Source organism: Bufo bufo, chromosome 1 (genome assembly GCF_905171765.1).
Source record: "Bufo bufo chromosome 1, aBufBuf1.1, whole genome shotgun sequence".
Classification (NCBI taxonomy): Eukaryota; Metazoa; Chordata; class Amphibia; order Anura; family Bufonidae; genus Bufo; species Bufo bufo.
In genome coordinates, this window is record NC_053389.1 from 417,463,759 (window position 1) to 417,586,044 (window position 122,286).

The window sequence follows — 122,286 nt, forward strand, 5'->3', positions numbered from 1 at the left end:
GGTGGAGACTTTAACATGGTCTTTGAGCCATCATTAGACTCCTCGTCGGGAGGATCACGGGTTCCAAAATCGACCCTTTCCAAGGTGCATCATTCTCTCTTCTCAAGGCAATTAGTAGATGTGTGGTGCATCCTACACCCTAAGGATAGGGACTATACATAATTTTTTCCGACACACATCTTATAGTAGACTAGACTTGTTTTTTATCTTCCACCATGCATTGACGTTTAATCCATCCTCTCACATAGGCACTATGACGTGGTCTGACCACTCCCCAGTGTTCCTCTCTCTAGAACTGCCTGGCCTTATGGCTAAAGAATGGGTCTGAATGACACTTTGATCAAAGATAGCGTCTGTCGGACGGCCATCTCGTCCAGCATACAGGAGTTTCTAGATATACACGCTTCGGATGCCTCGCCTCTTCCCATTTAGTGGGAGGCACTGAAGTGTGTTTTGAGAGGTGTTTTGATACAGCATGGCTCAAAAAGGAAAAGGCAGCTAAAATTAAGAGTCTGTGGTCCAAGGTATCTAAGCAAATGTTAAACGTCCATACCCTTAATGAGCTCACTACTCTTAGAGAACAATTATTGGGCTTACTTAAAGAAGCTTCTTGCAGACATGAAAAATTCAGGAGTTTTCTTTTTGAACACTCCAGTAAACCGGGTAGAGCTCTAGCTCGCTTCATTCATCCTCGCGCCAACAGTTGAGTTATATTCCCCGCATAAAAACTGGTACCATGATTCATAACCCCATAGGGATTGCGGACGCCTTCAAACAATACTTTGAGTCTTTACATAACATTAATGACCAGTTAGATAGCAGTGCAACAAATAATCTGGATAGTCGCATTCATCAATATATCACTGACACGGCCCCACTATTCCCGTGAAAACGGTGGCCGACATTGAGAATAATTTCAAAGAATCCGAACTCAGAGTGATCATTTCCAACCTAAAGGGGGGAAAAGCCCAGGCCCAGATGGCTTTACGGCTTCCTTTTTTAAAACATTTGCTGACCTCCTTGTTCCTTTCCTTCTTAAAGTTTTTAATAGCATCTCCCAGTTGAAGTTATAATGGTGGCGTAGTCGCCGCCTATTGACCGAGATTGTTTTATTTTCTTCTTACTGTTCTTGACTTATTGGCCTTGCTCAGGTTCCCCCCCCCCCCCCCTCTCTCAGGACGTGACTGGTTCGGTCCCCAGACAGCAGGATTCAGTATGTCCACCCTGATGGCGGTTGGCCCAGCGGGATCAGTCCCTTTTCAGACTTTGTTAGTATGTTCACTTCACGGATAGAGTTAATCGTTTGTCTTTGTGAAGTCTTGTGGTGTCTATGTCTTTTCCTATCCCTTATCGTTTTATACCCTTTTTTCTCCTCTCCTCCCTCTCCCCCTCAGGGTCTTTATCTCGTTTCCTCCTGTTTCCTCTTCTCTTACCCCACAGAGAGTAGCCTGGAAGAAGCCTCCCCCCCCCCCCACGGAGTGATCAACCGCCTGCTCTACTGATACTACCGTCGCAGCTGGTAAGACACCTTGTTACTCTACTTTACCCTAATGGTTAGTTGTGTCACCTTGAATGTTAAGGGGCTGGGCTCCAATGGCAAAAGGCGTAAGGGCAGATGTGGCCTTTCTCCAAGAGACCCACTTCGACCAGACATGATCTTTTAGTTTTGCCAAGCACCACTACCCCCACGCTTTCCTAGCTAATCACAGTCGTCGAAAGGCAGGTGTTGTTATATTGCGGTTGGCCTCTTGCTCCATCTCAGTATCCTTCTCTCACATAGACCCTGCAGGCCGCTATGTCATTCTAGAAGGAATTTACCAAGGTCGCCCTATCGTGCTCTGTAATGTGTATGCCCCCAACACCTCCCAGCTTCCGTTTCTGCATTGAATACTATGTGCAATGAGCAGGACCGTGGTACGGTGGCCAATTATGCAGTGGGTCAGGATAGATGTATAAAAGTCTATGGTTTGTTCGTGATGCCAATTGCAGCTTGCGCAGGGTACTGTTGCAGGGCCCTTTAAGATGTTATAACTCACGTACCAGGTGAGGAATGCCAGAGTGGGGATAGTGTCTCTGTGTAGTGTCAACGGTGTCTCCTACCTTGGTACGGCTGGACTCCTGGATCCTGGTTCACTTGCAATAAATTGAGTGTTGTTAGTAGGAGTAACTGAGGAACTTTGGTAGCAGTAAATGAGATCCAGACTTGTGATATAATTCAACTTGTCTTTACTGGAGGCAGCATTAATCCACATGAGATACAGCAATAGTCTTAGGTTCCAGCAGGTATTTGGCAATGTATGGCAGGGATAAATATCTCTTCTGCTATATGCCTGGAGAATATGGCAGGAATCTGTCTTCTGCTCTATCTTCTGCTTGGTGTGGGCCTGACTAGCTGAGGAGGAATTTGGCTTCTCCTGGTCTCTGGATAAGTACTCACAGTTATGCTCACAGGGAATGGCTCTTCCTGGAGGACTGGAGGTGCTGCTTGCTTGTGAACAGTTGAGGCTGAAAGGCTCAGACTGTGAAGGGTGATCTTTGGTCTCAGCCGAGACAGATCCTGGTTTGGGATCCCTATTTCTGGGAGCTCCTACTGACACAGCCTTCCCACTAACTATACTTCCTTTCCTCCCCATGAGGCAGGATGTGGGAACATTCCACACCTCCTCAAAAGAGGGGGGAGCTAGACTGGAATGTACTATTCCAGTCTAGAAACACTAAACTGTTACTAAGGCTTGCTGAACACATTGCTGCCACCTGCTGGTGAACATGGAAATTACAGCAAATACATGTAACAGGCTTTGAAAATGCACATTATTAAGGAAGTGATGTAAACTTATACTAGATGACAATATACATACACTTAGGCCTCATGCACACGGCCGTGTTCCGCGGCCGAGAGCGGTCAGTGATAACCCGGCCGGGATTCCTTCTGACAGCAGGAGCGCACGGCGTCATTGGTTGCTATGACGCCGTGCGCTTCATGCCCCCGCTGCTGTACAGTGATACACTCGAGTGTATCACTGTACAGCAGCGGTGGCGTGAAGCGCACGGCGTCATAGCAACCAATGAATCCGTGCGCTCCTGCTGTCAGAAGGAATCCCGGCCGGGTTACCACGGACCGCTCTCGGCCGCGGAACACGGCCGTGTGCATGAGGCCTTAACAGGATGTAGCGGGGTAAAAGTGTTTAGTAACATAACTCTGGGATGTTACATATGTAAACTTCAAGATCTGCCTCCAGCGGCATGGATCCTGGGTGGAGATTTTAATATGCTTTTCTCAGAGAATGCAAATTGATTGTCCCTCCTCTCTACCTCTCCACCCTCGACCCAGTGTCGCCAGGCTAGGAATTTTCACAGCACGATTTGGCGTTTTGGCCTTTACGACCTCTGGAGAGTGGATAACCCCTCGAGTCGAATGTTTACCTTCTATATCCCCCCCCCCCCCATAAATTACACACCCGCATAGATTATTTCTTTGGCAACGCTCTGACCTTACAGATTATGTGTGATGTTTCTATTGGATTTATCTCTTGGTCAGATCACGCCCCTCGTCACCCTCACCCTTTCCTTCCAGCCTGTAACACAGTGCACCTGTCACTGGCGCCTAAATGACTCCCTACTGAAATCTCCATCCACCCTTGCGGATATTCAGGGGTACATACGAACGTTATTCAGTGAAAACAGCGACTCGGTCTCGTTCCAGGCCGTGCTTTGGGAAGCCTATAGGGCAGTAGTTAGAGTACAGTGTATTGCACTGGCCTCGCGACTTAAAAAACACAGAACACTTCGGGTTCGGGAGCTCATGGCTCAAATTAACTCGCTACAATCCCGATTAAGCCTTAAGCCAAGCCTTTCCCTCCTCAGTGAGTAAGTGGAGGCCCGCGCAAAACTGAAGGATGCCTCTATACATAATGTGAAATGCATGCTGCTCTACTCCAAGCAGAGATATTATGAGAAGGGAAACAAAGCCCACACCATTTTGGCCCGTCAGTTACGGGACTCTGCCTCCAAACGTACTCCCCAGGCATTAATAGACACAACTGGCTGCCCCCAATAAAACGCCAAAGCGATAGCCCGATGCTTTCGTGAATATTACTCTAAATTATATAACCTCGCCAGCAAACACCCGCACACTCCACCGCTACCCCCACATACGGGATTACCTATCCTCTTGTAAATTGCGCATGCTCCCCCCGGAGGTGGCTGCCTCCCTGAACAGCCCCATATCAGCTGAGGAACTAGGGGATGTGATTAAAACTCTCCCCCCCAGGCAAATCCTCAGGACCTGATGGGTTTACAGACTTGTACTATAGAACGTTTCAATCAAAACTCTCCCCTCGCCTCCTAATCTTACTTAACTAGTTTTTACTAGGTTCCCCAATCCCATCGTCCATGTTGTCACCCCACATTGTAGTCATCCACAAGACAGGTAAAGATCCCCAGAATTGCGCTAACTATAGACCGATCGCCCTTCTTAACACAGATCTTAAAATCTTTACTCGCATTCTCGCCGCTCGCTTGAATGTGTGGCTCCCCACCCTGGTTCATAAAGATCAGGTCGGGTTTATCCCTTACCGTCAAGGTGGACATAACACTCGCTGGGTAATTAATTTAATTGACGTGGCAGCTTGCATCGCGACCCCCACAGTAGTTTTAAGTGTTGACGCAGAGAAGGTCTTCGTCCGGCTCGACTGGTCCTTCTTGTTCGAAACCCTTCGAACCTACGGTATCACGGGACCCTTTTTACAAGCCATTTTCAGCCTCTACTCTGCCCCCTCGGCGCTTATTAAGCTGCCTTTCTGCTCCTCCACTCCATTTAATATTTCTAATGGAACGCTTCAGGGTTGCCCACTGTCACCGCCTATCTTTGCACTCTGTATAGAACCCCTGGCAGCACACATACGGCTGAACCCTGACATCCAGGGACTTATAGTACGGGACAAGGAATTTAAGATTTTTCTTTATGCGGACGATGTCCTCCTTACCCTGACCAATCCCCATATCACATTTCCTAACCTACAAAAAGCCTTATCACAATACGGTGCCCTCTCAGGATATAAGGTTAATATTTCTAAGAAAAAGGCCAGTTTCTATACCCACCCGTGACCTAGCACTGCTTCGAAGTAACTTCCCTTACCATTGGTCGGATGCCGCGCTAAAGTACCTGGGGGTTTATATTACACCTACGTAAGCCTCCATGTATTCCAGTAACTTCCCTCCCCTCTTTCGAGAGCTTAAAGAGGACCTTTCATCAGTCCAAACATTGTGAACCAAGTATCATGACATATACAGCGGCGCCCAGGGATCTCACTGCACTTACTATTATCCCTGGGCGCCGCTCCGTTCTCCCATTATGTCCTCCGGTATGTTCGGGGACTTGGTTATAGTAAGAGGAGACTGCCCTTGTTCTGCTGGGCGTCTCCTTCTCCTAGGCTGTAGAGCTGGCCAATCGCATTGCAGAGCTCACAGCCTGGGAGAAAAAACCTCCCAGGCTGTGAGCTCTGCGCTGCGATTGGCCAGCGCTACAGCCTAGGAGAAGGAGACGCCCAGCAGAACAAGGGCAGACTCTGCTTACCATAACCAAGTCCCCTTAGTCTCCGCCTACTATAACCAAGTCCCTGAACATACCAGAGGACATAACTGGAGAACGGAGCGGCGCCCAGGGATAATAGTAAGTGCAGTGAGATCCCTGGGCGCCACTGTATATGTCATGATACTTAGTTCACAATGTTTGGACCGATGAAAGGTCCTCTTTAAGTCCCTCCTCGCTAAATGGAAACATCTGTACATATCTCTGTTAGGCCGCATAGCAGCAGTCAAGATGTCTCTCTTCCCAAAATTGCTCTACTACTTTGAGACCCTCCCAGTGCGGATCCCTATGTCAGAACTACGCCTCCTCCAACAGGACATTTTCGATTTAATATGGCAAGGTAAACGCCACCGCATCCCCCGCAAGGTCATGTTTGCGGCCACGGACAGAGGCGGCCTATCGGTCCCCAATATCATGCACTATTACTGGGCTTCTCATCTATGTATCATCCCATTTTGGGTGTCCCAACAGGCATACACTAAATGGGTGGAAGTTGAAAAGCTCTGGCTTGCTCCGATTCATCCGAACACACTACTATGGCAACAGACTCCTGTTGCCCCCGACACTCCCCTTCTGGGGCCCATGGCTTTTACCAAGCACATATGGGACACCTGCCACAGCCGATTTGCCTTAGCTTTCCAGCACTCCTCCATGATCTCCTTCCTTTATAATCCCTTCATAATCCAGCTATCCCCTCCAGCTTAACCACCTATACGGTCCAGGTCTAGTCGTCATTGGGTCTCTTTTTCTTAGCGGACATTGTAGATGCTGCTACTTTGACACTTAAATCCTTTGCGCAGCTCCAGGAGCAATCAAAAGTACCGACGACTGAGAGACTCTACTATCTCCAGGTTCCTCATCATGTGAGTACTGCTTTTGGTTCAATTAAAGGGGTTGTCCGGGTTCAGAGCTGAACTTGGCCATACCCATAATTTCATCCAGGCATTTCCCCTGAGGTTAGCATGGGAGCAGTTCATGCTCCGATGCTCTCCCTTGCCCTGAGCAGGATCGTGCAGGGCAAGGGCTCTTTTGTTTAGCATAACACACTGGCGGGCGGAGGCTTCTGCCCAGCAGTGTGTTCGGTGACTTCACCGGCTATGATGGGCGGGCTTTAGCTCTGCCATGGCCATTTTCCAGGCTAGGGCAGCGCTAAAGCCCGCCCATCAGTGCCAGTGACTTCACCGGGCTCACTGCTGGGCGGAAGAAGAGGCTTCGCTCATCAGAAAGGGACCCGGTACGTCACTGACTGTAAGAAAAACGGCACTTCCGGCTGGGATTTTCTCAATGGCAAAAGTGGCATAAGAATTGTCTGGTAAAGGTAGGAGAGGCATGAGTGTAAAATTTAGGGCACTGTTGTCCACATACATCAATCTTCCCAATCCTGGACAACCCCTTTAAGGTGTCACTCCCTACTCCATTTGAACGTCTATGCCAATTAGGCACCGGAACAAGGGGACTGATTTCCCTTATCTACCGCCTCTTGGCCATGTGAGCTGAGGGCGAGATCCCCCACTATGCCTACATGGATAAATGGGCCGCTGTCCTCGGATCACCTCTTTCTCGCAGTGCCTGGCAGACTATATAGAACACGGCAGCCAAATCCTCAATTTGCACCACATACAAGGAGATCCAGTATAAGTTGCTGTCACGGAACCATGAACCAGACGTACAACAAGAGATAAGTGAAAATAAGAAGGCTTTATTGAAAATAAAGCTGTAAAGCAAAAGTCCAAACGAATGGTGAAACCGAAGCAGAGTCTTTGAGAGGCCAGAGATCAGGAACCAGAAGGGTAGTCAGACGAAGCCAGGATCAGGAACCAGCAGGGTAGTCAGACGAAGCCAGGATCAGGAACCAGCAGGGTAGTCAGACGAAACCAGGATCAGGAACCAGAAGCAGCAGCAGTCTTAGAAGCATGTGAACACAGGAGGACCAAGCAAGGAACTGAAGCCACAGGCCTCCTATATATATGAGCTAGGCATCCAGCTCCTCCCAGTGGGAAGGAGGAGCCGCAGGGTGGAAGGCTACAAGAAACCCAGAAACCAAGATGGCCGCCAGCACATGTCAAACGAAGGAGAACAGCAAGAAGGTAAGACCATGACAGTACCTCCCCCTCAAGGGCCCCTCCTCCGCGGAGCAAAAAACGGTTTCTGAGGGAAGCGTGCGTGGAAGGCTCGGAGCAAGGCAGGAGCATGGACATCTGCGGAGGGAACCCAGGAACGCTCCTCTGGACCGTAACCACGCCAATGGACCAAAAACTGCACCCGACCGCGGACCAGGCGTGAGTCCAGGATATTGCTCACCTCATACTCCTCATGATTGCCCACTCGGACCGGACGAGGCCGAGGAACCGAGGAAGTGAAACGATTACACACCAGTGGCTTCAACAGGGAGACATGAAACACGTTAGAGATCCGCATGCCAGGAGGAAGCGCAAGGGCATAGGCTACCGGGTTTACCCTGCGAAGCACTCGGAAGGGACCAACAAAGCGAGGCGCCAGCTTGGGAGTGGGCACTCGAAGGTTGAGGTTGCGGGTGGACAACCATACACGGTCTCCGACCTGGTAGGAAGGAGCAGGCGCTCGTCTGCGATCAGCCTGGAGTCTCTGGCGCTGCGCAGAGGCCTCAAGGGACCTCTGGATCTGTACCCAAGAAGCACGTAGGACGGAAAGGTGATCCTCCACAGCCGGAATATCCTGGGGAGAGAATACCTCCGGTAACACGGCAGGTTGGAACCCATAATTGGCCATGAAGGGAGACGTCCCAGAGGAAGAGTTCACCGCCGTGTTCCTGGCAAACTCAGCCCAAGGCAGAAGGTCAACCCAATTGTCTTGGTGATCGGAGACATAGCAACGAAGGAATTGCTCCAAGGCCTGATTGGATCGTTCTGCGGCCCCATTGGACTGAGGGTGGTAGGCCGAGGAGAAGGAGAGATGAATCCCCAACTGGGAGCAAAAGGCGTGCCAGAACCTGGACACAAACTGACTCCCCCGATCCGACACAATCTCCTTGGGCAAACCGTGCAACCGGAAGACCTCCCTGGCAAAAATCGTGGCCAACTCTTGTGCAGAGGGTGACTTCTTGAGAGGAACACAGTGGCACATTTTGGAAAACCGATCCACAATCATGAGAATGACCGTATGGCCTCGGGATGCAGGGAGGTCCACAATGAAATCCATCCCCAGGTGTGACCATGGGCGCTCCCCGGTGGCTATGGGTTGCAGAAGGCCCAACGGAAGGTGCCGAGGGGACTTACTCTGGGCACAAACGGAGCATGCCGCTACATATGCGGCGATGTCGGAACGTAGGGAAGGCCACCAGAACAGACGTGAAACAGCCCAGGACAGCTGATTCTTTCCAGGATGCCCCGCGGTCTTGGAGTTATGGTAGGTTCGCAACAACCGAGTGCGCAACTCCTCAGGCACAAAACATCTGCCGTTGGGTCTCCCAGAGGGAGCACCAGATTGAGCCGCCAAAATCTGCTCACCCAGGGGAGACGTCAGGCTGGTGCGAATGGCGGCCAGGATCTGATTCGGAGGTATGACCGAAGTCGGAATCGACTCCTCCCTGGACAGCTCGGAGTACTGCCGTGATAGGGCATCCGCCCTGATGTTCTTGGAACCGGGTAGGTAGGAGACCACGTAATTAAAACGTGACAAGAACAGAGCCCATCTGGACTGACGTGGTGTCAATCTCTTGGCCTCAGAAAGGTAGGTCAGATTCTTATGGTCCGTCAGGATGAGAACCGGAACCACCGAACCCTCGAGCAAGTGCCTCCATTCTTTAAGGGCCTGCACGATGGCCAATAACTCCCTGTCACCAATCTGATAGTTGCACTCCGCGGAAGACAGTTTCCGGGAGTAAAACCCACAAGGAAGCAGAGGACCCTCTGGTGTTCTACGCTGAGACAGAAGGGCGCCTACTCCCGTCTCAGACGCATCCACCTCGAGGACAAAGGGCAACCCAGGGTTGGGATGCGGCAGAATCGGAGCCGACACAAAAGCGGACTTTAGGGCCTCAAAAGCTCGGATGGCCTCGAGCGGCCAGACCTGGGAATTACTGCCCTTCCTGGTCAGATCCGTGAGAGGCTTGGCCAGCATGGAAAAGTCCCTGATGAACTTCCGATAATAATTGGCGAAGCCCAAAAAGCGCTGCAGGGAACGAAGACCACTGGGCTGGGGCCACTGTAAGACAGCCGAAACCTTCTCAGGATCCATGGAGAACCCCTCAGCGGAAATGATGTAACCTAAGAAGGTTACCTGGGATCGGTGAAATTCGCATTTCTCAAGCTTACCGAACAGCTTGTTCTCTCGTAACCGTTGCAACACTCGTCTGACATCCAGAATGTGGGCCTCCATGGATTCAGAATATACCAAGATGTCATCCAAATAGACCACCACACACTGCTGCAACAGGTCACGGAAAACATTGTTGATGAATTCCTGAAAGACTGCGGGCGCATTGCACAACCCAAAGGGCATAACCAAGGATTCATAATGACCGGTCCTGGTGTTAAACGCGGTCTTCCACTCATCGCCCGCCTTGATCCTTACCAGGTTATATGCCGCCCTCAGGTCGAGTTTGGTAAAGACCGTGGCCCCTTTAAGGCGATCGAACAGCTCGGAAATCAAGGGTATCGGGTAAGCGTTCTTGATCGTGATGCGATTGAGACCCCTGTAATCGATGCAAGGCCTCAACTCACCGCCCTTCTTTTTCACAAAGAAAAATCCAGCCCCTGCCGGGGACGAGGATTTGCGAATGTGTCCGCGTGAAAGCGCCTCCCTCACGTACTCCTCCATGGCCTCATTCTCCGCTACCGACAGTGGATAGACTTTGCCACGGGGAGGAACGGCACCAGGTTGTAACTCTATGGCACAATCGTATGGGCGGTGCGGAGGTAGGGCAACCGCGCGCACCTTATCGAATACATCCCGGTACTCCTCGTATTCAGGAGGCAACAGAGAGTCCGAGGAAGTACACAGCAACTTGACAGACCCATGGATGCAACTAGCCCCACACTGCGGTGACCACGAGAGGATCTCAGCCGATCTCCAATCGAAAGTCGGATTATGCTTCTGGAGCCAGGGGTACCCCAAGACCACCGAGTAGTGTGGAGACGAAATAACCTGGAGACAGACCGACTCTCTGTGAACGGCACCAATGGCTATCCCCACTGGAAGGGTCTCATGAGTCACGTGTGACGACAGAAGGGGTCTGCCGTCTATCGCCTCAAGAGCCAGTGGGGAACCTCGAGCCTGCAGAGGAATGGAATTGGCGGCAGCGAACACACTATCAATGAACAAACCACCAGCACCAGAGTCCACCAACGCCTGGGTCGTCACCGAGCCCCCGACCCAGGAGAGGACAACAGTGATCAGTGGTTTGTCAACACGGGAAACCGGGGACGAGGAGACTCCACCCAAGATCTGCCCCCGACAGGATCTCAGGTACGAGCGTTTCCCGGACGGTTCGGACATGCCAACCGAAAATGCCCACCGAGACCACAGTACATGCATCGACCCTCGCGTCTCCGGAGTACCCTCTCCCCCTCGGACAGGCGAGCAAACCCCAGCTGCATGGGTTCACCCCCAGACAAGTCATCCCCAGGAGCCGTGGGAGGAGAGGGAGGCACGGGTGGGACAGCAAACGTAGGCGCCAATCTGTTAGAAGACCTCCGCAGACTCTCCTTAAAGGAAGGTCTCTCCCTGAGTCTGGTGTCAATCAAAATCAGGAAAGAAATAAGAGACTCGAGCTCCACTGGTAGGTCCTTAGCTGCAACCTCATCCTTCAAGGCATCCGAGAGACCATGAGAGAAAGCAGCGACCAGAGCCTCATTATTCCAGCCCACCTCTGCTGCCAGGGTACGAAACTCAATGGCGTATTCAGCTACGGATCGTGAACCCTGTCTGATGGACATAAGGAGCTTCGCAGCAGAGGCAGCACGAGCCGACACATCGAATACCTTCCGAAGAGAAGCAACAAAACCGGAAAACTCAGCAACCACCGGATTGTTGTTCTCCCATAAAGGGCTGGCCCAGGCCAAGGCCTTGTCCGAGAGCAGCGAGATCAAGAAGCCCACCTTTGATCTCTCAGTAGGAAAGGCATGTGGCAGCAACTCGAAATAAATGCCCACCTGGTTAAGGAAACCTCGGCACTGAGTTGGCTCTCCCCCAAAGCGCTGTGGAAGAGGGGCAGAACCGGTCATACCCCGAAACACCGCAGGCGCAACAACAGGTGTCGGGGTAGACTCTGGCGCAACAACCGGAGCGGCAGTAGGAGCGACAACCGACCCATCGGCAACGGGAGCGAAATGAGCCGTGCGTTCAAGCAGGGTTTGCAACGCCACAGCGAACCGACCCAACAGGTGATCCTGTTGATCAAGTCTGGCAACCAGCATGGGTAGCGAGGATGGCCCTGTACCGTCAGAACTCATGGCTTGGTCCTAATGTCACGGAACCATGAACCAGACGTACAACAAGAGATAAGTGAAAATAAGAAGGCTTTATTGAAAATAAAGCTGTAAAGCAAAAGTCCAAACGAATGGTGAAACCGAAGCAGAGTCTTTGAGAGGCCAGAGATCAGGAACCAGAAGGGTAGTCAGACGAAGCCAGGATCAGGAACCAGCAGGGTAGTCAGACGAAGCCAGGATCAGGAACCAGCAGGGTAGTCAGACGAAACCAGGATCAGGAACCAGAAGCAGCAGCAGTCTTAGAAGCATGTGAACACAGGAGGACCAAGCAAGGAACTGAAGCCACAGGCCTCCTATATATATGAGCTAGGCATCCAGCTCCTCCCAGTGGGATGGAGGAGCCGCAGGGTGGAAGGCTACAAGAAACCCAGAAACCAAGATGGCCGCCAGCACATGTCAAACGAAGGAGAACAGCAAGAAGGTAAGACCATGACAGTTGCTAATGCACTGGTATCATACTCCTGCTCTCCTACATTGTATAAACCCCACTGTTCCGTCTGTCTGCTGCAGTGGCGGATCCAGAGGCTGGTCTCGGGAGGGGCACTTCCAGATTATTTTCTGTCCACCGCCACAAAACAATGTGGTGCTTATAGAACAGACTACACAGTGTAGAGGTATACTGTGTATTGTGTGGCACAGTGTATGCTATATGTGTATAACAAACATATTTCACATGAAAATTTACAATTACTTGGCTTGGCCCTTGGGGATCTTGGACACCACTTCAACACTTTGGCCGGGGGCTCGGTGGGGCTGATGTTGTGTTTTATCCTAATGAGAAAGATTTCATAATAAGGATTTGGAGAAGGGGCAGTGGGGTTGCAGAGCAGGAAGAGGCTGGGGCTGCTACTAGGCGGCTCATACCATGGGGGAGTAATAAAGCCCACCATAATGCCCCCCTTCCCCAGTAGAAATAATTCTCCTTACAATGTGACAGTGCAAAAATACCCACTTGTAATGCCCCCAGTTGAGCTAATGTCCCCATAGTGCCCCAATAATGTGCCAGTATAAAATACCCCTATATAGTGCCCTCAGTAAATACCCCCATAGTGCTCCTCACCCCCTTCCTCCTAGTGCCCCCTTAATGTACCAGTATAAAATGCCCCATATATAGTGCCTCAGTAGATGCCCTCAGTGTCCCCCATAATTTGCAAGTATAAAATACCTCTTCTTAGTGCCCCCCGTAGATGACCCCATAGTACTCCTCTCCCCCCTTCCCCATAGTACCCACCATAATGTGTCCCAGTATAAAATGCTACTGTACAGAGCCCCCCATATAAAATACCCCTTCTTTGTGGGCTCAGTAGATGCCCCTATAGAGCCCCCAATAATGTGCCAGTAATAGGTGCCCCCAATAATGTGCCAGTAATAAGTGCCCCCAATAAAGTGCCAGTAAAATGTGCCCCCATAGATGCCCCTCAATCATGTGCCAGTAACAAGAGCCCCCCCATAGTGTGTCAGTAATAAGAGCCCCCAATCATGTGCCAGTAAAATGTGCCCCCATAGATGCCCCCCAATCATGTGCCAGTAACAAGAGCCCCCCATCATGTGCCAGTAACAAGAGCCCCCCAATCATGTGCCAGTAACAAGAGCCCCCCCATAATGTGTCAGTAATAAGAGCCCCCATCATATGCCAGTAATAAGAGCATCCCCCATCATGTGCCAGTAATAAGAGCACCCCCCATCATGTGCCAGTAATAAGAGCACCCCCCATCATGTCCCAGTAATAAGAGCACCCCCCATCATGTGGCAGTAATAAGAGCACCCCCCATCATGTTCCAGTAATAATAGCCCCCCATCATGTGCCAGTAATAATAGCCCCCCATCATGTGCCAGTAATAAGAGCCCTCTAATCATGAGCCAGTAACAAGAGCAGCCCATGTGCCAATACCTAGAGCCCCCCAATCATGTGCCAGTAACAAGAGCCCCCCCATAATGTGTCAGTAATAAGAGCCCCCCCATAATGTGTCAGTAATAAGAGCCCCCCCATCATGTGCCAGAAATAAGAGCCCCCCCCCATCATGTGCCAGTAATAAGAGCCCCCCATCATGTGCCAGTAATAAGAGCCCTCCCATCATGTGCCAGTAATAAGAGCCTTCCCATCATGTGCCAGTAACAAGAGCCCCCCAATGTGCCAGTAAAAGTATTGTACATATATAAAAAAAACAAAAAACACTTATACTTACCTCCATGTCAGCGATGCGATGCAGGCCTCTTCCGGCCTGTGTCCCGCGCTGTTCGGCTCGCGCCGCCTGCGCCGGCCTCTGATAGGCTGCCGGCCTAGTGCCTGCAGCCTATCAGAGGAAGGGGAAGGGACACGCCTCTCCCTCCCTAGCATTACCCCATTTTGGGAAGAGGAAAAAGATGAGGCTCACTCCCTTTTCGGATCCCCTATACCGCTGGACCCAAAGGACTACCTACTCAACTTACCACCTCCGGGGCTGAGCAAGTGCTCTTTCAGACTGTTCCTCTCCCTATGTACCGCACCTTAAACCTTGATCACTAAATCCTGGAAACAGACTACCCCTCCCACCAAGTCCACGCTACTGGCCAGGGTCCATGACTTCAGGTCCATGGACTATCTCACGGCGTTCCTTAACACTGTGGAACAGTTTGAAGCGATCTGGCTTCCATGGGATACCTACTCGACATCTCCCTAAGGACCCATCCCCCCTCCATCATCCCTGTTCTTACTTTCCCCCATCCGTCCTTTTCCCTTTGTGTTCTGTCAGTTGTCTTATCCCGTGTCCTAAGTTTTTTGTGATACATTATTAGACATAGTCATGGTATTTGTAGTGCTGTATGCGCTGTCTCTGAACCTTTTTTACATCTCAATGGTCCACTGTGGACTCTGTATGAACTATGCTGTATCACTTAGTTTTTCTTCTTTATTTCTGTATTATTGAAAAATTTGCACGTAATGTGCTAATAAAAATCTACAGTTTAAAAAAAAAAACAACGAAGGCTTAGAAAATTAGAAGCACATCTTAAAATTTTTAAGAACATTTCCAAACCCAAATTTTTTCAGGACCAGTTCAGTTACGAAGTCACTTTCTGGGGCTTACATATTAGGAACCACCCATAAATCACCCCGTTTTAGAAACGACACCCCTCAAGCTATTCAAAACTGATTTGTTAACCCTTTAGGTGCCCCAAGAGAATTAAATGAAAATGGGAATGAAATTTCAAAATTTCACTTTTCTTAGCAGATTTTACATTTTAATCTATTTTTTCTGCAACACATCAAGGGTTAACAGCCAAACAAAACTCAAAATCTATTACCCTGAATCAGGAGTTTACAGAAACACCTGTGTGCTCAAAAACTGATGTATGGACGCACAGCATGCTTCAGAGTGGAAGGAGCAGCATGAGGCTTTTGGAGAGCGGATTTAGCTGGAATGGTAATTGGGAGCTATGTCGCATGTGAAGACAAAAAGTGACCCCATTCCAGAAACTACACCCCCTCAAAGAATATTGAGTAGTGAGCACTTTGACCTATCAGGCGTTTCACAGAATTAGGAAACGATTGGCTGTGAAAATGAAAAATTATATATTTTTTCCAGAAAAAGTTGCTTTACACCCACATTTTTTACTTTCACAAGCAGGGCCGGCGCCACCCATAAGCAGAGTAGGCCACCATGTAGAGCGCACTCTTGCTGGGGGTGCCAGTGCTCTGGAGTCTGGCCGCCAGTGGGCTTGCGAGGTGGGTGCGGGCTCAAGTTCCCAACACCACTAGCACCCGCCCCCTTGTACTTGTGTCGCTGATCTGATCCTGTACTTGCCGGCTGCGCGGGCACGAGTTCAGTCACTTCGGCGCGCAATCCCGTGAGACCCGTGACCTCCCGAGGTGGGTCTCACGAGATCATGCGCCGCAGGACGGGATTGCGCGCCAAAGACACTGAACTTAACTTAACTCAAGTACAGAGTGTACAGGATCAGCGACACAAGTACGGGGGGGGGGGGGGAGACTACATAATGGAGGGCAGTCTGGGGGCAAAATTAACTTGTGTGGGGGCAAAATTACTTAGTGGGGGTAAATTACATAATGGAGGGCAGTGTGGGGGCAAATTACTTAGTGGGGGGCAAATTACATAATGGAGGCTGTGTGGGGGCAAATTACATAATGTGAGGCTGTGTGGGGGCAAATTACATAATGTGGGGCAGTGTGGGGGGCAAATTACTTAATGTGGGGCAGTGTAGGGGCAGTATTACTAATGAGGGCATTCTAGAAGGGAATTACTATTGGTGGGACTATGAGGAGTACTATTACTATAGGGGGCACTCCTTTTCCTTCAGGATAGTATCTGGGGTTATTGGGGGGCACAGCGAGCAGCAGGATAACATTGTGGGGACTCCAGGTTGGGGGATGATTGAAAAGTGAGGACACTAAGATGTCTGTGTGTCACACTCTGCAGAGAAGAGGTGGCTGAGAGAAATGTCCGGACCGAATGGAGAAGATGATGACATAGAAGATCTACATTGGAGGAGACGTCACCTGGAGGCCAATGCTGCTATTTAATGTTTTGCATATGAGAAAATGTTTACAATTGAAATGTTTTAATTAAATGTTCTATTTTACTATTTTTATTAATTTGGTCGAAAGGCTGATTGGGGGGGTGGGGGATTGTAACGAGACTGCTGTAGAATATCTAAAATTAGCTGATCAAGTAAAATGTTGCATGCAACAATCATTAAATAGGTGGCCGACAAAAAAGGGGCGGGTAAAAGGGCTTGGTCAATGGGCGGAGTCAAGGAGGCGGCAAAATTAGCTTTTGCCTAGGGTGGCAAAAATCCTTGCACCAGTCCTGTTCATAAGGGGAAACAGGACAAAATGCAACCCACATTTTGTTTCCCATTTCCCCCTGAATACGCCAAAATCCCATATGTGCTCAAAAAATGATGTATGGGTGCACAGCAGGCTTCAGAGTGGAAGGAGCACCATATGGTGTTAGGAGAGAGGATTTAGCTAGAATGGCAATTGGGAGCTATGTCGCATGTGAAGACACCCTGAGGTGGCCCTACAGTGGAAACCCTCAAAAAGTGACTCCATTCCGGAAACTACACCCCTCAAGGAATATTTCAAGGTGTGTAGTGAGCACTTTGACTAATCAGGTGTTTCACAGAATTAGGAAATGCTTAGCTGTGAAAATGAAAAATTGAAATTATTTCCAGAAAAAGTTGCTTTAGGCCTCATGCACACGACCGTTGTTTTATTCCGTGTCCGTTGTTCCGTTTTTTGTGATTTTCTGCGGACCCATTGACTTTCAATGGGTCCGTAGAAAACTCGGCTAATGCACCATTTGTCATCCGCGTCCGTGATCCGTGGTTCCAGTAGGTCAAAAAAATATAACCTGTCCTATTTTTTTCATGGAAAATGGTTCGCGGACCCATTCAAGTCAATGGGACCGTGAAAAAACGCGGAGGCACACAAGATTGTCGTCCGCGTCCGTTTTTTTCCTATCATTTGCATGGCAAACTTGACTTAGACTTTTTTTTACTTTCCTTCATGTCTGGTGATCCTCCAAAAATAAAGGAAGACACACGGAAACAAAAACGGAAACGGATCACGGAACCCCATTTTGCGGAACGGAACACAACAACGGTCGTGTGCATGAGGCCTTACACCCACATTTTTCACTTTCACAAGGGGTAACAGGACTGAATGCACCCCAAATTTTGTTCCACATTTCCCCCCCGAATACACCAACACCCCATATGCGCTCAAAAAAAGATGTATTGGCGCATGGCAGGGCTCTAAAGGCAAGGTGCAAAATATGTTTATTGCAGGCCTGATTAAGCAGACATGGATTTTAGCTGCCATGTCGAATTAAATAAATTTCCTGAGGTCCCCAGAAATGAAAAACCCCAAGAAGTGACCCCATTTCGGAAAGAGCACCCCCGTATTAACATTTTAAGTGGTGGAAAGGGTACTTTTCAGCAAACGAGTGTCTCACAGAGGACTGAAACACTTGTGAAAGCATTTCAAAGCACACATTTTTGAAAATTAAAAATTACTAGCAGACCCCAATTTTTCACTTTCTCAAGGGGTTAAAGGAGACAATTCACCCCAGTCTATGTTCCCCATTTTCTCCCCTTTTGCAAATACACCATATGTGCTTGTAGCCTGCTGTATGGGCGCACAGCAGGGCTCTAGAGGCAAGGTGAAAAATATGTTTTTTGCAGGCCTGAATAAACAGACATGGATTTTAGTTGCCATGTCGCATTAAATAAATTTCCTGAGGTCCCCAGAAATGAAAAACCCCAAGAAGTGACCCCATTTCGGAAAGAACACCCCCGTACGAACATTTTAAGTGGTGGAAAGGGTACTTTTCAGCAAACAGGTGTCTCACATAAAAAAATATGTAGTGGTTGTTGAAAAGTGGATATGCAAGCGAGGTGGACTAAATCAGAGATATAAAGTGGAAATATTACAGGGAGCATAAAGAATGAAATTAAATTAACACTCCGTGGATGTGTGGTAGATTCTGAAACACTCCTGCATGCACAGGTCAGGTTTTTCAGGGTAGGTTTTGCAGTGGTAAATTGTGTCTTTCCTTATCCCCCTTTTGGAACGCACCAAAACTTTTTGGGGTCCTTCCCTTCCTTGCTGTCGAGAGGACTTGACCTGGAAAATGTTGCCCTGGTACAACACGGGCACCATGACTTTCAGAAGTACTAGGACCCTCCCAAGCCTGTGTTTGAAATATTAGGGCATTGATTACCATGTCTTGGAACAGAATGAAAGTTTCTGTGTGGCCTGCAGAATGAAATAGCATGTACGCATTGCACATTGCCATCTGTACAATGTGTACGGCCAGCTTTTTGTACCACACTTTCGTTTTTCGTATGGCACTGTAGGGCTTAAGAAGTTGATCTGCCCATCCCATGTGCCTATTGTAGTCCAGGATGCAACAAACTGGTTTGGGGACAGTGGCAGGGGAGATGGTGTTAGTGTGAATGTTGGTCAGTACAAGGATGTACCAGCATGTTATCATGGAGGAGAGCCCTACTTTCACCCATTTTCAGTGGATGCCCTACCAGGGATTTAGGGAGGCATCTCTGAGTTTTGCATACTGTGCCGCAAGCGACGGTACCTCTGACAGTTAGGGACCTGAATAGGGGTATGCTGGTATAATAGTTATCCACATAGAGGTGGTAACCCTTATCCAGCAGTGGGTGCAGTAAGTCCCACACGATCTTCCCACTAACTCCTAGGATGGGGGGGCATTCTGGGGGTTCTATGTGGGAATTTCTCCCTTCATAAACACAGAATTTGTGGGTGTACCCGGAGCTACTCTCACAAAGTTTGTATAACTTTATGCCATACCTTGCCCGTTTGCTAGGCAGGTACTTGCGGAATCTATCCTGCCTTTGAAAAGTAATAGGGACTCATCTACAAATACATTTTTATCGGGGTTGTACACCTCACCAAACTTTGTGCTGAAGTGGTCAATAACAGGCCTAACTTCGAACAGACGGTCAAATGTTAGATCGTTTTGGGGTGGGCACTGTTCATTGTCGTAGTGTAGAAATTTGCTAATTGACTCAAATCGCTTCCGGGTCATGGTCTGACTATAAATTGGAGTCTGGTAGAAAATGTCCGAACTCCAATATTGCCTAATTTTTTATTTATTTTTTACAACGCCCATATGCAGCACGAGTCCCTAAAATGTCATCATCTCTGCTGCCCTTACTGGGGTCTAACCTAGAGGTCTAGCGTATGGCGAAGTAGGGTTCTGGGAAATAAATTGCTGGACGTATAAATTTGTTTGGGTCACCATCAAATTTATAAAATCTTTTGAGAAAAAGATTTTGAAAAAAATCTATTTATGTGAAGCCCGTGCAGTCAATTTGGATCCCACAGTTTCCCACAAACTCTGGAATTTGGGGCTGATAATCATCATGGGGTGGGGTCCATATGGGGTCACTCTGTGGGGCTGCCTCCGCTGCTACCCTGGGCCACCTTTTAGAGGGTCCCTCATCAGTGGATGATGATGATGATGATGATGAGGGGGTAGAGGAGTAGAGGAAAGTGGCAGTAGAGGAAAGTCTTTTTGGCACAAAAAAGGTTTTGCTGCACACAAAAAAAGGCTTTTCTGCAAAAAAAAAAAAAACTTGCAGTGCAAACTGAGCAGACGCGATCAGTAACGGACACTACTGATCGGTGCTCAGTGGTTGCAAAATGCACGTACGCAGATGGTGCGTTCGTGCAAAATTCTAAACTGACACTAACTGAAATTATACTATATAACTACCACTAACTGCAGGTCTTTTTTCACACAAAAAAAATGTGGAAAAAAAAACAAAACCTCAAAAATGTGCAGATGCTACTGAGCACACTACTGATCGGTGCTCTGCAGCATGCACGCACACAGATCGTGCGTGCAAAAACTGTAGTATAAAAATTCACTACAGTGCTCTGCAAAATGCACGCACGCAGATGGTGCGTTCATGCAAAAAATCTAAACTGACACTAACTAAAATTGATTTTATATAATATATATATATATATATATATATATATATACACACACACACATACAGTGGATATAAAAAGTCTACACACACCTGTTAAAATGTCAGGTTTCTGTGATGTAAAAAAAATTAGACAAAGATAAATAATTTCAGAACTTTTTCCACCTTTAATGTGACCTATAAACTGTACAACTCAATTGAAAAACTCTCTTCAGATCACCCCAGATCACCCCACAGATTTTCAATCGGATTCAGGTCTGGGCTCTGGCTGGGCCATTCCAAAACTTTAATCTTCTTCTGGTGAAGCCAGTCCTTTGTTGATTTGGATGTATGCTTTGGGTCGTTGTCATGTAGAAAGATGAAGATCCTCTTCATGTTCAGCTTTCTAGCAGAAGCCTGAAGGTTTTGTGCCAATATTGACTGGTATTTGGAACTGATCATAATTCCCTCTAGCTTAACTAAGGCCCCAGTTCCAGCTGAAGAAAAACAGCCCCTTGGCATGATGCTACCACCACCATGCTTCCCTGTGGGTATGGTGTTCTTTTGGTGATGTGCAGTGTTGTTTTTGCGCCAAACATATATTTTGGAATTATGGCCAAAAAGTTCAACCTTGGTTTCATCAGACCATAACACCTTTTCCTACATGCTTTTGGGAGACTTCATATGTGTTTTTGCAAAGTGTAGCCTGGCTTGGATGTTTTTCTTCGTAAGAAAAGGCTTTCGTCTTACCACTCTACCCCATAGCCCAGACATATGAAGAATACGGGAGATTGTTGTCACATGTACCACACAGCCAGTACTTGCCAGATATTCCTGCAGCTCCTTTACTGTTGCTGTAGGCAAATAACAATCCGCAGGTGCTGATCAGGCAGGCACGCACTCAACAGCACTTGGCGTTCACTGATCGCACGCAGAAAAAGTGATACAGAGCTGGAAAATGGTAAAAAATTAATAAAATAAAAAGCCCAAATGGCGTCCGTAAAAATAGTACGGGGGTGATACAGGGACGGAGGGTATTTTAGGGATCTGGAACAGCTGCAAATCAAAGCAAAAAATCTGTGCAGCTATTCCAGATGTTCTTCTTTCTTTTTATTTTCTTCTTTCTTCTTTTCAGCAGGAAAGGGGTTAAATCGCAGTGGTGTGCACAACAAGTCCCAGCAAGCCACAAGCAGCACAGAAAGGCACAGAACCTCTCTGCATGCAGTCACCAGCTAGAATGGCTGCATACAGGTAAGTTCTGCCTCTTCCTGTGCAGCTAATAGCGCTGCTATTGGCTGGAGCGTTGTTCTAGCCAATCACAGCGCTGGCACTGGACCCAAAACACTGGTGTCCCCTGCCTCACCTCGGTGGTGACCGGTGCTGACCAGTTAAGCACCTGCCACCTCCCCCTGACCTCCTCCCGCCCCGATGCTTCTTACAGCTTCCTGCACTGCGATGTGCCGGTCTCATTGATCGGCCAATCGCAGCTCTTGGAGCTGCAGGGGGTGGTGCAGCACCATGCTGCCCTTACCCGGCATGGATGCCTGCCAGAAAGAGCAGGCATGGTGCTGCGACTCACCCCCGATCCTTCCCCAGAGCCCTGCGGACCTTGCGCCGTACATGTTTGGCGCTGGGCGTTAAGGGGTTAAAAGTTAGGGATATTTGGTTTGTTGGTGAAATTTCAGGATGAACCTAAAATGCACTCTAACCTTTACAGGTGAACTTAAAGGCGCAGGGCAATGGCTCTTTTGTTTACAATCACACACTGCCAGGCGGAAGCTTCCGTCCGGCAGTGTGTTCGGTGACGTCACCGGCTGTGATGGGCGTGCTTTAGCGCCATTTTACTGGCTAGGGCAGCGCTAAAGCCCGCCCATCAGTGCTGGTGACGTCACCGGGCTTCCTGGCAGCCCCCCCGATTTAACGCAGGGCAAAGGAGAGCATCGGAGCATGAACTGCTGCCTGGGTGAAAATGGAGGCATGTCCAGGTTCAGCTCTTAACCCAGACAACCCCTTTAATGTGACCTTATCTAAACTTTTGAATGCACATGTCCAACTGTTCAGTGTTTCAGTGCTTTTTGCACAACTTGCTGTTTTCTAACACTGAGCTAAACAGCAAAACTCACAACAAGTGTTTGATCCATGAATCGCTCAATAAATTTCCTGCTTCAATTAGAATTGGTCAGGCCATTTGAAACCATTTACAACAGCGTGGACTGCGTGCTAGATGACCTGCAAGGGTACCTGACCACGGGCGTCATCGTCTTGCATGGGCCTTGGAGCATCTAAGCTGAACGAGGGACCAGTGGGCCTCAATGCAGTTCACTGATGAAAGTCGATTCACGCTGAGCAAAAATGATGACCGCCAACGATGTTGGAGACATCAAGGAGAGCGCTATGCATCAGCCACAGACGAGCCTTTGGTGGTGGTGGTGTTACAGTATGGGCAGGTGTGTCTAGTCAATACAAAACTGCCCTTAACTTTGTGATTGGTACAGTGACAAGTCCATACTACTTGAATAACATTATTAATCCAGTCATTGCGCCAGCTTATTCAGGTTGTATCATTAGGGAACAGCAGCTGGAGACTGGGGGTACCTCAAATAGAGTGGCCTGCACTTTCTCCGGACCTGAATCCCATTTAAAACCTATGGGATCAGCTGAGTTGCCATGTAGAGGCTAGTAAATCTGTACCCCAGAACCTCAATGACCTGAGGGACGCCCTTCAAGAAGAGTGGGATGCCATGCCTCAGCAGACAATAAGTCGACTTGTGAACCACATGAGACATCGTTGTCAAGCTGTAAATGATGCTCAAGGCCACATGACAAGTTATTGAGACATTGACATTTTTTGTGGGGTTATACCCACCACTGTTGTTGGCTTTTGTTTGAGATAAGGAAATCACCATTGCATGCTTCTACTTAAATGCCCAACTTTCATGATATGATATCACTGTAGCGTGAACTTTTTACCTTTTCCTTAAATTTCACCCTTTCATCTTTTGAGTCTCACTCGGCAACATGCAATCATAATTCTGTACTGCATTATATTATGCCTGATAGGAATGCTATTGTGCTATGCCTCTGGCAGTACCTAATAGCTGTGCTAAGATGGCACACCTGAGAGCCATTGTTGGTTCCTCGACTGCCATAGCTACTCATCTGAACTCCCCAATCATGTCACAGAGAGGTTGATGGGGTGACAGAAGAAGCCCCTCCCATTGTAAACACTTTGATGCGAACTTCGCCATTGACTGCAGGATCTAAGGGTTTAATCAGTTCAGCATTATCTTTGATTCTGGCTATTGCAGCAGATTGTCAGCTGTATTATGGGTATTGTGTCTGTCTTTGATATCCTTGTGGAGTGTGTGGGGAATCGCTCTAGTAGTTAGGACTAGCAGATGCAGTATAGAGGCAAAGTACACAGTTCTTGAATCAAACAGCGGTGTTTATTCACACATTGGTGTATAACAAAATGCAGATAAGGTGTATCACAAAACGCAGGTGGCTTGGTGTTTGTTCACACACAAGTAACGTCCATAAACAATAAAAGTCACCTTTTCTCCTGGGTGTTAATTCACACCCTGTTAGCAGTTCAGCCTCATCAAGTCCATAGGCGGTCTGTTCGACTTTAGAGGGGCACGAGTCCTCCAGCCCGGCTCAAACCTCAAATCCCAGCACAGCTTTCAGCGCACAGTACACAGACTCCTGAGCTCTACTGTCAGAGGGAGGTAAATCCACCACACCTGGCAGTGCTGGCTGTTTTTTATGCCTGGCAAAACCCGGCCTGAAACATGGGGAGTAGTCACCCACCCAGCACTTTGACTACTCCCAGTAAGAGCCGTCCCAGATCAGCTATGACAGCCATGCTAAATCTCAAGGTGTCAATTTGCAATAGCTGCTGCCGACACATAAAATATCGGCTCTTACTTCACCGAGGCCAGGAACCTCTGTGACACATACCTTCCATCCACGATGATTCCAGGTACCTTCTTACAAGTGCTGTATATGCAGTGAAAGGGAGTCAGTTTGTGGCACTGATAGAAGTGGTAGTGGTTCACGGTGGCTGTCCTCACTCCAGTGCTTCCTTGGGCTGTGCACCATTTCTCCACTTGAGAGAAAACCCTGGGCTTTCTGGTGAATGGTGGAGTCAATAACCAGGCCGATTGGTTATAATAAAGTCTCTCTTTACTGAATTGATGATTGGAGTAGTAGTTGTACAAAAAGCAACAATTGGCACTGTATGTTACAGTGTAGTCTTTTCCCAATACTTATGTATCGCAGTAACAATGATGGTAGTAATCCTCCATGAGTTCATTCTAAGTATACGTTGCAATTTCTCCAAATAAAACACAGGTGTGCAATTCCATTCTCATTAACTCATTGTGCAGTTCCCAGGCTGAGGGGTACAGATCTAAGATCTGGATGGCTAGTCTGTCTCAAAGTGTGGTGGACGCCAAAACAGTAAAGTCTTATTGCCATAAATGCGCACTACCTTACTGACTTTCCAGGCACTGCCTTGGTTCTCTACAATCTGTATGGATTTCAGGCTCTCCTTCTTTCAGGGAAATTCTCTCAGTTCAGTTAGTTTTTGAGGCAGTTTTCAATCTCAGGAGATGAAGGTTCTCTGTATTAGACTCCTCTTAAGGCGCTCACACATGCTGGTGTTGCATCTAGTTCTGCTCAGCTAAGACTCGACTAAGCAGGGGGCAGGACCAGTCCATTACTGTGGAAAACTAGGCTAAAGCTTCTATTTTTGACCATTTGTTTCCACAAAACTATAGAGCATAAAGAAATAAGTGCTTTCACAACATTTAAATGTTGGCAAACAACGCTTAGCAGTGATCCATTGGTTCACTGCATTTCTCCCTATTTTAACAAACCGTCCCCGAAGTCTTGCCACGTAGATCTCCTGCGACCTGTAGCTGTCACGCTCTAGTGTGGGAGGGAAACCCCACACCGAACATAGGAGGGAAAGGGGAAAGGAAATAATGCCTGAAAACTAGTCAAGGAAGATGGACACCTCCTAGTGAAAACCCTAACCAAAGCCCTGACTGACTACCAGTATGAACAGACCCCAAAAGGTAGGGGAGTTCATACACAGGAATACCTAAAGTCCTATCTAACCCTAAAGGACCCTGGTACTAATGACAGGAATGAGACAACCTGTTTACCCAAAAGGAAGGATGAACGGGAGTCTCCCTGAGGCCCTAATATAAAACACACAGAAAAGTCAAAATAAAATACAAAAGGAAAAGGTAACACTTAACTTCCAATCTCAGCCGAGATCCAAACACCAGCTATCCACAGGTCCAACTAAAGCTATAAACCACACAGCATTGTGGAAGAAAAAATATATAAATAGGGAAAGTTAAATGACCACATTAGCAACACCTGAAAGTTAAGGGTGTGACCAGTACCAGAAACAACACAGACGCCTATTGATCCACAAGGTAAGCATGTCAAATCAAACCACATGTTGTCAGTCTCAAAGAGTTGCGGGGACACTCGCGGGGACGTCCGCATGTCTCGGTACGTCCGTGACAGTAGGACAAACAAAAAACATATGCACCGACACAGTACTGTAATGTAGTGCCCCCTTTCTTCTTTTTTTCTTCCTGCAAGAAGTAAGGTTAAGACATAGGCAAATTCACAGTGCAAAAAAAAATCAGGCATAGGCATATCATAGCAGGTGGCCTGACAGCATCTGAAAAATAGTGACATAGGGGCATTGTTCTCTCTCTTGAGAGTAAAGTCCACAATACATACAAAAATAGTCCATTGCTAAGACAGAAATAGTCCAAGACTAGTGCAAACAATTAGTAAGGCACTGAAGGCTTAATAGCATAAGTCCATTCCCTAGGTATGATACTTAAACATACCAAAGCTCCTCTGAGCAGTTTTTGCAATGTTTAAGTCTTTTCTCTATGGGCAGTCAATTTAGAACATTGCATAAACTTAAAATTTCTGAGGGCTTTAGGCCTAAAGTCCATCTCTGGGTACAAGTACTTTAACCGAATGTCAGGTTTTAGTTGTAACCCAAGAAACGAGGGTAGATGAGAACAGAGAACAACTGGGATGCAAGTAATAGAAAACCTCTAGGGCAGGTTTTGTATGGGCCAACAACAACACAACAAGGCCAATCCCTTACCCTATGCTCTGGGCTCCTTTTTACCTTTTCTTGAGGCTTGCAGCTGTTAGGTCTGGATGGCATCTCCAGCCTCTGGATCCTCTGTAGCAGTATCATTTTTTGCCTGCATAGAACAGGCCTCTGGGATGTCAGTTGGAATCCTAGCGCCTTCTCATGCTCATGCAAGGCTGGGGTGGCTCTGTTGAAAAAGAACAGGCACATTTTTCTTGCCTGTGCTGAGATGGGCTGGTACAGCGGGTTTTGGAGGCGAGGAGGGTTCCAACCCAGGAGGCAGAAGATTTTTAGAGAAAGTGTGGTGGTATCCTTCTTTAGAGGGTCCTCTCTCAACATCCAGCAGCTTTCAGGGCACCACATAGGCAGAGTCTGTCCAGCAAAAATGGGGATAACCAGATTAATCATTGTGTTGCTAGATCCGAAAGTGGTTGGCGGAATCTCTGGCTGGCTAGTGAGCTGATGCTCAGAGCAACTGTACTCCTTGGCCCAAGCTCCCAGCCAGGAGATGGGTCCATACTTGGGGCCCACCTTCCAGAGTCTTGTACAGGCCACATGCCTTGAATGGACCTGTCTGGTCCTCCAGCCACACCTCAGCTGGTCTAATCTGAAATAAAGGTCTGGGCAGTCTGGTGATCCTTGCCACACCTCAGCTGGTCTAATCTGAAATAAAGGTCTGGGCAGTCTGCTAGGCCATCTACGGGGGTGTACTCTACCTGGTCACCTGGGTATAGGCTATGAAGGTATTGATGGAGATGTGGCTGTTTGACCGACCAGAAGCTTACCAATAGTTCTTCTGCTGTCTCATCATCCCGGAGAAATCGAAACCCTTGGTCAACGGAAAACAGTACCTGTTTTTTTTTACTTACTAGCATGGGATCTCCAGTCCAGGATTGCTCCAGAATTTGGAGGATGTTTTGTTTCTCCCAGGTCCTTTCAGGGAGGGCTGCAGTCATCCAGCTCCTTATAAGCTCAGCTAGCCTCTAGCCTTGTCCTCTGGAAGGTAGCAAGGCAAGTGGGAACACAGCCCCAATGCCAGCGCAAGCTCTAATGGTTGCGCAGGTTGGCAATTCTCTTCCTCTAGAACAGACAGCTGCTGCATCATGGTGAGTAGCTCTGGCTCGTCTCCACACCACAGGTTAGATCAGTCTGTACACGACCGCGTACTCCCACCATCTTATCTCTGTTCTCTTCCCTTTGCTCATAATCAAGTACTTTTCTTGCTCTGGGCAACAGGTTCTGGTCAAATGGGTCACTACAGGAACCTGTCCTTAGCAGGAAGCTTTTTGATCCTGCAAATCTGCTCAGTTGGTGATGGGTTTCAGCAGATGGTGGCGATTTCACCATCAGTGATGCACACAGCTGCCTCGCCTTTGCTCGATGGATGAACTGTTCCTTTCCCCCCCCTCCAAGTGGGGTGTTATCTGCATTTCTCCATCGCTTGGCAGGGCTCTTCACAATTTTTCTGCAATTGTGACACGGCGCCAATTCTGGGTCTTAACTCCTTGTGGACCAGCTTGCAGCCTAGGGCGTGGTTGAGTTCAATGACAGAAATTGAAGTAAGTGACAATACCTGTTAACAAAACTTCTGCAGCAACATGGCCAGCAGCTCCACACGATATTATTTTTTAGCACAATAAAGCCTCTTTTAGGGATCTCAGTGGGGCACAGTCTTCAGCAAGGCACAGCAAGGTGTTCATATTCATGTTCAGTAGAACACAAAGGTACAGTCCTATTTGTGACGCCAAAACTATGCAGGGGTGGGGGGGAATCCATGGTAGTTTGTAGCACCGAAAGGACTGCTGGTGGTCAATGGTGGCTGTCCTCACTCCTACATTCCCTGGGGCCATTTGGGGTACAGTCTGGGCTTTCTGGGGCTCTCGCCTGGTGTAAGGTGGGTTATTTTAATATATGAAACTGAGCCTGTAGGAGCAATGGAGGCATTGCAGTTACACTTAGAGGCTCTGCTTGATTTGCAACCATTGCACTGCCTGGTCCTGTCAAAGTGCAGAGGGTACGGCAGCTTCAGAGAGACCAGAGTATCTACAGGTGAAACTCGAAAAATAAGAATATCGTGCAAAAGTTCATTTATTTCAGTAATGCACCTTAAAAAGGAGTTGCATTAATGCAACTTAAAATTAGAATATTGTGAAAAGGTTCAATATTGATATCAGAGGGTATAATTTAGCATGTATAGCTAGACACATAGCAGACTGGATCAAAGGGATGGGTCATTATTTAGCCCTATCCTTGGAAAGAGGGTTCTGTGCCCCCTGGTCCTTAGTGGCGTTGCTCCATGCTAGACTAATAAACATCCCGGGTTGGTTCAAACAATCCATACTTATCAAAAACACTATAGCAACCTGGAGGATATTGCGGAAAAGGTACTGGTTGTCTTTTAGAATATCTAAGCATCTCCCGATATGGAATATCCCAGAGTTTAAACAAGGCCAAACAAATAGCTTATTTTCAGAGTGGAAATCTAAAGGGATTACTCGGGTGAAGCAGTTACTACATGATAGTGAGCCCAGATGGCTTACGGAGAAAGAATTAACAGAGAAATTTTCTTTGCACCCATTTTAGATTATACAATATGCTCAGGTTAAAGCAGCCATTACATCAAATCTTGTAGTGGTGCATACGGAAATGAGTCAAAACACACACTAGATAAAATTCTAGGAGGAGGAGGAGGAAGAAGGGTCTCAGTCTCGTCTGTTTATTTTAAAATTAGAGAGGCAGACTCCCAGAGAGAGGACTGGGGATTTCAAAAAATGGGAAGAGCAATTGGGAGCTGGCCATATCACTCAAATGATGAAGCAAGGGTGGATGAGGGTGAGAAGACATAATCACTAATGAAGTGTGGAGGGACACGCAATTGAGAATACATAGAGCCATATTTGGCTTCAACATACCACCACACCCAAACAAACCAGATCATATAATGAATTGCCCTAAATGTGGCCAGGGATACACTGATCTATACCATGGACTGTGGCAATGTGAGAAAAGTAAGCAGCTCTGGAAGGAGGTAGGAGAGGTGGTTAGGGCTATATGGGGACAGAGAGTAGAAGTTACACCACAACTCTATATATTTCATTTTGAGGATGAGGGAAGTACTAGACGATCTCTTCCCAACCTATTCTATTCGATCTGCATGGTTGTAAAAAGGAGTACCGTATATACTCGAGTATAAGCCGACCCGAATATAAGCCGAGGCCCCTAATTTTACCCCAAAAAAATTTGGAAAAATTATTGACTCGAGTATAAGACTAGGGTGGGAAATGCAGCTATAATGCAGAGTGTATGTGTATATAATGCACACACTCTACATTATATACACACATCTGCAAGAGGGTGACTCAGATTGATGGGAGTCTGACTCTGACTCCCTGTATTTAATGCAGAGTGTGTGCATTATATACACACACACACACACACACACACACACACACACACACACACACACACACACACTCTCTGCATTAAATAAAGGGAGCCATCCACAGATCTCCCCCCTAAACAGTGCCATCCACAGATCTCCCCCCTAAACAGTGCCATCCACAGATCCCCCCTAAACAGTGCCATCCACAGATCCCCCCTCCCCTAAACAGTGTCATGATGGCACTGTTTAGGGTAGGGGGGATCTGTGGATGGCACTGTTTAGGGGGGAGATCTGTGGATGGCACTGTTTAGGGGAGGGGGGATCTGTGGATGGCACTGTAGGGGGAACTGTGGATGGCACTGTTTAGGGGGGGGATCTGTGGATGGCACTGTTTAGGGGGGGATCTGTGGATGGCACTGTTTAGGGGGGAGATCTGTGGATGGCACTGTTTAGGGGTGGGGGGGATCTGTGGATGGCACTGCCATCCGCAGATCCCCCTACAGTGCCATCCACAGATCCCCCTCCCCAACGCTCACAGCAGTATATTTATAAACTAATCAGTAACTACTTTAACTTTAATCATTGCTCATTGCTGAGCTCTTTACTCGGATTATTTGGATATCTTACTTTGTCTTAGCTCCGGTAATAGCAGGCAGTGCGGGGGGCGGCGCTCACTCACTGACGTCACGCGCCTGCTCCTCCAACTAGGCGGCGCAGGCGCGTGACGTCAGTGAGTGAGTGCCGCCCCCCGCACTGCCTGCTATTACCGGAGCTAAGACAAAGTAAGATATCCAAATAAATAATCCAGGGCTTTACTCATTATCTCCTGGGGGGCCCCGTGGGCCCCCCTGACTTAGGGGCCCGGTTGCAATTGCGACCGCTGCGACCCCAATAGCTACGCCACTGTTGGTCTGTATTATGGCAATGTAAGTTGCCATAATACAGACCTAGACTCGAGTATAAGACGAGGGGGCTTTTTGAGCACAAAAATATGTGCCAAAAAACTCGTCTTATACTCAAGTATATACGGTATACTGGAAAGGTGGCTACAAACAGAGCTGCTGACAATACACAACATTTTAGAAGATTTTAAAAAAAAAAAAATTTTTATTTGGAACGTTTTAGATATATTGAAATTAAAAGATAGACAAAACACAAGAACCTTTTCAAAAATGGAAAAACTGTCACATACATGACAATGAAATGCAAAAAACAATGCAGCCTTTTTCACTCACGGAATGGTACTTGATTGAGGTTGGGTAAGCTATTGCTACATAACACGAGTGCGCAATCCACAAAATATCACAAAAAAAAAAAAAAAAAATAGGATACCATTAACTTACACAGGGAGAATCCATGATAGTTCTGTATATAAAGTACTACTCAGTACAATTGAATGATGCTCAACTTAATATGTTGTGAGGATACCCAAATTATATGGGGAAGGGGGGGGGGGGGGGAATTGTTAGAAGACAGACTTTTACTGATAAATGAGTCTTCGGTTTCATGCATCTCAAATTAAAATTACATTGTTTGTTTATGTAATATATGCTGTCCGGGTCTGCGTACCCAAATGTTGTAATGTAACGGGGGAGAAAAATAAATAAAAAACTACAATTTAAATAATAATAATAATTTAAAAAAAGTTCAATATTCTAGTGTCACACTCTAGTCCGTTAATTAATCCATATGCCCTGAGCAAAGGGTACCCGAGATTGTGACTTTGGGGTTTTCGTAAGCTGTAAGCCATAATCATACAAATTATAACAAAGGCTTGAACTATCTCGCTTTCCATGTAATGAGTCTCTCTCATATATTAGGGCTCTTTCACACTTGCGTTCTTGTCTTCCGGCATAGAGTTCCGTCGTCGGGGCTCTATGCCGGAAGAATCCTGATCAGGATTATCCTAATGCATTCTGAATGGAGAGAAATCCGTTCAGGATGCATCAGGATGTCTTCAGTTCCGGAACGGAACGTTTTTTGGCCGGAGAAAATACCGCAGCATGCTGCGCTTTTTGCTCCGGCCAAAAATCCGGAACACTTGCCGCAAGGCCGGATCCGGAATTAATGCCCATTGAAAGGCATTGATCCGGATCCGGCCTTAAAGGGGTTATCCCATCATAATGATCACTGTTAAATCTGTTAATGATTTGACAGTGATCATTTTTGTAAATATACTTTATTAACAAATTCCCACCGATTAGGAGAAAATTCATCCCCACTTACCTCATTGTTGTGACTCGGTCTCCCCTGGTTACGACCACCGCTCTTCCGCAAAATCCCGATGGTCGCGCTTGCCCAGAAGACTTCTTCTTTTCTCCCGGCCGGGCCACTCGCTGTGCTGAACGCGCACGCTGCCGCGCATGCGCGACGGTGACTTCTTCCCGGCCAGAATAGTACAGAGATGCGAACGCGCACGCCGGCTCTGTACTATACTGGCCAGAAATAAGTCACATTGCGCATGCGCGGCAGCGTGCGCGTTCAGTCCAGCGCGCGGCCCGGCCGGGAGAAGACTTCAATCAAGATGAAGCCCGCCCCCAGCCAGAATCCAGGAAGTGAACGCGCGGTGGCAGCAGGTAAGTATAAAAACGCAAAGTGGGATAACCCCTTTAAGCTAAACGTCGTTTCGGCGCATTGCCGGAGCCGACATTTAGCTTTTTCAGAGTGGTTACCATGGCTGCCGGGACGCTAAAGTCCTGGCAGCCATGGTAAAGTGTAGCGGGGAGCGGGGGAGCAGTGTACTTACCGTCCGTGCGGCTCCCCGGGCGCTCCAGAGTGACGTCAGGGCGCCCCAAGCGCATGGATCATGTGATCACATGGATCACGTCATCCATGCGCATGGGGCGCTCTGACGTCATTCTGGAGCGCCCCGGGAGCCGCACGGACTGTAAGTATACCGCTCCCCGCTCCTACTATGGCAGCCAGGACTTTAATAGCGTCCTGGGTGCCATAGTAACACTGAACGCATTTGGAAGACGGTTCCGTCTTCAAATGCTTTCAGTACACTTGCGTTTTTCCGGATCCGGCGTGTAATTCCGGCAAGTGGAGTACACGCCGGATCCGGACAACGCAAGTGTGAAAGAGGCCTTAGTTTCACCTTTTAAGTTGCATTAGGCCTCATGCGGCAGTTTTGGCGGCTCGGATGTGGACCCATTCACTGTCCGCATCAGTTGCTCCGTTCCGTGGCCCCGCAAAAAAAATATAACCTGTCCTATTCTTGTCCGCGCTTTGCGGACAATAATAGGCAGTTATATTAAAGGCTGTCTGTGCCGTTCTGCAAATTGCGAAACGCACACAGACGCCATTCGTGTTTTGCAGATCCGCAGTTTGCGGTTGTGTGCACAGCCTTACTGAAATCAATGAACTTTGCACGATATTGTAATTTTTCGAGTTTCACCTGTAGGTGTAAAGCCAACGCAGCCATTTCTCCTAGAGGCTCACTTGCATATATTAAAACAATTTTCTCAGTAATGCGGGCACATATGACCATGGGACCAACAGAGATGTCTTCAGCTGCCAAGAGCACATGTAACAGGTCAGTCTCATAGGTACAAATCTGCTGACAGACTTCAGGACTACACAAGTCCTGCCCCCATCATACATATGCTTCTATCATGACTTACTGCCATTTGTTTTTACATTTACCTTTTTTTATGCATATGTAGATTTTTATTTTTAGTTCATATGTATATTTTTTTTTTTACAGACAGCTTGAACCTTAAGTGTAAATATTCTACTACTACTATCAATGATGATACCCAAATACAGTAGTTTTTTTTGTTTTTGTTTTTTAACTTGATAGAAGTGCACAATTTAGTTCATATAGATTTTACTGATTTAATTTTTTATCTTTTACTTCAAACCACAAGAGGCTGGCACTACCGATTCCCCCAGTTGCACAGTGTTTCAATGTTTGAGGCTCCACTGATTCGCTAATGCTTTTGTTCATCCACATCTAATGAACCTGCAATAAGAGAAGTTTTACCGTATGGCGAGTGCCATGCTACTTTCTTGAACTGTTTATTTTTTTTATCTTTTACGTTACCTGCATACTTTGATTCCCAGGTGACTGTGGCCAGAAAACATATGACCTGTTCCCTGTGACCTAGACATGGTGTCTAAGGTCTGTGTTTCCACATGAATAATTTCTAACTTCTGGGTAGCAATACTGTTTTTGGCTCAGAGCATGTGAAGGTCATACATTTTATGCCAAAAGCAGATCCTACGATGCAAAACATACATTTGGGATGTGGGCAATAGCTAAATATAGGAGTATGACTGCAGAATCAGACTACACAGGGTCTGTTTGTAGTCTGTAACCATGGAGACACAGGTGTGCAAACATGCTGTAGACAAAATGGTAAAAGATTTAAAATCAAGACTATTTGCAAAGTTGCTTATTTTTTTTATTGTAGATTAGATCAATAAAAATGGCTGTAAAGGTTAATTAATCTGTAATGAAAAGCAATCTATAGCTATACTAGGCACTCCTTTGTGTATTTGGGACATGTTCAAGTCTCGTCCCTAAAGGGAACCTTTTAGATCCCATATGCTGCTCTCACTGAGGCAGAATAGTATATTGACAGACACTCTGACTTCAGCAGAATGTCGCTGATGAGTTAATGTGAAGTTGTTCTTGAGTACATGTTAAACTGTGCAGCTTGAAGTCAGCAAGGAGTCCAATATGCTGATTGACAGGTTTCTTCCTATGCACAGTAACCGTGAGAAACCTGTCAATCAGTAGCTCCTGGATACTCTATGTTTGGTGTGTACTGCACAGTTTACCGGGGTGTTGTACTCAAAAACAACTTATAAAGTCACAGACAGATGAAATCAGGGTCTCATTTACTACATTTAGAGAGTGCAGCATAAAGTACCCGACAGGTTCCCTAATGTTTGAAAAGTAGAAGTTATGGAAGTACTTAGGAGAGAGAACTGGAAGCATAATGCCATGTTCCTGCAAGAGTTACTATATGACGAAGCAATGGACCTTACATGTATGGTGCAGCACTTTTCATATATTTTCTTTTTCTTTCTGGGTGGTAGGAAGGTTGTAGGTCATGAGGGTTTGCTCTGTTTTGTAAAGCCTGTATTTTACCAGGCGATTGTCAGGCAGATCATCGATGACAAGCGTTAGTACGAACACTCGCCAGCGATGATTTGCCTGTGTAATACTGCCGCCGATTACCCAATAAAATGCTCCCTCATCGGGCAAATCGCAATTTTTAAGCAGGCTAAAAAAATAGTTTGCCGGCGGCAGATCGTGCTGTATTATCACGGTCTGCTGCTGGTAAATAATGATTCTGTAGGGGAACGAATGATGGTATTAGCATACTGTGGAGATTTCTGCATGTAATAGGAGTGCTCTCCTCCGCTGATGGGCAGGTCTAATACAGCCTTTAGGCTAGTTTCACACTAGCAGTAAATTCTTCAGGTAGGCTGTTCCGGCAGAGAAACAGCCTGATGGAAGAGCATAGCCGGGTACTACCTGACCTCGCTGACTATAATGGAACACAACAGGGATCCACCCTGTTTCCAGCATTAGTGGCGGGACTCGGCTGGACAAAAATCGCTGCTGGCATTGGTATTTGTCTGGCCGAATCCTGGCACTAGTGCCAGAAACAGGCTGAATACCCACCGAGTCCCATTACAGTCAACGGGGCCTGGTAGCGCTCCAGCTGTCTTCCAACTGGCTGTTCCTCTGCCGGAATAGCTTGCCTAAAGAATATACCGCTAGTGTGAAACTAACCTAAGTTGGTCAAATTTCAATAAAATTCGATTTGGTAACAAATAAAAACAAGTGGATAGAAATAATAAAGCGCATACACAATCTGTAAAGAGACAAACAGCTTTATTAAATAAAAGGCAAACAGAAGATAACAGACTGAAAATAAACTTAAATACCAATATTTTTATTTATTTTTTTTTTTTTTATACAGTATCTTAACTTTTGCATTACAAACGCCAGATTCGGTTCCAGCTACACATCCTCCTCCTGTGTGTTTATAGTCTATGGGATAAAGTCCTACAGTGAGTGTACAATGATGACACAGGACACAATAAAACAACACAGAGCAAGTCGATCAAGATGAATACTTTACCTATTGTGGAATGGAAGGCTGCTAGATCAAGGAAAGAAAAGTATGCAAGGCCTAGTGCAACAAAGAAACCAAGACCTTCCTCATAGGACTTTAGTAATGACACTCGCTGGGAGGACTTGACTGAATTTCTGCCAAATGATGCGTAACACGGCTTACAATTATGGACACTATTTAGCAGCCTGTTAATAGCCAGTACAGCAATAACTAAGAAATAGAGTCTGCAGTTAATTTATGGGTCAAGACCAATAGAAAGAATCAGCAATAAATATACTTCTAACATTTTAAAGTGCCATCTGCAAAATCATGTGCAAAAATAATATGAAGACCTACGAATGCAGAGTAAGGTTAGTTTATCATATGCGTCTGCATAATGACTTGTAGCAGCGTCAAGCAGAGCTTCCAGAGTATCTCCAGTCCTGGGAAATGGTACTGAAATCTGAGTGAATTTTCTGTAAATAAAATCCACAGTTTGGGTTGTATAAAATTTAATTCAAATAAAAAAGGTGAAGATGAAAAAAAATATATAAAACATGAGGGGTAGAGAGGCACTGAAACAAGCAGTGTAGAAAGTACTTGCAAATACTACAACATCTATCACTACCGCCAAACTTCAATGACCACAACCAAGCTGTTAGTTGGATGGAGTTATCCTTTGAAAAACAAACGCTCAAATCATAACTTTGGAAATTGCCTAATATTGCATTATTGCTAGAATCATGCACAGGTCATAGAGATTCAGCTATTTAAGGACATTATATAACTAGCTGTTTTCCTGCGCGTGTTGTCAGCTTAATGCAGGTGCAATTCACATGCATGGATCTCCTCCCAGTGAAGTCTTGTGGCTGTAGGCACGTGGCACGTAAAAGACAACCCTGCAGGCCTAGCATTGGAATTTCTCTCTGACTTTTATATTACATTATGGAACTAGTCATAATACAACTCTCTCCCAATGGTCAAAGCTTTTTTTTTTATTATCTATTATTAGAAAAGATGAGTTTTTCATTAATAATAGATGATTGACTCAATTCAAGATGGGGGAAAGCAAATAAAAGCAAACAGTAAATAAAATGACATACTGCGGTCACCAGCATTTTAGCTAACCACTCAGTATACAGCCTTCCTTCAACAATACATACACTATTAACAGACGTCATGTCTATTAGCAACGGAAAAGGTGGAAGAGATTGAACAGGGACATAAATGCATATGCCCAAATCAAATGATGCAAAACGGAACCTGGCATACAATGTCTATGTATTCAAACCATATTCCACTCATTATGTGATCGCTGAGATTGTTTGCAAGCATTGCCCATGACAGGAGAGAGGCACTCAAATATACAGTCTTTTCTTAGTCCATAAAACATACATTTTGAAGTTTTTGTCTTCAATGGTCCAAGTCGACAAGGGCCTAGGACAAGCCCTACTTCTATTCTGAATGTACAAGTAAGGCACAGTTATAAAAACCACATCACACGCACGACAGGCAAGGGTAACAAACAAGACGTAGGTCTCCTTAACAAATGCTATACATGACCATCGAAACAAAAAGGTACACAGTTCTGAGACCTGGTGGGTCTACTGCAGCAGACCCCCGAGAAGCATCTAGAGAAAATACAGTAATACTGGAATAGAGGTTGTGCCCAATAACCTTAATTTGGTTGTTGGCTCCAGAATTAGGCATTCAGAGCACAATCTAGACAATAGTGCAAGACCACCATAATAAACGCACCAAATAACAGGCAAGTACCACAAGATAATTGAGAAATTACAAAATGGTAGTCGTCTCTAAAGTGACAAGTTTCTACAATTCAGGATTTTCCCTATAGAGGGACATTCTTAGACCCACAACTGCCCGAATCAAGTTTAACCAGATTGAAAACCTTAGAGATGACATCCCTAGGTATAAAATTCTTCTGGTGAAATAACTCAGCCTTGCGTGACGTGTGCATGCTGTGCAAAATGAATCATTGAGTCTTAACATGTTAACAACACACAGAGGTGAGTTATATAGGATGAGCACATCCAAGTTGAACCCACCGCTATGCCACCTTATGTAGCTGGAATCTGGCTATCCCCAAAGTAATGCACACAAAATGCAGAAATCAACACATATATTGTTGTTTTACATTGATTTTTTTTCATGACAGCATTAAGTACACTAGAAGATTGACAATATAATATATGTATATATGTTTGTTTATGACCATAGACGAAGCAGAATATTACTGGCATCAAAAGTACAACCATATCTAGACTGTTTTTAAACACCACAGAGTCTCCTGATTAAGGTCCATTCACACGTCCGCAGAATGGGTCTGCATCCTTTCTGCAAATTGCAGAACGGGTACGGACCCATTCATTCTCTATGGGGCAAGAATGGATGCGGACACATTTCCGAAGCGCGCCCCCGATCTTCCGGTCCGCGGCTCCGGAATAAAAATAGAACATGTCCTATTCTTGTCCGCAATTGCAGACAAGAAGAGTCAGTTCTATGGGGGTGCCGGCCGGGTGTATTGCGGATCCGCAATACACTACGGACGTGTGAATGGAATGTGTAAAGCCGCACAGCTTTCCTATAAAACTGTGTCAATGTGTGGAGGGTGCACGGTGGCTCCTGGTGGGCTGGGCCAGGCTCAGACAGTCTACTACTTGAAAGGTTTTATAGCCATATTGGTCCTAGGTTAAAATGATTACCTTATACTAGATTGGCCTGAGAAGAGGACATGGTGTTGCTTTGCGAGCATTCTCTAAACCTGGAAAAGTCCAACAAAATATAGTATTAAAAGGTAATCTGTCACCTATTTTGAGCCTATAATACTGTTAACATAGCAATGTGCAATAAAGTACCTTCATTCCTGCATGTGTCCTCTTTCTTTTATTCAACTTTTCATTCAGATGAAAAAGCGATTTTTCTGATATGCAAATTAAGTCTCAAGGTGCCCAGAGGGGCGTAATTACTCTGCTCTTGTGCCCAGTACGCCCCCCTGCAGTGCCCAGTGAATAAATTAAATGACGTAGTGGAGCGGGGCGGCGCCGCTCGGCAAGGATGTAGGAGTACATTTATTTCTTAGAAGGTGGGCTGGGCACTGCAGTTGGGCGTTACTGGGCACTAGAGCAGAGTAATAACGCCCCTCGGGGCACCTTGAGACTTAATTTGCATATCAGAAAAATTGCCTTTTCATCTGAATGAAAAGTTGAATAAAAGAAAGAAGACCCATGCTGGAATGAAGGTACTTTATTGCACATTGCTAAGTTAACAGTATTATAGGCTCAAAATAGGTGACAGATTCCCTTTAAGTAGCTATGATTTAGTGATAAGAGCTTTGAGGCATTGTCTCGGAAAAAATATAGTTACACATCTGCTCTTTATGCACCTATGCTCTCTTAAAGCTTATGGTCACCTTTAAACATCATTTATATTCAAAATTAAAGGAGTTTTCCGTGAGTAGAATATTGATGACCAATCAATATCGGATTGTTGGGAAGGTGGGGGGGGGGCCCCGGACTCCTGGCACCCCCCACCACTTATGAACAATTAGAAGAAGCCATGGCACTCCAGCCTCTTCCTAGGCCACCGACATCACTTTAATCAGTCACATGGGCTATGTACAGCTCAGTCCCATTCAAGTGAACAGTCCTGGGCTACAATACCATGCACAGTCAGTATACAGTGTATGGCATTGTGCTTGGTATGCTATTAGGAGCCTGCATAGGTCTCACAGGAGCGCCACGGCCTATTCAAACAGTTGGATCAGTGGCGGTGCTGGGTGTCGGATCCCCACAGATCAGATACTGCGGTCATCGATATTCTACTCCTAGAAAACCCCTTTAATCTGCATAAAAAGTTGAGTAACTTGGTAAACACACTGCATTACATATCTTGTACTAAAATCTGGTAACGCCTATACTGTATCCTCAATTCAAATCTAAAATCTACCAGCATTTCTTGTAGACTCAATGGAGGTTGTATATCATGGCAAACACTGCAACTATCTTGTCATTGTAATAAAAAAAAAAGGCCATTCATAATGAAAGTCATCTATATGGCAGTTCTCCATTACTTTCCAAATGCTTTGTGTCATGGTCTTCAGGTGGGTGGAAGATTTACTAAACGTTCTCTTCCCGAGCTGGGGAATAAGCCAATTCTGTAACACTCTCTCCTACTGGTATGCCAGCCTTTATACATAACCACCAATCTTTGCACATAGATTGGTGTGATCATTTTCAGGAGTTAGCAAAATGTTACAAAACCTGTATTATAGGCACTCAGAAATGTGTCTGTTGACAACTGTAGTCGACTGTTTCCAACAGTAACCATCATGAAAAAGTAAGCAGAAGATTTACACAAGTTACTCAATGTCATATGCACACGATATCGATGCCTAAAGTGTAAATTAACATTTACAAAGGTAAACATATGTTTTAAGTAAACTGCCATGCCACCTATTCATTAGCAACAATCAAAGATTGCACATTATACTTCTAAACCCACCTCATTAAGGACCTATAAAGTAGTAATATCAAAATTGGGGACTGTCTGACCATATGCCGATGACAAAGTCAAATAAACCGTGCGATTTCAGCCTAACCTGAGGCTTAATGTCCCTCTGTATCTTAACTGCCAGCGGCATTTATCTTATATCAAGTATTGCTGCAGCATACAGAGCAGTCCAGAGTTAGCAGCAATTGGCAGGAAACTATATATATCTGAATATATATATATATATATTCATGGTAAAACAAATCTATTTTACTTGAAACAAAGTGCTTATCTGATATACACATAAATACTTACAAAATAAAGTGTCAGTTGGAAACCTAAAATCGTATATAGCCTGCGCTCTAAACAAGCCGACAATAACACTGCATGGCCATCTAGAGACAGGAGAAGCAATGCGAAATGTATCTGGTAAGTATGAGGAGGCTATGAAGATGGGGGCTGCAAGGTTCTGGCCAAAAGTAAACCCTTCAGCTGTTATAAGACAAGGCCCAATTCAGACTACTACTATCAGAGGGTACACTGTTGTAGCTGCACAGAAAGGCTTAACAAATGCATTTTAAGCTGGTCTTGCCGGTTCTGTCTTTTTCTTTTAAAGTGTTTTCTAAGATTTTTTTTATACTGATGAACTATCCTCAGGATAGGTCATCAGTTTCTGAGAGAGCTGTGGCCTTCTCACAGCTTACCGGTGGGGGTCCCGGGTGTCTGGCCCCCACCAATCAGATACCGAAGACCTATACAGAGGATAGGTCATCAGTATAAAAATCTTGGAAAATCACTTTAACTTAAATGCCTTGATCATGCCTTTCCAAAGGGCTAAAAAAGTGAAGGCAATTTTAGGGCTGCAGGAACCATGGCTAAGGCTGATCATACACAAGAGATCAGGAGTCAGAAATCTCTGGCACTCCAGCTGGTGTGAAACTACAACTCCAAGCATGCTCCATTCACTTCTATGGGAGTTCTGAAAACAGCCCAGCAAGTGTGCATGCTGGTAGTTGTAGTTTAACAACAGCTGGAGCGCAGGAGATTGTTGATGCTTGCAACAGATAGGCAACGTTGGTCTAGCTATCACTCCTGTCCCCTCAATAGAGCAGAGCATTTATGTGTCCTGAATGGGACAAAAGAGAAGACCGCTGTCAGACTCCTTTGGCTGTGGCTTCTCGCTCAGAGAACATAAAGGATCAGGCAGTTCAAATCCAATCATTTGCTCAATCCTTATCTCCCATGACATCTGATATCAGGAGTCAGGAGGCCCCAGACATATTAAATGGTCAGACGGTCTCGCTAAAATTGGCAGATTCAGATAAAAGTTATCTAATGTGTACAGCCCAATTAAAGGGAACCCATCACCTTGGACAAGCCATTTAAGCTGCGCACAGTACCATATTGATGTGCGTATTGAATGATTCAGGGGAAAAATAAATATATATATATATATATATATATATATATATATATATATATATATATATATATATATTAGTGGATTCTGCATGAAGGTTTTTCAGCACACAAAAAAATTTCAGTTTTTGGATGGGGAATCTGGATCAAGAATAGACGGGGCACTTTTTTTCCCCCATGGTGAGGTTTTTAAATTTGCAAGTGAATAAAAAAGTGCTATATGGTTAACATGCAAATTCCCCCATTGAAATCAATGGAAAAGTTCTGCATGCCTTTTTGGTGCAGATTTTAGGCACGGATCCACTCCAAAATCTGCGTCAAAATTAGTCTGTGTCAACATACCCTTCATCTTCTTTCTGCTGTTGGAAAAGGAGTCTGTTTAAGTCAAGGAGGCAAGCATTTTCTTCCTCAAAGTCAAGGTTTCCCCATACAGACCCCACTTCCTGCAGCTTGACTAACATTCTCTCAGGCAGGGATTGTCATCCCCAGGTCTCATTCGATCCTGTGCATGCCCAGTGAATGTGGATTTACAGCTAAGTACGTGAGAAGAGCGCTCCTGCACTCTGGAACATGTACCATGAAGACCTTAAGTCTGGAGAAGTATAACCACATTCACTCGGCATGCGCAAGAGAGTATAGTAACTGAGCATGTGCAGGAACTAATGCGCCCTTTGGGTGACGTTCCCTGCCTAAGGAAATGTCAATTAAACTGCAGAAGGAGGGGCGGAAGGGGAAACCTTGGAGAAGGAAAATGTTGGCCTCCTTGACTTGAACAGACTCATCTGCATAAAGCTGGAAGATTAAAAGTGGATATTCAGTGCATTTACTACAACGAGAACAAGAACTACGGTAATTCCAGAGCTCCATAAGCACATGAATAAGGTACTGTGGGCAATTTAAATGGCATGTTTGAGGTGACAGGTACAGTATTTATTATGCTATCCACAATAGTAAACTGCAAACATGTTATGTTTAGAGAGAGGGCATATAAATATGGCCACATGTATCATAAGGCAGAGTTCACATGTCCATCAGGCACTCAGTGGAACAGAAAAATGGGAACCAAGCAAAAAAAATATTTTGTCACATAAGACACCTACGGCACCCAATGGAACCCATTGGTCTGTCAGGTTTCCATCATTTCACTGGACAAAATTGCACTGCACTAATTTGTCCGGCATTTTTTATAGTCTGGATGCACAGTTAGGGGCCCCTCTCACAGATTCTAACAGTAAAACAAGCATGATGGCCATACCAAACAAGGCACAGCTTTCATTTTCAAAAACAGTTCAGAAAACGAAAGCTGCATTGCGATTGGTTTCTATGGACAATAAGGCTAGATTTACTGTCAGACAACATTAATAAATGGGGTCCGTAGTCGCTTGTAAAAGGCCCTTAATGACTGAGATAATAACCAGAGTAAGCTCTGGCCAGGGGTACGTGGAGTTCCGGAAACTGACGAGTGGGCTGCACTTTTCATTCCTGTGAGAGTTACAGAAAAATTATGGGAGCTACACAAACAGCGTAGAAAAGCTTGCTGTTCTACACCGTTTACGTGGCTCCCATTTACTGCTATGGGAGTTATAAAACGGAGGAGCCCAGAAAGTTTGGATATTTCCATAACTCAGGCCACCCCTGGCCAGCACTTACACGGATTTATAAAGGCCGAGATGGGAATACCCCTTCAAATGGTCACTGTGCTTTCAGAAAACTTTTTATATGGATATCTAAAGTTTTGATCGGTGTGGGTGTGAGTGCAGAGACCCCCACCGATCTCTAGAATCACGGAAGAGAAGCACTCGCTTAACTTGCTCTCTCTCCTCGCTGCACGTAACGGGAACAAGATAGGTCCATAGACTTTTTATTGAATCTCTCTCACTTCCTGTCCTACAATGAGGAGGGAGAGAGCGTTCAAAGGTTTTCTGAAAGCAAAGTGACCCTTTAAAATTATTACGTGCATGTATATTTGATTGCCAGCTTGTGCTGTAACTGGCTCTTCAATATGATCCTTGGGTCTTGTGGTAAAAATAGAAGAAAAAAAATGGACTCTGACCGATTGCTGTGGAAAACAAGGCCAGTTTTAAAATTAGGCACCTATTGTGTTAACATTTCTGCCTCATACAGCCTTCAACAGAAAGTAAAAAGTAAAGTTGCTTCCTTTGAGTTACTCATGATGGTTACACAAACACAATAACAATCCCTTTCTAGGTAAAGAATGTATAAAAGTCAAAGAATCTCGACAAGGCAACTTTAAAAAATAAAAGCACAGCAACCGCAAAGGCATATCAACACCATCAACTATAAGAGGAAATCTATGCTGTAAAATCACACTCCGGTCCAACAGCAATCTAGGATATATTGCATCCTATAGTGCTCTTTAGACCATCAAGCTATGCAGGTTTCCTTTACAACAATACATATGTGATAAATATCATACCTAGCGAGAAGAGCCCACAAAATATTGAATTGTATTAGCATGTTTCCTGAGACATTTGTGCTTTTAAGGACATCAGAGCAGGTTTTTTTTGTGTGTGTGGGGACACCAGCGTAGGTAGCAAGGTTTATCTGTTAGATGGTTGGAGTGGTTTTTTTTCCCACATAGCCCCGTTTGTCATAGAGCAGATGCAAAACCCAAAGTATAGGATCTGTGGAAGTCGGGATGAGTTTTGAAATTTTCTATGGAAATGGCTTGGGATGTTATTACAGCAGTAAAGGGCTGAAATATACAGTACATTAGAATACCCAGTCACACATGGGAAAGGGTTTTGGCATTATAATTGTGCGCTGCACTGACGAACATCAGCTGACGGATGTCAATCTTTTTGCCCTCTATGTCAAGAAGGATATGAAAAAAGCCTGCAGAACACATTTGCAGCTAAATATCAGAGACAACATATACTCAGGAAATCTGGGTTCAAAGCTTATCAAGGAAACCATTTTTTTCCCCTCAAAAACAATCCTTGAGGAAGCAAACAAGGAAGCAACACCAGATGGCTATAAGGCACTCCAAAATGTCCACCAACTCCCGAATGTAATCTCCAATAAGTTAAAACAGAAATGTCATGAGGAAGGATCTGGCCTTCTATCGGACAACAAAGTGCAAAAGAATCGGAGCACCTCCCAAAACACAGTTGGGCATTAATGTAGCAGCTACTGAAGAGGACTTCTTCAGTTTGTGGGCCAACAGGCACACACATAATATATTAGGACATGATACTTCAACGTGAGATCTGAAAATTGGCTGGGACTTTCAGTATTTGCTGCTTACATCAATGGGAAATGCAGTACAGTGTTTAGGGGACGCAAAGTACTTAATCTCCTGAAGTGAAGATCAATCTACCAATTATGATGGAGATGACTTTCATAATTGTATTGAATTCAAAAGGATCTAGAGCTTGTCTCCACAACTCCCACTGATGTAAACAGAAAAATGGCTGAGCATGTCCAATATCTCTCCCCTAACGCTGAAGCTGAGACCTGTAGTTCATAGTGGGTAAAGGGGTTCTCCGAGCTTGAACCACCAGACAACAAAAGTATGCTTTTTATTGTGTTACAGGGTATAATAAGATAATACGTAAGCCCTGTTTATATAACTCCACATCAGGTGCTCACTAAGGGCTCATGCACATAAAAGTAGTTTGCATCTGTGTCTGATCTGCATTTTTGCGGATTGCAAACAGACTTGATCACTTCTATGGGTCCGCAAAAAACAGATGTCTGCATCTGTAGGTCAGTTCTGCAAATTATAGAACAGAACAGGTCCTATTTTTGTTCGTAACTAAGACAAAAATAGTAATTCAATTTCCTAGTAACTGGAGTGAGAAAAAAGTGGTGTGCACGTGGAATTTATCTGTATTTTGCGAATCTATAGTTTGCAGACCACAATACGGACATGGTCATTAACATGAGGCCTTACAGTGGCTGTTGGATTGACTACACCATAATATATCAGCATAAGATAAGGGATGAGAGGTAGAGCTCAGAGATACATAGGTTTCTGGATTTTTATGTAAAATGCCTGTCCTGCTTCCCCCACCCATACAACAATTTATAGAGCACTACTATATATTCAAGAGCTCAGCATCACCCCTTCTATCCTGTTCCGCCCTCAGGTAGGGCAGCACAGAAGACTTGACCGATTCCCTGTAAGTTAGGCATAAACAGTGTTATTTTTTTCCAATTCAACAGAGATGAGATTTGGCTATAATTGAACCTACCACATACGGCATCTTTTAAAGCCACCTATTTGTGTTACCGCTTGTTTTTATGTAGGAAAGATAGTTTCAATGCCCACTGCCTGCAATGGAACATGACTGCTTGCATTGATAATGCACTGGAAAACTGTTTTATGAAGTATCTGGAATTCTGATAGTGTGAAACTAAAAAAAAAAAAACTGCTTTACGCGTGGCCAGCTCTCTCTGTACCATAAGCATTTATCCTGCATCTAGTAAGCTTGGTGTATTCTCAGGGGTATGGGTCAAAAAAATGGTAACACCTTAAATCCCAAAATTAACAGGCTCAGTAAATAATTGAAAAGATTATGGCATCAATATGCTAGGCGATGTTAATGCCATCAATTGTAGTAGACCTAGAACATGGCACATTGAGGACTCATTTCACTGAATAGAACCTCCCTCACCATCAGTACAAATTTAACCTAGTCATAAATACATATCATCATATCAGTGAATCCTATGAGCTCAGATAACCATTCATTTCCAGAATGAAAGGACCCACATTCTAAATATGTGATCACCAGTTTCAATGACTGTTGCTTCATAAAGTGTTTGATCTTCTGACAAAACTGTTTAACAGATCTATAGTGTCTTTTTAGGGTCCATGCACAGGAGCGTATTTTTCTTCCGAATCCGATCCGCATTTTGTGCAGATCGGATGTGGACCCATTCATTTGAATGAGGTGACAAAAGATGTAAAGGGCACATTGTGTGCTGTCCGCATCCGTATGTCCATTCTGCGGCCCCGCAAAAAAAAGATAGAACATGTCCTATTCTTGTCCGTTTTGCGGACAAGGATAGGACATTTCTACAGGAGTAAAAAAAAAAAATTATAAATAAAAAAATAAGTTGGTGGCATGCACATGGCCGGGATCCATGTTTTGCGGTCCGTAAACCAGACACGGTTGTGTGAATGGACCCTTATTCTGAAATCATTGGTGGCTCTCACATGTATCTAAATTATAATAGATGGTTATTTGGACTGGATTTGCCCTTTAAAAGTGGTGGCATATGCCAATGTGTTATACTTGATGCCCAGTGCTTAAAAAGCATGAACCTATTTTAAAGGCTTTTTATACAGTCTTATTTTTAGTCTGTGTTATACCTTTATTCCCATTCATTTTAGGAGATCAAACCCCATTTCAGAAATATTCTGGGAAATAATCTCGATGTATAAACTGAACATATTATTAAGGTGGCCAAAGGTAGTTGTTGGCCATATTCCTTCAGTGGACAGCTATTATTCCTGACCCTGCCATACGTATGCACCCTCAGTTCAGCTGGTTGACCATGGAGTAAAGCAGGGTTCCCCAACTCCAGTCCTCAGGGCCCACCTGCCGGTCAGGATTTGGGAATATCCCATAGAATAAACACCTGAGGTAAGTCCTGATACATGGATACTAATTATATCACCTGCTCAATACTAAGGAAATCCTGAAAACATGACTGGTAGGTGGGTCCAGAGGACCGGAGTTGAGGACCACTGGAGTAAAGGGAAGAAACTGCTGCCAGACAGCTCTATTGATGGCTTATCTCATTGAGAACAAAAGAAAGGGGAAGTTAAAATCAACATACCCATTAGATAGTCAGCTATTCCCACCAAAATTGGCAGATTCGCCAAATATTTGTCTAATCTGTATGGCCACTTTTAGACTTTTATTGACCAGACTTATACCAAAAGAATGACCTTCCGGCTTACCTCTGAGTGAAGTGTTGGCATCGTACTGAAAAGCATAGTCAACTATATATTTCATTATGAAGGGAGTTCCGAAAGAATAGCATACATGCAGTATACTATTTTTACTATGGGAGTCAATGTATGGCATACAGTTGCATATATCAAGGATTTGGGTTTGACAAAAGTGTGAATCGATCTTAACACAGACCAAAAATATTGCTGTATAAAATTAGCCCCAAGTGGAACTCAAAAAAATAAATAAAATCACTAATTAAAGTAGAACTACCGCAAAAAAATTCTCTGACCTGCTAGAAAGGTGCATAATGTAAATCAGTAGTAAATGTTATTTTCTCATCAGTGACTGTATATTTTTTGAGTTATAGCCTCCCTTCTGATCCTTAGCTGTGTCATGTGACCAACACTCTGATTTCCAACTGACAAAGGACAGGAAGTTCATTCCTATGAGACAGAGAGTGAGGCTCCATAGGAATACATAGAGAAACTGACTTCCTGTCCACACAAGATGATGTGTCAGTTGAAAAGTCTGATTGCTGGTCACATGACACAGCTGAGAAGCAGCAGGGAGGTGATAACTCACAAATACAGCCACTGGTAAGAAGATTACATTCACTACATGTTACATCATTTGCCTTTCTAACAGGTCAGAGAAGAACATTTTTTGTGGGTGTTCTTCTTTAAGCATATAATGTTGACTTAAACATTTGTCTCAAAAGAGACCACCTGACCATACATACAGCTTGCAGTGGCTATAAGGATAACGTTCACCGACCCAAAACTTCCCACTGATCAAGCTATCACTATAGCAGTCTACAAGTACCAAACTGAACACAAACCAAGGTGATAAAAAAAAAACTACCACCAATCTGTATGTACCCCAGGACTGAGGTTGAACATATCGATATTAGCAATACCAAATACCGAGCCTGCATTCTACATATCTGGTGTTTGCAAGGTAAAGAAGGAAAATGTGGCGCATATTTCTGCATCACACATCATGTTAAAGGATCAACCTCCAAATTTACAAAATATGTAAGGCACATCTTGGAGAGCCACCTCTCTTTTTTGGCATCACAACTACCACAGGACATCATATAATAGAAAAAAAAGGTATAATCCACAACATTTACCATTTATGGCATACACTTCAAGAAATTGTATGAATAAATGGAAACAGAATGCCGCACTATTGATCAGTCACTACTGACACGGGTTAGAAATGGAAATATAAGCACTGCCAGAATGAGTGAGCGAACTAGAGACCGACTCCAGAACAAACATCCACTTCAATTCACTGGCCATGGATGTCAGTGCACCAAGATTCTGGCATAAATTGCGCAATTTGGCATATCTACTTTTAGACAAATTATCTGTGCCTAGTCTGACAAGGGGTGTGGCTTACTGGAAAATCAATGTGGTTTCCCTGGAAATGGGCATGGCCTAATAAGCACCATTTAGTGCCCCAATTCTGTCTCAAGCAAAGCCAATTAACAGTTGGTATCAAGTAGACAAACATATCTAGCCATGTACCAAATGTACCATCCAATCTGAGCCCCTGTAATAAATCTAGTTCATGTCAAGATAACCTGTCTAAATTTTGCCATCTATAGGATTGTTAAATCTGCCCAACTGACTTCAATGTGCTTTACCATTTTTTCCTTTTTAGAAAGTTCAATGAACCATTCCCCTTCTGTAACGCTCTTTTACCAAGAAAGGAGTATTACTAGACTCCATGCATCTTCAAAAATACTACATGCAGGATAAAATAAAATAAAATACACATTAACAAACATGAAATAAATTCCCTAACATCCAAAAAAGAGATTCCTGCCGTACTAGTACAAAAATATAAAATCTATATATATATTTTTTTTTTATGTACTTTTTTTAAACATTTTAAACATTTAATCTTTCATATCAGGTCGTGCTCTGAATGATCAAGAACAATAAGAAAAAAAAATATTGGCAAAATATTACAATATCTCAGTTGCTCTCTACTTCTCTCTCCCCTTTCGGTCTGAAGATTAATATATTCAGGTGCATGTTACAATAGCAAAAATAGATATTTATATATATATATTTTTATTTTTTATTTTACAATGCCAATGGGCCTACAAGTTTCACACCACCTGGCTAGGATGAGAAATATCAGATTCTGGAAGTTCAACTAGATAAATGAAATGTAGCAGCTCCACCTATCCTCCAAAAATCTGAAAAGTCAATATTGCCATAAAAAATAATAGTCTTTATCTACAAAGGGAAATCAGTCTTTTGAAGACACAAGACTGTGAATGCACCCTCCAAATGTACGAATTGATACTCGAAAAGAATTGGACCACAAAAAAAAAAAAAAAAAAAAAAATATTCACAGTTTATTAAATTCCCTAGCTATCCCAGAATTCCGCTGACCTCAGTTATGTTATATTATATATATATATATATATATATATATATATATATATATATATTTTACATTCATTACAGTATCTTATAAGCTGTGCAAATCTTTACTTTGACTGGCAGTCTGCCACCTCAATGTGTTTTTCTTTGGTACAAAACAAAAAGAAAACAATCAAACTAATGTGCAATTTTTGTTTCTCTCTTTTCTAAGTAAGTACCAAAGAGAAGAAAAAGAACAAACAAGGATAAAAAAAAAGTGCGGCTTATAGTTCAAGAGCCACCCTTTGTTTTTAAATCTTTTGTTGCTTTTTATGCTTTTTTTTTTTTTGTTTTCTTTTTTTTTCTTTTTTTTAAACCTTTTTTATGTTTCTATTACAATTCACAGACTCTGTGGCACATATCTACATTTTCAACATGTTCCTATGTACATTCGGAAAAAAGAGGAAGTCACAAGGATTTTTTTTTTTTTTTAACATTTAAACTTAACCCCATAAATATGCACCAAACTATGCATCTTAGGCCACTACCCTACAAGGTTTAAAATATCTTATAATGTTTTAAAGCATACAAAAAAAAAATCCTTAAGGGCTTTTAAGCTGTAGAAGAGTCTTTTTCACTCCGTAAATTACAAGGCACAAAGATAAGTCTTTTAAGATCATAGATCCACTTGCGACAAACTATCAGATATCGCAATGTTATTTTATCGACATACACATTTTCTGTAAAGCCACTTGTCGACATTTGTACTTCTACTGCAACATTTTGTGCAGTGAACTTGCATCCAAGTTCTACATTTACAACAGGAATCATGTCTCTAACTCCCATTTCAGATAGTGGCTTATTATCACTTGTGTCTGAAGCTTATTCCAGCTAATTTTGGCATTAGCTTAAAACTATGTGAAAAAAAAAAAAAATCTGTTTCTGACTCTAAGACGAACACTACAAATACAATAAATGTTGCCTATATGCTTTTGCACATTTAAATTGAATATATAAACTCTCTGGCAATGATAGAATTGTTGCCAACAGTACTCTATGAACAAACAGCCACTAACAGCCAGACATTGTGATAACACAGAGTTCCATGCAATGGGTTCTCGCACCTGTCAGTTTGCTTATTCCACCCAACAAACCTGCTAAATATAATCATAACAGATGGTGAGAGGATATACATGCAAAAATCGAAGGGAGTTTTTAGTGCAGACTTCGTAGAAGACATGGGATGATGAAGCATCAGCACTGGCTGCGAAGAAAAGGCGTCACACCTTTGAAGTGGGGATACGGAGTCCCACTAGGCCACCAGTGGGATCTCCCTCTGAAGTTTTCTCCAGAACCTGATTTACAAATTCAGATGTCTGGCCTGCTACTGACGAACCTGAAAGAACCAGAAAGAGTTTAGAAATTGAATTCTACGCACTTCGTTGACAAATAATTTGGACATTGGACAGTTTTAGACTAAGACATTATTATCGAACGTGGGTCATCAGTACCTTCTAACATCCCATATCAATTTGGTGAGGGGGGTAAACCATTTCCCTGGTTTGCTCATTTCTCTGGTAAGGGACCAGTTTAGTTATCAAAAATGGAAATGCACCTCACAGGGGTTGGTCCAGCTGCAGCGGTGACCTTCTACAGCATCGACATGTCCTGTGTCAGCAGGAGTAGAGAACGGACCAGGCAGCCTCGGAAGGGCAGATGTGGGCACGGTGTGAGCATATATCATGCTAAGGGGTTTAGACATTTTTTTATCTGGACAACCCCTTTAATGTTGAAGTGACACAAGTAATGTTCTGAGCATAGTGCCTTACTGACATCTGTTAGTAAACTCATGTTTGAAAGAATCATTCAGCCACCCAAATAGCCTTTTCATACTAAGTGCAGCACCTGTTGAAGATATACTGCCCATCAACTTGAACCCCTTAACCACCTCAGCTCCCCTAGCTTAAAACACCCTTAATGACCAGACCACTTTTTACAATTCTGCACTACACTACTTTCACCGTTTATTGCTCGGTCATGCAACTTACCACCCAAATGAATTTGACCTACTTTTCTTCTCACTAATAGAGCTTTCATTTGGTGGTATTTCATTGCTGCTGACATTTTTACTTTTTTTGTTATTAATCGAAATTTAACGATTTTTTTGCAAAAAAATGACATTTTTCACTTTCAGTTGTAAAATTTTTAAAATAAAACTAGATTTATATTAAATTTCTTCTCTAAATGTATTGTTCTACATGTCTTTGATAAAAAAAAAAAAATGTTTGGGTAAAAAAAAAAAAATGGTTTGGGTAACAGTTATAGCCGTTATTAGTTATTTCCGCTTTTTGAAGCAGCTCTGACTTTCTGAGCACCTGTCATGCTTCCTGAGGTTCTACAATGCCCAGACAGTAGAAAAACCCCACAAATGACCCCACTTCGGAAAGTAGACACCCAAAGGTATTCGCTGATGGGCATAGTGAGTTCATAGAACTTTTTATTTTTTGTCACAAGTTAGCGGAAAATTATGATTTATTATTTTTTTCTTTTCTTACAAAGTCTCATTTTCCGCTAACTTGTGACAAAAAATTAAAAATTCTAGGAACTTGCCATGCCCCTTACGGAATACCTTGGGGTGTCTTCTTTCCAAAATGGGGTCACTTGTGGGGTAGTTATACTGCCCTGGCATTTTAGGGGCCCTAATGCGTGAGAAGTAGTTTGAAATCAAAATGTGTAAAAAATGCCCTGTGAAATCCTAAAGGTGCTCTTTGGAATGTGGGCCCCTTTGCCCACCTAAGCTGCAAAAAAGTGTCACACATGTGGTATCGCCGTACTCAGGAGAAGTTGGGCAATGTGTTTTGGGGTGTCTTTTTACATATACCCATGCTGGGTGAGAGAAATATCTCGGCAAAACTTTTCCCATTTTTTTTATACAAAGTTGGCATTTGACAGAGATATTTATCTCACCCAGCATGGGTATATGTAAAAAGACACCCCAAAACACATTGCCCAACTTCTCCTGAGTACGGCGATACCACATGTGTGACACTTTTTTGTAGCCTAGATGCGCAAAGGGGCCAAAATTCCTTTTAGGAGGGCATTTTTAGACATTTGGATCCCAGACTTCTTCTCACGCTTTAGGACCCCTAAAATGCCAGGGCAGTATAAATACCCCACATGTGAACCCATTTTGGAAAGAAGACACCCCAAGGTATTCAATGAGGGGCATGGAGAGTTCATAGAAGATTATTTTTTTTTTTTGCACAAGTTAGCGGAAATTGATATATTTATTTTTTTCTCACAGTCTCCCTTTCCGCTAACTTGGGACAAAAATTTCAATCTTTCATGGACTCAATATGCCCCTCAGCGAATACCTTGGGGTGTCTTCTTTCCAAAATGGGGTCATTTGTGGGGTGTTTGTACTGCCCTGGCATTTGAGGGTCTCCGCAATTATTACATGTATGGCCAGCATTAGGAGTTTCTGCTATTCTCCTTATATTGAGCATACGGGTAATGATATATTTTTTTTCCGTAAAGCCTCTGGGCTGAAAGAAAAAAAATGAACGGCACAGATTTCTTCATTCGCATTGATCAATGTGGATGAAAAAATCTCTCCCCAAAAAAAAAAAAAGGGAGGGGAAAGGCGTCTGCCAGGACATAGGAGCTCCGCCCAACATCCAAACCCACTTAGCCCGTATGCCCTGGCAAACCCGATTTCTCCATTTACATCAATCGATGAGGATGAATAAATCATTGCCGGGATTTTTTTTTTTTTTTTTATATACAAAGTGTTTGCCAAAGCATATAAACACCACCTCCCCCTCAGCTCATAAGCCTCGGCAAACGTATCTTTTACTGCAGAGGAGAAATCTCGTCTTGCAGCGCCGCATACACCGACTTTTGTGCAATCTGACAGCAGCGCAATGCTTCTGTCAGAATGCACATCAGTGCTGCAGCTAGTCGATCGGTTGGTCCACCTGGAAGGTTAAAAAAAAAAAAAAAAAAAAAAAACAGGCCACAATGCAATAAATTTATTAACTTTATAATAACATTTGAACGGAACATATAAACTTACTTACTTGCTTACCGGTGATTTTTTTTTTACCTTTATGGGACAATGTGCAAAGCGCAAATCGCCCAAAGATGTGGCGAAGTACATTATGCACTTTGTCCCAGGTGAAAGAAGAGGCCCTAATAGCCCTGTGAAAGAAGAGGCCCTAATAGCCCTGTGTGCCTGTCCTGTGAAACGCAATCCCTATGCTAAGTGTACCTGTGTCTGGTACTTCCGGAAACACTCCCCAAAGCATAGGGCAGGGTGGTCAGGGCAGTCAGGACAGAAATAGCGGGTGTCACGCCTTATTCCACTCCTGCTACAGACAACATTTTTTTCGTGGTGGCCGTCGGTTTGAGGTACCAGCAACGACACTGGGGAAATGTCGCTCGTGTAGACGGCTCACTACACTGGTGGATGGGGCCACGGAACCTCCTGGATACAGGAGGTTCTCGATGATCTCTTCCTGAAATTTGAGGAAGGATCCTGTTCTCCCAGCCTTACTGTAGAGAACAAAACTATTATAGGCAGCAAATTGAATCAAATATACAGACACCTTCTTATACCAGCGTCTGGTCCTGCGGGAAAGTAGATAAGGAGCCAACATCTGGTCATTGAAGTCCACCCCTCCCATGTGAAGGTTATAGTCGTGGACTGAGAGGGGCTTTTCAATGACACTGGTTGCTCGTTCAATTTGGATTGTCGTGTCTGCGTGAATGGAGGAGAGCATGTAAACGTCACGCTTGTCTCTCCATTTCACCGCGAGCAGTTTTTGGTTACACAAGGCAGCCATCTCCCCCCTTGCAAGACGGGTGGTAACGAGCCGTTAGGGGAAGCCCACGCGACTAGGTTGCGCGGTGCCACAGCAGCCAATCTGTTCTAGTAACAAATGCCTGAAGAGGGGCACACTTGTGTAAAAATTGTCCACATAAAGATGGTACCCCTTGCCAATTAAGGGTGACACCAAGTCCCAGACTGTCTTCCCACTGCTCCCCAGGTAGTCAGGGCAACCGGCCGGCTCCAGGGTCTGATCTTTACCCTCATAAATCCGAAATTTGTGGGTATAGCCTGTGGCCCTTTCACAGAGCTTATACAATTTGACCCCATACCGGGCGCGCTTGTTTGGGATGTATTGTTTGAAGCCAAGGCGCCCGGTAAAATGTATAAGGGACTCGTCTACGCAGATGTTTTGCTCAGGGGTATACAAATCTGCAAATTTGGTGTTGAAGTGGTCTATGAGGGGCCAATTTTGTGGAGCCGGTCAAAAGCTGGGTGGCCTCTGGGACGAGAGGTGCTGTTGTCGCTAAAGTGCAGGAAACGCAGGATGGTCTCAAATCGTGTCCTGAACATGGCAGCAGAGAACATGGGCATGTGATTAATTGGGTTCGTGGACCAATATGACCGCAATTCATGCTTTTTGGTTAAGCCCATGTTGAGGAGAAGGCCCAGAAAAATTTTAAATTCGGATACTTGGACGTGTTTCCACCGGAAAGACTGGGCATAAGAGCTTCCCGGGTTGGCGGCTATAAATTCAGTGGCATATCAGTTTGTTTCTGCCACAACTAAGTCCAAGAGCTCTGCAGTCAAGAACAGCTCAAAAAACCCCAGTGCCGAACCGATCTGAGCTGTCTCAACCCGAACTCCAGACTGGGCGGTGAAAGGGGGAACTACTGGTGCGGCTGAAGTTGGGGGCTGCCAATCAGGGTTTGCCAGCACCTCAGGGACTCTAGGGGCTCTACGGGCCTGTCTGTGCGGTGGCTGCGACGGGGGAACTAATGCACGTTCCACAGTACCAGCTTCAACTGCCCTTCTGGTGCTCGCCACTTCACCATGTTCTACGGCAGTGCTGGTACTAGGTCCAGGATGGGCTGCGCTGCTGGTGTATGCCTCACCACGTAATCAGACAGAGCCAGCCCCACTCTGCTGCCCTTGAAGCGGATCCTGCGCAACCTGTGGTGTAGCAACACGGGGCCGGGTACGCCTGGTGGTATCAGGGACCTCAACCTCCTCGTCCGAACTTTGGGTCAGACTGGCACTGCTTTCTACAGGTTCATATTCTGACCCGCTGAATTCGTCAGATGAGGGTTCCCATTCCTCATCCGACTGGGTCAGAAGCCTGTAGGCCTCTTCAGAAGAATACCCCTTGTTTGCCATTTGTTCAACTAAATTTAGGGGATATTCCCTGAGACTACCCAAGAAAAAAAGCAAGCCTGTCTTACAAATGGGAGGCTAGCGAAGTACCGGAGGCCGCTGCGATTGATAAAAAAATATCAAAACTGATTTTCTTATCGCCGCAGCGCTTGTAAAGTGATTGTGCAGTGATCAAAAAAAATATATATTTTTGTCACTGCGGCGGGGCGGGCGTGGGTGAACGCACGTGTGGGCGACCGATCGGGGAAACACTGCGTTTTGGGTGGAGGGTGAACTAAGGTGACACTAATACTATTATAGATCTGACTGTGATCAGTTCTGATCACTTACAGATACTATAAAAGTACAAATGCTGATTAGCGATACGCTAATCAGCAAATCAGTGACTGCGGTGCGGTGGGCTGGGCGCTAAACGATCGCTAACTACCTAACCAAGGGGCCTAAACTATCCTAAAACCTAACAGTCAATACCAGTGAAAAAAAAAAAAAATGTGACAGTTTACACTTAGAACTTTTTTCCCTTTCACTAGGTGATTGACAGGGGTGATCAAGGGGTGATAAAGGAGTTAATTGGGGTGATGGAGGGTGATCTGGGGGCTAAGTGTAGTATTGGTGGGTACTCACTGATGTGTGCTCCTCTGCTGGGATCAACCAACGAAAAGGACCAGCAGAGGAGCACAGAAGCCATTTAACACATTATATTTATAAATATAATGTGTTAACTGGCTTCTGATTCGATTTTTTGAAAATCATTAACCTGCCAGCGACGATCATTGGCTGGCAGGCTGATGACGAACTTGTCTTTTACATTTTGTCGGCCCGCGATGCGCATGCGCGGGCCGGCTTTGCCCGAAATCTCGCGTCTCGCGAGAGGACGCACCGGCGCGTCCACCCAGAATAACAGGGCCGCCGCAAAGACGCAATCCTGCGTACAGCGGTCCTGTAGTGGTTAAGGACCAGCGCCATACATGTACGGCAGGCTGATCAGGCGGGTGCAGGAGCCACCCGATCAGCAGCAGGGGTCCGGCAGTCACTGGTAGCTGGACCCCTGCTGTATGCGCCGGCATCGGTGATTAACCCTTGTACTGCTGCGGCATGTGCGGGATCCTGCCGAGTGCGGGGTGGCCATCGGGTCTCCGCGCTGCTTTAACGGGGACCCGATGGCAGCCCGATGCCTTCCTTAGGCATCATGGCTGCGTTCCGAGACAGCCTGTGAGATCCAGCCCCCTGGATCTCTCAGGCAGGAAGACTGTAAGTGTTACAAAAAAATTAACCCCTAAGACAATCGCCCCAAAAAATTAAAAAAAAACTATGGCTCTCAGACTATGAAGACACTAAAATGATTTATATATTTTTTAAATGCTGTTGTTATTGTGTAAAACTTTAATAAATAAAAAAAATTATAAATATTATTATTAGGTATCGCTGTGTCCGTAAGAATCTGCTGTATAAAAATATCACATGACCTAACCCCTCAGATGAACACCATAAAAAAAAAAATTAAAAAAGTGTGTCAAAAAAGCCATTTTTTGTCACCTTACATAACAAAAAGTGTAATACCAAGCGATCAAAAAGTTATATGCACCCCAAAGGTCATCTCATAGCGAAAAAAAAAATGAGCCCCTACATAAGACAGTCACCCAAAAAATTTTAAAAAACTATGGCTTTCAGAGTATGGAGACTAAAAAAAAATAAAAATAAAAAAAAAAAAATAATAATTTTTTTTAAAGATGCTAGTCATATTTGGTATTGTCTCGTCCGTAACAAACCTGTTCTATAAAAATACCACACGATCTAACCTCACAAAAAGTGTAATATAGAGCAACCAAAAATCATATGTACCCTAAAATAGTACCAACAAAACTGCCACCTTATCCCATAGTTTCCAAAATGGGGTTATTTTTTTGGAGTTTCTACTCTAGGGGTGCATCAGGGGGTCTTCAAAGGTGACATGGCAAAATCCAGCAAAATCTGCCTTCTAAAAACTATATGGCGTTCCTTTCCTTCTGCGCCCTGCCGTGTGCCCGTACAGAATCAGGGTAATAAACATTGAGTTTTGTTTGGCTGTTGACCCTTGCTTTGTTAGCCTCACAAAGTGACTTCAGACCTGAACTGGTCCTTAAAAAGTGGGTTTTTAGAAATTTTCTGAAAAATATCATGATTTGCTTCTAAACTTCTAACGTCCCAAAAAAACTAAATTTCATTACAAAATGATCCAAACATGAAGTAGACATATGGGAAATGTAAAGTTATAACAAGGGATGAGCGAATCGACTTCGGATGAAACAATACTAATGTATTGTGATTGTCCATATTGCCTCCTTTGCTGGCTTGATTCATTTTTCCATCACATTATATAGTGCTTGTTTCCATGGTTACAACCACCCTGCAATCCAGCAGTGGTGGCTGTGCTAGTGGTGGCCGGGACCGTGGGAGCTCGCATAGGCTGGTGCTTTTTCCTATAGTGTGCAAGCACGACAATCGCGGATGGATTGATGGGAAATGAGCAGTGTATAATGTGATGGAAAAATGAATGAAGCCAGCAAAGGAGGCAATATGGACAATCACATTACATTAGTAAGTGCCTTGTATTAATTTTCTCTACATGATAAAACGAGATTTTTGTAAAACTTACCAGTAAAATCTCTCTTTCTCGCTCTTCATTGGGGGACACAGAAACCGTGGGTATAGCTACGTCCTCTAGGAGGCGTTGACACTAGATAAAGCTGTTAGCTCCTCCCCTGGCAGCTATACCCCCTCCAGCCTGGAGAGAGCGCTTCAGTTTGTGAAAAGCAGTAGGAGAAGCAAGTAAACCAACGAAAAAGCAAGTAACAGCAACAATGCCAAGAACCCAACTAGGTTCTAACCAGCAACAGCCACAACTGTGGCCGAACAACCATACTGGGTGGGTGCTGTGTGCCCCAATGAAGAGCGAGAAAGAGATTTTACTGGTAAGTTTTACAAAAATCTTGTTTTCTCGCCCATATTCATTGGGGGAAACAGAAACCGTGGGATGTCCAAGAGCAGTCCACGGGGAGGGAAAACCACAGACCCATGGAGCAAGCGCCCCTGCAGGCATTTAAGAACTGCCGCCTGCAAGACCATGCGGCCTAAGGCAGCGCCCGCCGATGCATAAGTATGCAGCTGGCAAAATTTTTTGAATGTGCGTAAGGAAAACAGTAGCCGCCTTGCACAACTGCACGGCAAAACCTTGAATCCTCCGAGCCCAAGAGCGCCCACCGCTCTGCTGGAGTGAACCGTGACTCCGAAGGGCAGAACCCTGCCCCGGGTGCAGTATGCTTCAGCAATTGCAGACGTGTAATTGCCACCCTGGAGGCCGCAAATGCCTTGCGAGGACCCTCTGGGATGACAAAAGGAGGAGTCCATACGCAGGAAGGAACTGGAGGCTGGTAAATAAATCGTCAGAGCCCTGACAACATCCAAATGGTGTAACTCCCTTACCCTAGGGTGTGAAGGGGAGGGACACAGTGATGGAAGGACAATTTCTTAATTGAAATGGAATCAGAAACCACCGGCGTGAGAAGGAATGAACGGGCCGGAGAACCGCTTTATCCCTGTGAAGAACCAGGAAGGGTCTCTGCAAGAGAGCGCCCCAACCCGGACACCCGTCTGATGTATGTGATAGCCAGAAGAAAAAACTACATTCCAGGACCGGAGTCGGAGAGACATCTCCCGCAAGGAGACTAAGTTCAGATCCCAAGGCGGTAAAGGAGGACGGTACGGAAGAAAGGTTATTATGGGCCCCAGGTGGGTCAGAGAACGCTGGAAAGGGATAGAAGCGCCGAACCTGACCCATCAAGAAACCAAGGGCCACACCAAAAACCCAGAACCGCAGTATCCACCCCTGCTAAAGGAAAGCGCCCCACGGAAACGGTAATTGGTCCACCGAAGTCCCCTGAGCCGAAGAGGCTTGTGGGGAGACTGAGAAGCTGGCTGATAAATTACCAAGAAAAAAAGCGCCTGAATGAGGCGTGTCCAACCGCAAGCCAAGGAATAAATACATTGGATAGTTAGAAGTAGAGGCGATATGAGGCGGTGAGGAGTTCCGTCAGCGACTGTGTATTGACGGTGTAGCAACGCTGCTCGACCGAAAATTCTGACCAGACCAAGATGAGAGACGAACTCCTGCCTTGAGGAAGAAGAATAGAAGGGGTGTTCCGTTCCAGGAACGAAACTCCATCAACGGTGGTGGGTCGTGACAGCACCCTCTCTCCGGCTGGCGTGGTAAGACTCGTAATCTAGCCACGGAATGTGCAGTGAAAAGGCATGACTACCATCGGACTGACGTGGCAGTCATTAGTCAAGTCTAGAGAGGTAGTTGTAGATACGGGTAGTACACCCAGGACCAACGGGTAGGATTCACCTGTTTGAGAATATGGAAAACGTCACAGCCCAACAATCGGTCCAGAACAAGACTGGAAGAAAAAAAAACACAGAAACAATATCCTGCATCAACGCAGATGAGGGGAAGTAGTAACGTAGGAGCTACCAAGGTTTGCGGAGTGACAGTGAACCCTGAGCCAGAGAAGAAAAAACGGAAGGAAAAGGAAACAGGGCGAAGCCCATTCCCCTTCTGAGACTGGCACTACACAGAAGATGATAGTGGCGGCGCCATACTCCACCTAAGGAGGAGGCCATGCAGCGTACACCAAGGAATTCGGCGTTAGAAGAATCCGTCACCTGATGAAGGAGCCGTGCAGGAGGAGCCAGAGTATGTAATGGCTACTCCAGGACCCCCGTACCGTAGGAGCCGCAGCGTGCCCCGCCAGCACAAACTGAGGGGCAGACTAGAGGAATCCAGTAGAAGCCATGGCATCATACTGCCTCAGGGAAGGAGAGCTAACCTTAAACACTCCACCTGGGAAGGGCGTTGAACAGGAACAACCACCAAGCCAGCGTCAGGGTGGATCCCCTACCTGAGGGAATGCCCCACTGCAGCGACTGCGAACGCTAGTACCAGCGTAAAAACCGCACCAGTGGAGGCGAACACGCTGCAAAGCTAAACCAGAGTGCCAGCACAACCACTTCCCACATCAGGAATGGTGGATAGAGACTATAGAGTCAGTGCAACACTGGACTTGCTGGAACGTAAACACAATGTTACGTGCCATGGTGTACGCACTACATATTGTTGAAGACACATATTGGTTCAATGGAGGACCATGGAGATAGGCGACGCTAGGACACATGAGTGACGCTGGACAACCCCATGAGGAGAGAGGCTGTCATATTCATGCTCCAAACCGGCACCGAAGGAAAGGGAGACAACGTGGAAACAGCCACAGTATCCACTGGCGGCACCGAAATACTATTAGAAGAAGAGTACAGGGCACCAGCGTGTATCGATACTCGCTACGCTCCACTTGTATAAGAAGCTAAGGCATCTATAGCCGTGGCGCAGATGAAGTGCAACATCCAAGATGTGTACTCATTCCCCACGGTAGTGGATCACTTGTGAACGGGGCAATGTTGCAATTATCCCACCAATGAAAGGGGGTAATGCTTGCAGCAAGCACTGCACTCAGTGGTATTGCAAGTACTCCACCATGAAGGGTGGCAGTGCAGTAATGCATCTAGCAGGAAGCGAATCCAAGTAGAGAGAGTACGCCTCTTACGGAAAGGGCAAGGCATATGGAGAGTCCCGTATCAATACCCCACCTACGTAAGGGGGTAAGACATACAGTAAAAACTGAACCAGGGATAATGCCATAGCGCCACCTATGGAGGAGGCTAATGCGTACAGTAATTACTGTCCCCAGTGGGAATGCAGTTCCACCACCTACAAAAAAAGGGGGAACGCCTACTGCCGGAACTGAAAAGTTTTAGTGCGGTTAGACCCCAATGGAGGGAGGTAATATCCAAGGGAGTACCACGTCCAGTAGTAGTGCAAATACTCCGCCTAAGGAAGGGGGTAATGCATACGACAAGTACTGCTGTCTACCTCGGATGACATCTTGGAAGATCGCACCGGAATCACGGCCGAGACCGAACCACTGATGAGCAGGCCCGTTGTGTGCAGTCTTAACTCTCAGAATCTTGTCCATGGCAGTCGCAGGCTCGCCAGTGGGAGTTATCAACCAAACTACCCGGGGGTGGAATGGGAAATTCTAGAGGTGCACTTACTGGATTGCGCAGGCGGTGCTTTATCAACCAAACGACCCCTGAGGGAGATTGGGAAGTCCGGAGATCCACCATTGGAGTGTGCAGGCGGTGCTTATCAACTGAATGACCCCGGAGGGTGATTGGGAAGATCCAGAGGTCCACCATTGGATCGCGCAGGTGGAGGATTATCAACCAGACGACCCTGGAGGATGGAATGGGAACTTCCAGAAGGTCTGCGCTGGATGGCACAGGTGGATTTTATCAACCAGACGACCCCGGAGGGTGGAATGGGAATTATAGAGGTTCTGCACCGGATAGCGCTGGTGCCGAATTATCAACCAAACGCCCCGGAGGACGGATTGGGAAACTAGAGGTCCTGTACTGGAGTGCACTGGAGAATTATCAACCAAACGGCCCTGGAGGACGGATTGGGATCCTGCAGTGGTCCTTCACTGGATTGTGCAGGTGAAGAATCATCAACCAACGGCCCCGGAGGACGCATTGGGATCCTGCAGTGGTCCGTCACTGGATTGCGCAGGTGGAGAACTATCAACCACACGGCCCAGAGGGTGTATTGGGAATACTTCAGCTGTGCTCCCTGGATCTGCGCAGGTGGAGGAATATCAACCAACGACCCATGAGGGGGATTGGGAACTATGAGGTGTCCTCCTTTGTCCGCTATAGGACACGGGCCCAGCCTGGTACCACACAGACAGGGTGGTCTTGCGGTGATGAGGCTCAGGGGGGCCCGTATGAACGCGCATATTTTATTTTTTATTTTTTACTTGGATGACCAACATCAAGTGGGCAGAGAGGCAGGAAAGGGTTAACTGTTATAACTTGGATCTCAGGATCTGGTGCTGGCCAGAAGGGGTTAAGGTGTCCTGGAGAGGGCGGGGGTGGCGGGAAGGATTCGCGCCAGAGCGCACCCCCCACTCCTGTCAGGGAAGTTATTAACCCCTTACGAGCCCTAACACCAGCGGATCACAGACAGATAGGGGAGAGCCTCCTTCGCTCCCTTCCCTGTGTGTCCGCCGGTGCATGTTCCCGATCTGTAGCGGGGGGCGGACGGGTCTATGCATTGGCGCACGGCGGACCAAAGCTCTCCTGAGTGAGAGCGCATGAGCTCTCCTGCCGCTGAAAATATAATTCGCGCCACCGATTCCTCCTCCCCCCCTCCCCGCCGGGGGAGTTCACCGCGAAAAGGGAGCGTGCGGACCGGAATGCTACGGCGGCCGACATGGACCCTGGTGTTAACCCCTTCCGAAGCGGCGCTACAGGTGCCCGCTCCCGAAAGAGGAATCTGGTGGCTGCAGAGTTGGACCGGTCTGGGGCTGAGAGGACAGCGCTCACACCTTACCCCAGCTCCCGGACCACAAGGGAATCACTGGTTCCTGCGCATGGCCTCCCGCAGTTTAGCAGCGCCTGCCTGGACTTATTAACCCCTTAGTGCCCGCGATAGCAGCGCCTGCTCGGCCTAGGGGGAAGCGAGAGGGAATCCTGGTGCACCATAATAAGGCTGGTGCCCCACATCTTTTGGGATTGTTCAGTCATCTTCCCATTGTGGAAAGAAGTCCAGCACCTTTTATTGCAGCTTCTTAATATCACGTTTTCATTGGACCCCTACATGTTTCTATTGAACATGCCTCCAATAGTGCTAAAGAAGCCAGTGCTTTGTTTAGTACTTCATGTCCTGTCAGCGGCAAAACGCCTTATTGCTCAGTTTTGGAAGAGGCAGGACATACCTACTAAATTAGAATTGTTTACCAGTATCACGGAAATTAGAAGAATGGAGTATTTGACAGCAGTTAATAATACGGTAGATAAGTTTAATAAGGTTTGGCAACCTTGGGATACTTTCTTTGATAAGAGCGGCTAATACTCTCTTCCCCTTTTGGTATGTATATCCTTTTGTGTCTTGTCTTGTCTCCTATTTTCGTCTTTATAGTATATAATATCATTTTAGAGTGTGAGAATCATTTACCCGGCTATCGGGATTTATTATGGCATGATGTCATTTGAGTGGAATTGATAGGATTAGCAGTTTGATGCTGTATTTGTATTGTCATTCCTGCTATTTTTTCCATTTAAAATACTTGATAGTCAAATGTTTACATGAAAAAATTGTAAATGTGCACTTTTATTATTGTACTTTTTCTTCAATAAAAAGACAATTATACAAAAAAAAATTAGGCTGGTGCCTATTTCCTGGTGCTCAAATCCTAGGACAATTGTCACCGTGTACTCACCTCTCTCATCCTCTTCTCTTCACCCTCCCTAAGTGGACCCTCAAGGTCACCTTCTCCAGCAGGGTCACCTCCTCAGCAGTTGGCACCGGAGTGGCAGGAGTCTGGTATGGCGGGAGGGTCTTCTCTTTGGCGGACCTAGGTGACCCCTTGGCTGGCGGGATGCAGGGGAGCGAGGCTGCCCTGGTCCACCTTGTCTTCTGTGGGGGAGGCAGCAGTGCGGATGACCGACACTGGCGCAACTCGACCCCGGGAGAACAGGGAGGCGAGGCGACCACTGTTGTCCCATCTGAAAAAGAAGGAAAAAAATAAACTAAAATAAAAAATCTTCAGGAGATCCCTGCAGAGCAGGGAGGTCTTGCCTCCTATTGATACTAGAAAAAAACTGAAGCTCTCTCTCCAGGCTGGAGGGGGTATAGCTGCCAGGGGAGGAGCTAACCGCTTTATCTAGTGTCAACACCTCCTAGAGGACATAGCTGTACCCAAGGTTTCTGTCCCCCCCAATAAATATGGGCGAGAAATACTAGTTTCTGAAGTGAGACAACCACTTTAACTTCAAATTTGAAAAAAAATATATATATAATTCGAGCTACTAAATGGAAAATGCTTCAAAATACTGTGTACACTACAATGCCGAGTAAACATTCCCATACACCTTCCTCTTCATGAAATTCAAGTAGTTGCACATGAGGTTTCTGAACTTCCGTTTGACATTTAACCCTCAATGAGCCGTAAAGGCAAATATGGCGTAGAGTCACTGTATGGTATTTGGTACAATGTGACTAAAGGCCAGTTAAGTAGACTGTAATGGACAAAGTTATTGTGGATGCTACAGCTGATGTGGCAGCATCTCCCTGCTGCCCATCCAGAGGACGTGGTTATTAACTCAGTCCAAATGGAACTAATTGCTGGGTGCCACATACCAAGTGTATCCTTGATAAGGTTATCCAGTTTCTGTTCCATGCTTGCTGACCATTCCTCCCAGGGGATCTGCAGACGAGCCATGATCTCTTGCTTGATTGAATTGATCACAAACAGCAAATTATCTGTAAAATGGAAATGATAAAAAAAAATATACATACAATAGTTCTGCTTGTATGCAATATTTACTACCTGACATCTATAGATCTCAACACCAGCACATATATTATTCAGAAACTCAATATGCCATATAGCTTACCGTATTCTGTATTCAGGCCCCACAGCTTTACTTTATTAGCTTCATACTGTGCCTTTTTCTTTAGCCGACAAGCTCTGCATTAGAACGATAAGCAAAGAATGTCAAGAAAATTATCGCGTCTTCTCACAAACAAATTCACAGGATGTCAGAAAGGTCAGAAAAGAATGCAGCATATTGTACATTGAAGAAGGTAGATTCAGGTACACATCACCAGTACAGCATAAAATGGCTGTACGACTCAGTTGGGGGGTGTCCTATGCTGTATACCAAGATATACAGTAGGAAGATCTATTCTTCTGTTTATATCCCGAAAGATCCATGCACAGGCGTTGGACCTACATTAAGTACCAAGACAATACACATCTCACACGTGTATTTCTGCAAACCTTGGAATATTTCTGCCATGGAAAAGAGTTTGCTACTTACTTTCATGACTTTCGCAAGGCAAAGAAGAGGATCAGCCCCTTTATAACATATGGGGCTAATACACATGCAGATCTGCTGCATATTGGCAGTGCATCAATGAAAGAAATCCAAGTGTCAGCCTCTGTTCACTGTGTAGTGGACAGAGCTGGTAAGTACAGTGCTGCTCCCACTAAAGTAGGCTGCAGTTACTCTGAAACGGCTTATAAGTGGGTTGCAGAGTGACGGACACCCGCCAACCAGATATCGATGGCCTATCCTGGAAAACATCAAACTTTCCGCTAAATGGGTTATCCAGGAATTGATAATGATGAGCTATCCCACCGATCAGCTGTTTCAGGGAGCTGCCGCACTCACTGGAGCTCTGGCAGACACAGTTGGCTCCCGGCAGCTTCGAATGGGCACCGTACATCGACTTGAATGGGGCTGAGCTGCAACTAGACCATGTGACTAATGTACGGTGATGTCACATGGCTTAGAAAGAGGCCGCGGCGCTCACAGATTGCTGGCCTCATCTAACAGTTCATCAGCTGGGGTCCCAGGTATTGGACCCCCAAAGAACTGATATTGATCACCATATTGATATAAAATGCTGCATAACTTCATCTTGAACCCTTTCGCTGCCAACGAAAACATGTACGGCACTGGAGCGATGTGTAAACATGGCACCCGCTCGCACATGCAGCGGGTGTCATGGCAGGCAGACCTGAGGCTAATTACCGTGGTCGGCAATAATGCTGATCGTCGATCAAGCGAGATCACAGCATCTAAATGTCAACATCCCCTGAGGCCAATGGTGATGTCAGTAGTTGCTTTAAAGAGGACCTTTCACTTGTAAAAACTATGTGAACTAAGTATGCTGCCATGTAGAGCGGCATCCGGGGATCTCACTGCACTTACTATTATCCCCGGGCGCCGCTCCGTTCTCCCGTTATGCCCTCCGATACCTTTGCTCTGTAAGTTATAGTAGGCGGTATCTGCCCTTGTCCTGTGGGCGTCTCCTTCTCCTAGGCTGTAGCGCTGGCCAATCACAGCGTACAGCTCACAGCCTGGGAGGTTTTTTTCTCCCAGGCTGTGAGCTGTGCGCTGCAATTGGCCAGCGCTACAAATTTTTTACCACTCCCGACTACATTTTATGCCACAATTAACATTAGAAAGTACAACTTGTCCCGCAAAAAATAAGCCCCCATACAGCTATGTGAACGAAAATATTAAAAAAAAAAAAAAAAAGTTATGGATCAAGGAAGATAGGGAAGAAAAATGAAGACACAAAAACAAAAACTCTGGTATCCTAAGGTTTAAACAGGTGGTCCACCTTTTAGATACTGATGACCTATCTTCTGGATAGGTCATCAGTATTAAACTGTGGGACACTTTGTATCCCACCAAGCAGCTATTTGCAGCAGCCGCCGTCATTGAAAACTACACAGTGGACAGAGCCAAAGGCAAAAGGCTACAGTATGTGACAATCAGTGTACAATATGGTTACCTTGAAGCCAATTTGTTTTTTTCTTTTCGAGAGCGAGGCCTGGCGGTTACAGGAAGCTCAGACACAGGAGTCAAGTCACTAATGACTTTGTTAAGTTTACGTAACTCTCCTCCAATCTGCACAAGTTTTTTGGGGTTGGGAGTTAGATCTTCCACATCTGTTCTGCGAGACTTCTTCACAGTATATTTTCCTGTTAACACCACACTAATGGTCACTTGATGCATCATTAATACAATAGTCAGCAAATAAGAACACATAAACATATAGATCACAAATACAACGTAACAGATGATTACAGTAAGGACGGGTTATTAGCAGGTGCTCTCATGTTGTCACATTGTAGACATTGGTGGGATGTGCTTCCAATGTCTGATCAGCAGAATAAAGTGGGAACAGCACTGGGAAGTGGTGTGCCCAATTATAATGGGCCCACCATGAGGCCTCTGAAGAAAGCTAAGCAGAAGATGACAGTGGCATGCTGTTTTCCTACGGCTGTTGCCACTTTTCTTTTGCAGAGCAGACATTTCCTAGTTATATGCCACCAATGCTTATGCTGAGACAACTCCAAATATTCTAATATGCAATGAAGAAAAACAGGAGCAGCAAAAGGAATCTGTCAGTAGTTTTGACTATGATAAAGTGCCGACAGCACTAGGTAGGGGCAGGGGAAAGCAGTACCCACCTACCTTTTGTGGGGCTTTTATCATCAGAAGAAGAGAGAATATAAAGTTTTGTATTCTGCCAGGTTCTGCTCCTCTCGTCATTAGGCTGCTCCTATCTGCTCTTAGTTGTAGATATAGACTCCAACCAGGAGATCACTACAACTGTCATTCAGAGCAAAGCTCAAATGCATAGAGCATTCCCTAGTCAAGCCCAGTCCGCCCTGGGCACTTACAAGAGCTACACTACTCATGATAATAAAAGCTCTACAAAAACAAGTTTCTACAGCCCCTACCTGCTGCTGTCAGCAGTTCATCATGGTCAAAACTACTGACAGATTACACCCTCCCCATACACATGCATGCTCTGTGAATAGGAAAGAAGAGAAAGAACATGGCAGACAACTCTGGCACACAGCTCATCTTCCTGAGATCAAAGGATCGGACATGTCTAAATCTAACATACCTAACCCTTTCAGTACCCGACAGCGGCCGTGGGGGTTGGGTTGCAACGCTGTCATACACATTAGACAGTCAGTCAATTCTTTCAGGTTTGGACAACATATACCTAATCCATATGGCTAGCTTAACAAAACTAAGCACTAAAAGTGCTGAAAGTCTGTTATATATTTAGGGCCTCATTTATCATAGATTGGCGGCATACTCCTCAGACATTTATGGAATATCAAATATAATATCCAAGGTGGAAACACCTCTTTAAAAAGTGGTTTTCCGGTACTTTCCATATCTGATCAGTGGGGGTCTGAAATCGTGCTACTCAGCTGTTCTGCAGTAGCTCTGCTGCCGGAGCTACTGCAGAACAGCTGTATGATGGGGGTGCAGGGTGTTGGGTCCCTGCTAATCAGATATTGATGGCCTATCCTGAGGATAGGTCATCAATATAAAAGCCTTGGAAAACAGCTTTAAAGGGGTTCTTCGAGAATTAAGAAAATGAAAATACTTAAATATTTTTTTATTATAAATATATTCTCAAATACCTTTCATTATTTATAATGGCTCGCTTTGTCTGGGGAGCAATCAGGGGAAACAAAATGGCTGCATTCCTATTAGTTCACACAAAACCTGTCCTAATCACACAAGAGGACAAGTTACTTTACAACCCAGAGGTAAAGAGCTGCCTCATCTTCCCCTCTCATTGTCAGGGATTATGATCCTGAATACAGATAAGAACTTTAGCTTAATCTCTGGGGAATTTAGTTTGAGGAGACATGAAGTACAAAGAGGACGGACAGGACAGGCTGTGGTAATGGAGACTACATACAAGTGCTGCTGCTCATTAGCCACACCCCACCTTCCTCTCATGTTTCCTCATCATCTCCATTCCCACAGAGATTCACCTGTATTCAGGATCATGAGTCCTGACAAGCAGAGCAGAGAGGAGGATGAGGCAGCACTAACTGACATCATACTGCTTGTGTCACTGACATGTTCTCCAGACGTCTGTCTTCGGGGACAAAGGATGAAATCACGGTGCATAGAGAGAAGGATAATATTCTTTCAGTGGTGAAGTAACTTGTCCTTCTGTGTGATTAGGACAGGTTTTGTGTGTACTAATAGGACGGCGGCCATTTTAATTCTCCTAATCATTGCTCCCCAGACAAAACAAACCATTCTATGTAATGAAAGGTATTTGTGAATAGATTATAAAATAATATTTAAGTATTTTCATTTTTTTTTATTCCTTGAGAACCCCTTTAAAGGGGTTTTCCAAGATTTTAACACTGATGACCTATCCTCGAGACCCCTGCCGATCGATCAGCTATTCGAGAAAGCATCAGCGTTTGCAGTAGTGCCGTGGCCTTCTCACAGCTGCTCCTACGCCAGTGACGACATATTCATCGTGGCCTAGCCGCAGCTCAGCCCCATTGAAGTTAATGGGGCTGAGAGCGATGCCAAGCACAGCTGCTATACAATGTACGGTGCTTGGTAAGCTGCGAGGTGGCCGGGGTGCTCACAGGATCGCCGGTGCCTTCTCAAACAGCTGATCAGCGGGGGTCCCAGGTGTCAGACCTCCACCGATCATATACTGATCACCTATACTCAGGATAGGTTATCAGTATAACAATCTTGGAAAACCCTTTTAAGCACTGAAGGGAGATTTTTATTCACTGGTCTGAACAGTAGTGGTACTCAAACATACTCATCTACAGAACCTTTTTTGTATAGTACATATTCTTCAAGTTCATGAATCTAAGAATCTGGTATTGAAAGCAAATCAAAATAGCACAACCAATCAGATTACAGCTAAACTAAACTAGATACACTGCTGAAAAGAGTACTTACCATGATGCAGACCATTTTTCTGGTACATATTACTAGGCAGAGTTTCTCTGTTCCACTCAGATGGTCTCAGTATTCCTTCTTGTTGAGACGGCAATACCTGCTCACTGTACTCCCAAAAGTACCGCCGTTTTCCTCGTTTTCTCGATGACACAGCAGTTATCCCTTTTAAGTCATCAACTGAATCATTTTCATAACCTAAAATAAAAACTGTATTATAAGTAGGAAACAAAAACATCCAAACAAAGTGTTAGTGGTCATCTTTCACAGGCACAATTAAAGAAGCGCTGTAAGCATATACTATTATTAAAGAATAATGTAGAGGTTCTTGTGTATGGACCATCCTCCACTCAGTTCTACCATGACAGTCTCATCTGCAGCCCTGCAGCATGCATTTCCTATTATGCCCCAGCTTGCTAGACACAGCTCTTGCTCTAAGGGTAGCAAGTGATCGATTAGAGGCATAGAAATTCTGTCTCCAAAACTCACCCTGCAGAGTCTACTCCACTGCCTTCTGATTATAATAGATAACAAGGAGGAACCTACCAATCACAAGCAGGATTCAGGGGGGTGGGGGCTGAACCCTAGTATGAAAAGATTAATAAATCTCCCCAGACTCACATCCCCTTCCTGTGCTAGCTGTAAGTGCTGTGTGCACAGTCTATAGTGTATTCTCTCTGTCAGCTATTACAAGCAAGAGATGCGGGAGCAGTGTGAGGCTGAATCTTAATAGAGGTACACAGTAGACTCTGCACACTGCAGACACAGAAAGTATAGACATTAAGGTGAGACGGAGAGCTTTATAAACACTGCAGATAATCATTGGAGGGTCTTGCCAATTAGATCACTATGGAGGGTTACACAGGGGAACAAGAATGGTAGAGCTTGGTGAGGAGTACCAGGAGAGATTTGATGGATGCCAATGTATTCGTGTAGTACACAGGAAGTCAGCCACACAGGAGAGATGGACCTCCTGTTTACACAGGAGGGTGAGCTTTGGATTGGTGGTCAGAATGGAAATGTTGACAACACACTATTCAAAGATTTAAACCCAGCCTTCGATCCACAGCCAGAAGATATATTAAGATTCAACCATCGACCGAACATTGCAGAAATGACTCATTAACATATACCCCCTAATTCCTTGAATATCAGGTGTGTAAAGGATATATAAACATTCAAAATCATTTTGTAATTGATCTAGTACATCTAAAATGAAAAATGAAGCGGCTTTGTGAATAGTTTGATTATTTTCTGTCTGCAGCTCCTATGTATCTGGTAATTGTAGGAATATAAACCAAAAAAACATGTCATTTACTAAATGTAAATTAGCAGGACACAGGGAACAAAAAGCAGAGCGTACGACTGCAGGATCATGTTAGACAACATTTGTTTGTATTCCCAAAAGTTACCACGAGTATGTATAGTCTAGAAATTAAACTAAAGGAGTTTAATAAAGACCATTTAAAGCAATTATTCCTTCAGGGCCCAGTAATACAGACACCCTATGGTACAAATTGACAGTGCTGCCTACTCCCACTGGCCTAGTTATGTAGTAATAAAACATACTTTACAGTGTAATGCCCATAGCTGTCTCATGATATACTCTTAATTTCCCAGGGCAGAATAAAATCATTCAGAATCAAATCTAACAACTAATATTTATGTATTTAAACGTACCTTGTTCAGAGAAGGTGTCACTAATGTCATCCTTATCATCCTCAAAGTCTTCTTCCTCTTCTTCTTCTTCCTCCTCCTCATCATTTTCAGAGAGTTCATGCTCACTACCAAAACCCTCATCATGATCTTCTTCATCCAAATCAACTTCCTCATCATCTTCTTCCTCTTCATCCTGTGGTCCTTCACTCTTAACAGATTCTGTAAGCCCCTCTGAGACAAAAAGCGAGTAGTTGTGTTCCTCCTTTTGCGAGGGGTCAGAAACAGAAGCTGATACAGTAACATTCCCTTCTATGGTGCCAACTGTCACCACATTCTGAGGTGGGCAAAATAGCTTTTGAGTCTCTCTGAAAGGCAAGATGGCACAGGTTTTCCGGCCTAATGAAGTCTCATCTATTGTCCTTTCCTGTTTTTTGGCCATTGCTCCACAAAAACAGGTGTTTTCTTTGGCTGCGTCTAGTGCAACCACCGTGCTTGTCGGTCGGGTGGGAAGTACCGTGCTGATCTTCACCTTGGCTTTTTTTACATAGTCCTTGCATTCCACATGAATATTGATCTTCTCCTGACAAGAAATATTAGTCTTTGCTGCCATCTGTGTACTTATAGTTGCCTTGGCAGCTTTTAGGGAGCAATCAGCCAAAGCCATGTCAGTTGGAGAAGTCTTAGATGCGCTAAGTGGAGCAGTTACCCTTGCCGATGCCACCTTCTTACCTGGAAGAAGTGTGGCTTTCGTTCCTAACAAGCCTTCTGTACAACAAAAGGAGTCAACCACTGACTGTGAATCCTCACTGTTAAGTTGAGCAAGTGTGGGTGTTTTGCTGATGACCTCCTCATCTTGATAAGGACTTGAAAAGTCATCCAAGCCAAGGTAATCCACCTCTTTTGTGCCCCATATATCATAACTTGTTAGCTTTGTATACTTTGTTAGATCCTCACAATAAGTGTCCCACTGCTCCCAGTGAGAAGAAGGGGATGGACTACTCCCCAGGATGTCAGCAAAGGACTCCAAGGACTCCAAATTTCTGCAGTCTTCCGCCATTAGGAAATTATCTGTTGGGCTCTGCTGGTAACCCAAATCTCGATCCTTAAGAGAAGATAAAAGAAAATCGATCTGTAAGAATACCGCTTACCCAAATGGTTTATTTCTATAAGGAGTATGTTCTAAAGAATTGATGCACAGCCTCCTCTGGTCCAAGGGCTACAATGTCAGATTAAACCAATCCAAAGGGACGCAGTTAAACATAAAGGGGAATTACAATCTGAGACATTTATAGAATAAAAGAAAATATATGCCATAAATACCTGATTGATGTTGGTTCTACGTCCAGGACTCTCCCACCTATCCGTAGAATGTGGGTCCCATTCTCCACATTTGTACTCCATTTGCTGAGACAGTCAAGAGTTTCAGTACTACGCCCATAAAGTACAATGTAGACAGCCACTCATGTATATATGCACCTCTCCACCTCATCTACTTTCTGGAGTGCCAAAGAGGGGTCAGGAGACCCAAAGATGGCCATAATCCTGTTCTAAACTAATAGTAAGCAAGTTGTGGCACACCGACTGCTATATACCTAAAGCCTGTAATACACTGGCAGATTTTCTGCCAGATGATCACTAATGAGCGTTCGTAGTAACGCTTGTTAGCGATCATCTGGAAGTCAAATACTGCTGCCGATTATCCGATGAATGAGCAAACGCTGGTTCATCGCCAATCGTGATCTTTCAGAACACTGAAAGATCACAATTTGTCGGCGGCAGATTGTGCTGCCAGCAAATAACTAGAAAGCATGGGGATGAGCGATGGCTGCCCCTTACCCATGCTGAGGAGGAGATCACTGCATTAGCAGCAGCAGTCTCCTCTGCTAGCGATCAGGAGATTGCCAGGAAGCAACGCTTCCTTCTTGACCATCACCTGCAGAATTGGCTGGTCTAAGACAGCCTTAAAGGGGGTTTCCCATCTCAGACAATGGGGGCATATCGCTAGGATATGCCACCATTGTCTGATAGCTGCGGGTCCCACCGCTGGGACCGGCACCTACAATGAGAACGGAGCCGGGAAATGAACAGAGAGCGCACTGCGCATGCGCAGCCGCCCTCCATTCATTTCTATGGGGCCGCCGAAAATAGTCGAGCACTGGCTCGGCTACTGCGGTCTGCCCCATAAAAAAGAATGGGAGCATGGGCCGCGCATGCGCTGTGCGCTCCCATTCACTTCTATGGGAGCAGCAATTGGGGGTGGACGGACCCCGGGAAATCCAGGGTCCTCCAGCCACAGCGCTCCCTGCTTCGTTCTCGTTGTAGATGCGGGTCACAGCGGTGGGACACACACCTATCAGACAATGGCGGCATATCCTAGCGATATGCCCCCATTGCCTGAGATAGGAATACCCCTTTAAGGCTCCCAGCCTGAGATGCTAATTGATGTAGTATCACCTAATAATGACAAAATGTATAAGAACTTATTACTGGAATACTATAAGGAACTGGGATAACAATTGGCCCCTTGATGAAGTCCACTTAAAACTCACACTAAATACAGTTCTATCAACTTTGTTATGTAAGACATTCCATTTTAACATCCCATCTGTAAAATTATCCATCATACCTACAACTGTAGATCTAAAGTAGCCATCATAACCAACAGATTGTAGTAGCCTGAATTTACAGTGACTGTAGCTTACCAATTCGTACATGAAGTCTGGGTCTGAGCTGCTAGCCAGAAGTTCTGTGCTCATTAAAGTCTGCTCAGCAAATGCTGGGCTGCGAAAGGCTTCCCCAAAAAGAGGATCCATTCCACTAACACTTGGCTGTAAGAGGGACATAAAAGAAGAGAGAGTGTCAATAACACAAGCAGACAAAACCAAAAGGGTACATTAAATGTTTTATTTTCTTGTTATTCTTTTAAACACAGGGCACAATCATTTTTCAGGGTACTTTCACAATTGCGTTGTGAGGATCCGGCAGGCAGTTCCGTTGTCTGATCCGGAAATCCGTATGCAAACGGATATCATTTATAGATCCGGATCCATCTGACAAATGCATGAAATCCCGGATCCGTCTCTCCGGTGTCATCCAGAAAAACGGATTCGGTATTTATTTTTAAAGGTCTGCGCATGCGCAGACCGGGCAACTGGATACGGTTTTCCGGAACACTTGGTACCGGATCCGGCATTAATACATTTCAACGGAAATTAATTCCATCAAGTGTTCTGCGGTATCTTCTCCGGCCAAATACCGTAAGAGAGACTGAACGGAAGACATCCTGATGCATACTGAACAGAATGCTCTCCATTCAGAATGCATTAGGATAAAACTAATCAGTTTTTTTCCGGTATTGAGTCCCTGTGACGGAACTCTATACCGGAAAAGAATAACGCTAGGGTGAAAGTACCCTCATTTTAGTTTTTTCCTCCTTGCTTCGCAAGAGCCATAATGCTTTTACTTCTCTGCTCATATAGCTGTTTAGGGGCTTGTTTTTTTTGAGACTTTCAAATGGCACCATCTGTATTGGTAAACTGAATTTTTTTTTTATTGATTATTGCGTTACAGCGTTCACTGTATGGGGTTAAGTATTTTTATAACTTAATAATTTGGGCATTTTGAGACTAGTTAATACCAAGGATGTCTATATTTTTGTCTCCCCCCCCCCCCCCCCCCCACACACATTTCTAAAAATGATAAAACGGCAGGCTAGGCACCAATATGGCTCCTGACCTGGCACCATATTTTTTTTTTAACTCGTTTTATTGAACGAATCATCAGAAAGGTTCAAACATCAATATACATGAGGTTCAATAAAATATTCAAAAACATAAACAGTACCATATACATACCAAAAAGCAATAAATATGTTATGACAATTCCCATATGTAAAACATATACAGAGCAGTCATATCCGACAGGACACTTGCTTGCACTAGGTACATAATCACCTATCTCAATATAGCATTAAGATTATCTGAAAATCTAGGAGCTGAATACATACTTTGCATAGATGAACACCAGGGTCCCCATACTTTACTAAATTTCTGAGGACATCCTCCATTCTTGAATACAATGTTCTCATAGGATACTACATTATTTACGAGTACTTTCCATTGGATAAGGGAAGGTCGTCTATCACCCATCCAGCGAATCGCAATAGCCTTTCGTGCGAGAAATAATGTCTCTCTCAAGAGTATTCTGACATGGTGAGGGTTTACCTCTTCATCAAGTATACCAAACAGGCACACTTGAGGTGTTAATGCTATCGAAGGTTGTACAAGTATAGAAAGAAAGTTTGTGACGTCTGACTAAAAGGTTTGTATATACACGGACATTCCCATATAAAGGTGCCAGAAAGTCGCACCCTCCGCGTCACACCTATGTCATCTAGAATGTGACATTTTGCCTATTTTTTGCAGCCGGACGGGTGATCGATAACTTTGATGAATAATACATAGCTGTATAAATTTATTATTGATAGAATAAGGGGTAACCAATACCGGAAATTCCAGTAGATCATTAATTTCTTCATTAGTAATACCCGGTATTAGAGTTTCCCATTTGGATAGTACCAGTAGGGGGGCCTTATGCATTTTGGTACTCAGTAAGTGAGTGTAGAGGGCAGAGATAAATCCCTTGGGGCCTTGAGAGTGTATGACACCAATCAGTGGGTAATCAGAGATTTATATGGTGGTATCCCTAAAATGAGTGCTCATAGCATGTCGTAATTGAAGATACTTAAAAAACGTGGTTCTAGGTAGGTTATGACTTTCTTTTAGTTGTTCAAAAGTGCTGAATACATTGCTGGAATATAGGTCACCCAGGGCGATAATCCCATGATCCTTCCAGAACGGTTTATCTATCCCAGTATGTAGAGAGGGAAACATAGAATTTTCCCATAAAGGTATGTTAGGGGCCAATTCCGTGTAAGAATGCATCTTCTTGCCAGCTTCCCACACCTGACTGGCTAGTTTGTGTACGGGTAAGAGTTTTCGTCTAAATAGCTTCGGTTGTTCTAGCACTGGCCATAACGAGGAGATATCCAAAAACGCAGCCAGTTGCCTTTCTCCTTTAACTAGAACATTCCCTGGAGAAATCCATGATCGTAGTTGTCTCAATTGTCCCGCCAGATAATATAATTATAAATCAGGCAAGGACATACCTCCATTTCCTCTAGGGCGGCACAGTACGTCAATGGATAACTTAGGTCTATTATTGCCCCATATAAACGGAGACATTAGTGATTTATAGCGCTGGAATATCTTTTTGGGAACAATGAAGGGCGCATGCTCTAATACATATAACCATTTAGGTAGAATGATTAACTTAATCAAGTTTATTCGACCCGGGATGGATAATGGGAGACCACCCCACACCTTAAATTTGTCTGCACTATAGTTCAGGAGAGGCTGTATGTTGAGGGTGTGGAAGGAAGCCACGTCTTTGGTGATATGGATCCCTAAATACTTAAATTCAGAAACTATAGGTAATTCGGTACTAAGGAAGGATGAGGGTAAGGAGTATAACGGAAATAGAACAGATTTAGACCAATTTATCCTCAGACCGGAAAATTGACTAAACGTCTCAATAAGGTGAGTAGCACGAGGTAGTGTAGACTCCACCTCTGACAAACAGTACCATGTCGTCCGCGTATAGTCCCACTCTATCCTCTTGATCCCCGATAAATATTCCCTTGAATTGGTCGTCAGATCTAATACGAATGGCTAAAGGTTCAATCGCTAAAGCAAATAATAGTGGCGACAACGGGCATCCTTGCCTGGTGCCGCGGCCCAGATCAAAGTTCGCTGAGCACATACCGTACCATTCACCAGAATACCAGCTGAAGGTCGTTTATATAAAATTGATATCCACCTAACGAATGCGGGACCTATTCCAAAGCATTCCAAGGAGGCCAATAGGTATGGCCATTTCACTGAATCAAAGGCCTTGGCCGTATCCAAGGATGCCAGGGCCCACTTACTCTTCCACTGAAGGCCTATTTGGGTGACAACCTGTACTCTACGGATGTTATCTGTTGTGGACCTACCAGGCAAGAATCCGGATTGATCCGGATGAATAAGGTTCAAAATAACCTCATTCAACCGCCGTGCCAATATCTTAGCTAAGATCTTATAGTCTAGATTTAATAATGATATAGGCCTATATGACCCACAATCAACCGGATCCTTGCCTGGTTTGAGGAGTATCACAATGGTAGCTTCATACAATGAAGGCGGTAGGGCACCTTTCGAAAAGGAGTCATGATACATTTGCAATAAGGGAGGAGCCAATTGGTCAGCATATCTAGAATATATTTCTAGGGGAAGCCCATCCGGGCCAGGGGATTTCCCATTCGCCAAAGATTTAATGGCCTCTAATATCTCCTGATCCGTTATTGGGCCCTCCAGGGATTGAGCCATCTCCTGTGATAGCTTGGGGTATTCCAACTCCTGCAGGTAAGTATTAACTGCCTCCCTAGTGTAATCTACTCAGGCCTCATAAAGGTCTTGATAAAATTCCCGAAAACGGTGAGCTATGGCCTCCGGGTCCACTACTATGGTGCCTGATTCTGGTGAACAATATGTGCCAGCAACTTACTAGACTGGTTGCCTAGTTCAAAGTAAGATTGTTTGGTAAAAAACATTTTGCGCTGGGCTTTTTCCTGTAATAAAGTAAGGTATCGTCTCCCAATTTGTAACCACCTCTACCTATTCTGGGATGATGGATCCGCAACATACAGCCTCTCCATCTCAGCACATTCCTCCGCTAGGTCTTTTTCCTGCTTAGCAGAGTTACGTTTAATAAAGGAAATGGAAGATCTCAAGCACCCTCTCAGATATGCTTTCAACGTCTCCCACACCACAGACCTATCATCATAAGCGGTATGTTCAGACAAAAACACAGATAATTGGTCTGGGATGCAGTCCGAAAGGCGGGAACAACGTAAGCCAGAAGGGGTGCACCCTCATAGAACGCCCTGTGCCCCTAACATTCATCAATAGGGATAGTAGGATAGGGTTATGGTCTGATACCCCCCTGGGACTAAATTCCACCTGATAGGAGAGTGAACACACTGTGGATCCACCAAAGATATAGTCAATGCGGGATAAGGAATTATGACTAGCTGATTGACATGAGTAAGCCCTTTCATCAGGGTGCTTATGGCGCCACAAATCCACCCAGCCCACTTCAGTCATTAATCTGGACAATGGTGATGCCAATGAAGTACTTCCTTGTGGCTGATCCTCCCCAAGAAACCTATCAAATAGGGGGTGTAGGGTCATATTAAAATCCCCCATACATATAACCCGCGCTGAGGGGAAAGTAGCTGCGAAACATATCGCTTGATGTATTACTTGAAGGGAGGAAGGAGGAGGGACATAAATTCCCAGTATAACATATAATGTGCAATTAATATATGCTGCCACAAAAATATACCTTCCCGCATTGTCTATCTGTAGTTTCTCCACCTCCCATCTTAGGGACTTGTGAACCACAAGAGAAACTCCCCTGGCCAGGTTAGAGTAGCATGAGTGGCGAGACCATTGGACCCAAGGTTTACATAACCTCCTAGTCTTGTCAGGGAGTAAGTGGGTTTCTTGTAAGCGCAAGATGTGAGGGTTAAACTGACCGATCACTGAGAACACCATGGTACGCTTCCTAACACTCCCAAGGCCCCTGACATTCCATGACATCAACCTTATGTATATCTCTCCCCACACTCTATTACATGCGGCCCCCTCCGATCATACAACTCTGTACCCTTTACATAATATGATAGTACATAGGTAGGTATGCAATGGTAGTTAAGAACCAAGAACAACCAAACATTTAACAGTGGTTCGTTAAAGGACATTGGAAAAGCAGATCTAGCGCCAGGTATCCGGGTATCACATGTATGCAGCGCGATACTCAGTGGTAGGTCATGCGTGGCACAACAGTGTACGGGGTGTGCTAATGGTCAACTTAACCCTTCGCACTGAAACAGACTTAAGTAGCCCACTGAAAACTCGTGCCCTAACTTTGTGGTATGTAAATACACTTATCTGAGAGGATAACCCCCTCGCCCTCATACCGGCAATTACATTTCTGCCCTTCCATAGCAGTAAGACTGCGGGTTACCATCGGTTGCTCTTATCATATATGCCGCTTTACATCATCTAGTGCAAGGTAACATCATCGTGCATCAGTGTAATTCTATGGGATGCACGCCAGGTCCCAATCAACAAAATCAGATGATACAACAAAACATGGGTGGCATCACACTGAGGTAGATAAGGCCCACACTTGGCGTAACATATTTCAGTAAGTCCCCTGCGAACTTCAGGACGAGAGAAAAAAAAAAAAAAAAAAGGGGGAGAGGGGGGGAGAGAAAAAGAAGGGGAGCCCCCCTTTAAGAAAAGGGTATTAACATCTGAGGATTGCAGCAAATGTTTATCTCGGGGATCTCGCTGGAGGCGGCTTACCCTCCAACCAGGCCGCGGCTTCTGCAGGAGTGTTGAAGAACTTGATGGACTCTCAGTCCACTAGCCGTAGCCTGGCTGGGTAGGCCATGGAGTATGGAAAGTTCAAGTCCCGGAGACGTCTCTTGATCACTGAGAATGTCGCTCTGCGCTTCTGAAGCTCGGCGGAGAAACCTGGAAAGAGCATGATATTCGCATTTTAAAAGCGAGCTCTTGCTTGCGACGAGCCAGCTGTAATATGAGGTCTCGGTCTGCAGACGTTAGTAGTCGCGCCAACAATGGCCGCGGTGGTGCTCCAGGAGGCAACGGTTTGGCCGGTACCCGGTGTGCCCTCTCAACAATAAAAGCAGAAGAGAAGGTGGCATCAGGGAAGGTGGCTCGCAGCCATGTTGACACAAAATAGCATGGGTTATTACCCTCTGCACGTTCAGGCAGTCCCACTATGCGCAGGTTGTTGAGACGCCTGCGATTTTCGTAATCGTCGCACTTCTGCTGCCAATAATCCACCTTCTTTTCCAGATCAGCCAAGCGAGCTGGTAGTGGATACACCTGGTCCTCCACCGTAGACACACGGTTTTCCACCTCTGCAATGCGGTCACGCATGTTCTGCATGTCGTGTCTCAGGAGACCAATATCAATCTTCACCTCCTCCATCTTGCCTGAAAGAGAGGAGCGGCAGGTAGCTATCGCCTGGAGTAGCTGGTCGGTCACCTGTTTAATGGAGGGCTCGGTGTCCGGTGCATTTTCCTCGCTAGGAGCAGGAGATACACTCCTGGAGGTCGCGGCATGCGCGCGCGGCCCAGAGCCAGCGCCATCTTGGGAGTCAGAGCGGGCAAACTCTCTGAGTTTCTCAGCCGCCGATAGTGCCTTATTACGTGCAATTCAGGTTCAGCGGGAACGTCCCGGTCTTCTCTCCTCCGTGGATGGTATGATTGCGGTTGGTACGTTCAGGATAACGGCAAAGTTAGGGCTACAGTGACGGAGTTCGGTTTAAACACGACCGTCCATCTTCCCTGGCACCATATTTAAAGACCTGACATTCAACATACATGTATGATGGAGGACGCTAAGCAGTTAAAGAGACTAGCATATAAAAAGTTATAAAAAAATAAAAAGAAAAAAAACAAAACAACAACAACAACAACAACAGAGAGAGACAGAGCAAGAGAGAACAAAAATGAAAATGGGACAGAACAAGAGAAAGACAACGAGAGTGAAAGCTATCCATTCACCTTGTGTTGGAAATTAAATATAACCCAGAAACCAGACTACAGCAAGTAAAAGTCACAATACATAATCGGAAAGGAGCTCATCCATTAGTAAAGATTCTGCATTCTATTTGTCAATTTTCATTATATAGAAAATAATCCATTAACCATTAATGCACTGTATCAAACTCAATAAATTAGGGTACTAAACACTTTCACCTACTATTCAGCTTTACAGTATATGCCTGGGCACAGGAGCGCCAATTCAGAGAAGCTGCCGTCACATGCAAAGCATAGTACTGCCCCAGGATTCAGTGAAAATGTGACAAACCATGGGAGAGGCAAATGATACAAAACAAATATCTATACTTTTTAGGTGTAGAAAAAGACCTAAATGTAAGACAGCTAGGAAGTTGCACTACAATCTGTGATTTCTCCCTGCTCATGCCAGGTCTAAAATTGTGAGTGCGGAGTGGAAGGGGACAGGCCAGTAGGCCCGTTTCATTTATCATTTTCTACACCTGTTTTAGGCATAGAAAAAGGTCTAAGGCTACGTCTACACGACGACATTTGTCGCGCGACATTTTGTTGCACTAGTCGCGCGACAATTTTTATAATGGCAGTCTATGGTGTCGCACTGCAACATACTGCGACGCAACAGTCAAAGAAAATCTATTCGAGATGGATTTTTCTGCGACTGTTAGGGCACAACTACACTGCAGCATTTGTAGCGCAACATTTTGTTGCACTAATGTCGTGCAACAATTTTTATAATGGCAGTCTACGGTGTCGCACTGCAACATGCGGCGACGTAACAGTCGCAGAAAAATCCATCTCGAATAGATTTTCTTTGACTGTTGCGTCGCAGTATGTTGCAGTGCGACACCATAGACTGCCATTATAAAAATTGTTGCACGACATTAGTGCAACAAAATGTTGCGCTACAAATGCTGCAGTGTAGTTGTGCCCTATCTGTCGTCGTGTAGACGTAGCCTAAATGTAAGACAACTAGGAAGTTGCCCCTCAATCTGCGACTTCTCCCTGCTCATGCCAGGTCTAAAATTGTGGGCATAGTGTGGAAGGGGACGGGCTAGAAGAACAGTCTCATTTACCATTTTCTACATCTGTTTTATGCATAGAAAATGTCTAAATGTAAGGGCTCATGCACACGCGAACGTATGTTCTTTCTGTGTCCATTTATTAATTTTTTTTTTGCAGACCGTATATGGAACCATTAATTTCAATGGGTCCGCAAAAAACAAACAAACGGAAGTTACTCCGTGTCCATTCTGTTTCCGTATATCCGTTCAACAAAAAAAAATAGAACATGTCCTATTATTGTCCGCATTACAGACAAGGATAGTACTGTTCTATCAGGGGCTAGCTGCTTTGTTTCGCAAAATATGGAATGCACATGGACGTCATCTGTATTTTTTGCGGACCACAAAATACATACGGTCGTGTACATGAGGCCTAAGACAGCTAGGAAGCTGTCTTACATTTAGAACTGGCCGAGGATCCGCCCAAGTTATGAAGAGGCTGCCGCCTCCTCAAAACTCTGGCTTATCCACTGCCAGCTATGGGCCTTTATTAAGACCAGCGTCTAAAACACCAGTCTTAATAAATGTACCCTAAGGTTTCTATGTCCCCTGTTTGAAGGGTACTGTAGTCGAGCATGTGCACTGATGCTCCAGTCAGACTATGGAACTGAAGAGAGCCAAGTACAGAAACAAAAAGGAGTCCTTTATCATGACTGGCAGAAAACTGGCACTGCCCACAGCCCCCTTTTTGAAAGTGGAAGGGGCGGTGCAGAAATATAGGTGCAATAGTATAATAAATAAATAATATCTTAGTTTGTTGACTTTGAATGCTAGCATTCTATTTACAGTACCATGTTAAAATCAGTGAGCTCTTTGGAACGACCCATTGTGTCACAAATGTTAGTAAAGGCAGACTGCATGGCTAGGGGCTGGATTTTATACACCTGTGGCAATGGGACTTTATGAAACACAGCTGTGTCCCAATACTTTTATTCATATAGTACATGTTGTCATGTTAGGACAACTCCTAAGACTCTAGTTACATGTTGAAATCTAACAGCATGGTTGTAATGTGCAAACATGGGACTACCTCCTAACACATGATCAGTGAACAGACAACTTCTACTTGAAGAGTTATTAAACGTATTGTAAGTGCGTTGAACGATAAAAACTTACCTGAGGCATTTCAAAGTCAGTATCTTCCAGACTTAGGCCTAAATGTGTGTTCTTGTTCTCCAAGGACCTTCTAACCAGCTTCTCCTTTTTAGTATGGAGAAAAGTATACATACACTGAAGATTACCGATTTACAAGAAAAGATAAGGGGCCCACAGGAACTCCACCTGGAGGACGATTCCCATACAGATCCTGAAGAGAAAGTGACAAAATGGGTAATATAAGAATCCTGTTTCAGTGTGCAGAGTAGTAGTAGTAACAACCACCACCAAACAACAGTATCTTCTAACAAGTGTGAGAATTCTTCGTGAATTATCAGTCTGTGCTCTGTTCCTTTGGTTACACCACATAACTGACTCTCCAAATGATAAATCGTCTTCTGTATGGACTGAAAGCTGGAAGGTACAGAACAGATGCTGATAATTAAAGGGCTACGCCAGTTTAGATTTTTTCCATTTATTTGTTTATATAATAGGAAATCAGACAATTTCCTAATATACACGTACTTAAGATTCTGCATACAAACCTGTCATATATCAGGCAGTTGACCCCTATATGCAGTAGAATGGTATAGCCATGTATCAGCGTGCAATGTATCCATGGCCTTAGTGAAACATGGCATCCAGTCATGTGACACTCTTCACGTACATGTCCTGGGTTAGCACACACATGTGAAAAGTAAATAGGACTAGTGGTGGAATCATTATTTTATTGTGGTCATTATGGCAACTACACTACTGTGTGCATTTCCATGGCTGACTGCCTCGAAGAGATGTTGTAAAATGGCTGCCTGTATCTAGGTGAGGTTGTCAAGTTGTTAATAAAGTTTAGTGTGCTGTCCACATCTGCATGTACTTGTCCATTTTCACAATGGGGCCCCACAGAAATTGTGAGATGCACACGACTGGTATCTGAATTTTGCGGATCCACAGTTTGCAGACCGTAAAATACATATGGTCGCGTGCATGAGGCAAAATATATAGAAGCCATTCTTTTTCTGTTTATTTTCATAGCTTAACAATTGCATTTGTATTTATTCCTAGGCCATGAAGGACAGCGATTAGCTGCAACGCTATCCTCTTCACTTTCACTACGTCGCAATGTACAGTAGAGCAGCACTGAGATGCTACACTCTATCGCGATACAACACAAGTTACCCTGTAGTCCCAGCCTACAGGGGTTGTTAGGCAGCCATGAATAAAAACTAAATAAACTCACTTTTACGCGGCTTTCCCCATCCCTACATGTTAGTTTAGTTGACAAAAGTGGCATTTTGCATGTCTCACTGCACCCGCGACTCACTTTTTAGTTTCCAACTGTGAGGTGGAGCCTGCTGTTTCACCACGAAAAACTAAGCCCCAACGTCCCCTTCTTCACTTCTCTTCTATCCAAAATCACGCCTAGCTGCTGTATATGTGCCTGCAGCATGACTTGGTGACTGGGTGACCCAAATGGCGAGGGAGGCTGCTCTCGGGCATACAGGGTTGAGTCAACATGTCTCCAAATCAAACGACCTACAAAACGTCAGGGAACACGTGACAGTGTTCCAAATCAGCAGACTGCTGCATCTTTCTAAGATGCAGTATATTAGTCAGAGAAATTTCCCCAAACTGTGGCTCACCAGTTCTACTTTAATATTACTACTGTATTTTTTTGGCCTACAAGACACTCCTGACCATAAGACGCACACCCATTTAGACAAAGGAAATAGGAAAAAATTCCCTTGTGGTCTAAGAAAGTGGAGAGATAAAATCTGTTAACTTTGGTGGTCTAGGGTAGTGCTTCTTCTCTTAGCGTTATAAGGCCTCATGCACACAGCGATTGTTGGCCGGTGTCCGTATTGCAGCCCGCAAACAGAAATGGGTCTGCAACCTAGTAGGTGCGGTGTGGAATGGAGGCACGGAGGCACTATGGACCATCAGATGTGGATTGGGGACACTATTCAAGTGAATGGGTCCACATACGGTGGGCACATGGTTGGTGCCCGTGCATTGAGGATTTAAATTTGCTGTCCGCAGCATGAACATAGGCCAACAAATTGCCCGTGTGCATGAGGCCTAAGGTGGAATACAGGGTTATAATTTTATGAAACCGTAACTTAGGTAGAAGTGGGGTTTCAGACCTGTGGTCTTGGGTATATATCCAAAACAAACAATATATTATGTAACATCTCGCAAATGTTTTTCCATTTTAAAAATGTGTGCTATTCTAGTGTGGGGGTTTACATGCCTCCCCAGGCTCCAGCACGGTGTTATGTCAGAAGGCTGAATGCAATACAGATCAGTGGCACGCAGGGAGAACAAGAGAAAACTGAATATAAAGTACACATTCAGCATCTCCTGCTGCCCTGCACTGATCATTGCCAAGGCCTGGGAGGGAAAGCTGTGCACCCGTGAATAGCGCAGCACAGGGGTGTAGCTATAGGGGGAAGCAGCCGCTTGGGGCCCAAACTCAGAAGGGGCCCACCCAGGAGGAGGACTAAAAGATTTTTGCCAGGGCCCCCTCAATAGTATTATACATTAAATTTATATAAAGTGACACTGCAGGAAACGGACGGAGTGGCTGATGGGCCTCGTCCGAGAGCGCAAAAAATTAGTTGTGGGGCCCAGCCATTTCTAGTTACGCCACTGGCGCACAGCTCTCTGTATGATCACCCCATTTGTGCCAAAAAAAAGGTCTGAATGGAGCCTTACAGGGGGGTGATCAGGGAGTCTATATGGGGTGATCACCACCCTGTCATTGATCACCCCCCTGTAAGGCTCTATTCAGACATCTGTATGTGTATTGCGGATCCGATCCATGTATCCGTAAAAAACATACGGATGTCTGAATGGAGCCTTACAGGGGGGTGATCAATGACAGGGGGGGTGATCAGGGAGTCTATATGGGGTGATCACCCCCCTGTCATTGATCACCCCCCTGTCATGCTCCATTCAGACGTCCGTATGTGTTTTGCCTATCCGATCCATGGATCCGTAAAAAACATACGGACGTCTGAATGGAGCCTTACAGGGGGGTGATCAATGACAGGGGGGTGATCAGGGAGTCTATATGGGGTGATCAGGGGTTAATAAGTGACAGGGGGGGGGGTGTAGTGTAGTGTAGTGTGGTGCTACTTATTACAGAGCTGCCTGTGTCCTCTGGTGGTCGATCCAAGCAAAAGGGACCACCAGAGGACCAGGTAGCAGGTATATTAGACGCTGTTATCAAAACAGCGTCTAATATACCTGTTAGGGGTTAAAAAATTGCATCTACAGCCTGCCAGCGAACGATCGCCGCTGGCAGGCTGTAGATCCACTCGCTTACCTGCAGTTCCTGTGAACGCACGCGCCTGTGTGCGCGCGTTCAGAGGAAATCTCGCGTCTCACGAGATGACGCACGGATGCGTCCAGGAGGAATGAATCGACCGCAGCCAGGACGCATCCGTGCGTTAGGCGGTCGTAAAGGAGTTAAGAAGGCACCGGTGCTCCTGTGGGCACTGATCCCTTCTCGCAGCTTACCAAGCACAGCGCCGTACATTGTATAGTGGCTGTACTTGGTATCGCGCTCAGCCCATTCATTTCTACGGGGCAGAGCTGCACATAGGACACGTGACCGACGACCGCATTGTCACTTGCATAGGGAAAGCTGCGAGATAGCCGTGATGCTCACAGGGCCCCGGATGTTAGACCCCCACTGATCAGATACTGATGACCTATCTTGAAAGAAAATGTCTGAGAACCCCTTTAACTTATCTGCTATCCACAGGATAGGGGATAACTGTTAGATCATTGGGGGTCTTACCGCTGGGACTGATCACAAGAACGGGGGACCCTTACCCCCTGCAATAAATGGAGCGGCTGGTAATTCCGGAAATAGCCGAGTGCTGTACCTCAGCTATCACTGGAACTCCCATAGAAATGAATAGAGCGGCCGCAAGTGTTCCCGAATAGCCCCTCCATTCATTTCAGGGGGGCTCCAAGGGCTACGAGGCCCCGTTCTCGTGAGCGGTAAGACCTCCATCAATCTAATAGTTATCCCCTATCCTACGCCTTTAAGGAAAGAACACAATCACTGTTTCTGAGCAACAGCATTTGCATAATAGTATGGGGTTTTCCAGGCTTTTTTTTTTTATTCAGCTTCCTTTGACTCCTGGAGAATAAGATTTACAATACAAGTTTAACAAAGCATCGTTGCCACCGCCTACTGATGTGCACATCGCTGTATATGAACATTGCGGTGAGGTTTCATACACCCTACCTGTATCTGTGCAGGAACTTATATACAGTGTATATGTACGGTAAACAGATTCCAAAGCCCTCTTTAGGCTCCATTCACACGTCAGCAAATGGGTCCGCAATTTTGCGGAACGGGTGCGGACCCATTCATACGCTATGGGGACGGAATGGATGCGGACAGCACAGCATTTGCGGAGCGCGGCCCCGATCTTCCGGTCCGCAGCTCCACAAAAGAAAGAACATGTCCTATTCTTGTCCGCAGCTGCGGACAAGAATAGGCATTTCTATCGGGGGTGTCGGCCGGGTGTGTTGCGGATCCGCAATTTGCGGGTCTGCAACACACCACGGACGTGTGAATGGACCCTAATTCTCAATGAATGAAAAAGTCTGAAAAACCTCAAAAGGCTTGTCTCACTTGCAAAGATAGAATTCATCCTGTAGAGAAAGTTACTACAAGGCACTTCCTAATGTATTGTGATTGTCCATATTGCCTCATTCATTTTTCCTGCTCGTTTCTAGCCAGCAAAGAAGGCAACACAAGTGCATTACTCATCCTTTCTGCACAGAATTTCTGAAATGTAAGGCTAGTCATACACATAAAACATCTCCCTTAACCGAGCATGCATGTTAAAGGGACACTACCATTCATTTTTTCCCCTCACATATTAACCCCTCCCCAAACTAGCAATTTTTAGTTTCTGTGTTTTCAGTTTTTATTCCCTGCCTTCCCAGAGTTATAACTTTTTTATTTTTCACATAGCCATATGAAGGCTTGTTTTTTTTTGAGGGATAAGGTGGTACTTTCTAAAGGCACCATTTAGTATTACATATGATGTAGTAGGAAAAAATTCCAAATGCGGTGGAATTGAAAAAAAAAAAAAAAAAAAATAACAATTCCACCACATTTTGTATGGTGATTCCTCTGGGTCAGTGCAATTACAGCGATATCACATTTATCTAGTTCTCCTTTTGTTTCATAACCTTTTTTATATCTGTCTATGGGGCTCTTTTTGTGGGGCAGCTTTTATTGATACCATTTTGGAGTTTGCATGACTTTTTGATCACTTAAATGTTTAGCCATTTAGATTTTTGTTTTCCATTACGGCATTCACCGAAATAGACAAATACATTTACATTTAAAAGTATGGGCATTTTGGGATTCAGTCATGTCTATGATCTTTATTTTTCGGATGAATGCCTGTTAGCGACCATCTTGCAGTGTAACTGTGAAATACTGCCGCCGATTGCCCGATGAACAAGCAAGCTCGCTCATCAGGCAGTTGGGATTTTTAAGCATGCTTAATTATTTTTTGCAAACAGCAGATCGCACGGTCTAATCACGATCTGCTGCCGGTAAGCAACTATACAGCATGGGGAGAAGCCATGGCATAGCGATCACTTCTCCCTATGCTGCGGAGGAGATCACTGCATGTAATAACACTGGTCTCCTCCGCTAGAGAGCAGGTGATTGCTGGGAAGGAACACTTCCCGTCCTGACAATCGTCTGCCACATCGAGCTGTCTAATGCCGCCTTAGGGCTCATGCACATGACCGCGCCGTGTTTGGCAGTTCGCAATTTGTGGAATGGAACGGGCTGCCCATAATAGAAATGCCTATTCTTGTCTGCATTGAAGTGAATGAGTCGGATGCGTACCCAATCAACGTTCGTGTGAATGAGCACTTAAGCCTGTCAAGAGAACAATGGAGCTGTCATACTGTTATTGGAAATTCTAAATCTACTACTATGCTAGCAGAAAACATCTTCCCTTCACAACAGTAAACTAACAATGGATAAACGTCTGATAGAAGCGGGTCTTTGAGGTGGGACACACATCTATCTCCGCAATGATGATCACCGACCCCCTTTAACAGCCTCGCTGGGTGGAGTAGTGCAGTGTCAGAATACTGATGACCTATCTTTAGGGTCATTAATATGATTGTTTAACATGCATGCATGTAATTACAACTCATTGTCCCACCACTATAATCAAGACGGCGTGCAGTTAAACAGTGAAGAGGAGGCACTCAGACACGCACTGCAACGCCTGATCGGTGGGTGGTACTGGGAGTCGGACCCCCGCTGATCTGATATTGAGGATAAGTCACGGCACAACCCCTTTAATGTCCGAGGATCCAACCAAAAAACTAATGGAGATGAGGCACACATCTTTTCCATCCACTTCTATGCGAGTTGCAGAAATAGTGGGGGTCATTTGAAGCCTATACCAGTTTTTGGCGTAACAAAGTTACAAACCTCGTTTTGTAACTTTTTATATACCCGCGCAACAAAATTTTGTCGCACAAGAATTTTCTTACTGTCCTTGCCTCCTGGCAGCAGCGGGGTCATGGCAGGGATATTGGCACCGGCAAATTTACTAATATTTACGCCTGGAAAAAGGGGAGTGAAAAGTACTCCAGTACTCCAGGGCTAGATAGAGTAGTTTTCACTCCAAGCACACAGACTGCCAGGCAGGGGCGGACTGACCGGTCGGGCACTTCGGACATGGTCCGAGGGCCCAGCCGGGATGGGGGCCCGCCGCAGAATAACATTATGTGTTAATGTTATGCCCAGCACCCCGATTCCGAATGTTATGCTGGCCTGGTAATGGCAGCGGGGCCCGGTGCAGTCACTGTATTCTATTACACCGGGCCCCGCTCACTGTAATACTAATATTCATATGTGAACAACTTGAAATCCTCTGCGATCCTCTCCCTCTCTGTACTCACAAACTCAGTAGCAGGCCGGGCGGCAGCGCAACTCTTCCTGTGTCCCGCCCTGTATGTCCATATATGGAGTCAGTGCTTGTGTATTCTAATTAAGCCTGTATTTCAGAAAAGTTTCTGCTGGGATTCAAACCCATGACCTTCTGTATCAGAGGCAAAGCACCTAACCACACGGCCATAAGAGAAGCATTGACACTGACTGAAAAAAATATGAGACTTCTACTGTTATAGCTGGCTAAGTGTACATCTATACACATGACTGCTGCCCTAACACACCCAGCACTGCTATATCTCTATATGACAGCTGTCCCAGCACACTCAGCTCTGCTATATCTCTATATATGATAGCTTTCCACGCACACCCAGCTCTGCTACATCTAATACACATGACAGCTGCACCAGCGCACTCAGCTCTACTATATCTCTATATATGACAGCTGCCCAAGCAAACCCAGCTCTGCTACATCTATACACATGACAGCTGCCCAAACACACCCAGCTCTGCTACATCTATACACATGACAGCTGCCCCAGCTCACTCAGCTCTGCTATATCTCTATATATCTATTGTATAGCAATACTTAGAGATATATAGATGTAGCAGAGCTGGGTGTGCTGGGGCAGCTGTCATATATAGAGATATAGTAGAGCTGAGTGTGCTGGTGCAGCTGTCATGTGTATTATATATAGCAGAGCTGAGTGTGCTGGGACAGCTGTCATATAGAGATATAGTAGTGTTGGGTGTGTTTGGGCAGCTGTCATGTGTATAGATGTAGCAGAGCTGGGTTTCCTGGGGCAGCTGTCATATATAGAGATATAGTAGAGCTGAGTGTGCTGGTGCAGCTGTCATGTGTATTAGATGTAGCAGAGCTGGGTGTGCTGGGGCAGCTATCATATATAGAGATATAGGAGAGCTGAGTGTGCTTGGACAGCTGTCATATAGAGATATAGCAGTGCTGGGTGTGTTAGGGCACAGTCATGTGTATAGATGTACACTTAGCCAGCTATTATGTCAATGCAGCTCTTATGGCCATGTGGTTAGGTGCTTTGCCTGTGATACAGAAGGTCATGGGTTCGAATCCCAGCAGAAACTTTTCTGAAATACAAGCACTGACTCCATATATGGACATACAGGGCGGGACACAGGAAGAGGCTGCATCGCATCGCTGACATGGAGGTAAGTAGAAGTGTTTTTTTTAATACCCGACTGTTACTGCCATGGGGGGAGCGGGAGGCACTTAATACTGGCACATGGGGGGGAGGGGGGTTGGCACCTGATACTGGCACATGGGGAGGGGAAGGAGAGAGGCACCTGATACTAGCACATGGGGGGGGGGGGGGGGGGGGGGTTGGGTTGGCACCTGATACTGGCACATGGGGGGGGGAGAGAGGCACCTGATACTGGCACATGGGGGGGGGTTTGGCACTATGATACTGGCACATGGGGATGGGAAGGAGAGAGGCACTTGATACTGGCACATGATGGGGGGGGCATCTATGGGGACACTTACTGGCACATTATTGGGGGGCATTATGGGGGACACTAGGCCGGCAGCCTATCAGAGGCCGGACACTGAGGGCATCTACTGGGGCACTATATATGGGGCATTTTATACTGGTACATTATGAGGAAGGATCGCTTTTGTCCTTGATCCGAAACATGTAGACTGGAGTGTAACTGGCTTTTAATCTGCACTGAAAAATAAAGGTAACATTTTAATCGAGCTGGACTTTTCTCTCTCCTTTACTTAAGTTACGCTGTGGTTCCCGGCATGGTCCGTGCTTGGTGCAACAGGGTTTGAGCACGCCTACATTTTTTCTTTTTGCCATTATGGGGGGAGAGGAGCACTATGGGGGAATTTACTGGGGGCACTATATAGGGGTATTTTATACTGGGACATTATGGAGGCACTATGGGGACATTAGCTCAACTGGGGGCATTACAAGGGGGTATTTTTTGCACTGTCACATTAAAAGGAGAATTATTTCTACTAGGGGGGGGGGGGGCATAATGGTGGGCTTTATTACTCCCCCATGGTATGACCCCCTAGTAGCAGCACCAGCCTCTCCCTGCTCTGCTATCCCTCTGCTCCTTCTCCAAATCCTTATTATGAAATCTTTCTCATTAGGATGAAACACAACATCAGCTCCACCGAGCCCCCGGCCAAACTGTTAGTGGTGTCCGAGATCCCCAAGGGCCAATCCAAGTAACTAAGTTTTCATATGAAATATGTTTATGTTATACACATATAGCCTACACTGTGCCACACAATATACAGTATACCTCTACACTGTGCCCCACAATATACAGTATACCGCTACACTGTGTAGTCTGTTCTATAAGCACCATTGTTTTGTGGTGGTGGACAGAAAATAATCTGGAAGTACCCCTCCCGAGACCAGGCTCTGACTGCTAGGAATGGGGCCTGCCATTTTCTACCGCACCGAGTGACACCAGCCCTAGCAACGCCACTGGCTCCGCCTGCTTCATTCATAAAGTGGGAGGAGCAGGCGCGTGACGTCAGTGAGTTGCGCTGCCTCCCGGCCTGCTACTGAGTTTGTGAGTACAGAGAGCTCAGAGGGAGAGGATCGCAGAGGATTTCAAGTTGTTCACATATGAATATTAGTATTACAGTGAGCGGGGCCCGGTGTAATAGAATACAGTGACTGCACCGGGCCCCGCTGCCATTACAACACCAGATGCTGGCTCCCAGACCTTGTATTGGGGATCATTCACTCACAGGGACACTGTTATGGGGGGGATCTGTGGATGACACATATATAGCATAAGGTGCTATATATGTGTCACCCACAGAGCCCCCCCCCCACAACAGTGCCATCCACAGAGCCCCCCCCCCCACAACAGTGCCATCCACAGAGCCCCCCCCCCCACAACAGTGCCATCCACAGAGCCCCCCCCCCCCACAACAGTGCCATCCACAGACCCCCCCCCCCATAACAGTGCCATCCACAGAGCCCCCCCCCCCACAACAGTGCCATCCACAGAGCCCCCCCCCACAACAGTGCCATCCACAGAGCCCCCCCCCACAACAGTGCCATCCACAGAGCCCCCCCCCACACAACAGTGCCATCCACAGAGCCCCCCCCCACACAACAGTGCCATCCACAGAGCCCCCCCCCACACAACAGTGCCATCCACAGAGCCCCCCCCCCACAACAGTGCCATCCACAGAGCCCCCCCCCCACAACAGTGCCATCCACAGAGCCCCCCCCCACAACAGTGCCATCCACAGAGCCCCCCCCCACAACAGTGCCATCCACAGAGCCCCCCCCCCACAACAGTGCCATCCACAGAGCCCCCCCACAACAGTGCCATCCACAGAGCCCCCCCCACAACAGTGCCATCCACAGAGCCCCCCCCCCCCCCCCACGACAGTGCCGTCCACAGAGCCCCCCCCACAACAGTGGAACAAGTACAAGGTGGGTGGGGGGATGATCTGTGGGGTTGCCCAGACGGCTAGGCCCTTCACAATAGTTATTAACCCCTTTCAGCAGTCCCCCATTCACTGAAGGGGGGACTGCTGAAAGGGATTAATAACTACTGTGAAGGGCCTCCCCCCTTTCACAGTAGTTATGCCCAGATATGTGCCCCCTTCACAGTAGTTATGCCCACACTGCTTCTAACAGAGGCTCACTAATGGACGCTGAGATTAGATCACCCCATACGAAAGCATTGAATCAATGCTTTCCTATGGGGAAAAATCTGACCCTGGAGGTCATCATGCAGGGTGTGAGGACGTCCAGCGTCAGATACCAGACCAAAGGTCTGTTTTAATCCAGGAAGCCCTCAGGTGGCTGCCAGCCACTAGAGGCTGACTTATTGCTGGAACGTAAACAATGCAGCTTCTCTAGAACATTGCAGCTCGATTTGCAAAAGGGACACTGTACCCAGACCACGTCAATGAGCTGAAGTGGTCTGGGTGCCTTTTGTGTCACTTTAACTTTGAAATCTTATTAAAGATTGTGTAGGGTGTGGCTGGAGGCGGGACAAGGGTAGGGCTTTCAGCAGAACATGGGTGGGGCCTGTAAGGGGGCCCTTGATTTATTTTGCCCGGGGGCCCTGAGGGTTCTCAGTCCGCCCCTGCTGCCAGGTGTGCCTATTTTATGATGAGGCCAGTTGCCTTGTCACAATTTAAGCTTTTCATCCAGCAGCGCAGGGTCTCCGTAAAAAAAAGCTGGTCTTTGATAAATAACCACCATTGAGTGCTGCCAAATGTCGCGACTGTGCTGCGTTTTTGGTGCAGCAAAAAACGCATGTGGTTTTTGCAACAACATACCGTACCTGCTTTTACAGTGCATTTTTTTTTTCAGCAACGGGAAGAAACACCGGACTGGCATTGCAAGAGCGCACGGCGTCATTGGTTGCTATGACGCCATGCGCTCCTGCAATGTCAGTCCGGTATCTCAAGAACGTCTGCATGAGGCTTTAGAGAGGTTGTCCGCTTTTTTTTTTTTTATTGATGACCTATCCTCAGGATGGGGGGGGGGGGGGCACAACTCCTGGCACTCCTGTTAATCAGCTGTTTGAAGAGAAAGCAGCGCTTGTACGAGCAGTACCTTCTCTTCATTGTTTACATGTTCACTGTCACAACTGAAGTGCCGATCAGGTGTAATTACTTCTCTCCCGTCCACTTCTATGGGACGGCTCCTTCATATTTACTTGAACAAGGAGCACAGTCCCATTGAAGTGAATTGGGACAGTGGAGCTGTAATTACACTGCTCACCTCTGCAGTTGCAATAGCAAGCAGGTAAACAGAACAGAGAAGGCAGCGCTTGTATGAGCACTGCTTTCTCTTCAACCAGCTGATCAGCAGGAGTGGCAGGAGTCAGGCCCCCACCGATCTGATATTAATGACCTATCCTGAGGATAAGGGTCCATTCACACGTCCGCAGTGTATTGCAGAACCACAAATTGCGGATCCGCAATACACCCGGCCGGCACCCTCATAGAACGGCCTATTCTTATCCGCAATTGCGGACAAGAAAAGGACATGTTCTATTTTTTTTCCGGAGCCGTGGACCGGAAGTTCGGGGGCGCGCTCCAGAAATGAGGATGCAGACAGCACACTGTGTGTTGTCCGCATTCATTCCTGCCCCATAGAGAATGAATGGGTCCGCACCCGTTCCGCAATTTGCGGAACGGGGCTGACAGATTCAGGGACATGTGTGAATGGACCCTAAATCGCTGATATTAAAAATTACCTTAATGTAACTATTTTGTAATGTAATTCAGTTTTGCTTTGTGTTTTTCCTTTTCTGGAAGAAAATGTACCATAAAGCCTCATGTACACAACCACATTTTTTTTCCACATCCGATCCGCATTTTTTGCAGATTAGATCCAGAATCATTCATTTGAATAGAGCCGCAAGAAACGTGGACATCACACCGTGTGCTGTCTGCATCTATATGGCTGTTCTGCAATAAAATAGAATAGTCATTTTGATATGGACCTGGAAATTGCGAGATGCACACAAACAGTATGGCCCCTTTCACACGAGAGAGTATTCCGCGCGGATGCGATGCGGGAGGTGAACGCATTGCACCCGCACTGAATACTGACTCATTCATTTCTATGGGGCTGTGCACACGAGCGGTGATTTTCACGCATCACTTGTGCGTTGCGTGAAAATCGCAGCATGCTCCTCTTTGTGCGTTTTTCACGCAACGCAGGCCCCATAGAAGTGAATGGGGTTGCGTGAAAATCGCAAGCATCCGCAAGCAAGTGCGGATGCGGTGCGATTTTCACGCATGGTTGCTAGGTGACAGTCTATAAACTGTATTATTTTCCCTTATAACATGGTTATAAGGGAAAATAATAGCATTCTGAATACAGAATGCATAGTAGGTGATCAATTGAGGGTTAAAAAAAAAATAAAAAAAATTAACTCACCTTCTCCTCTTGTTCGCGTAGCTCCCGGTCTCTTCTTTACTTCTCAAAAGATGAACTATCGGCTAGGACCTGTGGTGACGTCAGATCACATGCTCCATCACCACAGTGATGGACCATGTGATTGGAGCATGTGATCTGACGTCACCACAGGTCCTAGCCGATAGTTCATCTTTTGAGAAGTAAAGAAGAGACCGGGAGCTACGCGAACAAGAGGAGAAGGTGAGTTAATTTTTATTTTTATTTTTTTTAACCCTCAATTGATCACCTACTATGCATTCTGTATTCAGAATGCTATTATTTTCCCTTATAACCATGTTATAAGGGAAAATAATAAAATCTACACAACACCTAACCCAAGCCCGAACTTCTGTGAAGAAGTTCGGGTTTGAGTACCAAACATTCGTGATTTTTCTCACGCGAGTGCAAAACGCATTACAATGTTTTGCACTCGCGCGGAAAAATCGCGGGTGTTCCCGCAACGCACCCGCACCTTTTCCCGCAACGCCCGTGTGAAAGAGGCCTATGTGTATTTTGAGAATCTGCAGTCTGTGGACCGCAAAATACATACGGTCATGTGCATGAGGCCTAAATGCTGGTATGTTGTGAAAACCACATGCGCATTTTTTTAATTGCACCAAAAATGCAGCACAGCCACGACATGAGGCAGCACCCATACAGTTTTTGTTGCTCTGACCTATAACCCCTGCAACAGGTAAACCCATCTTCAGGGTGAATTCGTGCACAGCAGAACTGCTGCAACTGTCCAATTCATCTCCGGCTTGTAGAAATCTAGTTTATGCTAACACTGAAGTCCATAAGCAAAACTAGTCTACAGAAGGTGACATGCTGTGAATTTCAAAATAACAGGACAATTTGCACATGGAAGAAAAAAGCAAAGTGCACAGGGGAGGACTGGGAACTAGGGCTGCAGTAAACCATTATTTTAGAAATAGAGTATACTACCGATTATTTTTTACAATTAATCAAGTAATCTAATATGACAAAATGAATTAATAGGCTGTTTTCCTTTATAAAAACTCAGACCCCCTGGCAACAGCCCCCGACATCCTTTGTTACCCCCCCCCCCCCCCCCCCCCCCAATGCGATCAGCCCTAGTGTATCCGTTCCCCACAGTGCCATCAGCTCCACGTTCCCCACAGTGCCATCAGCTCCACTATCCCCACAGTGCCATCAGCTCCACTATCCCCACAGTGCCATCAGCTCCACTATCCCCACAGTGCCATCAGCTCCACTATCCCCACAGTGCCATCAGCTCCACTATCCCCACAGTGCCATCAGCTCCACTATCCCCACAGTGCCATCAGCTCCACTATCCCCACAGTGCCATCAGCTCCACTATCCCCACAGTGCCATCAGCTCCACTATCCCCACAGTGCCATCAGCTCCACTATCCCCACAGTGCCATCAGCTCCACTATCCCCACAGTGCCATCAGCTCCACTATCCCCACAGTGCCATCAGCTCCACTATCCCCACAGTGCCATCAGCTCCACTATCCCCACAGTGCCATCAGCTCCACTATCCCCACAGTGCCATCAGCTCCACTATCCCCACAGTGCCATCAGCTCCACTATCCCCACAGTGCCATCAGCTCCACTATCCCCACAGTGCCATCAGCTCCACTATCCCCACAGTGCCATCAGCTCCACTATCCCCACAGTGCCATCAGCTCCACTATCCCCACAGTGCCATCAGCTCCACTATCCCCACAGTGCCATCAGCTCCACTATCCCCACAGTGCCATCAGCTCCACTATCCCCACAGTGCCATCAGCTCCACTATCCCCACAGTGCCATCAGCTCCACTATCCCCACAGTGCCATCAGCTCCACTATCCCCACAGTGCCATCAGCTCCACTATCCCCACAGTGCCATCAGCTCCACTATCCCCACAGTGCCATCAGCTCCACTATCCCCACAGTGCCATCAGCTCCACTATCCCCACAGTGCCATCAGCTCCACTATCCCCACAGTGCCATCAGCTCCACTATCCCCACAGTGCCATCAGCTCCACTATCCCCACAGTGCCATCAGCTCCACTATCCCCACAGTGCCATCAGCTCCACTATCCCCACAGTGCCATCAGCTCCACTATCCCCACAGTGCCATCAGCTCCACTATCCCCACAGTGCCATCAGCTCCACTATCCCCACAGTGCCATCAGCTCCACTATCCCCACAGTGCCATCAGCTCCACTATCCCCACAGTGCCATCAGCTCCACTATCCCCACAGTGCCATCAGCTCCACTATCCCCACAGTGCCATCAGCTCCACTATCCCCACAGTGCCATCAGCTCCACTATCCCCACAGTGCCATCAGCTCCACTATCCCCACAGTGCCATCAGCTCCACTATCCCCACAGTGCCATCAGCTCCACTATCCCCACAGTGCCATCAGCTCCACTATCCCCACAGTGCCATCAGGTGCCCTCCTAGTGCCACCAGCTTGCCCCCCAGTGCCATCAAGGCATAAGCTGTGGAGCAGCATCATGCCTGGTAGATGCCAGCTACCACAATAAGCTGCAAAACCCACATACCGCTGTAAACTGGCACTGAGCCCTGATCCCACATGTGTAACAGAAAGCCAGGACATAAAGTGCCACCTCGCCCCCTCCTCTGCACCAGTGTGACCTGTCAGGTCATCCTCCAGTGCCAGCACATGGTACCAGCAGTGGCTGGCATCACCTGTTACACCAGCCCCACTCCCCAGGCTCCTCACCTTCTTGATCTTGTCCCGCTTCTGCTTGACATTAGGATCCGCAGGCTCCTTGCCCACCACTCCGATAGGCTCTTTGAAGGGCCGGGGACCTAACCTGCCCGCAGCTGTCATTCTCCTCCTGGATCTTCCCCTTGATCTGCTCAGGCGGCCGGTTTAGCTTGTCCTTGGCTTCCTGCAGCGCCTTCTCATGTTCCTCCCGGATCCGGGCAGGGGGCGACCCCCGTCCTCTTCATCCTGCTGCCCAGGACCAAAGAGGGTGCGCTGCGGAGGAGGCTGCTGGAAGAACACTCCACACTGAAAGGCAGCAGACTGCCGACCGGCATGGCAGCTGGACGGGCGCACAAAGTTTCCCTCAGTGGAGCGCATCAAGGTACGGGCCGGCGGGTGACCACGGAGCGGTGAGTTAGCAAGCGCTTCACTCCCGCTCCGTGGTTACATAACACAAACGAATCCTCAAAAAATTTGCATCAAGGATTTTTTGTGTCGAATTACTCGATTTAATCGAGTAATCATTTCAGCCCTACTGGGAACCTAAAGTAGCCCTGGAAAAAAAAAAAATGAAAGTGGCCCCATGTTGTAGGTGGGTGCAAATTGACCTAAGAAGGGACAACAGAAATAGGCAGGGTCAGCAATACCATAGTGCAGAACAAAATACCGCCTAATATACTGCCTCAGCAGAACCAGATACCACAGCACGGCAATAAATACTGCCTCAGCAGAACCAGATACCACAGCAGGGCAATAAATACTGCCTCAGCAGAACCAGATACCACAGCACGGCAATAAATACTGCCTCAGCAGAACCAGATACCACAGCACGGCAATAAATACTGCCTCAGCAGAACAAGATACCACAGTGTGGCAATAAATACTGCCTGAGCAGAACCAGATGATACCACAGCGCAAGAATAAATACTGCCTGAGCAGAACCAGATACCACAGCGCGGCAATAAATACTGCCTCAGCAGAACCAGATACCACAGCACGGCAATAAATACTGCCTCAGCAGAACAAGATACCACAGTGTGGCAATAAATACTGCCTGAGCAGAACCAGATGATACCACAGCGCAAGAATAAATACTGCCTGAGCAGAACCAGATACCACAGCGCGGCAATAAATACTGCCTCAGCAGAACCAGATACCACAGCACGGCAATAAATACTGCCTCAGCAGAACCAGATACCACAGTGTGGCAATAAATACTGCCTGAGCAGAACCAGATACCACAGTGTGGCAATAAATACTGCCTCAGCAGAACCAGATACCACAGCACGGCAATAAATACTGCCTCAGCAGAACCAGATACCACAGCACGGCAATAAATACTGCCTCAGCAGAACCAGATACCACAGTGTGGCAATAAATACTGCCTGAGCAGAACCAGATACCACAGCGCAGCAATAAATACTGCCTCAGCAGAACCAGATACCACAGCGCAGCAATAAATACTGCCTCAGCAGAACCAGATACCACAGCGCAGCAATAAATACTGCCTCAGCAGAACCAGATACCACAGCACGGCAATAAATACTGCCTCAGCAGAACCAGATACCACAGTGTGGTAATAAATACTGCCTGAGCAGAACCAGATACCACAGCGCAGCAATAAATACTGCCTCAGCAGAACCAGATACCACAGCGCAGCAATAAATACTGCCTCAGCAGAACCAGATACCACAGCGCAGCAATAAATACTGCATCAGCAGAACCAGATACCACAGTGTGGCAATAAATACTGCCTCAGCAGAATCACAGCGCAGCACAAAATACTGCCGCCTTCCTGGCCTGCCCAGGTACATAAGTGCCTGATGCTCCTACATTAATTAATGCAGATAGCGTCAGATCTTTATGAGGGCTTGGGCGTCCCCCTGGGAATCGGTCCACCGGGGAAATTTCCCTGTAGGGTATATGGCCAGTAGATTTCTCTAATCTCATCCACTTTGCTGGTTCTGTATTACGCTGCAGTTTTGTGGAGGTAGCCCAATAGTACTGAAAAGCCACGCTACAGTCGCAGTGCGGCTGGGCTGCAATGCCAGATACAACCCACTTCAATACAATGTAACTACAGGCTTTCAGGCTATTAATACTTTTTTCCCCTCAGACTGTTCCTGAACACAATGGACCTTTATATAATACTTCAGTTAGTTTCCTATAAAGGGAACCTGTCCAGCAGCTTTTTGGGTATTCAGCTGACAGTTAAACAGCATTGCAACCATGCCTCGGTTCCTTCCTACAGATTTCCCTTTGACTGGAAGAAGACGTTTAATACCGCTCCGTGATGTACACAAAAGTGACACTCTGAGTCAAGCCTTGAAGAGTCATGGATCAGCTCTGTAAGCACACCTAATCCACCGCTGATCGACACCTCCATTGCCTCAGATTACAGAATCAGAGTATCAACTGCTACTTATCGGCAGCCCATTGTGAGAGGGTGTGCCCTCCCTCTGTCTAGATGCCACGGTTGCTATTAGCCATGGCATCTGTTATCTCCAATTCTGGACGTGGCTGCAGAGAGACGACTGTAATACGCATTTGATAATGATTTATGGTGCTGTGAATTCCTGTCTCACCGCAAGTCTACTGACCCATGACGTCACTACAATTCAGTAGATTCGCTGGAAGACGGGAATTGACAGCATCATAAATCATTATCGTGCTGTGAGTTTGGGTCACAGCGGCAGAGTTCAGTACAGGGAATACACCTCCCACATGGACTGAAAACGCTTGTGTGCAACTGACCATTGCAAGATAGCATGGTACTACAACATTGTGTTTTCCCACAGAAGTGCGGGCATCACACCTAGTTAGATCTTCAGAATAGGGGCATAGCAGGTAGACAACCCCTTTTTTTGGTCACTTCTGAAACTCCCAGTGAACAGCTAATATGACCAGGGGGAGTCTTCGCTGGCCATATTACATGCTGACCATGGCTGATAACGTGATAGTTGACTTTGTCGGGTCTGACAGAACGGCTTTTTGTTAGCAACAATGCTCTTAGGCTAATTGGGGGGGGGGGGGGGGGGGGTTGGTTGAGAGAACCCCTTTAGACAATTTCATAAGATAAGAAATGACATTGTCATTATCCTGTGTAATGTCCAGGTCAATACTGACTGAAGAGGAACATCCCTGTCAGCCAAGCAGTGGAGCTACCTGAAATATAGCACAGGCAGTAATGCCAGGTCCACACACTGGGCCTCAAGCAGACAGTTTCAGCGTTGCCCATAGAAACCAATCAGATGACTTCTTTCATTTTTAACCCAGGAACATGAAAGCTGAAGCCTGATTGGTTGCTAAGGAAAACTCTGATACACATAAGATTCAAACTCCCATTTGAATAAAGTTAGCGCTACACTGACTTTTATGAAGCATGTGACAAAAATGTTTCCTCCTTTAAAGAGTAGTTGCCTGCTCCCCCACCTGTTTTAGTAAAAACTTGCATTCTTCATAAAAGTCCTTTCTTAGGCTACTTTCACACTAGCGTTCAGAGCGGATCCGTCTGGGGTCTGCCCAGACGGATCCGCTCATATAATGCAGACTTGGGATCCGTTCAGAACGGATCCGTCTGCATTATATTGTAGAAAAAATTCTAAGTCTGAAAGTAGCTTCAGACAGATCCGTCCAGACTTTACATTGAAAGTCAATGGGGGACGGATCCGTTTGAAAATTGAGCCATATAGTGTCAACTTCAAACGGATCCGTCCCCATTGACATACATTGTAAGTCTGGACGTATCCGTTTGCCTCCGCACGGCCAGGCGGACACCCGAACGCTGCAAGCTGCGTTCAGGTGTCCGCTTGCTGAGCGGAGCGGAGGCTGAACGCTGGCAGACTGATGCATTCTGAGCGGATCCGCATCCACTCAGAATGCATTAGGGCAGTACGGATGCGTTCGGGGCCGCTTGTGAGCCCCTTCAAACGGAGCTCACAAGCGGACACCCGACGCTAGTGTGAAAGTAGCCTTATTCCTCCTAGAAATGTATACTATATTGACAACTGACCATGACCATTGCCATTGCCACTGTCAGCAAGGTGTGTCCCTATGTCTAAGACATACCTCACAACATAGATTTCTAAGAAAAAGAATGCTCCAGAATTATTTTATGCAATACAGACCTGGGACAGGTCCATTAAAGGCGTTTTACTGGATTTTACTACGAATGGCCTACCCTATCAGCTATTTCGGGGTAGCTCCGATGCTGGAACAATACAGGTCTGTCCATTGTGGCACTGCTCCCATTCACCTTACTGGGAGCAGCACTGCAGTAACCAGCTACTTCCAACGTGTAGTGGACCAAGTTCTGTAGTTCCAGTGCCGAGCTACTCAGGAACAGCTGATGAGCAGAGGTGAGGGTGGTGGACCCCCAGTGATCAGATATTGATGGCCTATTCTTAATCCGGGAATACCCCTGTGACGAATACCGTACCCCAATTTCAAATACGTAGAGCCAGCGAGATACGGTATGGTCACTGGTTACCAAGGCGCGACGTTACGCCCTCCTGAAGGAGCAGGTAAGGTCAGTCTTGGTACAGTGTTCACAGACTCCTCCTGTCCACAGGGGCACAGAGAGGCAACAAGCTGAGGGAGCCTTTTAACTGCCCCAGTAGGGTAGTGTATTACTAGGTCGAAACACAGACGTGGGGATTCGTGATCGAGATATAAGACAGCACAAGATTAGATTATATATTTAATTTCCTTAAGGGCGCACTAGACGTAACACAATATACACACAAATAATATACAGTGGTCTGAGGTTACAAGTACAGATGGCGTGGTACAAACAGGGTTAAGCAGAACAAAAGTCACTTTACCAGATATAGGAGTCCTTTGGGTTGTGATGAGTTCTCAGCTGTAGTCACATGGAAGGCAGTGATGTCAGCTGGTTGCAGGTCCCTCTAAACACATGGCACGATGTGACCTCCCTTCAGAGAAAATCCTGCCCGCTTGCTGGCACAAGCCTTTTAACCAGTAGCCGGCCCCTCCCCTCCCGGCCTCTGGGAGGGGTCCACTCCCCTTCTGCTGGGCTGGCAGCACATGAGCCACAAAACAGATGAGGGCTTATGGCTCCAGACCAGAATGTCGCAGAGAGGTTGTTCTGGGACCAATGGATCTGCCTGGGTTCCGGCTACCAGTAGAGTCCTGTTCATCGTGGCCACAGGGACCCAAATATGCATCTGGTTTATGTCTGTGATGGACAGGTGATTCATAATTCCTTATGAATCACCAATTCCATGATGTCTGATAATGTTCATTGAACTGGGGAATAGCCTAGACCCCCTGCACAGAGGTTTTTTCCTGTTCCATTAGCTGGGTTCCTGGCTGGCTGAATGGAGGTGAGAAATGTAAACAAAGGTGGCCTGCAAGAAGTTCTCTGGCAGTTGGCTGGGCTTTAAAGCAGCCACCATAAGCCCCCACCCCACCATGGAGCTCACTACTTCTGCTACCTTTCAGCAGATGGTTGGTGTGGGAACATGGCTGACATAAAATAATAATCCATATTCCTCACAACCCCTTTAAGATTATGGACAGCTTTGACATACATTTGCCTCCCCTCTGCAAACTTCCTCGTTTGTGTCTTGTTCCCTATCTAAAGCCCATGTGAACAATGTGGTCAATTATGCTTGTTTTGGAGTAAAAATAATCATAAGACCCTTTTTGCTACTACTTAAAGGGGTTCTGCACTTTGGATAGATCATCAGCATCTGATCGGCAGGGATCCGACACCCGGGACCCCCGCCGATCAGCTGTTTGAGAAGGCAGTGGTGCTAGCAGCGCCGCGGCCTTCTTACTGTTTACCGCTGGCCCAGTGACGTCACTACTAGTATCAACTTGCCTGGGCGCGGCTAAGCTCTGTTCACTTGAATGGAGCTTGGCCCCGCCCAGGCAAGTTGATACTAGTCGTGATGTCACTGGGCCAGCGATAAACAGTGAGAAGGCTGCAGCGCTGCTATAGCCCCTTCTCAAACAGCTAATTGGCGGGGGTCCCGGGTGTCGGACCCCCGGGGATCAGATGCTGATGATCTAATTATAGGATAGATCATCAGTTTAAACAAAGTGCAGAACCCCTTTAAATGCCTGTGTGACAATGTTTTGTTGCACAAGCATTTTTATGTCGTCCTCTCCACTTGGCAGTAGTGAGGGAGTGGGGGCTGGGCCACGGGCCTCAGCATATTTACTTACATTTACGCCTGTTTTAGGTGTAAAAGCAGCCGTAAACCATTCCATTCAGAAAGTGGAGTCGCTTTTCACAACAGGCACGCACAGCAGAAGGACGCGTCTAATTTATGACAAGGTGCACCCTCCACCAGCGCAAAAGGGAAACAAAGACCGGCGTAAAATATCTGTTTTTGTAAATAATCCATGATCTCTCTTGGATATTTTCCCGCCCTCTCCACACACATCTGTTGAGAGGAGGGAAGCTGAGACAGGAGCAGAGCCTGGGACAGGCAGGACGGACCACTAGGAATGTCTGTGTGCAATATGTGGGATGGTCCGCACTCCCACTGTATCAGTCCAGGACACATGTCCCAATGTCTCATCTTTATTCATTACATACAAAAATGACATACAAAGAATAAGCAACCCCTAGTGGTAGATAGATCTTTTTCAAACCAAGCTGTAACCAGGAGATGTGTGACATTTTGATACTGATGGCCCATGCTCATGATGGAGGGCCAAATCCTGGAACCCCCACCAATCAGCTGTTTGAAGAGGCCATGGTGCAGCAGTGAGCACTGTGGCCTCCTTGCAGCTTACCAAGCACAGCGCCATCCATTGGATAGCAGCTCTGCTCGGCATTGCAGCTCATCCCCATTCACTAGCCCATGCTAGACCATTCCTAGGCTGGTCACTAGCCTAGGAAGAGGCCGGGGGTCTCTTCAAACAGCTGATCAGGGGGGAGGGGTGTCTGGAGTCAGGCCCTCACCCATCTTAAGCATAGGCCATGCGTATCAAAATCTCGGACAACCCCTTTAAGATGGAACATTGGAAGTGGATGTCGTGGCTACATCTGTTTGATGTCATCTTCAGCAGCAGCAGCAGCTAGGTAAAGGACTGACATACACTCTGCAGTAGCTAAATGATAGGAAATTTGTAATAAAGACCATTCATAAAGTTGCTTAAAAGGAGTCTGTCACCTCTGAAATCAGTTTCACAGTAAGCATAGCGCCTTCATACTTTTCATTTCAAACTGCAGTTCTCTAATCCTGAGAAATGCATCTTTTCATTTTAGTAAATTTTTAAGTAAGGTACTATGACGGATCTCTATTTTCCGGTATTGAGATCCGTCATAGGGGGCAAAACGTAACTGAACAGAACGGAGTGCTCCAAAATGCATTCCGTTCTCATACCAGAGAGCAAACGGTTTTCTTTCTGTCATGGGATGTGGAGCAAAACGGATCCGTCACGACTTTCAATGGAGTTCATGAAGGATCCGTCTTGGCTCTGTTAAAGATAACACAACCGGATCCGCTCATTACGGATGCAGATGGTTTTATTATCAGTAACAGAAGCGTTTTTGCCGAGTCCTGCCTGATCCAGTAAAAACACTAGTGTGAAAGTAGCCTAACTAAGGTTTTCCGTGCACTGTTGGCAGGGTCACTATTAGGTGCACCTGGCTTCCCATGGGTCACTGGTACTAGCTCTGAAATTTGAGGGACTGTCAACTGAAGAAAAGGGAGGTGCTGGGTAGCATTACTGGTGGAGCGACGGTGCAGTGAAAACCATATTTGCATAGATATAAAAAGACGCATTTTCAGGGTTAGAGGACCGGATTCTTTGCAGAACCGAGGTATGGTTATGTTTCAGGCACCTACCCTACAGGGTGTCATACTTAGCCCGCGTTCACATCCCCCATGTCTGTTTGATATCCGTGGAAAATCTGTCCGTGTTTCATCCAAGAAGAATCTGTGTTTGGTCCATATGTGTCATCCATATCCCACTTAGCTAAGGTGAAGATTATTTTCCGGACCATCTTCTAACAATGGTCCGTGAAACACTGACGGGCGTGTTGTTACCCACAGACTTCAATGGGTGTTTTTGGTCCCCATGACAGACCAAAGAAGTGCATATCTGCATAATTTTTCCACTGACCCAAGATCAGTAGAAAACCACTGATGTGTGAGCAAATACATTAAAACCAACGAGTACGTATGCGGTCCATGGAAAATGCGGATAGAACACGTCAGTGAAAAACGCACCGCTTTCACACAGCCTCATGCACTCGACCGTGCCGTTTTTTTGCGGATCCGCAAAACACGGAAACCGCCCGTGTGCCTTCCGCAATTGCGGAACGTAACAGGCGGCCCATTGTAGAAATGCCTATTCTGGTCCGCAAAACGGACAAGAATAGGACATGCTATATTTTTTTTTGCGGGGCCACGGAGTGCTTTTCGCATCTTTTGCGGCCCCATTGAAGTGAATGAGTCCGCACCCGAGCCTCAAAAACTGCGGATCGGGTGCGGACCAAAACAACGGAGGCCTTACTGTTTGATCAGTGATTTCCGTTAGTCACTGTGAGTGGATCCCACACAGAGATCAGAAATAATGACAGATTTGTTTCTGACCCACAATCACGGATGGAAATCGCTGACTGTGTGAAAGCAGCCTTAGTAACCGGTTTTTGAGGAGACAGACCCCCTTTTATTTAGCATTTCTAAACAATATCATCCAGCACAAAGGCGTCCAGAGCCAAACCTCTCACAAATAGCTACAGAATAAGGCCTCATGCACACGACAGTTGTTTTTTTTGCGTCCGCAAATTGTGCGTCCGCTAAAAAAAAAAAAACGGATGCTGCATCCGTTTCTTTTGGAGGATCCGTTTTTTCCACAGATCCCTTGTAATAAACGCCTATCCTTGTCCGCAAATGTGAAAAAAGTAGGACATGCACTATTTTTTTTGCTGAAGGGAAACACGGACAACGGACGCGGAACACAAACGGATGAACTATCAGCATTTTTTTGCTGACCCATTGAAATGAATGGGTCCCTATCCTATCCGCAAAAAAAAACCGGAACGGAGGCCGAGAAAAACAACTGTCGTGTGCATGAGGCCTAAGAGACATTTCTCCAAAACACACACAGAAAAGTGCCAATGTTTCCTCTCACTGCTGCTGGTCAGTAACCCCTTCTGTGCCACACAGCTGGACCAGCCAGCACTTGGAGAAGAACGGTAGAAGTTTGGCACTGCAGACTATGCCCAGAATATACACAGCAGATTGGGGGTGAAGAGAATGACTCCCAATGACATGAAGGTGCCCAGCGATGCTGCACCGGACCCACACACAGATACATACAAGAAGCCCTGCATACACACCCCTTTCTGGTGTACACAGCCAACATGGCCTCAGCTCCAGCTAGACGCAGCCTAACCTGTCGTCAGACCTAGTGCTGCAGCTGACAGGACCGCAGGCTTGCAGCCAGGGCTGTGATTGGTCAGTATGCAGTGTCACTCAAAGCGAAGCTCCCGCCCTCTTCCTTACAGCAAAGCTGCTGTGAGCCAGCACATAAACAATCTCCTGCTCCATTCAATGTGAGGGGCGGGAGGCAGAGGGGAGAGCGCTGCTGATGATGATGGCAATGCCGCCTCCTCCCCCCGCATCATCACAGGAGCTAGCAATGGAGGATTCCAGTTATATAAAACACAGGCTCCGCCCCCTAGAGCTCACACCCCCTGGACATGCAGAGCCCTCTACCCAGCAACACACCCCCTGCCCAGCCATCACCTCATGTAAACAACAGGCCGGGCGGCCTCTGTGTCTGGGGGCTGCGGGCACCCAGCAGAGATATCCTGTGGGCAGAGGTCATTTTCCTGGGCAACACTGGCAGAACTGCACTGTGTGAATGGGGCACCACGCCCCCTACATCTGACTCCTGCCTATATGCAGCCCTGGTACAGCTATAAGCCAGGGTGACACTGCTGCCACATGCACTGCACAGTGCCACCATGCAGGTGACTGGCACTACCCTCACAAGCAACCCAAGCTCTCACCCGTCACCAGGGGAGGTCAGAGCGTGTTCTGTGCGCCCGTCAGCCGTCTCTTTGCCGCCGTCGCCGTTCAGCCCCTCGGACGGTCTCCATGCTTTCTGCTTTGTTATGTTTATTTCCTTCCTGACGGGTTCCCGGAAAGCGCGTGACTCCTCGCCCACGTGACCAGGTGGAGATCCAATGAACGCCGCTTGGCACCTGCGCCTGGCCAATCAGCGGTGCAGCTGTCAGGGGTGGAAATATAAGAGGGGGAGGGGGAGGTGTAAAGTGAAGATGGGTCCCGAGCAGGAAGAGGGCAACAGAGACCCCCGGGGTACCAACCCTGCCCTGCAGGTTGCCCACCAGCAGCCCCCCGCCACTCCCTTACCTTGTGCGCTTAGTATGTGTCAGCATCAGCTCCGGGGAGTGGGAGAGGTACCCAACGCCCGTAATGGTGCAACAGTATATGTAATGTACCCCAGCGTGCTGCCAGGTGTCATCCCCTTCACTACTGGCATCTGCGTGCGGAGCGGGGAATCCCTCGGTGGGAGGGGTCGCCATTCATTCATTTACATATCGAGGAGGGGGCTGCAGCCTACACAATGGCAGATCTCTCTAGAAGCGCTATTATTAGGGACGGCCAGTTCTCTGTCATCACAAGTAATGTCTGCTGTCACTACCAATACATGGGGGCTGCTCAATATACCGCTGCAGAGCGCGCAAATAATACCACTATAAAGTGCATACACAATATAGAGTGAATACATAATACCATTATATAGTGCATACATAATACTACTATACACTGCATATAATACCACTATAAAGTACATACACAATGTAGAGTGAATACATAATACCGCTATACAGTGCATACATGGTGTCACTATATAGTACATGCATAATACCATTATATAGTGCATAAATAATACTACTATACACTGCATATAATACCACTATAAAGTACATACACAATATAGAGTGAATACATAATACCGCTATACAGTGCATACATGATACCACTACATGGTTCATAATACTATAAAGTACATGAATAATGCCACTATAGAGTGCATACATAATACTACTATACAATGTGTAAATAATACCACTGTAGAGTGCATACATAATAATAGTAGTATAGAGTTCATAAATAGTACTACTATACAGTGCATACATAATACCACTATAGAGTGCATACATAATACCACTGTAGTGTGCATACATAATACCACTAGACAGTGCATACATAATAATAGTAGTATAGAGTTCATAAATAGTACCACTATACAGTGCATACATAATACCACTATACAGTGCATACATAATACCACTATACAGTGCATACATAATACCACTGTAGTGTGCATACATAATACCACTATACAGTGCATACATAATACCACTATAGAGTGTATACATAATACCACTATACAGTGCATACATAATACCACTATACAGTGCATACATAATACCACTGTAGTGTGTAGGGATCGACCGATTATCGGCTTACCGATATTATCGGCCGATATTCAGTATTTTGACCGTTATCGGTATCGGCATCTATTTTGCTGATATTCCGATAAGGTATGGGTAACACAGATCGCGCTGCTGACGGCGCTCTCCGCGTTCCCTCAGCAGCACAGGGGAGAAGGAAGCAGTGTCTCCCTCCCCCTGTTCTGCTGCCGCCAATGAGAGGAAGGAGGACAAGAGAAGGGAAGGGGTTATGGCCACTGCGCCACCAATGAAGAGAAATCTCTCATTCATTCATATACAGGAGGCGGGAGCTGGCTGCAGAATCACATAGCCGGCTCCCGACCTCTATGAGCGGTAGCTGCGATCTGCGGTAGTAAACCCCTCAGGTGCCGCGAATCGCAGCTACCGCTCATAGAGGTCGGGAGCCGGCTATGTGATTCTGCAGCCAGCTCCCTCCTCCTGTATATGAATTAATGAGAGATTTATCTTCATTGGTGGCGCAGTGCGCCCCTCCAAGCCCCCCAGTATTAATCATTAGTGGCGCAGTGCGCCCCCCACCCCAGTATTAAAAACATTGGTGGCGCAGTGTGCCCCCACCCCCCCAGTATTAATCATTGGTGGCAGTGGCCAGAGGATCCCCTCTCACCTGCTCCTCCGATCGGAGCCCCAGCAGTGTAATCCTGGGGCTCCGATCGGTTACCATGGCAGCCAGGACGCTACTGAAGCTCTGGCTGCCATGATAAGCTCCATGCTGCTGTGTGCACAAAGCACAGAGCAGCAGGGACAGTGTGAGCTCCTATTCACCCTGATAGAGATCTATCAGGGTGAATAGGACAAGGGTTCTAGTCCCTAAGGGGGCTAAAAGTTATTTTAAAAAAAACACACCAAAATATTAAGTATAAATGAAAAATAGTCCTCTGGAAGCACTAGGAGCATATATCGACGGAGGTACCCGGTCGGGGTGCTAGGCGTTCCGTTACATTGGTGGCAAGCAGTGTGATGGCGTCCTAGTGTGAGGAGAAGCAGCTCGGAGACACCGTTCGTGGAGTATATTGAGGGCAACGCTAGTATCCGTACAGCTCCCCTGGCTACAGCAATATGGATGCCGTTGGTTCCTGCACAGCATTCCATGAGGAAGATCACCCGGATTACAGGGATGCCGAGCGGAAAGGCGTATGGCACCAGGCCCTGGAGGACGTGCAGCGTCGGAGGGGTCAGAGTCTTCCCAGTGAGGAGCAGAGATTGCGAATGCGATTGGCGCTGCGACTACCTCTACTGGGAGAGCAACCATTGATGGAGTGGGTGTCAGAGCTTGAGACACTGGTATGGCAGGAAACCTGGCTGGATGACGCTTACCAAGCACTATGGTGGGACACAGTACGACAGGCTCCATAAATGGAGGAGTACGCCAAGCCTGAAGGTGAGGAATATAATTGCCCTGGTTTATTGTGGGAATCTTTTGAAGACATTGACTTTGGGAGCACAGAAGAGTCTAGATTTTGGGACATTACTGACTACAGGTGGGACTTGCACAATTGGCCTACAACTAGTGGGGTGAGGGCAGATCTGACCTTTCTGGTCCAAAGGGAGTGGGAACTGGAGCAAGATTATCAACAGTTGTTTCGCTCCATTCAAGCCCAGCGCAAGTCACAGCTGAGGTATCCCCTACTTCCTCACCAACTGTGGAGGTAGAGGACTTCATAGACTGGTTACGGGAGGAACCCCAGTCGGCAGGTGCAGATTGGACCGCAGTCTCTGCACCAGGCCTACCGGGATGCTGGACGGCCGCTACGGATCCCCCACCAACCCTGCAGGAATGCCAGGAGGAGGAGGTAAACGATCCCTCCTCTCCACAGCTGATCCGCAACAAGGTCCTGGGGGCAGGATTCCCTGACCCCATCCCAGCGGAAGAGCTGGCATCTGGGCAGAGCGCAGTCGGCCTCTGCCCTCCCCTATCCTCTTCTCCAGAGCCGGACTTCCCACAGGCTACCCCATCGGAAGAGCTGGCATCTGGGCAGAGCGCAGTCGGCCTCTGCCCTCCCCTATCCTCGTGTCCAGAGGCTGACTCCCCACTGGCTACCCCAGCGGAAGAGCTGGCATCTGTCCAGAGCGCAGTCTGCCTCTGCCCACCAAGTACCTACAGCTCCATGGTAGAGAACCACAAGGAAGCAAGGAGTCGCAGATGCCCCCTCAACAGCTGGGGACATACAGAACAGAGCCAGGCCCCAAAATTCAACAGGTCCAGTATTGGGTTGTGGTTGGACTGCCAGACTAACTCAGGTACTGACCGTGAGGTCAGGTATCTGGTTAGTCTTCCCTGGGAGGGGGAGATGTGTGGCGAAACCAACCTCGCCACTGGGTTTTGGAGGGGCCTGGCTACTAGCCTCTTGCCCCAGGATTATGGGCCCTCTCATCAGCCAGGCCTCATTTGTTCACAAAGGACTTGGACTAACTTGAACTCTCACCCCCACGAATTAGACCAGTGTTCAAGTTAGTCCATTATGTTTGGTAATTGTATTCTGTGTATTGCGTCTCAGACAATGCTCATTGTGTTAGTTAATTGCGTCTCAGACAATGCTCATTGTATTTTGTTTATTGCATTACAGACAGAGGGAAGGGGATTTTGTGTACAATTGCTGGGGAGGTTTGAATACTGTAAATGCATGTGATTGGCTGTTTTTACAAAACCCTGTGGGTGGTGGCCTTGTTGGAAGATGTGTATAAAATGCTTGTGTGTTAGAATAAAGTGGTTGCTTTTATACCTTCATGAAGTTTTGGCTCATGTTTGGGGAATGCGATAACTACACTCTTGGGGATTGCTATATCACAATACTCCCCTGAGTATAAGCTCTTGTAAGAGCTTGTTCATGGTTCCTGCTTCCTGGATGTAGGAGAGGTTCACCCACTGGAAGCTGAAGCCCAGTCTTGGGTCCAGCGTGGGTGGAGGACGGTGAGACCCCAACCAAGCTGCGGCGGTTCGTGGGGTCTGCAGTGCGTACGGTGTCAAGTGGAGTGCTTGGAGTCCTCTGGAAGCACTAGGAGCATATATCGACGGAGGTACCCGGTCGGGGTGCTAGGCGTTCCGTTACAATACCACTGCAGTGTGGATACATAATACCACTGTAGTGTGCATACATAATACCACTATACAGTGCATACATAATACCACTGTAGTGTGCATACATAATACCACTATACAGTGCATACATAATACCACTATACAGGGAGTGCAGAATTATTAGGCAAGTTGTATTTTTGAGGATTAATTTTATTATTGAACAACAACCATGTTCTCAATGAACCCAAAAAACTCATTAATATCAAAGCTGAATATTTTTGGAAGTAGTTTTTAGTTTGTTTTTAGTTTTAGCTATTTTAGGGGGATATCTGTGTGTGCAGGTGACTATTACTGTGCATAATTATTAGGCAACTTAACAAAAAACAAATATATACCCATTTCAATTATTTATTTTTACCAGTGAAACCAATATAACATCTCAACATTCACAAATATACATTTCTGACATTCAAAAACAAATCAGTGACCAATATAGCCACCTTTCTTTGCAAGGACACTCAAAAGCCTGCAATCCATGGATTCTGTCAGTGTTTTGATCTGTTCACCATCAACATTGCGTGCAGCAGCAACCACAGCCTCCCAGACACTGTTCAGAGAGGTGTACTGTTTTCCCTCCTTGTAAATCTCACATTTGATGATGGACCACAGGTTCTCAATGGGGTTCAGATCAGGTGAACAAGGAGGCCATGTCATTAGATTTTCTTCTTTTATACCCTTTCTTGCCAGCCACGCTGTGGAGTACTTGGACGTGTGTGATGGAGCATAGTCCTGCATGAAAATCATGTTTTTCTTGAAGGATGCAGACTTCTTCCTGTACCACTGCTTGAAGAAGGTGTCTTCCAGAAACTGGCAGTAGGACTGGGAGTTGAGCTTGACTCCATCCTCAACCCGAAAAGGCCCCACAAGCTCATCTTTGATGATAATAGCCCAAACCAGTACTCCACCTCCACCTTGCTGGCGTCTGAGTCGGACTGGAGCTCTCTGCCCTTTACCAATCCAGCCACGGGCCCATCCATCTGGCCCATCAAGACTCACTCTCATTTCATCAGTCCATAAAACCTTAGAAAAATCAGTCTTGAGATATTTCTTGGCCCAGTCTTGACGTTTCAGCTTGTGTGTCTTGTTCAGTGGTGGTCGTCTTTCAGCCTTTCTTACCTTGGCCATGTCTCTGAGTATTGCACACCTTGTGCTTTTGGGCACTCCAGTGATGTTGCAGCTCTGAAATATGGCCAAACTGGTGGCAAGTGGCATCTTGGCAGCTGCACGCTTGACTTTTCTCAGTTCATGGGCAGTTATTTTGCGCCTTGGTTTTTCCACATGCTTCTTGCGACCCTGTTGACTATTTTGAATGAAACGCTTGATTGTTCGATGATCACGCTTCAGAAGCTTTGCAATTTTAAGAGTGCTGCATCCCTCTGCAAGATATCTCACTATTTTTGACTTTTCTGAGCCTGTCAAGTCCTTCTTTTGACCCATTTTGCCAAAGGAAAGGAAGTTGCCTAATAATTATGCACACCTGATATAGGGTGTTGATGTCATTAGACCACACCCCTTCTCATTACAGAGATGCACATCACCTAATATGCTTAATTGGTAGTAGGCTTTCGAGCCTATACAGCTTGGAGTAAGACAACATGCATAAAGAGGATGATGTGGTCAAAATACTCATTTGCCTAATAATTCTGTACAGGGTGTAGAGTGCATACATAATACCACTGTAGTGTGCATACATAATACCACTATACAGTGCATACATAATACCACTATAGAGTGCATACATAATACCACTATATAGTGCATACATAATACCACTATACAGTGCATACATAATACCACTGTAGTGGCTTTGCACTGCGCAATCCCCTTTAAGTTCCTCATATATTCTACTCTGACAGCAGTTTTACTGATGGCCTTACACTGCTCACCCTACAGCCTTTTTACATGTCCATTTGATGTGAGTGGTCAGTATTTCATCCGTGAAGATGTCTGTGTATGGTCAGTATGATCATTTAGTGCCCTCTGAAAAGGGGATTTCCAGAGCATCTCCTACCAATGGTCAGTGAAAATCACTGACACAACACTGATCAGTTTTCACAGATCCATAAACTTCAATGGGTGTGTTTGGTTCACATCGAGGACCAAAGTAATGCATGCAGGGTCAGAGTGAATAAACTCAGTAAAATCAATGGATACATGTGTTGTCCACGAGTCACTGTTCTGGTAGGCTGGGGCAAGACGGCAACATGAGTCGTGCGACAACAAGGGTACAACTACACAGTAGCATTCATGTTGCACCAATGTCGCGCAACATTATTTTGTAATGATAGTCAATGATGTCCCACTGTGACATGCTGCAAATGCAAAAATCAAACTTGGATGGACCTTTTGCGACTCGTGTTGCAGTTGCTGCATGTCGCAGTGCAACACCATTGAACATCATTATAAAAAATGTTGTGCGACTTTTCAGCAACAAGAAGTTGCACGACACAAGTCGTCGTGTAGCCCTAGCCTTAATAAGGCCTGGTTCACACTAGGTGTTTCCTGCAGTGACTGTGAGCCAAAACCAGGTGCGGGTCAAAATCACAGAACAGGTGCAGATCTTTCCCTTCTACCTTATGTCTGTGGAGGCTCCAATCCTGGTTTTGGCTCACAGTCACTGATGGAAATCACTGATCAAACACTGATGTGTGAACTGGGCCTCAGCCCTGAATAATTGCAGCTATTCACTGGCCTCAGAGTGGACATGCAGACAACATCTATCACCTACAGTATCCACAGGACAGATGAGGAAACTGGTAGGGAGCCAGCTTTGGGAACCTCTGCTGATCAATATAACAGGGTACCCTGCCCCTTTCATGATGCCCGCAGAAGAGAGGAAACGTATAGATAGCCTTGCATGGCTACAGCCCACTACTTCAGCCTTTAGGAAATACAGGCGACTGGTCGGGGTTCCAGCAACCAAACTCTTAGGCCTCATGCACACGGCCGCTGTTGTGGTCCGCATCCGAGTCGCAGTTTTGGCGGCTCGGATGCGGACCCATTCACTTCAATGGAGCTGCAAAAGATGCGGACAGCACTCCGTGTGCTGTCCGCATCCGTTGCTCTGTTCCGTGGCCCCGCAAAAAATATATAACCTGTCCTATTCTTGTCCCCGCTTTGCGGACAAGAATAGGCAGTTATATTAAAGGCTGTCCGTGCCATTCCGCAAATTGTGGAATGCACACGAGCGCCATCCGTGTTTTGCGGATCCGCGATTTGCGGACCGCAAAACACACACCGGTCGTGTGCATGTAGCCTTACACTGTGTGGTTTTCCCGAAGCTCCATTCGCATAGGCCATCAATATTTGATCAGTGGGTGTCTGATTACTGAAACCCCTGCCCAAACATTTAAATGAAGGGACCAGGTTGCTGCACAGCTAGCCCTTTAATTCAGCTGATCAGTGGGGCTTGCCCCTATTAGACCTCCACTGATTAGAGATGGATGGCCTTTTCTAAGGAAAGTCCTGGAAAACCCCGTTAAAGGGACATCCTGGTTAGATTAAGTTATCCCCTATCCACAAGATAGGGGATAACTATTAGATCAGTGGGGGGTCCTACCGCTGGGACCCCCACCGTTCACATTAAAGGGGTCCCTGTACTCCCTGCAGCCCCCTGAAATGAACAAATTGGCCAGTCAGGAATTTATTTAAGGAGGCTGCAGGTGGTACAGGGTCCAATTCTTCTGATCAGTGGGGGTCCCAGCGGTAGGACCCCCAACAATCTAATGGTTATCCTCATTCCACAGGACTTAAAGGGGTTATCTGGGTTCAGAGCTGAACCTGGACATACCCATAATTTCACCCAGGCAGCCCCCCTGATGTTAGCATCGGAGCATTTCATGCTCTGATGCTCTCCCTTGCCCTGCGCAAGATCGCGCAGGACAAGGGCTTTTTTATGTACAATAACACACTGCTAGGCGCTAAAGCCCGTCCATCAGTGCCGGTGACGTCACCGGGCTCACTGCTGGGTGGAAGCCTCTTCTGGGCAGCCCCATGGAGAGCCCGGTACGTCACCGGATCTCATGGAAATGCCTTTGCCCTGCACGATTCAGCCCAGGGCAAAGGAGAGCATCGGAGCATTTCATGCTTCAATGCTCATCTTAGTGGGGCTGCCTGGGTGAAAATATGGGTATGTCCGGGTTCAGCTCTGAACCCAGACAACCCCTTTAATCTAACCGGAATACCCCTTAAAACCTACAAATGAATGATGACAGTAATGGGATAATCGTCCCCCCTCAATTTGTGAGCCTGCAGCATTTTCTGCAAGACCCTGGACTAAGCAACCTCATAAAAATCCAGTAAGAAAACACCTTCATATCCTACTGATCCCTTCTGATTTTGGCAGTGAAATAGCTGATAGGACAGGTAGCAGACAAAGGGTGGGCCTTAATCTTCTACAGTTAGGCTTGAGGTGGGAGGCTCCTGCTTCAGCCACTTGTCTTACAGCCAGACAGAGGAAAGTGAGATGGAAGGGATGCATGGCTGAGATCTTGGGACACAGTGACATTTTAAATATGTCTTAGTTTTATATATGACAAAATAGGATCAAAGCCAAGAAGGAGATAAGGAGCTAACCAGTCATTGTGCATTTTGTATATTTAACCACTTACCGTCACACTAACGCCGAAAGGCGTCATCTCTGCGGCGCTCCCAGGTCACACTAACGCCGATTGGCGTCATCTCGCGTGAGCCGAGATTTCCTGTGAACGCGCGCACACAGGAGCGCGCGTTCACAGGAACGCATAGTGCACAAGTTCTTCTGCAGCCTGCCGGCCGCGATCATTGGTTGGCAGGCTGTGGATTTTTGAATCGACTAATGAAATGGTTATGTCAGACGCTATTTTGAAAATAGCGTCTGATATAACTGCTGCCTGGTCCTCTGGTGGTCCCTTTTGCTTGGATCGACCACCAGAGGACACAGGCAGCTCAGTAAGTAGCACCAAATCACCACACTACACATTACACATTACCCTGTCATTTATTAACCCCTTATTTAGCACCTGATCACCCATATCAGACTCCCTGCTCACCCTGATCACCCCCTTGTCCACCCCCCTGTCACTGATCACCCCCCCTGTAAGGGTCCCTCATCCCTTCCAGGTAGTTAGCTACTTGCTAGGTAGTTAGCGCCCAGCCCACCGCACCGCAGTCACTTTTTAGTCGCTGATTAGCGTCATCGCTGTCGCTAATCAGCACAAGTACTATATAGTATCTGTAAGTGATCAAGACTGATCGCATTCAGATCTATATAAGTACATTAGGGTCACCTTAGGCTCTACAAAACGCAGTGTTCGCCCGATCAGGCCTGATCTTTTGCGCACACTTGCGTTCAGTCCGCCCCACCGCAGTGACAGAATTTTTTTTTTCTGATCACTGCAAAAACACAGTAAAATCGCTGCGCCGCTATAAAGATCACTTTTGAGCTTTTTGGATCTTTATTAGCGATCGCAGCTTTACTTCGCAAGCACTCCTTTTTGCTAGGTAGGTTTGCTCTTTTTCCCGAGTAGTCTCAGAGGAATACCCCCTAAATTTAGTGAACCCAAAATGTCAAACAAGGGGTATTCCGCTGAAGAGGCCTACAGGATTCTGGCCGTGATGGATGAAAGCGATGGGGACGCCTCATCCGCTGAATCCAGTGGTTCAGAATATGAACCTGTAGACAGCAGTGGCACTCTAACCGCTAGTGAGGATGACGAGGTAGAGGTCCCTGCTACGGCCAGACGTACCCGATCCCATGTAAGAGTTCTGCCTACCCTGCATGATGATCCTCATTTGCAGCAGAGTGGTGCTAGCGCTGATCTTGTTTATGGTGCGGCATACACCAGCAGCGCAGCACACCCTGGACCTTCTACCAGCACTGCCGTATTCCCTGGTAAAGTGGCGAGCACCAGAAGGGCAGTTCCAGCTGGTACGGTGGCACGTGCAATAACTCCCCTGTCGCAGCCATCGCGTTCACAGGCCCGTAGAACCCCTAGTCTCCCAGAGGTGCTGGCAAATCCTAATTGGCACTCCCCTGATTCCGCCGCACCCGTATTGCCCCCTTTCACCGCCCAGTCTGGAGTTCGCGTGGAGACGGCTCATTTAGGATCGGCCCTTCAGTTTTTTGAGCTGTTCTTCACCGCGGATCTCTATGACCTAGTTGTGGCAGAAACCAACCGCTACGCCACACAGTTTATTACCGCCAATCCAGAAAGCTACTATGCCCAGCCTTACCGATGGAAACCAGTCACAGTTTCCGAGTTTAAATTTTTTTTGGGCCTTATCCTCAGCATGGGTCTAACTAAAAAAAATGTATTGCGGTCATATTGGTCTAAAGACCCAATACATTACATGCCCATGTTCTCTGCTGCAATGTCTAGGGCACGTTTTGAGGTCATCATGTGCTTTATGCATTTTACGGACAATAGCACCTGTCATCCAAGAGGCCACCCTGCTTATGACCGGCTCCACAAAATTCGGCCCCTCATAGACCATTTGTCATCCAGATTTGCAGATGCGTATACCCCTAATCAAAACATCTGCATAGACGAGTCCCTAGTACATTTTACCGGGCGCCTTGGCATAAAACAGTACATCCCCAGCAAGCGCGCCCGGTATGGGGTCAAACTGTATAAGCTCTGTGAAAGGGCCACAGGCTATACATATCGTTTTAGGGTCTATGAGGGAAAAGACTCAAAACTGGAGCCGGTCGGATGTCCTGACTACCTGGGGAGCAGTGGCAAGATTGTCTGGGACTTGGTGTCACCCTTACTCCACAAGGGGTACCACTTATACGTGGACAATTTTTACTCAAGCGTGGCCCTCTTTCGGCACTTACATCTAGTCGGAATTCAATGCTGTGGCACCGCGCGACCTAGTCGCCGGGGCTTCCCCCAACGGCTCGTTAGTACCCGACTTGCACGGGGGGAGAGGACTGCCTTGTGTGACCAAGAACTGCTCGCGGTGAAGTGGAGCTGGGTGAGATAAATATCTTGGTCAAATGCCAACTTTGTATAAAAAAATGGGAAAAGTTGTCTTTTGCCGAGATATTTCTCTCACCCAGCATGGGTATATGTAAAAAGACACCCCAAAACACATTGCCCAACTTCTTCTGAGTACGGCGATACCACATGTGTGACACTTTTTTGCAGTCAAGGTGGGCAAATGGGCCCACATTCCAAAGAGCACCTTTCGGATTTCACATGCCATTTTTTACAGATTTTGATTTCAAACTACTTTGCACGCATTAGGGCCCCTAAAATGCCAGGGCAGTATAACTACCCCACAAGTGACCTCATTTTGGAAAGAAGACACCCCAAGGTATTTCGTGAGGGGCATGGCGAGTTCCTAGAATTTTTTATTTTCTGTCACAAGTTAGCGGAAAATGATGATTTTTTTAATTTTATTTTTTTTCTTACAAAGTCTCATATTCCACTAACTTGTGACAAAAAATAAAAACTTCCATGAACTCACTATGCCCATCATGAAATACCTTGGGGTGTCTTCTTTCCAAAATGGGGTCACTTGTGGGGTAGTTATACTGCCCTGGCATTTTAGGGCCCCAAATTCGAGCAAAGTAGTTTGAAATCAAAATGTGTAAAAAATGGTCTGTGTAATCCGAAAGGTGCTCTTTGGAATGT

The 122,286-nt window shown here is 46.1% G+C and overlaps 1 protein-coding gene across 1 annotated transcript; it reads right to left on the reverse strand.

Annotated features, from left to right (window-relative positions):
• Window positions 1-50,722: 50,722 nt before the first annotated feature.
• CREBRF (CREB3 regulatory factor) lies at window positions 50,723-110,202 on the reverse strand. The gene is made up of 9 exons (XM_040415690.1): window positions 110,098-110,202; window positions 84,520-84,709; window positions 75,330-75,455; window positions 72,649-73,729; window positions 70,972-71,166; window positions 68,009-68,198; window positions 66,097-66,170; window positions 65,840-65,962; window positions 50,723-51,741 (listed from the first exon to the last, which is right to left on the reverse strand). Exons 2-9 carry the CDS (start codon window positions 84,628-84,630, stop codon window positions 51,626-51,628), a joined length of 2,016 nt encoding a protein of 671 aa, XP_040271624.1. The 5' UTR covers window positions 84,631-84,709; window positions 110,098-110,202; the 3' UTR covers window positions 50,723-51,625.
• Window positions 110,203-122,286: the final 12,084 nt, after the last annotated feature.

Bases quoted from the DNA above. Each gene is read 5' to 3' on its own strand.
- CREBRF (XM_040415690.1), bottom strand. From the start codon at position 84,630: ATGTATACTTTTCTCCATACTAAAAAGGAGAAGCTGGTTAGAAGGTCC. The intron at 68,199-70,971 runs GTAAGTACTCTT...TGGTGTTAACAG, and splicing joins GAAAAATGGTCTGCATCATG to GAAAATATACTGTGAAGAAG. The intron at 66,171-68,008 runs GTAACCATATTG...GTTCTAATGCAG, and splicing joins AAAAACAAATTGGCTTCAAG to AGCTTGTCGGCTAAAGAAAA.